This window comes from Dermochelys coriacea, chromosome 1 (genome assembly GCF_009764565.3).
Source record: "Dermochelys coriacea isolate rDerCor1 chromosome 1, rDerCor1.pri.v4, whole genome shotgun sequence".
NCBI lineage: Eukaryota > Metazoa > Chordata > Testudines > Dermochelyidae > Dermochelys > Dermochelys coriacea.
The window spans coordinates 139,026,464-139,170,642 of record NC_050068.2 but is presented as its reverse complement, the minus strand read 5'-3'; the positions used below and the strand labels follow the sequence as shown (position 1 = coordinate 139,170,642).

The 144,179-nt window shown below is 41.7% G+C and overlaps 2 protein-coding genes and 1 non-coding gene across 21 annotated transcripts in view; 2 read left to right on the top strand and 1 right to left on the bottom strand.

The window, feature by feature from the left end:
• The window catches only part of PHKA2 (phosphorylase kinase regulatory subunit alpha 2), a 69,860-nt gene extending 18,632 nt beyond the window's left edge, over positions 1-51,228 (top strand). For 3 of the 13 annotated variants that reach the window (XM_043504535.1, XM_043504527.1, XM_043504537.1), the window contains exons 8-35: positions 818-916; positions 1,233-1,379; positions 1,613-1,666; positions 2,272-2,394; positions 4,840-4,935; positions 6,505-6,612; positions 7,767-7,845; positions 9,524-9,658; positions 13,995-14,104; positions 15,174-15,318; positions 15,971-16,049; positions 18,666-18,835; positions 19,497-19,670; positions 22,450-22,538; positions 23,770-23,903; positions 25,803-25,959; positions 28,005-28,084; positions 28,342-28,420; positions 28,552-28,681; positions 31,861-31,962; positions 33,720-33,838; positions 35,055-35,084; positions 36,687-36,732; positions 41,882-41,888; positions 42,096-42,270; positions 44,618-44,671; positions 50,214-50,414; positions 51,008-51,228. In XM_043504535.1, coding sequence (XP_043360470.1) covers positions 818-916; positions 1,233-1,379; positions 1,613-1,666; positions 2,272-2,394; positions 4,840-4,935; positions 6,505-6,612; positions 7,767-7,845; positions 9,524-9,658; positions 13,995-14,104; positions 15,174-15,318; positions 15,971-16,049; positions 18,666-18,835; positions 19,497-19,670; positions 22,450-22,538; positions 23,770-23,903; positions 25,803-25,959; positions 28,005-28,084; positions 28,342-28,420; positions 28,552-28,681; positions 31,861-31,962; positions 33,720-33,838; positions 35,055-35,084; positions 36,687-36,732; positions 41,882-41,888; positions 42,096-42,270; positions 44,618-44,671; positions 50,214-50,414; positions 51,008-51,181 — 3,096 coding nt within the window. In that variant the 3' untranslated portion in view covers positions 51,182-51,228. Of the gene's footprint in view, positions 1-817; positions 917-1,232; positions 1,380-1,612; positions 1,667-2,271; positions 2,395-4,839; positions 4,936-6,504; positions 6,613-7,766; positions 7,846-9,523; positions 9,659-13,994; positions 14,105-15,173; positions 15,319-15,970; positions 16,050-18,665; positions 18,836-19,496; positions 19,671-22,449; positions 22,539-23,769; positions 23,904-25,802; positions 25,960-28,004; positions 28,085-28,341; positions 28,421-28,551; positions 28,682-31,860; positions 31,963-33,719; positions 33,839-35,054; positions 35,085-36,686; positions 36,735-41,881; positions 41,889-42,095; positions 42,271-44,617; positions 44,672-47,055; positions 48,128-50,213; positions 50,415-51,007 lie in introns of those variants that run through there. The other 10 variants (XM_043504560.1, XM_038418153.2, XM_043504543.1 and 7 more) reach the window with 10 other exon arrangements.
• Positions 51,229-69,759: 18,531 nt separating this feature from the next.
• PPEF1 (protein phosphatase with EF-hand domain 1) lies at positions 69,760-143,067 on the bottom strand. 7 transcript variants are annotated; one of them, XR_006277729.1, is made up of 20 exons: positions 129,922-130,284; positions 121,899-122,094; positions 119,489-119,616; positions 115,495-115,555; positions 106,687-106,817; positions 103,448-103,562; positions 94,524-94,570; positions 90,019-90,185; positions 88,246-88,282; positions 87,604-87,753; positions 86,633-86,953; positions 85,218-85,403; positions 83,251-83,393; positions 82,140-82,246; positions 79,317-79,480; positions 76,872-76,956; positions 76,229-76,675; positions 73,254-73,360; positions 72,283-72,460; positions 69,760-70,171 (listed from the first exon to the last, which is right to left on the bottom strand). XR_006277729.1 is itself a non-coding variant. In XM_038385418.2 (17 exons), exons 2-17 carry the CDS (start codon positions 121,948-121,950, stop codon positions 76,491-76,493), a joined length of 2,079 nt encoding a protein of 692 aa, XP_038241346.1. In that variant the 5' UTR covers positions 121,951-122,094; positions 142,650-143,067; the 3' UTR covers positions 73,380-76,490. The 7 variants fall into 7 exon arrangements, 6 of the variants coding, with proteins under 6 accessions (XP_043360446.1, XP_043360448.1, XP_043360454.1 ...); XM_038385418.2 differs by lacking the exons at positions 69,760-70,171; positions 72,283-72,460; positions 73,254-73,360; positions 129,922-130,284 and adding an exon at positions 142,650-143,067 and having other exon boundaries at positions 73,380-76,675; XM_043504500.1 differs by lacking the exons at positions 69,760-70,171; positions 72,283-72,460; positions 73,254-73,360; positions 129,922-130,284 and adding an exon at positions 135,174-135,905 and having other exon boundaries at positions 73,380-76,675.
• A 121-nt stretch (positions 143,068-143,188) lies between these two features.
• On the top strand, positions 143,189-143,261 carry TRNAV-UAC. The gene has a single exon. It is a non-coding gene; the product is annotated as a tRNA-Val (tRNA).
• The last annotated feature ends 918 nt before the right edge of the window (positions 143,262-144,179 follow it).

Sequence of the window (144,179 nt, the reverse complement as noted above, 5' to 3'; positions counted from 1 at the left end):
TTTATGTATCCGTGTCTCCAAAAAGAACAAGTCAGAAAGGGTTGTGTTCTCTACTTGTGTGCTGCTTGTGTCTGAAATCAATTTGCACTGCAGTGAATACCTAGGGTGAAAACAGACAAGGAGACATATTCACCTCTGGTGTAACTCCATTGACACCAACTCCAGGAGAGAGCTCTGTGAGAAGTACAGCTTTGCTGGCCTAACTCCTGAGCTCCAGGCATCAGCTGTTTCTTTGTCCCATCCCCGTTACAGATCCAAGATCCCCACCCCAACAGAGTTACAGATTTCACAGCCCCCTTGGTATAGATTCCTCTGTCCCCCGTCATCAATTTTGGAGATGCTTCTGCAGCTCCCTCAGAGGATCCCACCTCATTGGAAATATTCCTGCTCTCCCCTGTTCCTTCTTAAGACTGTAACAGCTGAACTAGAAGGATATGATAATCCTCCTTTGGACTGAAATAGCCTCAGTCGGTTGACCTTGAGGCATGCTGTAAAGCCCATATTTTTGAATGGGCACTTCAGGAGTGTTGGGGCATGGGATTCTTTGGCAATATTTTCTTGATTCAGTAGAGATGGATTGATTGTTATGCATTGCATTTTTAATTGATGGAAAGTGCAGGGAGTCATCTTACGTTTGCTTAAATCTAAATACGACTCTCTTTTCTAAAAGAGTGAGGTCAGAAGTTCCCATGCTTTCTTATCAAGTGTGTAAGAGTCCTCAAGTCACTGAAGTCCATTGGCATTTTTCTGTTCAATGGGCATTGGATCAGTTGGGAAGTGCACAAATCTGGATTGATATGTGTCTGTGTTTCTGAAGGCTGCTTTGGAAGCAATTGATGAACTAGACCTTTTTGGAGCCCATGGGGGGAGCAAGTCAGTGATTCACGTCCTTCCTGATGAAGTTGAACATTGCCAGGTAAAGAGCAGCCTTCAAGGTTCCTTTGCTATAAGGGAGCACAAATGAGCCAGTGACAAGCACCCTGCTTGTAGAAAATGTTGACTAAGCAAAACCAGAACTTCAGCATACAGTTTCACACAATACACTGTGTATCCTATGTAGAGTAGGTTACCTGTCACCAATGAGTAACTTTGACCATTCCCATTTAAATAGTTCTCATTCAATAAATTCCTAGCTGGTTTGAACACTGATTATGTGCTCTTTTTGCATCTGACATAATCCCTGGAATGAGGCTGATTATTTTACATATTTTGTTCTGTGTTTCTGTGCTCAGTCTATTCTATACTCCATGTTGCCAAGGGCATCCACGTCAAAGGAGATTGATGCTGGACTCTTGTCCATTATTTCTTACCCAGCTTTTGCAGTGGAGGATGTGAACATTGTTAATGCAACCAAAAGTGAAATCCTCACCAAATTGCAAGTAAGAGTTCTCTCTTTTTCTCTTGGTCTGTTTGCTTGCGGGGAGAGGAGGTAATACATTGCGTTGTCTTCTCCTGCCAGTTAGCTGAAAGATTTCAGGGCACAGTGGGTGTGAGTAAGTAAGAGTGAGGAAGAGGTAGCTCTCCCCTCTCTGAAGTAATGTAAAATGAAAAATAATTTCTATTGTGCAATGTCAACTTTTTCAGGAATGTTGTTGGTATTTTTTTTCCTCAGGGGCGTTATGGCTGCTCTCGCTTCCTTCGAGATGGATACAAAACACCAAGAGAGGTCCTACTTCTGCAGATTTTCAGTAGACATTTTGAAGATTTTTTTTTAACCCAAATTTGTCAAAATTTCATGCCTGTTTTGTTTGTTTTGTGCTACATAAAGCGATAGCCTGTATCATAACTAAGATTCTGCCTCATCAGGAAGAGTACGCAGTGTTGTACAATCCAAATTGCAACATATCCACACTGATAATGAACCCTGGCCAAAGGAGATTAGATAATGGAAAAACAATTATTAACAACAGGAAAACATAATTTGCCATTCTAATATCAAAATCAAATACATGTTTTATAACTGGTTATGGTTCCTAAGGGGAGATAATAGTACACTCAAAATCACAACCAACAGGGAATAAAGATAATTCCACATGCACACAGTCATCAAACAGTGGGCAGAGCAAAGGTGATCTTGATAAGATCTAGGTTTCTGGGATTGCATAGGGATTTGGTTGAGTACGTGTGGGTACATATATGTGAGAAGAAAAGGTGATAAATGTAGGCATGTGGCTTTAGCCTGTATTTCCTTTGGCTTTAGAGGGTTTATGTGTGACACACATCTATTCATATCTTGTATAGAATATTAAATGAATATGATTTGATTTTTAGGATCCAAACAGGTTACACTATGATCCTGCTGAGCTCAAACTGTTTGAGAATATAGAGTGTGAGTGGCCAGTATTCTGGACTTACTTCCTAATTGATGGAGTGTTCAATGGGGACAAAATTCAGGTAAGGAAGGAGAAAACTGCTTGAGTTAGGCTGGAATGGAAAAGCAGTCAGCAGTATGGCTGTTACTCTGCTTGTTTGCACTGTCCGTTATTTTCCCTCGTTGATGAGTAAATCCTCCTGGACTACTTTCCCAACTAGATCCCAGTGTTGGCTGTTTTAGGGAAATTCCTTCCACAGTGCCTGACGAGATGGACTGGGAGGCACTGCGGGAGGCCAGAGGAAGGAATCTTCTCCCCCCCGCCATGGGCAGTGAGGCGGCAATGGAGCCATTCTGTGGCTTTCTTACCCTGAGAAAGCCGCAGAATGGCTCCATTGCCGCCTCACTGCCCATGTCGGGGGGAGAAGATTCCTTCCTCTGGCCTCCCGCAGTGCCTCCCAGTCCATCTCGTGAACCCGTGAAGCTGGTTTCCAGGGGCAATGTCAAGTGGATCTGCATAGCGTGGATTCACCATCCACACCTGATACCCCCCCTTCCCTGTCAGAGTGAGCTCCCAGCAGCCTGACCTTTTTCCCCCAGTGCTGTGCGTGGCATCTGCAAACCCAGTCTATTGTGCCTTAGGACTGGCCCCCTTGAAGAGCTTCTCTTCTGCTGATGGAATGAGTAGGTTAATTATCTTTCATTGTTGATTCAAGAACTCCCCTCTCCAGGAGTGCAAAGTTGCCAGCTTTTTAATGATCATCATTTCAAGGAGGTGCTGCAGGAAACTGTTAAACTATATAGCAACAAGTCACCCAGACCAAATGGTACCAATGCAAGAGTTTTGAAGAAACTCAAGAATTAAGAGGCTGAGGAACTAACACAAGTATGATTAAAATCACATAGTGTATAGGCGTCTAAAAGGGGGCCAAATGTTGTACACTCATAAAAAAGGGCACTAGGGGTGATGCCGGGAATCACCGACCAGCAAACCTCATTTCAGTACCTTGTACATAAATGGAATGAAAGAATAGCTAGAGAGAGAATTATGAAACACCTAGATGGCCATAGTACAATAGAAAAACACCATCACAGTTTCTTAAGAGGAAATGCAAAATTAACCTGTGGAATTTATTGCTGCAAGATATCAGTGAGGCTAAAAACTTAATAGGGTTCAAAGTAGGACAAGACACATTTGAATACCAAGAGAATAGCAATTTATAAGGGTTATAAACCCTTATGCTTCAGGACGTAAGCCAACCACTAACTTCTTGTGGTCAAGGAGCAACCGGCAGGCAGATTATTGTGTAATTATCCGTTGCGGGGTTTCTTGTGGTGTCTTCTATGTTGGCCGATCTTGGCAGGAAGACACTAGAGTAATGGATCACTGGCCTTATCCAGTAGGGCAATACCTGTATTACCAGAGCCCTATTCATTTGAATATCTTTAAAGAAAGCTTTCCCCTACTTTCAAAGCTATTTTTTACTTGTGTTTTTACTTAATTTTTATAGTCTTTTTATCCCCCAGAAATTGTAGAATTTTAGGGATTCAGATTCTGATTCAGATTCCAGTTATGAATCTCGCCAGAGGATTTTGAGAAAGTCAAAAGCTGTACAATGTAAACTTCCTTTGTTGTACTTATTTTTGAAAGAAAAAGCCAGTCAATAAACCAATGAAAAAGCTCCTTTTGTTCTCTCTTCCCCACAACCTAATGGGGACACATAATTAATTTAAAATGGGAAATTCACCAAAACTAGTGAATAAAATTTCAGATCAAATGCATTTTGGATCATAAAATCTTGCAAAATCTGATACAACTGAGATTGGAAGATGTCTGAAAGGCAAAATAGATTCCCTGAATCTGAATGAAGAACGGAGGAGAACGAATCAAATGAATGCTTTGGGCACACAGGAGAGAGATGGTCAAAATTAGAAACAAGTGTCTAACCATTTTGTCTTTTCCAGCTGCATATTTAAAACAAATAACAATGGTTATTCTTTGTACATAAGAGGTCACGGCATGCTTTTTAGAATGACAATTTGTATTGGCCTATTGAAAGGGAATCTAAAAATACAATTTCTTCCTTAGTGGTCCAAAAAATTTTCCATATTGTGAAACGTTACAATGGAGAAAAGTTTTGAGGACCCCTGTTCCCATATAAGCTGTTAAGAAAGGGAGCAAAGTTTTGACTTTCTTGGAGGTTATTCTCCCCCCCCACCCCAATTGAGAATTTATGCTAATGCTGAACTATCCTTATTTTTAAAATAAGGATTTTTTGCTCACCGATGTAGAATCTGCATCTACAATTTGAATCCAGGTCTTGCATTTGGCAGCACATTATGCTCTCTTCACTGCTGCACTGTCTTGAGTCAGCCTAGAATTTATTATAGCAGATTTATTAGCTAGTTCTAAGGTTTCAGCCTTGTTTAATATTCTTTTCATGCTGCATAACATTAGTTTCTCTCTCTTTTTAAGGCAATATGAGCTTTCCATACTTTTTTGTTTGTTTGTTTGTTTTTGTTTCCAGGTTCAAGAGTATAGAGAGGCCCTGGAGGGAATAATTATTAGAGAAAAGAATGGAATTCTTCTGATGCCAGAGTTGTATGCTGTCCCTCCAGACAAGGTATTGTGGCAAAGCAGTAGCTCTTGTAGCTTTCAAAGTGCAGATATCAAAATAAGTATCAGCATGATCATTTCCTGTAGTTAAGTATAGGTTTGTAGTATGAGAAATGCCTTTGTCACTTCCTGTACTTAACTAAAATGATAGTGCAGTAGCTTTGACTTTTTCAATTAAAAAAGATCTCTCAGCTCCCATTGATAAGACTCTCTGGTAAATTTTCATGTTTCCAAATGACTAGGTGTCTGATATGATGGTTATGAAAGAGGCACAAAAATATGATGGAGTCCGTTTTCATCTGAGTGCATGTGGACGTATTAGAGCTAGTCAAAAAAATTCCAGATTAGAAATTTGTCTACAGAAAAAAACAAGGACAATTGTTTTGCGATGTTGTTTATTTTTAGTTTAGTTTTGGTTTTTTTGCAAGGGGATAAATGTGAGAAATGTGTCTACGTTGCAATGAGAACAGATCCCTGAGAAGATGTAAAGTAATTCTGCCCTGCCTCTTATATTGTGTTTATCATCAGTGTGTTTTTTCAAAACCTAAATGTCCGAGATAAATTCCAGATAAATCAGATTTTGTTATCTTTGAAGTTAGGGATCCACCTGATCCACTTCTTGATCAACAAAGCCAGCCAGCCAGAGCCGTTTGCCAGTTTGAGCTACTAACCTCTCAAATACCTTCCTGCTAGGCCAGCCTCTCCCTCCCATTCCAAAATTTACCAGTCCTCACTGACTAAGGATATTAAATCCAGTGTAAACCAGAATATTTAAAGATGGAGTGTTGACATCTCCAGTCTTCTTTACAAATCTGATGCTAAATAAGAGTGTAGATGTACCTCCCTGCCTGCTATGTGCAAGCACAGCACCGAACCTCTCTTGTGGCCTTCAGTTGGAAACAGTGTAAATCTGGTAGGGATTTCAAAAAGTAAGTAGGGTGGGCTTTTCCTAACCTCTTTTGTGTCAGATCACATTTTACAAAGCCTCTTGTATAATAAAATTCTCTAGTATTTCCCCTTTCCGTCTCTTTCATCAGGTCATCATTATATTACTGTGCAAATAAATTAATGGCCTTTTTTTATTAACAGAATTCCCCATTTCTTTCCTTGTGAACCATCGTTACAAACACAGTAATGGTAGGATAGTGTGTACTTTGAGGGTGCATGTGCAGCTTTCATTCCAGGAAGATAAGGTGGGCCTGCATCAATAGTATACGAGGGTTCCCTGGCAGGGGATCAGAAAGGAGACGCAAAATTGATTCACAGCCTTCAGGGGGGAAGGAAACAATAGGAGTGAGAATAATATAATATAATCATTTACACTTCCATGTTTTATTCATGTCAGAAAGTCCTGGTCAGCCTGGGGGCTCTGCTGGCTTAGGCACTTTACAAAGGTCGGTGTGCAATCTAAGAGATGGAAGCAGGGTGGGAGGGACCAATACATCATCAATAATGATGGCAAGTTAAAAATCTGAAAGATGCAGATCCTTAACAGCACAAAGTATTTTGAAACATATGATTTGTGATATCTCTTATAACCAGGTAGGGCTCATCTCTTGCTTATGTTTGTTGGCAGGTGGATGAGGAGTATGAAAATCCTCACTCAGTGGATCGTGTCCCAGGTGGAAAGTTGCCTCATCTGTGGGGCCAGTCTTTATATATCCTCAGTTCCCTATTAGCAGAGGTAATTTATCTGTAAAACCAGCGAGTTAATGTTTCGGTTCATCTTGAGATGCACTGAATTCTGAGTACTGCCCAGTCCAGCCTGCTCTCATTCAGTGTCAACTGGATGCAGTGTATTTTGTGGCAGAATCATATCTATGAGTCGGTAGAAGTGGTGTTTGTCAGTTTCTCTATCCAACTTAAATTAGTTTCAAAGTGTTTGTTCTCTTTGACTTACAGCTAACTTCATTTCAGTCCATATCTTACCTTACATTTTCTTAGAGTGAAGCAAAAGGTATCTTTGCAAACCCAAGCATATCTTGTTTTTATATGCTACATGAAATTTCATCATTGAAAGGAAATTTTCAACTTGTGGAGCAAGAGATTTGTTATCTGGGTTTCTTCAGTGGATACAAAGAGTGTGTCGGTTAAACCATTGTGTAGTCTCCATGTATGCATGCCTCTTGTGAACTACCCACATTGTACACTCTTGGTTTTCCTTTGCAGAGAACATTGCAAGGCATTCTGGGCTCAGACTAATGGGCAGGCTCCCAGACTGCTGTGAAAGTGGAAAGGGCCAGGCAGCAGGACCAAACAGTGCACTGGCCTCAACTGTTGCTGGGCTCTGCCACCAGTCTTAGAGATATGAGGAAAGTCAAGAGCTTGAGAGGGATCATAGGAAAGGGGTTGGTCACAAGGAAGGAGCTAGACACTACTCTGGTGTGCGTGAGGCAGGATAGATCCTTCCATAAGTTTAGATAGGCATTTCAAGTGCTTATCCAAACAGTACTGAACCTCCAGTCTTCCGAGATTCACCGTGTATTAGTCCTTGACTGAGCCCAATAATGACTGATTCAGTAAAGAGTTAACTTTCTGGTGTCAAAAAACGACGGAAGCAACCAAATAATGTGCAGGTGCTCCCACTCTATCATGTGAAAGATGGGCACACGGGTTGACTTCAGTCCTGACAATAAACACCTTTCCTGCAGTATTTTTTTAAAATTAGAACTAAAGTTTTTACTGAAAATACTGCAGAGTAAAATAGGGGACAGCGATGTTTTATGTTACATTTGTGGAAGTTTGATGATTAGCATGAGGATCCCCTATAACTGGACTGGATGTTAAAGGCACCTTACTTGGGTTCTTTTTTTTTTTTTTTTTTCTGTTTTATCACAGGGGTTTCTAGCTCCTGGAGAAATTGATCCCTTAAATAGGAGATTTTCAACTGCTTTTAAACCTGATGTGGTGGTGCAAGGCGAGTGATTTCATTTTTGATACATTGTGGCAAAAAATGGGCTAAAGGGTGGTTATACCCCCTCAAGAAAGAACGGCAGAATTAAAAATAAATAAATAAAAAAGCTCCGACTAGTGAAGTGAAGGAGGAGGGGCAGGTCACTATGCAGTGCTACACTGCTGGGCATACTCAATGTTTCTTACTTGGTGCATGGCATGTGGATACCCTGGTGAATGATATCTGAGACAGAGAAACTGAGAGAGTGGGTTTTTTTTATCATGCTTGCTTTTTTCATGAGGAGGCACTTACTGCAATTTATTACTGTTTTTAAAGCTCTTTCGTTAGCAGTTTAAGATTGAATTTGCCAGATTCCCAGCCCCTGCATCCACTTCCTGGGGAAAAGACAGGTCTGGGCATGCTCTGGGATGATGACGAGGGCAGATCTGACAGGAAGCTGAGAAGACAGCGTGCCAGTCACTGTGACATATGTGAAGCTCTGTGCGTTTCCCCTAAGGAACCAAGTGTGGTGGGGGCAGGAGAGCTTAGGACCATCCTAATGACTTCCTAATGGGGGAATCCCCAAACCCAGTCACTTATTGGATGTTGTGGATGAACTAGCTAGTAGAAGGCAGGCAGGCTGCTGCTGCTGACAGGCCAGGCTTACAGCCACTACTTAAGTATGTCCAGGAGAGGCAGGGACAGAGACTTTATCCCCTGAGCATCCCCAGTACCACTGCCAGGAACCTGCTCCTTTCCTCAGTGGGAGTAGCAGCCAGAAAGGTGAGATTAGGAGAATGTAGCAGATACCTGGCAGCAGTGTGACAATGATCAAGGGATAAAAGCTCTTCCACGGCCCATCTGTGCAGCCTTGAGAAGCAGTCAGGAGCCTGGATTGTTAGGAGCAGCCTTCATCCCTCCTTCCTCCCAGCCATTTGTGACCCTAGCTGCCATCTGTCCAGTTTATCTCGGCAAATACCACAGAGCCTGTGGTTTACAGCTCTAGCTCTCCCCCAGAACTATCTATGGGATTGTTGCACAGATCCTGCATGCACATCCAAACTGGCACCTTAGGGGAGGAGTGTTCTCTTATTGGTGATGGTATCTCTTTCTGGGACTGTTTCTGTTCCTTTAGAGGAAACTTTATAGTGTTCACTTTCAGTACAGATATTCATGGTTGCAAATTTAAAATTAACTTTTTGTCAATATTCATGAATGCAATAGTATTAACTAGCAAGTCTGTACTAGATTGTTAGATCCCGACTCAGCAAACTGACCCATATTGGCAAAACCCCACGCAGAGCATTTTGTAAGATCAGGGCCTTAGATTGTAAATTCCTTGGGGTAGGGTCTTCCTCTGTAATTGTACAGCACCTATCACAACAGGGCTCTGATCTATAGATATAATAAATAGCATTCATAGCCTCTGTATCTCACTGACACAGATAAATTGGCTTACTACAGTGTCTTACAGTGACATCTTATGGGGAGGAGGGAAGCTGAGAAAATCTGGGAAAATGAAATGCCAAATGCTGTTCTGCACATTCTTGCACCCCTAGTGGTATAACTGGGGTTGTCAAATCAAGAAAGACTACGGCCTTTAGCATTTTTAGACACCCACATTGTGGGTAAATAGTTATGATGGGTGATGTCAAGAATGATTCTGGTTAAAATAATTCAGCTATTCTTTTCTGTTCTACAGTAACTGTCTTGGCAGAATCAAATGAAATTAAGGAACTCTTGAGACACCATGGAATCAGTGTTCAGAGCATTGCAGACATCTATCCAATCCGAGTGCAGCCGGCACGTATCCTGAGTCACCTTTATGCCAAACTTGGTAGGTGCTGGAATTTAGACTCATATGGCAGTGGTTGTGAAACCTAATTTCTTTTTCTTTTCCACTTTCCCTGCCCCCATTTCTCTCTCTTTATTTATCAGGGGGTAGCTGCGTTAGTCTGTATCCACAAAAACAACAGAGTCCGTTGGCACCTTAAAGACTAACAGATTTATTTGGGCATAAAGCTTTTGTGGGTAAAAAAATCCCACTTTTTCAGGCACTGGACTCCTTGTTTCTTTTTATTTGTTTGCTTCCAGAATCATTTTAACTTTTTATTTGTTGCGTGCATGTGGTGGTGAAATATACACCACATGCATGCAACAAGTAAAGTAAAGTAAAAACTAGTAATGAATATACTAATATGAATTGATGCCTCAGGTAAGGGATCTATTAGAAGAATATGTTCGCTTTGTGAGCTGGTGGCCAACGTAGTAGTTTCTGTATGCTCTGTTCCAGTGGAGTTTCACAGACTGTCAGAAGGTGGCTCTCTGCAGAGGCTAATTCTAGACACAGCCTGGGTTTTTGGAAAGAGCCTGAAATTATGCATCTAAGTCTCCTTGAACTTCAACCTTGGGCTCCTTTGACACTCCCTTCCAGAGGAGACTGGGGGCTTTGTAAAGCATAATACATATACACAAACACATATTTCACCTGATTCAAACCGCTCACAGATTTGCTTGGTATCGTCATGGACATTATTTTTCAATGTTAAATCCAGTATGAGAGTGGATCATGAATGGCAAATCCTCTCCATCACAGGCAGGGAAATTCACAGTAGGCAGTATTCAGTTCCACCCTTTCGGTATTCCCATTGGGAATCTGGCTTATAGGTAGTTTGTGAGGAAACCTCAGGTGCTGTTAAGTGGCCCAGATAAACAACCCAAAATTCAGATGCTCGTCTCAAGATGTTGGGCCTTGAGCAGAGATTTAAATAAATCTTGTAAAGTATATATTTTACATGAAGAAATCACCCACACTGCTTAGGAGGAAAAAAAAAAAGGCAGGGAGGGATAAAATTAATTCTCATCTCTATCTGCAGGCAGTTGAGTAGGCTAAATTGAAGCAATGTTGTTGTTGTTAAAACAAAACAACAACAACAACGACTGCTTTGTCAGCAATTGTAGATTATTTTCCCTCTGTGATGTGATCTACCTCCCGCTCAGCAGAAGGGGAATCGCGTACTATTTTGGCACCATCGACTCCTTCCTGACTTGTAGAGAGCTCACTCTGGGTATGGGGTCTGCAGGGAAAGGAAGGTCAAGTCTGTAATGGGTTTAATGAGACATGCATCATTCCAACCCCATGATCTTTGGGAAAGCCAAAATGAAAAATGTAATTCAGCTGAATTTGCTCTCCAGAATCCCCTTTCATGGGAGCCCTTAGACCAGGGGGACATGACAGTTGAGGATCCCCTCTAGCGGAGCCAGGTTATCTGAGAGCTGCATGTTGAGAGCTCTGTGAAGATGGTTCTGGCCTCCTGGTGATCCCTCCTTCCAGCTCCCTTCCCTCCCGAGGATTTGAAGATCTGAGTTCAGAACTAGCTGGTTCATTCTGCAGTGGCGATCCCTCCCATCATGGGCGCAGTTTGGGAAACGCGTGAGGGTTATGTTTGCCTGCTGCAGAGTTCAAAGAGTTTAAAGATACAAAAGGGACTTCAGCTTAGTCCCTTGGCTAGAATGAAGAATAATACCCTCCCTGATGTCACTGCACATGGTGGGCCAGATGAAGGGAAGAGTGGCTATATGTATCCCTCTGCACTCATGGGACCACTGTGCCAGAATAGGGATTCATTCCAGCTGGAGGGTGGGGTGGGTCTATTGGGCTGAGCTGGGGCTCGAATGCTAGGTAGCGGTTGTGGGTGGCTTGTGTCACTGCTCCCCCTGGTGGTCTTTCTGCTGCTAGGGGCCTCACACCCAGATGCTTGCATGAGTTGGACTCCTGAAGTGAATCTGGCCCAGTGGATTTAATAATTTTTATTTCTTTCTCAAGAATGTATTTAATTGTCTAGCAGGTAGATCAGTTGAAACTGGAAAACTTTTTAGGTGACATAAGGCTTCTGTAGAATGATTGAAGTGGGTGGAGTCCTCCTCAGTGTAATCTAGAGGACAGTACAAACAGTATTTTTTCCCAAGGCAGAATTTAAGGGCTTAATCCTGCACTTGCAACTCTCTGAGCACTTGCAACTCTCTGAGCACTTGCAACTCTCATGGCTTCAGAGAGAACCTTGCAGGGTCAAGCTCAGAGTAGCTGGGATTTGCTTTTTTCTAAAGATGACAGATGTGCTTTGGTTGTATTTGTCTGACCCAGCCCAAGAAAAATGTGCTATGTGCGGTACTGGAAGGGCAGAGGGCACAGCTGTGAGGGGGAGGGGTCTCTTCAGTTCAGTGGTTGAATTCAGAGGAGAAGAATTAAAATTGTTATAATAAAGACAGGGATTGCCAGCTACCTGTGATGTTTGATACGGCATGAGGTTTTCTCCATTTTTTGTGAACATACCTCATTTCGTTTGGAGTGCTGCCTGTCATTCACTGTAGATGGATTTATTTGACTTGCTGACAAATCAGTTTTTGTTCATGTATATCTTTTGTTTTTTTCCTGTAGAAATCTGTGGCATTTTATCCCTGTGAACATTTGGCTAACCAGCATCAGCTTGGAATGCAGCTAGAGCTTCATAGCTTTACTGGATCAGCTGAATTCTTGTTTGATCTGTCTTTCTTGTACTCTTTTTAGGGCTTGTATTCCTTTTTGCTCAGATTTTAAAAGAAATTGAGGCATCTTCTCCTCCATGTGTACATCTGTATAACTTCCTCAGTGGAATGTGACTGATTTCTTTGTTTTTTGTAAATACAGAATTTTTAGTGCAAAGAATTGTTACGCAGAAATAATTTGAAAAAGGAAAACATAGTTGACACCAAGAACATCAGTGTCACATTTGCATGTGCTATAACATTCTTATCTTCTCATGGATCCATCACCTTTTTTTTTAAATTCTAGAGCTTCAAATGCTTTACAGTGAAATACTGCAAGTGCAGTAATCTATTGAGAGCCAAATTTCAGAGCTCAGTTCATGTATTTAGTGGGAGCTGTTGGATGCTGAGTACTTTTGAAAATTTAGCCCTGAGGTCTTATAGGGGCTGATCCAAAGCCCACTGAAGTCCATGGAAGACTTTCCACTGATTTTAGACGGTCTTTGAATCAGGCTCCTAAAAAATCAGAATTGTGGTGTTATAGGATCAGATCCTATGATAGTGGGTGCATAGAAAACTTTTAAGATTGGTGCTAACACCACAGCAGGTGGAGATATTCTCTAATTCTGTTTATTGTACATAACAGGTGTCCCTAAGATTTGATGTTCACATTTAACAGAAAATTATGTACAGTAACTCCTCACTTAAAGTCGTCCTGGTTAACGTTGTTTTGTTGCTGATCAATTAGGGAACATGCTCGTTTAAAGTTGTGCAATGCTCTCTTATAATGTTGTTTGGCAGCCGCCTGCTTTGTCCACTGCTTGCAAGAAGAGCAGCCTGTTGAAGCTAGGTGGTGGTGGGGGCTTGGAACCAGGGTGGACCGGCAGCCCCCCCCCATCAGCTCCCCGCTCCCCTCAGTTCCCTGTGCAGCAGCCACCCAGCAGGCTATCAATTGCAAGCAGTTCAGCTGTCCCTCCCCTCACTGCCATGTGCTGCTCCTGCCCTCTGCCTTGGAGCTGCTCTCCAGAACCTCCTGCTTGCTGTGTGGGTGGGGGAAGAGGGCTAATGTCAGGGTGTCCCCCTCCCTCTTGCTCCTGCACCCCACTTACCCCATTTCCATAGAGCAGGGGTACACACGACAGGGCTCAGGACGGAGGGAGCTTCCTGGCAGCAGCTGTGGTCTCAGCTTGCTGATTAACTTAACAAGGCAGTGTACTTAAGAGTGGGTCAGCGTACTTAAAGGGGAAATGTGAAACACACACACTATGTCTCTCTGTCTGCCATGCTGTCTCCCCTCCCTCCATTCCTGCTGCCTTGTAGATTGTGAGGCTACATTTAACGATGAGTTAACCCTTGAGGGCTCAGCCAATTGCTAGTTCATCATTTAGCTGTAAGGCATTCCCTGGGAAATATATATATATAGTCTTTTGTCTGGCAAAAAAAAAAAAATTCCCTGGAACCTAACCCCTCTATTTACATTAATTCTTATGGGGAAATTGGATTCACTTAACATTGTTTCACTTAAAGTCGCATTTTTCAGGAATATAACTACAACATTAAGTGAGAAGTTACTGTAATAGGATTTAAATACGTGTAGATACTTGGAGAATAAAAGGAAATATTAAATTAGATCTTTTTTATTTTTACAGGCCGAAACAAGAACATGAACCTGAGTGGCCGGCCTTACCGACATATTGGTGTGCTTGGAACATCCAAACTGTACATGATACGAAATCAAATATTTACTTTTACCCCGCAGGTGAGCATGTTAAACCAATAGGAAAACTTCCTTGGACCTAATGTCTAGTGATTCTCTTTGTGACTCCACTCTAGGTCCAGCAGGACTGATAAAGCAGCTGTACTTTGCTCTTTTATAGAAGTTGGATGGCAGCCAAATAGTAATGCTGATACAGCCCTTTCTGTGTCCGAGAGCCCAGCTCCTACAGGCTTATGATCCAGTGAAGAGCACACAAGATTAATAGTACAAAATCACTGCCCTCACCACAATTCTGGCTGCTTAAAAAAAAAAAAAGAGAGAGAGAGAAATAGTTTATCTGAAGAGCTGATCACTTAATAAATCTTTCTACTAATTACTTCAGTTGAAAGTGTAGTTCCAGTTTATCATGTCAAAAATTATAAACCTCCAGGAGCATGGAATCTGATCTGTGCATTATATCCTCACCATGGCCAGCTACAGTGCTACAGAAAGGAAATCTATTCTCTCTGTTTTCTCTTAAAAGTCCTTTTGAATATATGTTTGCAAGAAAAATCTTGTATTTTAGAATAAATGGTCCTTTTTGTCCATGTAATAAAATATTCCACACTTCTAAGTACAGCCTTATTATAGATTTGCTGTAATTCAATCTTCTAAGTACAGCCTTATTATAGATTGCTGTAATTCATCCCTGGAAAATTGTACTTGCCCCAGAGCTCATAATGAGAGTCCTGAGAGGATATAAAATTTGGATCTGCATCCATCTGCGATTTGCAGAAATGGTCTGTGGATAATCGCATCCGCAGATATAAAGGGATAACCGCGGATTTGCAGGGCTCTACTTATAATTTCTTTTTCGTGGACAAATGAAATATCATTTCTTTCATTATCACCAGTCTGTATGGTAAAGGATAGGATAATAGATTTTATACTTGGGCTAGTAAATTTTCATTATAGTATCATGCAAGGCCAGGTTAATTAGAGCTGTTTCCTTTTCAACCTAGCAATGTCTGTAGGGCTTTTATAAATGACTTAAGGAATGAAAATGAAAAAAGAAAACTGAAAGAATACAAGCACTGGTAAAGACTTAACGTATATGTTTTCTGCTCTCCAGTTTACTGATCAGCACCACTTCTACCTGGCTCTAGACAATCGGATGATTGTGGAGATGCTCAAAACAGAGCTGGCTTACCTCACCTCTTGCTGGAGGATGACTGGAAGACCAACCCTCGCTTTTCCCATCACCCACACCATGCTCAGTAAATTTGATTGTGTCTCTGAGACTATCCCAGGCATAGATGATTATTGTGGAGGAGTAGGAGGGTGAATTTGAGAACAGGAAGATTGCATGTCTATCATAATTTTCTCTGAATTTTAAATGTTAGGAACACATGTTTTGACTTCTTCAGGCTTGTGCCATATTTGAATGGTGACATGATGATTTATAAGGAATTATAAGGGTTTTTTACCCCTCCTCTCTATCCTTGCATCTCCACACTGTACCTGTCCTGTTTCTGTCTAAGGAACTTAATAGAAATTCTATTTGAAACTTGTTATCAATGCTTTTGAATAAGTTAGAGTGGTGTACTGTCTTTATGTGGCCTCTGTCTTGAACCTATGCCTAGTTTTCATCGAAGAGGATAGCTAGTCAGTCTACTTGCTGGCCGTATTTATCCTTTAATAAAATGTTCCTAAATACTAAAACTAGTCCCCAGGTCAGCTAAGGACTCAGTCGCACACAGCTGCATAAACACAATTGGAATCCTAATCAGTGACTCAATATCCATCTTAAAATCAAAACTGTTTTGGTTACTTACAAGAAAACTGATCATGTTAAAGTGGTCAAGTGATTTAAAATATTAAATAGGCATTTGTTCCCAAACTAAATAAAACTTTCATGTTTCTTTGTAGTTGATGATGGCTCTGACATTGATCCAGCAGTGCTTGCAACCATAAGAAAATTAGAGGATGGGTATTTTGGAGGGGCAAGGTAATGTCACTGTCCAAAAGCAATTATTCTACTGTTTCTTTGAATTAAGTCCCATTTAACCCCCCCCGCCCCCATTTGAAGATCTGAGTGGTTGATAGGCCTTGTGCTAGCCCTTTCCATAGGGGTGAATTTCAATCTGAATTGTTACATTGGAATTAGTTTCAGAGTAGCAGCCGTGTTAGTCTGTATTCGCAAAAAGAAAAGGAGTACTTGTGGCACCTTAGAGATTAACAAATTTATTAGAGCATAAGCTTTCGTGAGCTACAGCTCACTTCATCGGATGCATTTGGTGGAAAAAAAAAATTGCATCCGATGAAGTGAGCTGCAGCCCACGAAAGCCCATGCTCCAATAAACCTGCTAGTCTCTAAGGTGCCACAAGTACTCCTCCTCTCTTTGCGAATACAGACTAACACGGCTGCTACTCTGAAACCTAGCATATTCCCAGGGTGTCATGATTAAGGCTAAAAGAAAAGGAGTACTTGCGGCACCCCAGAGACCAACAAACCCATTAGAGCATAAGCTTCCGTGAGCCACAGCTCACCTCATCGGATGCATTTGGTGGAAAAAACAGAGGAGAGATTTATATATACACACACACACAGAGAACATGAAACAATGGGTTTATTATACACACTGTAAGGAGAGTGATCACTTAAGATAAGCCATCACCAGCAGCAGGGGGGGGAAAGGAGGAAAACCTTTCATGGTGACAAGCAAGGTAGGAGTACTTGTGGCACCTTAGAGACTAGCAGGTTTATTGGAGCATGGGCTTTCGTGGGCTGCAGCTCACTTCATCGGATGCAATTTTTTTTTCCACCAAATGCATCCGATGAAGTGAGCTGTAGCTCACGAAAGCTTATGCTCTAATAAATTTGTTAGTCTCTAAGGTGCCACAAGTACTCCTACCTTGCTTGTCACCATGAAAGGTTTTCCTCCTTTCCCCCCCCTGCTGCTGGTGATGGCTTATCTTAAGTGATCACTCTCCTTACAGTTTTCAGAGTAGCAGCCGTGTTAGTCTGTATTCGCAAAAAGAAAAGGAGTACTTGTGGCACCTTAGAGACTAACAAATTTATTAGAGCATAAGCTTTCGTGAGCTACAGCTCACTTCATCGGATGCATTTGGTGGAAAAAAAAATTGCATCCGATGAAGTGAGCTGCAGCCCACGAAAGCCCATGCTCCAATAAACCTGCTAGTCTCTAAGGTGCCACAAGTACTCCTACCTTGCTTGAGCTGTAGCTCACGAAAGCTTATGCTCTAATAAATTTGTTAGTCTCTAAGGTGCCACAAGTACTCCTTTTCTTTCTCCTTACAGTGTGTATGATAAACCCATTGTTTCATGTTCTCTGTGTGTGTGTGTGTGTGTGTGTATATATAAATCTCTCCTCTGTTTTTTCCACCAAATGCATCCGATGAGGTGAGCTGTGGCTCACGGAAGCTTATGCTCTAATGAGCTTGTTGGTCTCTGGGGTGCCGCAAGTACTCCTTTTCTTTTAGCCTTAATCATGACACCCTGGGAATATGCTAGGTTTCAGAGTAGCAGCCGTGTTAGTCTGTATTCGCAAAGAGAGGAGGAGTACTTGTGGCACCTTAGAGACTAGCAGGTTTATTGGAGCATGGGCTTTCGTGGGCTGCAGCTCACTTCATCGGATGCAATTTTTTTTTTTTTTCCACCAAATGCATCCGATGAAGTGAGCTGTAGCTCACGAAAGCTTATGCTCTAATAAATTTGTTAGTCTCTAAGGTGCCACAAGTACTCCTTTTCTTATTGGAATTAGTCACTATTTGGATCTACAAATAACAGCAATGTAAAGTTCTTAGCAAAACTCAGGCCTACAGATCTAACATCCATCATTTTTATTAACAGATTATTCTTTTGAGAAGGCTTGAAATTAAATCTTAATTAAGCATCAATATTGGATGTTGGGGATTTGTGGGTTTTCAGAAACATGGTATAAAAACCAATGATCTTCATTAAAATCTTCATTATCGCATTTTTGAAATTAAAGGTGCATTATATAGGTGTATGTATGAATATGTGTGTACACTCCCCCCCTTCCCATTAGGTTGTAAATAAAAATAATGTTATATGATGCTTATTTGTTTACTATTTCCACACTAGTTTTCTACTAAACTTCCAACTATTGGCATCTCTTTGAGCCTTAAATCAGCTTTACATCCTACCTGCAGCTTTTAATTTTTGTCAGAGGAGACTGTACCCATGGTCTCAGTGGTGCTGAATCCTTTTCCATTAAACAAGTGGCATTCTGTGGGAATTAGTTCCTGCTTCATAAAGATAAAATTCTCTCTCTTACTATATGTAGGTACAGCTCCTTGCACAATGGGGCTGTGACCTTGATTTGGGCCTCTAGGAACTAGTATATTACAAATAAATAATAATAGCTACAACAGCATCCACCAGATCTGTGATTATTTACTGGGCACATTTATTGTTTTCTTTCTTTCCTGGTACCAGTTATTGCCTAATTACCAAATGTGGATGCGACAGTGGACCTGGGTGGATTTTGAAGGGGTTTCCAGGGTTGTCCAACGAAACAAAATCCAGTATGAAAATGGAAAGATGTTAATTCTTTCTTGCATGCTTTCCTGTTTGCAGGGTAAAGCTAGGCAAACTGTCAGATTTTCTTACCACCTCCTTCTATACGCATCTGAGCTTCCTAGATCCAGACTGTGACGGAAAGCTATTCGATGATTCTAATGATGGCTGTGATAGTCCTGAAAGTGGATATGAATTAAAAGGCTATCCAGATGATTTCTGTGACAAAGGTAACAATCTTTAACTTGGAAGTATTGTGTGTCCTGTTATAATTAACTCCTAAGTTTACTATAATACCTAATTTAGAGGAGAGAAAAAAGATCTTTATTTTCACTGTTGACTTTATGTGCATTTGACAGTTGATGGTCAGTTGCTGTGTGTCTCTGGCACTAGTATGGTGACAATACTCGTGTATTTCTTTGGGAGGGGAGCTCATGTGCAAGTTCTTCCCCAGCCCTCTTAAGAGGGTGTTTACCAGTAATAGCAGCAGCAAAACTGACAGCGAAGTTAGGTGCATGGATGAACATGTGTGGTAGTGTTGCTCTGTGGCCCAGCCAAAAGACCCTTCTAAACATCAGCTGGAGAACTACCTCCCCTGCTTTTTTTTTTTTATTTTGTGTTTTGTTTTGTTTTTGTTTTTAAGGAAAAAATCCAGGAAATACTACTTAAAAGGAGAAACCTATTAGAAACACAGGATTTTTTTTTTTTTCAAGTTTGTTCAATTAAAAAAAAATCAAGTTGAAAGTGTCCCTTCACTATGTAGTCTCTGGTCTTTTTTGCCTTTGTTATTTTTCAGTGGAAAAAAGATAATTGTGCCTCTAAAAGGAAGCACATGTAAATATTTGCAATCACTTGTTTTAATAAGCCTTTTCTATCTGTCTCTCTCTCCAGATAGTCCAGATGAGCTGGACCAGTATATAAACGATATGCTGCAAAGCACAGCGCTTAAGTGCTACCTGCCTCCAACTTCAAAGAATGCTAATCAACCTCATGTGTTCAGTGCTGTTCACTCCATGCGAGAGATACTGTTAATAATGGCCAAGGCAAAGGGTTTGGATGTTCCATGTATGTTTTCTCTGATTTTTAATTCTTACTGGAAGATAAATATGATAATTGTAAATAACAGAATTTGACTATTGGTGACACAAGTAAACTGCAGTTGCTAAAAAGTAACAAAGTAGTGCGTTACTCAGTTTTCAGTATGATTGCTTCATTATTCCCACAAGTATCAGGGGGTAGCTGTGTTAGTCTGTATCCACAAAAACAACAAGGAGTCCGATGGTACCTTAAAGACTAACATGTATTTGGACATAAGCTTTCGTGAGTAAAAACCCCACTTCTTCAGATGCATGGAGTAAAAATTACAGATGCAGGTATAAATATACTGACACATGAAGAAAAGGGAGTTACCTCACAAGTGGAGAACCAGTGTTGACAGGGCCAATTCGATCAGGGTGGATGTAGTCCACTCCCAATAAGAGATGAGGAGGTGTCAATTCCAGGAGAGGCAAAGCTGCTTTTGTAATGAACCAGCCACTCCCAGTCCCTGTTCAAGCCCAAATTAATGGTGTTAAATTTGCAAATGAATTTTAGTTCTGCTGTTTCTCTTTGAAGTCTGTTTCTGAAGTTTTTTTGTTCAAGTATAGCTACTTTTAAATCTGTTATAGATTTTATATAGATGTCCAGGAAGATTGAAGTGTTCTCCTACTGGCTTTTGTATGTTACCATTCTTGATATCCGATTTGTGTCTATTTATTCTTTTACGTAGGGACTATCTGGTTTGGCCAATGTACATGGCAGAGGGGCTTTGCTGGCACATAATGGCGCATATATATATAATATAACATTAGTAGACGTGCAGGTGAATGAGCCTCTCATGGTGTCGCTAGAGTAGATATGAGGACAGAGTAGGCAACAAAGTTTGCTACAGGGATTGGTTCCTGGGTTAGTGGTGTGGTGTGCTGTGTAGTTCCTGGTGAGTATTTGCTTCAGGTTGGGGGGCTGTCTGTAAGCGAGGACTGGCCTGCCTCCCAAGGTCTGGGAGAGTGAGGGATCGTTTTCCAGGATAGGTTGTAGATCGTTGATGATATGCTGGAGAGGTTTTAGCTGGGGGCTGTATGTGATGGCCAGTGGTGTTCTGTTATTTTCCTTGTTGGGCCTATACCGTAGTAGGTGATTTCTGGGTACCCATCTCGCTCTGTCAATCTGTTTCCTCGCTTCCCCAGGTGGATATTGTAGTTCTAAGAATGCTTGATAAAGATCGTATTGGTGTTTGTCTCTGTCTGAGGGATTGGAGCAAATGCGGTTGTATCTTAGGGCTTGGCTGTAGACAATGGATTGTGTGATGTATCCTGGATGGAAGCTGGAGGCATGTAGGTCAATAGGTTTCCGGTATAGGGTGGTGTTTATGTGACCATCACTTATTTGCACTGTAGTGTCCAGGAAGTGGATCTCCTGTGTGGACTGGTCCAGGCTGAGGTTGATGGTGGGATGGAAATTGTTGAAATCATGGTGGAATTCCTCAAGGGCTTCTTTTCCATGGGTCCAGATGATGAAGATGTCATCAATGTAGTGCAAATAGAGTAGGGGCATTAGGGGACGAGAGCTGAGGAGGCGTTGTTCTAAGTCAGCCATAAAAATGTTGGCATGCTGTGGGGCCATACGGGTACCCATAGCAGTGCCACTGACTTACTCCCACAGTCCTATGTAATTTCATGGTAACTGCTGTTAACATGCCACAGAACTTAAATATTTAATCCAAATGACAATATGAAATCTGTTGCAACTAGACCAATTTATTTTGTACTCATATTTGCAGGTGCTGTTTTTGAGTGGAACCTCCAATTACAAAAGACAGATAAAGACATGGGAAGTGGGATACCACAATGTAATTGGTTGTATTGGGGTTACTTACATTTGTGATATTTTAAAATGGACTGAATGCTTTTGTTTTTAGTAAGGACATTGGGAAATGAAACATCTTTAACACTAGAAATTGCCAGTTGATGTACATAAATTCCAGAATTACAAGAATAAATAGAAAAAAGGACTGGATTATAAACAATAATGGATAGATTGAAGGGCTATTAGATAATTTACCAGCTAAACCCATCTGTAAATAGACGTATAATGTATATGGAAATCCAGTGTCCGTTGAAGTTAATGGAAAGACTCCACTGGGCCTTGGATCAGGCCCTATATAAATAATATATATTAGTATTGTACAAACCTGTTATCCTTATCCCCCATCCTTCACAAATAGCCTGTCCTGGGGCTATAATAAAAACAATGTGAAATTAACCCTGTGTTTGCCTGATCACTTTGCTTCTATTATCCCACTCTCTTTGTTTTCACTTGTCTTTTGTCATTTTAGATCCCAATCAAGGAAAGCACATCCTTAATTTTAAGCACCTGAGTTGTGCTACTTGCTTTAGTTGGACTATTCTTGTGCTTAAGGTTTATCAGACACTTAAGCATTGTGCTAAATTTCATCATTAGACTGTAAGATCTTTGGCACATAGACTGTCTTTTACTTGGTGTTAGTAAAGAATCTAGCACAATGGGGCACTGACTTTGCTTGAGCCTTTGGGCTCTACCATATCATAAATATGATAATACCATATGATAAATCACATTGGATCAGTCTCTAATTAAGAAAATAAGATAAAAACCTGAGAGTGAAACTTGGTGTATAAGTCACGTGTACCATGTCCCAGGCAGCATGGCTCTTGCATTCTGATTGCTAGAGATGTTTCTAACATTTTCACTCAGTATTATTCTTTTACATTGCATTTCCGATGTTGCATTTCCTTTGCACATTACTTTAGATTGTTTTACTTTTCAGGCGTTTCTATGTCTCTGCCAACTAAAGTTTTGAACACTCACCGGAAATCTCTGAATCTCGTTGATTCTCCACATCCTCTTGAAGTGAAGGTGAGCTAGTGGAATGGTTATACAGCAAGTTCTGGAAGATTGTATTTGGAGTGAATTTTTGGCCGTTAAAAGGGTTTTTGTTTGGAAATTATAGTTAACTGTATGTTATGGAATGAAATGCTTCCTTTAACATTAGCAAAACGCAGTAAAATAACTTGTACTTATCTTTTAGAGGCAAATCCTGCCCCCCCCCCCCCCCCATAGCCATATAGGTATGATAGGCCGCGAGACAAGAGCAATGGAGGGACAGCATATTGGGAACTTAGTGTGGTCTGCACTCCCCATCCACCATTGAGCTGTTCTCCAAGGAGTTCAATTCACAGCAGTGTGTGAGGAGGGGGATTTGTGAAAGGACAGTGCATGGCTGGTGGCTATGTAGTTTTACCAGCCAAACCCCACCAGGATGGAGATATAGCTCCAACAGAGGCTACTGCAGTCATAAGAGTGCATTGTCAGCTGCAAAATGTTTCATAACCCAAAAGGATGGGATTCCACCACTGGCAGGATTTCTCTATTCAAAGGCCACTATTAGCTTATGCACATGAAAAAAGGATATGGTCCCAAGTGCATTAGTCATGCAACGCCCAACAGTTTATTAAAAGAATCACTTTCATCTAACCATAATTTTCCCTCAACTAATTTGCTGCCAATTCGTTGTATACATTGTTTAGAAAATTTCTAATGGCAATATCTTCACTTGCAAAGCACCATTTAGAAGTACAGCTGAAGAAACCAGCAGAACTTGTTGGGAAATCTGCTTTTACTTGATTTCAACTAAATTCGTTAGTTTAAAAAATTATTAAATCTGTGCCCATGCACATATGATTTATAACAAATGACAGGAGAGAGATGAGAATAGTTTGTTTCCTGCTGTTACAAAATGTCTAGTTTCTTTGGCCAAAAATCTTTCTCGCATTATAATATCTCTGCTGACTCAGTGGACCAAAAGTATTTGTGACCATAGAGGGAATGTTCCATACTAGCTGCTATATTTTCTGGGATTAATCACCATCTCCACTGTAGCTTGATGCAAACTGCATCGTGTATCTAAATTTCAATTAAGGAATTGCATTACTTTGCATTATGTCTTCCCCAGTGAGTAGTCAGAGCTAATGAGTTAGTGATCCATCTACTTATTCTTTCATGCTTTTGGTGGTGATTTGTGGGTTTGTTTGTTTTTTGTTTGTTTGGTTGGTTTTTTTTTAACGTCTCTTCTGTCTTTGATGATCAGGATCCTGAAGCTGTTTTGCACTTGCCCAAAGATGATCATGGTGAATTGGATTGTGAGAAGTTAGTTGAACAGCTGAAGGAGTGCCCAACTCTACATGATCAAGCAGATATATTATATGTCTTGTATATAATAAAGTAAGTTATCAAGGGTTTTCTGAATTGTCTCTTCAGCTTGTCTGGAAGTTCCATCACAGGTTCCCCAAATAAAAGCGTAGATACTGTAAACATTTCAGTCTACTTTAATAATTTTATTTTTATAGGGATATTTACAAGTACCTTAAGTACACCTAATGCATATAGGTATAGATTTTAGGTGAGACAGGTAAGAACACAAGGACTTTGAGGAATTGTTTAGCATAAAATTATGTACTGGCACTTGAGGCCTGGAACAAAGCTCACTGGAATCAAATATGTAAGTCTTCTATATTTGCAAAGTACAGTACATGATACAATATTATTGTGCACCAATAAGTTCACAAGAAGTTGGGGTAGAATTTTTATACACAGGTAGGTAGGCATGTGGACATTTGGTGCAGAATTGTTTTGCTGTGTTATTTTTCAGTGTATATGTAAGAGTATTGCTTGTCTGGATAGAGTACAAATGTAGTTTTTAATGAATTTTTCTTTGTTTCTTGCATGTTAAAGTGACCCATGGCTAAAATCCAACAATCCTCAAAATGCTCGTGGGAATATCTAATTGGAGCTGCTAAACATAGTAAAATAGTCCAGTGAATAAACAGGGTTGATGAGAACAGAACACAAATTTAACCCAACAGCAGTCTTGTAAGAGTGTATTTGCTAATACATACTAATTCTTTTTTTTCTTTTATTTTTTTTTTTAAATGTTGAAGAAACACTACAGGATATTGGCAGAGAGTTAGCTTAAGGGTGCAGGACACTCACCCACTGCTGGGTTTTCTTAATAGCACACATGGTCTTTCGTTTGCTTCTGTGTTTAGCTTTTCACAGCAGGGCCTGTATAGGCTCTGGGATCTTTCTGAGCATATGTGTAGAAGCCTCATTTTTCTCCCTTGCCCTTTATATCAACCCACCACATTTCCACTGTGTTGGGCCAATGTCACAGCAACATCATCTTTCCAAAGGCAAGCCCCCTTTGATGCACTGCTTCCCACCAAAATTAGGTGGGGTGGCACTGTGATAATATTATGAAGCATAGTCAACAGGGAGCCAAGTTCTTCACCCTCATGACACCCTTGGAAGGAGTTAAGAACTCAGGAGATGAACAAACAGTTTATTCATGCCCCTTCCAGAAGTTTTTAGAAATATGAAAGATGTAGTTTCCCGAGAATAATGTCACTATCATTTCATTTGTACAATCTCCAGGAGTTTTCTCCAGAGTGTTTGGATTTCTATGACCTATTGCTAGAGTGCAGAATTCTCAAACCCCAAACATAATTGTAAAAATACTCACTGCCTCTTTCAATACCTTTACCATGATGACAGCATCAGTATTACCATCTTCCATTGATGCCCAGAAGATGTCAAATCTAATAGGGTATAGTGTGGAAGTTTGATTAACAACTTGAGAAAAGGCAACATGAAAAAAATCTTTGAGAAACCCTGGACACACTGAAGAAACTAATGAAATCTTCAGCACTGTTGGTGAAGGCTGCTGTTATATGGCTTTGTCCTGCAAGATGCTGAGCACTTTGGTCCTGATCCAACAGAGTGTCTAAACATATCCTTAACTTAAAGCATGAGAGCAGTTCTGTTGACTTCAGCGAGACTACTCACATGCTTAACTTTAAGCAAGAATGTAAGTGTGGCAAAGAGATTTATGTGCCCAAATCCTATTAACTTCTAATAGATGCCTAATTGCCCTCTATGCTTGTAAATTCTTTCCCAAGTGATCTGTTGGATTAGGACCAGACTGCTTGGCACCTTGCAGGATCATAGGGGAGTTCAGTATCCTGGTTTCACCATCAGTCATATCTCTGCATGGATGGTCTTTAGAAATCTGCATTCTTTGCTTCTGGGCACTAAAGTTGTCATTTCTGCTTTTTCTTCCGGCAGAGGCCCAGACTGGGATACAGAGCTGAATGGACAGTATGGAGTCACCGTTCATTGTCTGCTCAATGAACTCTACAGCAAGGCAGGCCTGAACCAAGAGTGGGGGTTAATTCGGTACATCTCTGGCATACTCAAGAAGAGAGTGGAAGTTCTGGCTGAGGTATAACAAACACAGATGTTGCCAATTTCTTCAGTTTCCTTCCTGGATGCCCCAGAAACAGATATTCTCAAATAGTTTTGTCTATTAACACTCAAAACACAAATTCCAATGTGGCCTATGTTTACCCCATTCTGGTTTTACCTTCCATCAACTGTGTTAAAGCAAACAGAATGCTGTAGTATATTTTAGTGCAACAATGAAGGCTTAGTAACATAAAACCTTATGATAAAACTCTGCCTTTGAACTTCTCTGAGAAAGGTAAAATCTAAGTGAGGTTGCCTGGTTATTTGGAGAATTGAGGGTTGTAGATTAGTGAAGTGAGACTAGAAAGGTTCTGCAGTACTGGAGAAGGTTAGATGAAGGGTTTTTTTGTTTGGTTTTTTTTTTAAAGATGTCTTGATTATAATAATTATTTATTTGTGTTACCGTAGCGCCTTGGAACCCCAATCATAGAGTTTTAGGTGAGAAGGGACCACCAGATCAACTAGTCTGACCTCCTGTACATCACAAGCCATCAGTACCCATGCACTAAACCCAACAGTCAAAATTAGGCCTAAGTATTACAGCCCACAGGAGATTAGACTGTTATTTGTCAAAGGCAGAGAATAGGAGGGAGGTGCACCAGTGCCCAAGACCCCTGTAATGGCAGGGAAATCATAGGCCAGTACAAAAAGATGGTCCCTTTCCCAAAGAACTTACAGTCTAAAGTCAAAGTATATTGAAATATACAGGAATGACAAAACATCTGGAACTATTTAAGGAAAATAGCAGAAGTCTGTTGCCTACACATTGGGCTTCTCTACATGTACAGCCTGCTGTCGCGCTTTAGTGAAGAAGCTACTACGCTGATGGGAGAGCATCTTCCAGCTGGCATGGTTAATTCACCTCCATGAGAGACGGTAGCTATGTCTACATTGGGGGATAGGTCAGTATAACTACGTCGCCCAGGATGTAGATTTTTCACTCCACTGAGCGACATAGTTATACTGCTGTAAGTTTGTAATGTAAACCTGGCCATTGATTTCATCCTGATCATTAAAAATTATTTCCTTTTGGCTGTCATAAATAAGTCTCCAATTGCCTTGCTTATACTTAGTTACAGTAAGTGCCTGAGATTTGCATATTGCTATCATTGTGAGCACTTTTCTGCTTGCTTTTTATCCTGTGCAATGGTATTGCAGCACTTTGACCATCACACACACACACAGGCTACAGTGAGCAATTTGTTGTAGCTGCACTGCACCATTCCCCTAAATGTGAAGCATGTTCTTTTCCTGTCTTCCCAGAGGGGCAGTGAAGGGCTAGCTGGGCATGGCGTCATTGAAAAATTTATAAATTAGGATGTTAGGACTCTGACAATGGGGTGCAGGGGAGGATGACAGTGGATGTGATTAGTTCTCAGGGGGGTTGGGAAACACTGATCTGCTCTCAGTGGGCTTTGATTCAGGGCCTTGTATCTGTTAAACTAAACACCAGTCTTACCTTTGCACTAAGACCAACATAAAGAAGGTAACGTACTGCAGGACTGTGGGGCAGTACCTATTTGGAAATAAATTGAAGTGTGTAAAGTGACTATAGGACAGTATATTCCATACTGAGAACCCTTTTTTTGAAGGGATTCAATTGTTCAGAGGCTGTCTAGCTATAATACACACATTCTGCCTCCTACATATAGACATCACTGAAGTTTTCTTGTAATTTTATCTATTTTATCTTGTAAATAACAAAGTAATAATAATATAGGAAGTATTAGAATACTCGATAGGCCAGAGCTAGCACCACTGAAGGTGAAATTGTCATATCTCTATTGGCTTCAGTGGACCTATGACAAATTACTTTAATCTACTTTTAATGTACATTTAATGTACATTTAATCTACAATAGCTGAACTGTACTGAACTCTGAACTGTACATTTAGTAGCAGATGCAAATACACTGAGGAATTACCGAAGAAATGCTTTTATTCTTAAATTAAAAAAAAAATCATTGTTGCCATATAACTTAACGGAGTGGGCTCTCTTGCTTTCTGTATTGTACTGTAATAGGCATGCACAGACCTTCTGTCACACCACAAGCAGCTTACAGTGGGCCTGCCACCTGAGCCACGTGAAAAAACTATTACCGCGTAAGTGTTAGCTCTGTCTTAGTCTGGATGTCTTGTGTTTCAGAGTTCCTACTGCTGATACAGTGTTTCCAAATTATTAACTATTATTTTCAGAAGGAATCACGGGTCCATAAGCTGGAAGGTCTATAAAGCAAAGTTGTTTTGGTGCATTTTAAGTTAGACACTTCAAATTAAAACCTCTAAATCCAAACAGTTGACACATGTAGAAACTAACAAGTATCATAGGTACTCCTAACTGTCTGGTTCACTTTCCTTAGCCCTCTGCCACCTGAAGAGTTGTCAGCACTTATTTATGAAGCCAGTGGACAAGACATCAGTATTGCAGTCCTTACCCAGGTATACAACACATGGAAGGAGTGGGGGTTTTTACATGCTGTACCTTCTGTTTCTTGTGTTGTCTGGTACTGGCAAGAGTTATGATGAATGCTCCTGAATAGATATATCCTTTGTTCATTTGCTCATGCCAGGAGATTGTGGTGTATTTGGCTATGTATGTCAGGTCACAGCCCAGCCTTTTTGCAGAGATGCTCAGACTCCGCATTGGACTAATAATTCAGGTGATGGCTACTGAGCTGGTTCGCAGTTTGAACTGTTCAGGTAAGACTAATTGTACTATAATTTGCTTATTTTTAACATAGCCCTATTCTTAAAATATCTGTATCAAAATTCTCCCTTCAATAAACACTGTAAAGAAACATTTTGGGGGGGGGGGGCTTTAAAAATCCTAATACAATCATTCTTTTTTAAAGCAGACTCCCGATTTTGTGTGTGTGTAGTTTTAGCTTTTATTTCCCCCAGGAAAGCTCAGCTTAAATACAGTCTGTTTTAAATTAAATCCTTTATCCAGCACACACAGTTAGTTACAAACTTGGAAAATAATCTACATTCCTAGCATCCTTTTAACATAAAGAAATACCCACAGTCCTTTTAAAAAGTGTCCTAGCCATTTAGACTATGTGTCCATCGTCCCGCAGTACGGACTGTGGGGGGTGTGAATTGCAGCACACACTAGTGTGCTATGCAGTAACTCCTCAATGTGGATGGTGCGGGCATGAACTAAAAGGTCCCTAGTGTGTGTTAGCTTAGTCCTGTTTAATGAGGGCTATGTTAACATGAACTAGATATCTTTTAGTTCATGCCTACAGTGTCCCCATGGGGGGTAGGGGAGTTACAGTGCAGTGCACTAGTGTGTGCTGCAGTTCATGCACCCCGAAGTCCAAACTGCAGGACTGTGTCGTCAAGCCCTTAGGCTGCCCTGACTAACTCACACTGAGGCCTGGTTTACAAATAAAACTCAGGTTGACCAATCTAAATTGCTCAGGGCTGTAAAAAAATATAATGCCCTGTGCTAATTAGTTAGGCCAATCTAACCCCACAGTAGACACCATAGTGTCACCACAGAAGAATTCTTCCATTGACCTGGCTACCACATCTGAAGGGGGTAGATTTATTACTTTCTGTAGCTGTAATAAGTGTCTACCCTACAGTACTACAGTGATGTAGCTGGAGCACTTGTAATGTAAACACACCCTGACTTTCAAGGAGATTTAGGCTGTAGTTTAGACACAGGCAATGTCAGCAAAATTTGTGTCATGGAGGGCTGTGAATATTCCACTCCTCTGAGCGACATAAGTTACACCAACATAAGCTCCTGTGTGGACAGTGCTATGTCGTCACTCACAGAGGTGGGTTTTTAATGGCGACGGGAAAACTCTCTCCCATTGGCATAGAGCATCTTCACCACACAGGCTGCAGTGGTGCAGCTCTGCTGGTACAGCTGTGCCATTGCAGCGCTGTATGTATAGACCAGGGGTCGGCAACCTGCAGCACATGTGCCAAAAGTGGCATGCGAGCTGATTTTTACTGGCACGCTGCTGCCATCCGGGGTCCTGGCCGCCGGCCCCACTTAGCCCGCTGCCGGCCTGGGTGAATGGAACTCCCGGCCAGCAACGGGCTGAGGAGGGCCGGTGGCCAGGACCCCAGCTGGCAGGAGCCAGCGGACGGAACCCCAGACCAGTGGTGGGCTGAGCCACTCAGTTCACTGCTGGTCTGGGGTTCCAGCTGCCAGCCCCTTGCTAGCCGGGGTCCCAGCCATCGGCACCGCTCAGCTTGCTGCCGGCCTGGCATACCAGCCGCCGACCCCGCTCACCTCACTGCAGGTCTGGGGTTCCAGCCGCCCGGCCCCCTGCCAGCCAGGGTCCTGGCCGCCGGCCCTGCTCAGCCTGCTGCCAGTTTGGGGCCCCTGTAAATGTAAAATTTATTACTGGCATGCGAAACCTTAAAGTAATGAAGACTTGGCACACACGTCTCAAAGGTTGCGGACCCCTGGTATAGACATAGCTTTAGATGCTTTTGGAATTTCTACTTGAAGTGACTTTATATCAATTACAAACTTTGAGGCATTCAGCCTTCCCCTAGCTCCCCCTTCTCCCCGCCCCTCCGCAGTCCTAAATATGCTTGGCTGTTGTACAGTTAGTTTCTAAATTTCTGAATATTGACATATTTTCTCTTTAATTTTATTTCCCTGACCTCCCAAAGGGGATGTATAAGACCTGTTCTGTGATGTTACTCATATCCTACTGCAAATGGGAATTAAATAAATGAGCTGCAGACTGCATAGCTAATACAGCCTTGAAGTTCATCATAGTAGGAGACAGTGAAGCTGAAGGGAAATCCATGAACAATTGAAGGACTCGCCCAACAGTAAAATCTAAAGTTGTTATAGTCCTGTGTAGCAATAGCAGCAATATCAGAAGTAATGAGAGTTAATTGGTACCAAATCATAGTCAAATCTTGATGCTGATATTGAGTGGACATGGTGTCCACCCAGATTTCTGTGTCCTAGATGGTCTCAGTGTCTGTGGCACACTAAGTGAATCCTGTGTGGGAAGCTTCCAGTCAGCAGCAGCTGGTAGACTTCCCAGTTTTTCCATCTCCTGGGCATGAAGTCAGAGACTTTGCCACCCTCCCTGGCAAACTGGAGCACACTGATTTAAAAGAAAATATTACCGCTTGTGACCCAGTATTATTCTTAGCCAGTATTCGGGAACTTGTGGGTTATTTCCATTAGGAGGAGAAACTGATGATGGAGTTAGGAATTTTTTTTTATGTAATCCTGTTTGTTTACAAAAAAAAAACAAACAAAGTCCTGTTTCCCAGAACACAGTACGAATGGAAAAGCAGGGGATAGTTTCTTTGCTCAAGGTTCCAACCAGCCAGCACTCTGCCCAACAGCTTTCTCTCACTTAACTTTTTCTTGGGGTCATGTTACGAATGCTTCTCTGGCCATCTCTGGGGCTTCCTTGCAGCCTTCTCTGACTGCTTCCATGGTGTTTCTCCTGCTTCTGTCTCTTATACAGACAGCTCCATCAATAATAAAAATATCCAGCTCTCTGCATTTGCAATCATTCCTCAGGAAAATTCCTCTGTCCACATAGTTCAGATTCCTGACCAGCAGCCTTGCATGTGGCCTGTGTTTGGAGTGGTGGCTCCTATTGTTTCAGCTATTTTCTTTCATAAAGGCGCTTTAACTGTTTCTTACATCTATCCTGATGAAGGGTAGCTATTATACCCACTAGCTTCTCTGAGGTTTCGCACAAACCTTAGTACAAATAATAATTAGGATTCCTTTTATGAAGATTACCTCTTCAGGGTTTGTCAACTATTTTTTGCTTTAAAAAAAAAAAAGCATTAATAACAGACTATAACTAGGAATTAACCCTGTTTTCCTAGAAAAACTATAGTATGAATGACCTAGTATAGTATTTGTTCACTAGGTGAAGAAGCCTCAGAAAGTTTAATGAATCTAAGCCCCTTTGATATGAAAAATCTCCTGCACCATATTTTGAGTGGGAAAGAGTTTGGCGTTGAAAGAAGCAGTAAGTTGTCTGTTTGAATGTATTATAACTTGTGCATGTATATATTAAGCAAGAGCTATTTAGATGCAGAGTTTATATTAAGTTTTATAAGCAGCAGTCTCCTCTTTAGAAATGTTTGCTGCAGAGATTCTGATTATCTATGGAACACAAGGGTTTAATATCCAAAAACAAACATACCTGTTGTTTTCAGTACCCCCAAGTATTATTTTGAACTATAGAATTTTTAATTCAGCAATATTGTAAGACCACGTAATCATTTTTGGACACATTTTTGGAAATATGTGATCTTTCCAGACAGGAGGAATAGGATAAGAATTGTAGTGAGATTGCATCCAGCATTTTTATATGTACAAAGAGTGGTCTGTTTATAACCTATCTTGCCCCTCAACATGTGCCCCAGCCAGGTGACATACCTTATCATGGCAGAGATAGTTTCATTGTTATATCATCTCTTCACTTTTGAATGCAGAGTAATCCTTAAAACGTAAACTGTTCTAGGATTGGGCTTTGGTGTGGTCATAGAGTCCTGCCATGTTGTTGTGCGGGAGATAGATTCATGGTGTCTCAGTGGGAGCTTTGGGAGACCTTTGATTAGATTTAGGCATGGAATGCCAGATTCCCAGCTGGTGTAAATGAATGAACATCTGGAAGTGTGAGCCAGAGCAACCCCTGCCTTACACCCTTTTACAGCGCACAATATGTGCTCCCCACTCAGTATAGGCCCAGCTGTGCAGGATGTTACAGATGAGGAGGGGAATGGCCCTCTCCCCTCCACATTTTTAGGGTAGGCTAGGGTTGCTGTCAGGACTAGCCAGGATCACTCTGAGCACTAGGACTAGGGTTGTGTCTGGTCTCTGTGTAGGGGCACAAAAGTGAGAAGCTCCTTGTACCGTGTACCGACATAAGGCCAGATAGGAAGTTTAGTTTTGGTTGATTTCACTTATGTGCACACAGTTAGATGATGAATAAGGTTCATTATTAAACTTAAAACATAGATGTGGGTCTGAAACTGGGAGCTGGTGAAAATGCTTGTGAATGGCAAATATTTATAGATGCCAGATGCTATAGTGTTTCCATCATTTGTTCTAGGCATGTAATGGACATTGACAGAGCAGAGCTCTGTCTCCTTCCTACCTAACGACCATTTTTGAAGGCTCATCATTTCACAGGTCTGCAAATCATGTTAAGTAACTGCGCATCAAATTGTTTTAAAATATACATGAATACAGAAAACATTGTGCACTAAAATTAAGCTATGTCAAGCTCTCAGTGATATGCAGACAGACTTTTAAAATGAGAATGTCTAATGTGACCAGGGTTGAAGGATATTGAGAACAAAAACATCTGGCCTGTCTGAACTTCAAAGGGCATATCAATAGTTCCCAGGAATTCCTGAGTGGCGTTAGAACTGCCTCCTAAATCCATATTTAGGCCAAAATATTTGGAAGGGTTGAGCGCTCAGAAAACCCCACTGAAGTCATCAGGAGCTGCAGATTTCCACTAGCTTTGAAAATTGAGCCAAAAACATTTGTGTCTAAATATGGATTTAGAAGTCTAATTTTAGGCCATTCTGATCTGAAAGTTTGACTTGCGCTTTTAATCTTATTGGAAGTAAAGAGGTACCATGGAAAGTGCATAGTCCTAAAATACAAGGTGTTTTTCCTTTAATTTCTACATACAGTTTTAAGTTGTATTCTTATTACTACTTAAACATAGCTTACCTTTAATCTAGAAAACTGCCTCGTTTCTTTCTTTAGTGCGGCCTCTAGATTCCTCTGCCTCCAGCCCAGCAATTTCTATTCATGAAGTGGGGCACACTGGAGCAACTAAAACAGAAAGAAGTGGCATTACTAGACTGAAGAGTGAAATGAAACAGGTGGGAGGATCTCCTTTTCTGTGTGTTCTTTAAGCAGCACTGGATCTATGAAAGTCATTTTTTAAACCCAGGAGACACAACTGATTGTTTTTTTGTTATATCTGCCCCTTATTACATTCATAGGAGAAGTCTGGAATTTACCATCTGTTTTATTATTTGAAGTAGTAGTGGCTGTTTAATAAATAATAAATAATAATAATAATAATAATTAATAATAAAAAGCGTGCGAGGGAGAAGGTAAGGAAATCAATTTTTTTCCAAAACATTTTCCTTTTTGGTTTTAATTTAAAATTCTGAAATTAGCACATTTCAACCAGATCCTGGCTTGAAGATTAAGGGCACCTGACTTAGACCAAGTTCCCGTCATTCTTTCTTAGGTAAAGATTCCATTTGCATCAAAATCAAGATTTGGCTCAAACAAGATTCATTCTTGTGTTTTACACCTCTGCTTTTTCTGGCATACAAACCTTTATTGTGACCCATATGTCTGAGGTAAAGAACTCTGTTTACTGTAGCAAATGGTAGGTTGGAAGGCAAATAAAGAGGCATTTTCTTATCTCAGTAGGCAGAGGGATTTGTGAGCTATCTCCCCATTAATGCAGTAACATATGTACAGTATAAATAAGATACCAAGGAAGCTGGAGGAGTTTTCCTATGCTGATTACTAGATGCAAACATCTTTTCTGGGAACAGCACATTCAATTCTTATTTACTTTGGCATGCACATGTAATTCTTAAATCAAAACAAGTTTGTCTAATGATTTGGCCTAAATAAATAAGTCCTGATTTAATTTCTCCTGGTGAAAGCTTTTTTTTTTTTTTTGGTGTGGGGCTGAATTAATACTGAAGAGAGAGCCAACTCAGGTACTGAGTATAGCCTCATCCTGCACTGGGATCTGCAAGCAGGGATCTTTACTCTTCCCTCCCCTCCACCTTATCCCCCCTCCCTCCTGAGTGTCTCCATGCAGATGTAAAGATTCACTCAGAAAAGAAATCTTAGATCCATTTTTCATGTGTTTCTGTGTAGGAGGGACAAGAGTCATTATCCAGTGAGACCACTAGGACTCTCTTTTTGCTAATACATTTTCTCATGCAGCAAGTGAGCATTTGGAAAGATAAAACAGTTTAAAAACAAATCTGATTTGTGTTCTCTATTGTGGGTTGTTTTTTTTTTACATTTGTTTAAAATAATTGCATAACTAATTTTTGATTCCAGATGAATAGGAGATCATCTGCTGATGAAAAGGTGAAATAAATCTATATGTTCATAAGAATGCATGTTTTCCTCCCTCGCTACTGAATTATGTACACTTGTCCTAGAACTAAGGGAACTAAAAGCCTTTTTGTATGCTCTGAATACAGAACACTTTAACATTCAAATAGTAAATGATTTAATTAATATGGTGCAGTTTTATCTGTGCTACTGGTGCTAGTTTGTTGTTGTGAGCAGAATGGCCTGTGTTCTGGTCTCTCCAGAGATCTAGCAATTTATATCATTATACAAATTTATAGTGTGGATATCCATCACATGGCAAGTTGTGAATATCTGAGTTAATTTCCTTTCAAATAGAGAACACATTATAATGTCCTTCCTTTTGGAATACCTGACTGGACACTTGATGGCAGCATTATATCGCTCTGCATTGAGATGTAGCACAATTGCAACTTTCTGTAGACATTTAAAGGTGGGAAAATGTTTCCTGAGATTAGTCACTTTAGAAGGAGAGGTGCCATTTCTGCACAGAAAAGGAGTTGAGTGGCTTCTTTCCCGCTGAGAAAGTTGAATTTTTTCCATTCATGCTGATTCCCAGTAGGTTTCATTGAGCCATCAGGAATATTCAGCCTTTAGTATCAGGGAGAAAAACCTGACTCTTAAAGACATCAATCTGAAGGTGAACATTTTGATTGTTTTGACCTTAGACTGTTTCTATATTGGAGCTGATTTTCAAATGTGCTTAGCACCTCCAGCTCCAATTATTGTTTCGTTGGGTGCTCCATACTTCTGAAAATAGTCCCATCACTTTTACAGCTTATCTGAATCATTGTTTAATCAAAAAGAAAACTACTAAGAATACCCTTAGGTGCTAATCAGCATCTAATCATTTCTCATGGAAAACTGCCTCACTAGTTTTGCTAAGCATTACTGGCCTGGCTGGCAACTTGCATGATTTGATAGCATGGGATAACTTTCTTTCTAGCACTAATATAAGGTAAAGGATGCTGAAGAGAAAATGTAAGCTTGCAATATCAACGCTGCATCGTGTGGAGGCAGCTGCATTTTTTTTTATCTCATTTGGGTTTTTATGTCCTTGTGCTGTCTGAGGTAGATTCTGTGGAAAGCTTGTGATAGTATAGTCAGAGATGTTTCAGAGTAGCAGCTGTGTTAGTCTGCATTTGCAAAAAGAAAAGGAGTACTTGTGGCACCTTAGAGACTAACAAATTTATTTGAGCGTAAGCTTTCGTGAGCTACAGCTCACTTCATCGGATGCATCCGATGAAGTGAGCTGTAGCTCACGAAAGCTTATGCTCAAATAAATTTTAGTCTCTAAGGTGCCACAAGTACTCCTTTTCTTTTATAGTAAGAGATGAATGTAAAACTCTGAAGATCCTTAAACATAAAGGTGTAATTGTGATTTCACTTGCACTAATGTAAATCAGGAGTAACTTCCTTGATGTCAATGAAATTGTACCAGTATGAGAGCCCATTCTGACCCAAAGAATGGTTCTCTTAAATTAATAAGTGAGTTTTTAATTTTTATTACACATTTGTTCCTTTTCATGCATGTGTCACTTCATCTTATTTGTCTTGTCATGATTGACTGACTTTTTTTTAATTTCTGTTTTGTAGTTCTTTTATGGGGGCCAATCCATGTCCAGCAGCATGCACGGTTCCACGGTAAAATGCCATTCAGAAATTTGCAGTCTTTTTCTTTTCTCCCTCTGCAGGGACTCTAAACATAACTTGCGGCTTTTCTTATGTGACATTTATGTATTTTTTTTTAAACCTTAGCTTTTTGTTTCATTCACCTTCATGGAGAGACAGTTCTTATTTCTGGTCTTTTATAACAGAAATCTTATTTTTCACATTCTTCTAAATTTTCAGAGTTAAGATGGATTTAGCTACTTGACTAGGAGCTGCATGGGTAAATCCTGTGCAGCCCTGAACATTTAATGGTAATGTGGAAATATAAGTTTAACCCAATTTATTCTTAGAGGGGTTTTTAGTTATATAAATTTTGAATTTATAAGAGGAAAGAGATAATAGTACTGGTTAGAGCAAAGTGTGGGCCAACTTCCACGTATTGTAATATCTTGCCCTTCTATTCCACCCCTGTTGGGATAAAACTGAGGAGTAATTTTGTCTACTAGGGACTTGGATGAGATTCTCTTCAAATTCACTTTTTTACTTTTCAATCTAAATAAGAGTTTGAAATTAGGTCTGCCTTTTCATATGAAGGATAAAGCATATTAATTCATTGTGTCAGCTGCTCCGTAACTGCCAAACTCTCCCAATCTGCATGAACAAATAGCCATACAAGTAAAATGACAAATGTCCAGCGTTAGCTATCATAAGTGGTAGGATAACAATTAGCACAGGGCCTACCTGTACTGTACCCAAAGACCAATCTGCTTCATTGTGAAGGCGAGTACATAGGTGCGGGAACTAGGAGTGCTGGGGGTGCTGCCACACCTCCTGGCTTGAAGTGGTTTCCATCATGTTGTACAGGGTTTACAGTTTGGTTCAACATCTCTTAGCAATCCCACTACACGAATTGTTCCAGCTTTCCTAGTTGAGAATAGTTAAAATCTTCAATATTAGTAGCTGAAGGGTTTCACTTTTATGGGCTCCTAATTCATATCCTCAACGATAACTTTGCAAGATCTTTAATTAGTTTTAATACTTAAAAAACAGAATGTTTCTTCATTGCCACATAACTCTCAAAAGTGGCCAACTAGCCTTAATAACTCACTGCACTTTGATCCAAATGCTGTACACGCTGGGTGCAATACATCCCTTTTCAGCGGATTTGCGCTGGTACATAGGATTTGCGCTGTGGACAGGGATAAATATCATCCACTCTGAATATTAAATTACTGGTCCAAATTCTGGTCCAGTACACGAAGATGAATTTAAACCCCTGGCTTATGCTAGTGTGAATTTCTTCTCCAGCCAGCCATCTCCCTCCAAGGCCTTTAGTGGCGAGATCTTCAGCAACTTCGGCTCTTTCCTAGGCTCTCACTCTTGAGAGAAGGGAGCTCTTGTCCCCTTCCCAGCATGCCTTGCTCTAGTAACCTGCAGTTCCCAGATGCCCTTTCTGCTTCGGTCCCTCAAATTCCCACCATGCTGCAGTGGACAGCAGAAACCTGAAACTGGGCAATGCTAGGCCTGCAAGCGTCCCTTCCCTGTCTTAAAGGGACAGTAAACTCCATTACTGTCACAGTCACCCACTCCTTTTGTTTTTTGGCCAGTGGATCCACGTGTACACAGACCCACAGTACATGTTACACCTCCCAAACCCCATGGATATTGTACAATGTACCATCTCAAAACACTTTTCTGACACAGGCCATGTACCTCTTTGTGGTTTCTCCATGGCCTGCCTGACTCCTGTACAGTAGGTATATGGCTTTTCAGTCCTTCTGAACCAATGCAAAGATGTAAATATGCACATAGTAATTACTTCAGCACTGGCACTCCTGCTGAACTCCTTCATTACTTAAATGTCATCTTTGCTGAATTAGAGAAAGAAAGCTTGACTGTGTGCATTAGTCAGGATGCTGTACAATGAAAATTAACATATTGCATCAAACCAGCAAAGGTAAGCTGGGGGGTTTTGCATTAGAAGGAAAAGTAGTTATCACATTTTAGATTTCAAGTCTGTAGTTTTCTAGCATTCTGATCCTGCAGACTTTACTCTGGCAAACTTCCACAAACTTCAGTAGCAGTTTCTTTTGAGAAAGGACTAGTGGGATCAGGCTGTCAGTGAGCCTCTCTTTAGGCAGGCGCAGTTATGCCTGGCCCTGCATGGATGCGCAAGAGTGGGCAAAGAGCCTTTCCTACCTTAATGCAGAACTGGACACAATCCAGTTGACTGGAAGGTTTATGCAAGTCTAGAACCACAGCTAGTGCAAGACTCTTCTCTCTTTGCACAGAACAACAAAGCTGGTTATATGCATGTGCATCACCTTGTCATAGCATAGTCTCTCTGCGCTCTTTTTTGGGCACAGTACATTCAGAAACTCTTGCAATAGTCTCTGCACCACTCCCAATCACTGCTGCTCCCTAGAAGGCACCGATTTAGCCATGAGAATGTTTAAACACTGATGTTTTGCAGATGAACTGTGAAAGTTTTCCACAATAGGCAAGAAATCCCATTTTAATCAGTGCATGCTGTTCTGTTCATGGAACAGCCTGCCTCTTCAGTATTTCCAAGTTAGATTCAAAAGGAAATTCCTCTGAAGTATGAAGATGTTTTTAAAGTCATTAAACTTAGATTTTACATAATTGTCTTTTGCTCTAACAGGCTCATTTGTCCAGCTGGCTGTCTTGAAAATGTTTGTGTAAGCACCAACAGATACAGTATAAATCAGCTCACTTGGTCTAGCAGCAGGAGTTCAGCTATGAAAAGTTGCTTCTTCCTTCCCAAAAAATGGGAGGGGCTGCTATTTTTACTTTGTTTCCCTCTTTAAGACAAGGGGATACCCTCTGGGGCCCCAATCCCCATGAAGGGTATTTGTAAGTAAGGAGAGAGACGCTTGCTTGCTTCTCTGTGAAAACCCGAGGAAGATGGGAACATTTGCCCAGGAGTCGCATAGTTCAGGAGGATTGAATGATTCATGTATTATAAGAAGATTCCAGGGTTGCCAGGCTGAGTCAGCGTGAAGCGATGGAAGAAACTACAAGCAGGGTTGAGAGCTGTTGCTTAGAACGTCACTAGGTTCCATCCCCACTGGGCCCCGTGAGAACAAGATGGAATGTTGGCGCCCAGAGGTTCTGTGGCAGTTAGAATGTGACAGTTGAGCAGAGGAGGTGGGAGTAGCAGCTACATGGACTAACAAAAAGGGGGTGGTGCCTCCAGCCAGGGGGCAGCTCTGTGCACGGACTTCGGGCGACAAGTTCAAACAGCAGCATGGCTCGTTACAACACGCAGTGCATGGAAACAATAGCCCCTCAATATTACCTACCTACGTGGCTTCACTATCTGATTTCCCGTTCGCTAATACACACTGCTTTGTGGTGTTAGCATGTTTACTGCTGTGGTGTTTTGTGTGCGTTTCCCAATGCGGTGTTTGGCGGAATAGTACACAAGTGTACTGCTGTGGAGGGCTGCCACAAGTACTAAAATAATCTGATTCCAAGCTGTACAGAATTGGGCACAAGTGTAAAGAGTTCCCATGCGTACCACAATACGATGGCACTGTTACCAGGACCACTCTGAGCTTTGACCACACAATGCCAGGAAAGCAAGCTACCCGCGCTGGCCATAGAGAGGTTAAAAGAAGGAAAACGCTATGGGAAAATAATCGGATACAGAGCAAAGATGGTGGTTTATTTGGCCTAAATGCCATACCCATATGACAGCACTGGCTTTCATCTACTGATAGTGTATGTGTGATTTATTGAGTAGGCCAATGTATCAAAATATGGGCCCTGGTCTCTCTCTCTTTTTCTCTCTCAACCTATGGTACCCTTTGCAGTGCATTGCGTTAAATGGGTGGCTTTTGCCTCCCCGGGCTGTGGACTGGCTGCTGAAGAATGCCAGAGCCATTCTTATGCAAGAAGGAACGAGGGCTTCTAATGCAGAACGCATGTGATTTCCACGGGCCCTGGAAATAAGAATTTCATGATGGTGCCCCAACTTTACAGATGACAAAGAGCAGCGTTTTCCCAATTTGCTCATGATCAAGCCTGAAAGAGTAAATAACAGTGAAATCAAGAGCAACAATGATAACATTCAGGATGTAAGACTGATGTGGAGAGATGTAGAAATGATCATTGAAGATGTAAGACATTACAAGATGGATTCTGACCTCTAGCTTCTTGCAAAAGTGCCTTCCTGAAATTATAGACCCATCATTTCTCTTAAAACACAACTACAGATCCTGTAATCTCTTTCACACCAAAGGCTGTGGTGCAAAGAATTTATTAGGTCTGCAGACATGCTTGGCAGAGCTGGTAAGTCCCACAAACCAAATAAACTCCTGTTCAAGGAAGTTATAGACTCAGCTGGCAAGACCAGTAGAATTTTTTAAATTCCAGGAAAGGTCTGATGGGGGAAATGCAATTCCTGCTCCTTGTGTCTCCCAGGGATTACTGAGATGGTCCAATGGAAGGTCTCCTCAATGGGGCATGAGGGCATTCCTTTGCCTAGCTCTAGCAGATATCCAGATACGGATAGCTCTAGCAGATATCCAGATTTCTTTTGCAGCTATCATGAGACTGGAAAAAGCCCTAGTTGGGATAGTTGTCCCTTATACTGCACTAGAGGGAGCAGAGAAGCAATCAAGATATTTGTCAAATGGGCAGATAACAACCATCCCTTGACCATGGATGTCTGGATCCCTCTCCATACACACATTATGCAGTGTGTGCAAACAAATCTACTAATCTGTTCTGTTTAGTTTAACCATTTTTGCATGCCCGTCCCCTTTTCACAGTGCACCTTAAAACCACCATTGAGCTTAAACATATTTACAAAAAAAGTTACAGTTCCTTCCTACTACTTTTAATATTAAAGTTTACCTCTAGCCAAATCCCCAATATATATTTTGATCTCAAGATAAGGAGAGTCCAGCCTGTTTGTTATTTGAATGGGAGAGCAAGGGGAAAATAGCAGGTGTTGCCAAGTCAGAAGTGATGCATTTGTTCCCGAGTTTTAATACTTTAATGGCAGTGCCACTTAGAATTAGGATTCAGTCTGTGTAAAGTAAAGGTATCCCCTCCACCCCCAACCATAATAGAACACTTTTCTAAACTCACTTTATTAATTGGGTCAGATGAAGCTGCAAAGTCAAGCTGGTTTGTTTTGCTGACTGCTCATTGGTTCATTTTGAAATTGAGTCAAATAAGTAAAATGTGGGGAGATTTGTTGTGAAAGAAATACATTGACCGTATCCTGTCAACATCTTCAAAAGAAATCAGTCAATATTCACTAGAAACTGCACTGAATTGAAACTGTAGCAGAATGGTGTAACATGCAAGGGTGGGTGCGCTCATGTTAACATGTTGTAGTTACTAAATGGTCTGTCTCTTGCAGAGGGGCAGTACTCCATCATCTCCCACTAGGACTTCATCCCCTACAGGGTCTACTGGAAACGACATCAGCTGGGGTGACCGCCAAGGGCAATGGCTCCGCAGAAGAAGGCTTGATGGTGCCATTAACAGAGTTCCTGTAGGGTTCTATCAAAAAGTATGGAAAATCCTTCAGAAGGTAAGTTAATAGCAGTAGAGGGTGTACGGTATCTTGAGAGGCTAGTATTTCAGATACAATATTACTGTGGTCAGGAAAAACTCTGAATATGTCTGACTAATACACAAGAGTTCCATTAACATATGCTCATGAATCAGTTTGCCAATGTATTTCCTCTGAAAACCAGCACTAAACTGCAGCCAAATGATTAAATTCTACTGTTTCTCATTGTTCCCCATCTTAAACAGGTCATGGTCATTGCCAATGAAAGGCTCACAATCCACCCACACCCAGTTCAAGAAGATAAATTGGTAGAATAGGAAGGGTTAAATAAGAAGCTATGTTTCTTAAAAATATCTGAGTTCTACTGGTGGATTTCATAAGGGCTATACTAATTTTAAAACCAATTTTTAGTTTGTTCCACATTCATTGAAAATAATCTCTGCAGTTGCTCCTGAGTTTAGTAGTATGGTGCAGTCATTGAACTAGAGCCGGGGTGGCCAACCTGAGCCTGAAAAGGAGCCAGAATTTACCAATGTACATTGCCAAAGACCCACAGTAATACGTCAGCAGCCCCCCATCTGCTCCCCAGACCTCAGTGCCTCTTGCTTGCTGGCAGCCCCCCACCAATCAGCGCCTACTCCCCCATCCTCCTGCCCTCTGCAATAAGCTGTTTCACGTGTGCAGGAAGCTATGGCGGGGAGGGAGGAGGAGCAACGAGGGCATGGCAGGCTCAGGGGCCTTGGGAGAAGAAGTGGAATGGGGGCAGGGCTTACGGAAGACGGGGTTGAGCAGTGAGCACCCCCCAGCACATTGGAAAGTTGGCATTTATAGCTCCAGCCCCAGAATCAGTGCCTAGGTAAGGAGCAGCATATTAACCTCTGAAGAGCCACATGCAGCTCAGGAGCCAAAGGTTGGCCACCCCTGAACTAGAGAATGATTTAAGAAACAGGGGAACATGAATTCCCATTGACTTCAATGAGACTATTCACCTGCTTTTGTGTATTGCTGGATTAGGCCAAAGGGTTCAGCACCTGGCTGCATTGAGCCGTATTGAGTACTAAAGTGGAGGTAGGAATATATGCCATGTGTCTAGATAGCTCACACTTGTGCAATTCAAATCAGCACTCTAAAATGCAGGATTAACTGATGCCAGCAAAGACAAGTCTTTTGTGAATTCATCCACTAGGTTTATTTAAAGGGACACTGCCAACCTAAATTGCCTTTGTCTGAAATGTACCATTTTTACAAATAATACCTAAAATAACTAAAACTGACAGATCAAAGGAAAAACTGTTCTTTTTTTTATGCATGATAGCACTTTGTATAGTCAGTGTCACAGTTTCCCATCAACAGTTTGTCAGTTTCCCTTGTTGTTTGAATGACTTCTACACAGCAACAATGGAAAGGAAAAACATTTAAGAGTGCAAGCTACAGTTGTAAAATGACTGAGGTCATACTTAATTTGCAAAATGGTGGAAATTGCAGATTCAACAATATTAGGCCTCCATTGCCATTTTGATTTTAATTAGCTCACTTTCCTGAACTACTGTACATGTCAGGTTCTTTTTGGGTTTTTTGGAGAATCAAATAGAATTTTATTTAGTCAAGCTCAGCCTATATTTTCCTTTGCTCATTGTCATCCATTTATTCTTAAAATTCCTTTGGACAATTCTTAATACCTCTCCCTCCTTGGTGTTTTCAGACTTCAGATGCCTAGATGACCATCATACCCTGGTCATGCCTTATCCAAGCTACATGTATTTAGGTTTTTTTTAAACTCTTTCCTCGTATGTCAATTTATCTAGCTCCTCCGTAATTTTTGTTGCCTATTTTGGAGGGCATTTTTCATTTACTGATGATATTATATTGTGGTGCCCCAAGTCATATATCCTAAACTAAGTGGTGTTTGACCCTAGGGCAAGAGAGAGGGATCTTCACTTTCCTGGTCCATAATAAAGATGCTCCATTGATGGGCTGATTTATTTATTTACCCCTCCTCTAATTGTCCTTTCGTATTGCAAACTCATATCTAATTTGCTGTACTTTCACCTCTAGATGTCTCCTGCTGTTACTGCTTTCCAAGTACCTCCCTCCCACTGAACAGTTGTGTTTCAGCTTAAGTGTGGCATAAAGTTATTTTATAGCATCCAGACCTTCTCTCCAATAGTTTTCTTGTCATATGACCTTTTTGGAAGAAATGAAATAACATTTTTATATGCGTTCACTGTTTTTAAAACTTGTCATATTTGTCATCAGAACATCTTTTCCAGGAAGAATTTAAAACTCAAAAGGAATATAAGTTTCCAGATATACTTTTAAGGATTGTGTTTTAATCAATATTGATTTTTTTTATTATATTGTTTAGTGCCATGGCCTGTCCATTGATGGCTACGTCCTTCCTTCTTCAACTACAAGAGAGGTATAGTAAATAATAATATTAATGAGGTCTTTCCATGATTTTATTTCAAGTTGTATGACTCTCGAGCACACGATGTAACAGGATCATTGGAGAAAACGCTTTGTTTTAAAATATAAACTCACAATGGAAGTTTTACAGTTTGAATCTTAACTAATAGTTCTGTTGAATGCCTTAGTGACAGGGATGGTGTAGGGCCAGATTTTAATCTGAGATCCATGATGTTCACAGATGCAAGTCTTGCAAATACTAGGCTTTCCCACGACAACATAAGATTATACTTAGAACATCTGAGGTTTGCATGTGTTAGTATAATTTCTATGATGTACCATAATCTGAGCCTCATTCACTTATTCAACATCACTTGTAATTTATATCCTTTTCCCCCTGTACATTTAAGAAAATGAAGTTATTTTTAACCACAGTCAATGAAGTATCAGAGCTCTGCACCTGCAGTGAGTTGATAATTAATCTTGATAGCACATTCAGAATTTAGAAGCAAGATTTCCTTCTTGAAAAAAGTTACACAGTCCTTGACCTCTGGATGCTATTTTCTAGGAAAGTTTGCAATAATGTAACATCATTTGTGTTGGCTAATGTGCATTCAGTCTTTTTCTCTTAATTTTCCCTGTTCAATTATTAATTTTTTAGTAAAGAGAGGTTAAAGTTTACTCAGCTCTGTTTAAAACAGAGGGTGGCAAATACAAAAGGGAATAGAAGCCGAATTAGGAAAATGTCCTGATTTGCTGAAATTAAACAAAGACAAATACCTGTTTAGAATTCTGTGACTGCAAACAATATTTCAGCACTGTGGTTACAAAAACAAATATGAATCACAGAAATGTGGCTGACCCAAATTTTGCCTTTTTTTTTAAACCTTCGTTCTTTTTTCATATAATTTTTTTTGGTTGGTTGGTTTTTATACAAACAAGTTGGATCTATGCTGGTAGGTGCTATTTTGCTTATCAAAGAGACGGTTATGGGTGACTTAATCCGTCTACAAGTACCTACATCAGGAACAGCAATTTGATAATAGAGGGCTCTTCAGTCTTGCAAAGAAAGGTACAATAAGGATCAAGGGTTGGAAGTTGATGCTAGACAAATTCAGACTAGAACTAAGGTGCAACATTTTTAACAATGAGGTTAATTAATCATTGGAACAACTTACCAAGAGTTGTAGTGGATTCTCCGTCACTGGAAATTTTAAAGTCAAGATTGGTGGCTTTTCGGAAAGACATCCTCTAGTTCAAACACAACTATTGGACTTGAAACAGAAATTAATACCTGGAAATCCTATGGCCTCTATTGTGGAGGCAGTCAGACTGAAGGTCACAATAGTGCCTTCTGCCTTAAAATCTATGAATCACTTCTGACAACTTTTAAATCTACAATTAACAATAATCCAGCAACAAAGTAAAAAAACCTAGACATTTGAATCCCACCCACAAGATTTCTGTCACTATTCCTATCTCTGTGGCCCCGGCAATTCTTACGCCACCTCAGAAGCCATTGAGAAGAGGCAGACTTTGCAGCATCCCCTAAAGGTCAACATATTTGAGCCGTTTCAATCCAAGGAGAGAGCAAGTGCTAGAGTCTGTCTTTCTTTGTGTGTTGTGACTATCCGTCAATAGGACTCAGTGATTCCAAATGATTCCTTTGTCAGCGTAGATCATTTATGCTACTCCTAGATGTTTTATTTTAGTTTTCCCTTTCATTCACCATCCTAGACTTTGAAGAGACCCATCTACCACCTCTGCCACCACCTGAACCACAAACAATCTTGTATGTTAGGATCTTGACGCAGTATGACGTAGTGTAATGATACTCTGAGCCAATAAAACAGGGAACCAAGCCATAAGGCTAATGAGCTGTAGAGTGAGTAGCTGTAGCTCACGAAAGCTTATGCTCAAATAAATTTGTTAGTCTCTAAGGTGCCACAAATACTCCTTTTCTTTTTAGGTTAAATTATTGTCTCTAACCCCTTCCACTTGTCTGTTTCTCAGCATTTGGAGAGTAACTGTTTCACAGAATGCAAACTAATCATTCTTGTCACTTGAAGATATTTGAGTCTGTTCCCACCAGGAAAAGAGAAGCGCATGAATTTCACCCCACCCCCAACCGAATCCCTACAATGCTCCATTCCTGTTTCCACTCTCAGGGATCTTTAGGTTTCAGAGTAGCAGCCGTGTTAGTCTGTATTCGCAAAAAAGAAAAGGAGTACTTGTGGCACCTTAAACTAACAAATTTATTTGCGCATAAGCTTTCGTGAGCTACAGCTCACTTCATCGGATACATCCGGTGAAGTGAGCTGTAGCTCACGAAAGCTTATGCGCAAATAAATTTGTTAGTCTCTAAGGTGCCACAAGTACTCCTTTCCTTTTTTTCAGGGATCTTTGACTCCCAACATTGCCGGTCTTTGGATAGCTGCTTACCGCCAGGGCTGCCTTGTCTCCAGAGCTGATGGTCTTTCTTCACCGCAGGAGCAGCTCTTACCTGCTCCTCCAGCATCAGTTTCCAGGCAGCTCTTTGTTCACCATGATAAAAAACCTTCTTTTCTTGCTTTTAAATGCCATGGTTGATTCAATTGTGCAATTTGCACAGGTGGCATTACACTTGTGAAGTGCAAAATCTTTTTGCAGTGCACTTAGTGCAGCAAGCCATGTGTTTTAACAATTTCATGTATGCTGATGACAATACCTCCTATGGTGTGACTATCACCCATACCACTTACAAGGTGGCACCTCACCCATGGGTATATATGCGAATATCAGTGTAATATTGCTGTTTGATTAAAATGAATACCATCCCCTGTAAAAGTGTCATGTCTGCCTTGTGTAGTGTAATACTGTATGTTTCTCATATTCTGACTTGTAAGCTTTATTGTCATTTAATTGGTTAAAACAGTAGGACAGTATTCACTCTCCTTCAAATCTATTTTCAGAATTAACAGGATACAGTTAGGATTGGTAGGCCTAAAATTAGACTGTCTGGCTTTCAGTTTGCTGATGTATTATACATGCAAATGATGCCATCCTGCCTGTCTGCCTCACTGTTGTAAGCATGTAGAGTATTGAAATTGACAAAAAATCTATATAATGCAGTCTCCTGTCTGCTCATACAAATAGAGCAGACAAGCACAATGGAGGCATAGCTCAGTGTGCATATCCCTGTTTAAAACATGCACATCACTCTATGTTATGGTGCTGGTAACAGCTGCAAAAGAAGATGAAATTTTTTGTGATATTGCAGTCCTTATTTTGTGGAAGTGAAAAGTTTTCCCCTCCCCAGCCCCCCATCTCCCTCCACCATCAGGCTATTTACAAAAAATAGGATTCGTTTCTAGGCCTGTCTGACCTTGACAGTATCTAATTTCACTGTTAATAGGAATCAAACTCAATAAGCATAACCTCTTGAGGCTATCATTTAATGTGACATCTCCACAGTTCTGCCAATGCAAAGTAGGTTGTTCTACCAGCAATGTAGATATCAGTCTGTGGGATAACATTCATTCTTAGCAAGTGATGTGGGCTTTTTTTTTAATCTCTACAATATCTTTGGCTTCATAAACAAAACCTGTGATCCTAAAATATGCCTACACAAAATAATGTGTGAGGTTAATGTCATGATCAAAGAATTAATTTGCAAGATAATAAGCATCAATATTCCCGTATGTAAGCAATGTGTGTTGACAGACTTTTCTGGAAGTTACAAAATTTTTTTTGGATTGCTAAACCTTGAGTCTGCAAATAGTTTGCAAGTACTTAGTTTTCCATATGCAAATAATCCCATTCATTTCCATGGGACTCTTTACATGTGCAAAGTTAAGCACATGTTTAAGTGTCTGGAGGATCTGGGGCCTTATCGTCTTGCATTTTATCTGTTTATCTTTCCACTAGGGCTGTCAAGCGATTAAAAAAATTAATTGCAATTAATCAACACTGTTAATAATAGAATACCATTAATTTAAATATTTTAGATGTTTTCTACATTTTCAAATATCTTGATTTCAGTTATAACAGAATACAAAATGTACAGTGCTCACTTTATATTATTTTTGATTACAGGTATTTGCACTATAAAAAACCAAAAGAAATACTATTTTTCAGTTCACCTAATACAAGTACTGTAGTGCAATCTCTTTATTGTGAAAGTTGAATTTACAAATGTAGAATTATATACAAAAAAAACCACTCTAAAATAAAACAATGTAAAATTTTAGAGCCTGCAAATCCACTCAGTCCTACTTCTTGTTCAGCTAATTGCTCATACAGACAAGTTTGTTTACTTTTGCAGGAGATAACGCTGCCTGTTTCTTGTTTACAATGTCACTGGAAAGTGAGAACAGATGTTCTCATAGCACTGTTGTAGCCAGCATCGCAAGATATTTACGTGCCAGATGCGCTAAAGAATCATGTGTCCCTTCATGCTTTAACCACAATGCATCCATGCTGATGACGGGTTCTGATTGATAACAGTCCAAAGCAGTGCGGAGCGACGCATGTTCATTTTTATATCTGAGTCAGATGTCACCAGCAGAAGGTTGATTTTCTTTTTTGGTGGTTCAGGTTCTGTAGTTTCTGCATCGGAGTGGTGCTCTTTTAAGACTTCTGAAAGCATGCTTCACACCTCGTCCCTCTCAGATTTTTAAAAGGCACTTCAAATTTTTAAACCTTGGGTCGAGTGCTGTAGCTATCTTTAGAAATCTCACATTGGTACTTTCTTTGCACTTTGTAAAATCTGCAGTGAAAGTGTTCTTAAAATGAACAACATGTGCAGGGTCATCATCCAAGACTGCTATAACATGAAATATATGGCAGAATGCAGGCAAAACAGAGTAGGGGACATACAATTCTCCCCCAAGAAGTTCAGTCACAAATTTAATTAACGCATTTTTTTTTAACGAGCGTCATCAGCATGGAAGCATGTTCTCTGGAATGGTGGCCAAAGCATGAAGGGCCATATGAATGTTTAGCATATCTGGCATGTAAATACCTTGCAATGCTGGCTAGAAAAGTGCCATGCAAATGCCTGTACTCGCTTTCTGGTGACATTGTAAATAAGAAGAGAGCAGTATTATCTCCTGTAAATGTAAACAAACTTGTTTGTCTTAGCGATTGGCTGAACAAGAAGTAGGACTGAGTGGACTTGTAAGCTTTGAAGTTTTACATTGTTTTGTTCTTGAGCACAGTCATGTAACAAAAAAAAATCTACATTCTTAAGTTGCATTTTCATGATAAAGAGATTGCACCACAGTACTTGTATGAGATGAATTGAAAAATACTATTTCTTTTGCTTATCATTTTTACAGTGCAAATATTTATAATCAAAATAATATACACTGATTTCAATTACAACACAGAATACAATATATATATGAATATGTAGAAAAACATCCAAAATATTTAATAAATTTAAATTGGTGTTCTATTGTTTAACAGTGCGATTAAAACTGCAATTAATTGTGATTGATTTTTTTGAGTTAATTGCGTGAGTTAACTGCGATTGACAGTCCTACTTTCCACTAACCTACCACCTAACTTTCCAGATGACCCCTTGTGAAATCAAGTTTGCTGTGCATGTGGAGTCAGTGCTGAACCATGTACCTCAACCTGAATACAGACAGCTGCTGGTGGAAGCTATTCTTGTTCTCACACTGCTGTCGGACATAGAGGTGACCAGCATCGGGGGCATAATCCATGTGGATAGAATAGTGCATGTGGCTAACGATCTGTTTTTTCAGGAACAGGTGGGTACAGCAGATTTCCAGTAATATCTGAGGGTGGAGTTGGGAAGGTATTGTGTTTGAAACGAACTTCATTTTTGGTATTTGTGGAAAAATTATTTTTCCCTCCACAAAAAGCAAGTCATGTAAGCATCTTTTGAAAATGTATTCAGAAGATTAAAACTTCCTGTAATTAATGAAATAGTCTCTTTTGCTGCAGTTTTACAGTTATAGCGGGGTAATGCTCTCTCAAGCCTAAACATCTGTTTAAAATCACCTTTTACTTCACCAGAATACTGAGAACCAAAGGGCCACTGTTTAAGTAGAGATGGGGAAAACAAGCTAGTCGTGTGTTACCAGAGATATGCAAAAAATAAGGTCCATAAAGGGGAAGTTAAGAGAAGTGAACTAGCATGGGTAGAGAAAAAGGTTCTAAATAACCTATGTTGTCCTACAGTCTTTGGAAAGGAATTAGTGAAGGGAGAACTGTTTTCCTTATTCAGTGCAGATACAATTGTAGTCCTGGTCTAGTATTTGTTTTTAAGTTTAGTAATTCTGATCTGAACACGGATATCTGATTTTTCTCCTCCCCTCCTTTTTATTTTCCCCCCTCTCAGAAATCACTTGGAGCAAATGATGACTTCTTGGAGCGAGACTTCGCCACAGGAATTTGCCACTTTTTCTATGACAGTGCTCCAAGTGGGGCATATGGAACTATGACATACTTAACAAAAGCTGTAGCCACCTATTTACAGGATTTCCTGCCTAGCACAGGCTGCCTGATGCAATAGACTATGCCTCTTGATGAAAAACGAAAGTAAAGATACAGAAGCTCTTTTTCCCCCTCTCCTCTCTCTTCCCTCTTCACTTACTGAACATGTGTCTTTCACTGCACAGGATTTAAACGCCACTCATCATGTGTGAGCACCAATCTGTAGGGGACAGCTGAACAATGAAGATGAAATTTGGCCTAATTCCAGAACCATGAGAAACATGTACAATGAGTGGTTTCCGAATAGCAGCCGTGTTAGTCTGTATTCGCAAAAAGAAAAGGAGTACTTGTGGCACCTTAGAGACTAACAAATGTATTTGAGCATAAGCTTTCGTGAGCTACAGCTCACTTCATAGCTCACGAAAGTTTATGCTCAAATAAACTTGTTAGTCTCTAAGGTGCCACAAGTACTCCGTTTCTTTTTATGTACAATGAGTGGTGCCTATTCTACCCTAAATGCAATGTGCAATTTAAAGTAAATTAAGTAAGAATTATGCACTTATGCCAAGAGGAAAATAATGATTGTAGAGATCAAAAAATATAAATAGGGAGATGCTCCTCTGGCATAAAATTCCCAACTAAGGAGAGTGTATTTTTTCTGTATATTTGAATTAATTAACTCTCTCTTAAGCATGGCTTCTGTATGTTGATGTTGTGAATAGTTAAAAGCACAGTTTAGTGTTATCTTTCTCCGATTTATTCAGTTTCCATGTGATACCCAGGCACTATTTTTAATACACATTGAGCCGGATTCTGATCTCAATTACACCAGAGTGGTGCAGGAGTAACTCCAATGAAGTCAAGCATGAGATCAGAATTATGGCTGTCATAAATCGGTAGCCTCTCTCTGATGACATAGCATCTGCCTTGGAGAAAGCTACATCGTTCTGGACCATTGCAGCATTGGAGAAGCTGATCTCTGACTTCCTCTTTTAAAAACAGTTTTATGCTTATAATTGTTTTGGGTAGATGAATAAACAGCTGCCTGTAGATCCAAAAGATATGTTTCCTTCACTCAAGCACACTTTCTAAATCTTAATATCTTGTCCACTGTAGATGACCTAGAAGATGAGATACATAAGCATCGCTCTTCCAGAATATCATCTGTACTTACTAGAGGAAGAGTTGATGTTTGTTTCGTGTCCTTTGATTAGACAGATGGTTCTTCATCAGATGTAACTAGAACCATTAGAGGTGGTCTCCCTAATAGAAAAATCTCTCTTTAAACAGCACCGGATAATACTTAGTACTCTTTATAATGTAGGCTGTTGTATTTGTTTATATTAAATATAATATAAATATATATACAGAGCCACAGTGCTCACTCCTCTGGCTTAACCCAGGTGAGCTCAAGGTGGAGGAAGACAATGATTTCCCCTTGTTGACTTCCACTGAGGGGTGAGGCTTGCTCCTATGGAATGGGCTGAATGAGTACCACTGGTTCTTAGATTCATTGATACTAAGGTCAGAAGGGACCATTCTGATCATCTAGTCTGACCTCCTGCACAATGCAGGCCACAAAATCTCACTCACCCAGTCCTACAAAAAACCTCACCTATGTCAGAGCTATTGAAGTCCTAAAATTGTGGTTTAAAGACTTCAAGGAGCAGAGAATCCTCCCTCAAGTGACCCGTGCCCCATGCTACAGAGGAAGGCAAAAAACCTTCAGGGCCTCTCCAATCTGCCCTGGAGGAAAATTCCTTCCCGACCCCAAATATGGCAATCAGCTAAACCCTGAGCATATGGGCAAGATTCACCAGCCAGATACTACAGAAAATTCTTTCCTCGGTAACTCAGATCCCACCCATATAATATCCCATCTCAGGGGATTAGGCCTATTTACCCTGAATATTTAAAGATCAATTAATTGCCAAAATCATATTATCCCATCATATCATCTCCTCCATAAACTTATTGAGTTTAATCTTAAAGCCAGATAGATCTTTTGGCCCCACTGCTTCCCTTGGAAGGCTATTCCAAAACTTCACTCCTCTGATGGTTAGAAACCTTCATCTAATTTCAAGTCTAAATTTCTTGGTGGCCATTATAGATCCATTTGTTCTTGTGTCCACATTAGTACTGAGCTTAAATAATTCCTCTCAGTCTCCGTTATTTATCCCTCTGATATATTTATAGAGAGCAATCACATCTCCCCTCAACCTTCTTTTAGTTAGGCTAAACAAGCCAAGCTCCTTAAGTCTCCTTTCATAAGACAAGCTTTCCATTCCTCGCATCATCCTAATAGCCCTTCTCTATACCTGCTCCAGTTTGAATTCATCCTTTTTAAACATGGGAGACCAGAACTGCACACAGTATTCCAGGTGAGGTCTCACTAGCGCCTTGTATAACGGTACTAAAACCTCCTTATCCCTACTGGAAATACTCTCCTGATGCATCCCAAAACCGCATTAGCTTTTTTCACAGCCATATCACATTGGCAGCTCATAGTCATCCTATGATCAACCAATACTCCAAGGTCCTTCTCCTCCTCCTCCGTTACTTCTAATTGATGCGTCCCTAGCTTATAACTAAAATTCTTGTTGTTAATCCCTAAATGCATAACCTTACACTTCCCACTATTAAATTTCATCCTATTACTATTACTCCAGCTTACAAGGTCATCCAGATCCTCCTGTATGATATCCCAATCCTTCCCTGAATTGGCAATACCTCCCAGCTTTGTATCATCTGCAAACTCCCACTTTTATGGCCGAGGTCAGTAATAAAAAGATTAAATAAGATTGGTCCCAAAACTGATCCCTGAGGAACTCCACTAGTAACCTCTCTCCAGCCTGACAGTTCACCTTTCAGTAGGACTCGTTGTAGTCTCCCCTTTAGCTAATTCCTTAACCACCTTTCGATGTTCATATTGATCCCCATCTTTTCCAATTTAACTAATCATTCCCCATGTGGCACAGTATCAAACGCCTTACTGAAATCGAGGTAAATTAGATCCACTGCGTTTCCTTTGTCTAAAAAATCTGTTACTTTCTCAAAAAAGGAGATCAGGTTGGTTTGTCACGATCTACCTTTTGTAAAACCATGTTGTATTTTGTCCCATTTACTATTGACTTCAGTGTCCTTAACTATATTCTCCTTCAAAATTTTTTCCGGGACCTTGCATACTACAGATGTCAAACTAAGGCCTGTAGTTACCCAGATCACTTTTTTTTTCTTTTTTTAAAAATAGGAACTATAATAGCAATTCTCCAATCATTCGGTACAACTCCTGAGTTTACAGATTCATTAAAAATTCTTGCTAATGGGCTTGCAATTTCAGGTGCCAATTCCTTTAATATTCTTGGATGAAGATTATCTGGGTCCCTCCGATTTAGTCCCATTAAGCTGTTTGAGTTTCACTTCTACCTCAGATATGATATCTACCTCCATATCCTCATTCCCAATTGTCATGCTACCATTATTCCTAAGATCTTCTTTAGCCTTATTAAAGACTGAGGCAAAGTATTTGTTTAGATATTGGGCCATGCCTAGATTATCCTTAATCTCCATTCCATCCTCAGATTTTAATGGCCCCACTTCTTCCTTCTTAGTTTTCTTCTTATTTATATGGCTATAGAACCTTTTACTATTGGTTTTAATTCCCTTTGCAAGGTCCAACTCTACTCGACTTTTAGCCTGTCTCACTTTATCCCTAAGTGTTCTGACCTCAATAAGGTAGTTTTCCTTGCTGATCCCTCCCATCTTCCACTCCCTGTATGCTTTCTGCTTCTTCTTAATCATCTCTCTAAGATGCTTGCTCATCCAGCTTGGTCTACAACTCCTGCCTATGAATTTTTTCCCCTTTCTTGGGATACAGGCTTCCGATAGCTTCTGCAGCTTTGATTTAAAGTAATCCCAGGCCTCCTCTACCTTTAGATCCATAAGTTCTTCAGTCCAATCCACTTCCCTAACTAATTTCCTTTAATTTTTGAAAGTCAGCCCTTTTGAAATCAAAAACCCTAGTTGCAGATTTATTTTTGTTAATCCTTCTGTTCAGTTTGAACTGAATTAGCTCATGATCACGTGAACCAAGATTATCCCCTACAACCATTTCTTCTATGAGGTCCTCACTACTCACCAAAACCAAATCTAAAATGGCATCCCCTCTAGTCGGTTCAGCAACTACTTGATGAAGGAAACCATCAGCTATCGCATCTAGGAAAATCTGAGCCCTATTATTATTACTAGCACTGGTCCTTCAGTCTATATCTGGGACGTTAGTATCCCATGATCACTCATTTTCTATTAGTATTTACTTTATTAAAAAAATTAAGAAGGGCTCTATCCATATCCAAGTTAGATCCCAGTGGTCTATAGCCAAGCACTATCATAGGAGAGGCTCTACTAGTTTTCTTCCCCAATGTAATTTTTGCCCAGACGGACTCTGTCTTATCCATTGCATCGCTTCTTATTTCTTTACATTTTACCTCATCACTGATACACAATGCTACTCCACCTTTACCTTTATTTCTGTCTTTCCTAAACAGCACATACCTTTCAATACCTGTAGTCCAGTCATGACTACTGTTCCACCATGTTTCTGTTATCCCTATAATACCTGGTTTCAATTCCTGCACCAGTAGCTCTAGTTCCTCCATTTTGTTCCTCCATGCGAGGAGCCTTGGTGTACAAACATCTTAATTTTTGCTGTTTGGCCTCGCTCACATTTTGTACCCTATTAGGCACAGTCATTCTATAGCCAGTATAACCTATTAGACTGGTATCCTCACTGCCCTTGCTCCTTATATACAGTCTCCTACCCACGGCTGTATCCTTTCTTACTTTGTCGTCTTCCCTCTGAATGCTAAAATGTTGCGTGGAGATTACCTGGACATCTCCCAACCATCTCCCCCAAATTCCTAGTTTAAAGCTCTCAATCAGTTGTGCCAGCCTCCATCCTAGAAGTCTATTTCCTTCCCTACTCAGATGAAGTCCATCCCGAGAGAACTGTCCTCTGTCCATGAATGCCTCCCAGTGGCCATACATCCCAAAGTCCTCCTTATAGCACCACTGCCTAAGCCATCCGTTGATAGTCATAATCTTGTCACACCTTTGTTGCCCTTCTCTAGGAACAGACAGAATCCCACTAAAGATCACCTGAGCCTCGATTTCCTTAAGCATCTTCCCCAGCCTAGCATAGTCTCCCTTAATACTTTTCAGCAAGAATCTAGCCGTATCATTTGTTCCCACATGAAGAATAATTAGGGGATTCTTTCCTGCTCCCTGTAGGATCCTTTTCAACCTCAGGTCTACATCCCGTATCTTAGCACCTGGAAGACAGCACACCCTTCTATTCTCTGGATCAGCTCTGGTTACAGCCTGTCTATTCTTCTCAATAAAGAGTCCCCGATCACATAGTCCTGCCTTTTCTTAGCTAGAGCCCTGTAAAAGAGAGGTACAATAGCACAGTCATTTGTTGGTGTAATTACTGGCCAGTGCACAAGAAAGGGTTGGAGTAGATTCCAAGTGGCAGATTAGTAAAAGGGTAAGTAGAAAAGGAACTATCCAGTCTCTCATTTTTACTTCTTATAACTGACCTTGAGTGGGATCTTTCCTTAAGCACCAACACCCCGATAAAGAAAAATTGCCCTAGTGCTGTTAGAACTTTTGAACAGCACTTATTGGAGTCTTTCTATAGGGAAATAGTTTTTCCATCTCATACATTTTTAAATGTTTTCCTAATTCCAAAATGTGTTGACAGAGGAAAAATAATATCATCTGCCCAACCCACATGATCTCAACTAAGCCAGGTGGCAGGAGTCAAATTCACCCCCCAAACCTGGGTATCTTGTAAGATACTACAGTGCACTGCTCCCACAGCAATGCACATCCAGACAGTATTTGGTGCAGGCTGGAGAGACGAGTGCCATAGAGTTGTCCCTTACAATGTCTTAGGCTTAGGAATTTCCCAAAGAGCAAGAAGATGCACAGCTTTCTGGATAGACTGTACCTGGGGGGAGGAGGCTGTTGCACGTGTGCATATTACCCAGGCAGAGAGTTGTTAATGGTGTAAGAAGCAGGGATGAGTAGCTCGAACGCAGTTGGAAGTCAGTATCTTAGAGATGCCTCTTTGTACTTTTGTTTAATCATAGCTCAGTTTTTATATGTGTGCTGAGAGATGGATTTAGCTCATTTTCTAAGTAAATGAAAATAAAATTTTCTCCAGTTTAAACAGGGCAAGCCTTACATTGAAAAGTAATTTATGCTGTGTATGCATGTTCATATGTGAGGGACTTATATAAACTCTTATTTTATTAGGTTCCTTATAAAAGCTTCAGTAACGTCAACCATGCAGAACATGCTTTTCACGCAGAGCCCTTTGATTGATTGAGATGAAAGAAGGTTCTCTCTCAAATCTGTCTTAATGTGCTTTCTTAATTCAGTCTGAGACATTAACTGTTTAAAATTTGTAGAACAAGAGAAGACTGCTGAAATCTGACATTTGTATGCTGCTAAATAGAGGTTTAAAATAGATTAGGGCCCATAGCAAAATTCCACCATTTACAAATTTAAATTCGTGTGTGCATGTAACTCTCTTTGTTTTTTTTTTAAAGTTACCATTCATCATGTGAACTAGCTTGGTATACATGGTTTAGAAATACTGGGTTTTATTTAGTCTGTCTAAAAGTGATACTAACACAATCAGTGAAGTGAAGTCATAGGAAAAATACTTTTATGTAATTTAGAAGTCGTCTGGGACAGTTCAGTACAAGAGGATGAGAAACAGTATCGCAAACTTTGAATTGCAGTGTGAACGGACAAATCACCCATTTATACTTCTAGATTGACTCACTCATCTCGTGCCTTGTCCCCTGAACTTCTGTTTTTAAAGGAATATATTAAAATCTGTACCATTCATTGGTGGAATCATTGTTTCTGAAACAGGGAAAACTTAACTGGGTCATGAAGTATCTTGTAGCAACCTCTCTGGAGAGGATTCAGCTGTGTTAGGGAATTTATGAATCGACCATTATTGATTCCAGTGTGTGTTTCCAGCTAGACAAATCTTTTTCAGTTTATTTAGGGTAAGCTCATTACCAAAGACTTGATTGGGTTGTCAGGCATCCCAGAGGAGTGAAAAATGAATGACATGTCCAACTTCCAACTCTGGGAACTAATTTATGGAAAATAAATAAGACAAGGGTAAACAGACACCTTATGTGTCTTGGAAATGGGGGCATTAATGGAATGGAAATAGAACCAACTGAGACTCCCTGTTTTAGTTTGACAGGCAGTGCTGTTGCAACAGCTGTCACAAAGGAAACACCTACACTACTTCCTTGAATTATCAGACATGTCTGAAAACAGAAAATTGGTCTGAGATGGTGCAGGGACCAGAATAATAAAATGGTACTAGTATACAGTGGATACTGTATAGTGGTACTGCATCCAACTTTTGCATGAAGTAGCATTAGGGTTGTCGCCATTCATTGAATCAATGCTCTTTTCTCCCCTCTCCCAATTATATCAAATACATAACTGTTTAATGTTGTTAGAATTTTAAGCTTTTACAGTTTAATCATTGGTTCTGACATGTTGCCTATACGTAGCACTCTTCACTTTCACTGTGTGTAATCAGTCCTCAGACAGCCTTACAAAACAGTGAGGAAAACTTACTAGGCCAGGCACAAAAATCTGTTCATATTAGTTATGGGTTACTTGATCATCAAATTTTTAAAAAAAGCTTGTTCCAGGGAAGTAAAATTTGGCAAAGTTGTTCACAACAGCCTTGATGGTAACTATTATTCATACTTTAAAGATGGGGAAACTGAAATAGAGCAATTAAAAGTGACTTGTCTAAAGCAACCACATACGCTATCTTGGCATTGACATAGCTTTTCCTAAGGATAAGTGGATGTGTATCATCATAAAGGTTACCTTGGCTATTAGTTACAAAGGAATCCATGACAGAAGGCATCTTTGCATCTTACAGCGTAAATGGAGAAACAAATCAAGAACTGAATATAAACTCTCATTTAGTTAATGCCCCATTTCTCCCAGCAGGGCCAAGCCTAATTTGGGGCCTCATCCACTGCCCATTGAAGTCAGTGGAAAGACTTCCATTGACTTCACTAGGCTGCTAGTTGAGCACTCTTGAAAAATCTGGCTATTAGTGTACATAGAGCGCTCAATAGCCTATTCCAAAGAGGCAGTATGTACCCCTGTTATGGAAACATTGGTGCAGGTTAAATACAGCAGAAATCTCCACTGGATATGCCCAGCCACATATCTATGGATCACTGAGTGTTAAGCCAACGGTGCTGGGTTTACCACCAGTCTCATACAAAATATGGCTAGAGGTAGTGTATACATCTGTCACTAACAACTTCTTTTACATACATCTAGTACTTTTAACAAGTGCTTTGAGAGGTTACAGTAACGGATCTCTTAATATGTGGATACTAAGAACAGCCATGCTGGATCAGACCAAAGGTCCATCTAGCCCAGTATCCTGTCTTCCGACAGTGGCCAATACCAGGTGCCCCCCGGGAATGAACACAATAGGTAATCATCAAGTGATCCATTCCCTGTCGCTCATAATGCACAATATAGATGGGATATGTGTTTTCTGATGATGTTATTCAGAATGCCCCAGCAGGTCCTCCCCGCAACACCCGCTCAGAGTTGTGTCATAGGCTTACTTTTAAAAAGTGTCTTTTCTTAAGACAGGACTCCTCCAAAAGAGATTTTAATTATGTCTTTCCTACAGGTGCAGCTTTCTCTCCCAACACTGGAGGAAGATGTGGACAGCATTGACCAATATCATTAATACAGCATATACTGCAGGAGTGTAGGTCAATAGTGAGAGCAAAAGAATGTGTATGTATGTTCACGCTATGATCATCTACTTTTTTTAAAATGAGAATGCAGTGCTTCTCTTTGCACCAGCTGTATTCATATGAACTATTTTAAGTGTAAAGCTGGATGGTAATGCACCATGATTTTCCAGATGTAAACAGACTTTAGAAATGGTGGCTCAGCAGAGGATGTTACTACATTTGGGGATTAATTTACAAAGCTTTAAAGGTGGTTATCTTCTTCTGTCACCAATAAACTCTGCTTTGAGTGAGTTATTCTTCAGTAAAATTAACTGTAGCTAAATGTATCTTTCAAATTTTTCTATTTTTTACCCTACATGGTATTATTTACAAATTAGTTTTTGGTAGGGTTTCCTTTTCTTTCTTTTCTTGTTATAAAGGACCCTAAAATGCTTTTAAAATTTCACTCAGAACATCACCATCCATGCACAGCACAAAAAAGTGTGTGTCCAGCCCTTCCCGCTATCAGCTGTAGATTGGGCAGGGGACCCTGGGGCTCCCCTTCCTCTAAACAGCAGGAAGGGTTGAAGGAGAGCCCAGAGCTCACAAGTGCTAGAACTAGGGTTGATGTGATTTTCATTATATACATGGATTACAGTTTGGTTCAGTCACTCGCAGCATCCCCGCTATCCAAATTGTTCCAGCGCTCCTCTCCACTGGAAACTGGCAGCATAAAGGGAAGGCACTTGAGCATCTTTTCCCTCTCAGCAGCAGCACCTTTGTCCAGGGAAGGGGCTCAGGACACTATTGCACATCACTGAGCTCAAGATGATGAGCTCTTCATTATCCTCCTGCTGAGTGGCAGGAAGCTCCCTTGCATAGCAAGCTCTCTGGGAAACTGCTAGGAACCCTAAAGGGGGTGAGAGGTAGCATGTACCACCTCCAGCTAGCTGACTAAGGACACTTTTCTGGAGTGTGCATCCCTAGTACCATTGTATCAGCTTGTTTTCTCCTCAGGCCAACTACCTCCCACAATGGGCTTTGCCTCCACCCCCTAGCCCTGGCCCTTATCACTGCATGTGAAGATACTCCTCTGTCTTTTAACCACAAGCCATTTTTAAGCCAAGCCAAACCTAACCTCCATGGGCAAAGTTTTCAGGCACCCTAGTCGCAATATTTAGGGTTAGCGCTGATCAGGAAAACCTTGATCCCCCTCAGAAAACGCAGTTCTTTTGAAAAAGCTTTGTGAAATTGTGGCAATTCCACCAACATGGCATTTAGGAGAACATTCAAAAAAGCTCCAACAATGATAAAACGTTTTGGAAATGAAAAAGTAATTTCAAAACAAAAAAAATCATATAATACAAATTGTCCAAAGTCAGCATTGAAATAAAAAAGCAATTTTCAGAAGTTCGCCTAAGGACAATTTCTGAAGTTTTCAGATTTTGTTCCAAGGTGAAATTAAGACAAATTTCAAAATTCTTCAGGAAATGGCATTGCCTTTTCCTAACTGTCTCTAGGGGGATGGGCATGTGTAAGAACTTCCCTTGCCCCCAACTTGACACTTTTATCCATATTTGGCATCTAACTAACCCAGTTTGAGAGTCTGAAATATACAGAACATTTAGCTGCCTTTGAACCCTCATATTCCAGTGAGAGGTGCAGCATAACAACAGACTGAAGGTGGAAGGGCAAGGAAGAATAGAAGAGAGTCTAGTCCTATAGGAAAAGGGGAAGAGTCAAGGGAGACTACACCAAGTATGAGCTCCAGGAGGATACAGGATGGGTTGAAGAGGATTATAAGGGAAAATAGGAATGGAAAGAACTTGCAGCCAGAGGGAACAGGGGAGAGACTGGAGAATAGCACTGTCACCAGGAAAAGGCAGGTCTATGTGATCGGGGACTCTTTATTGAGAAGAATAGACTGGCCTGTAACTAGAGCTGATCCAGACAATAGAAGGGTGTGCTGTCTTCCGGGTGCTAAGATATGGGATATAGACCTGAGGTTGAAAAGGATCCTAAAGAGAGTGGGAAAGAATCCCCTAATTATCCTTATTGTGGGAACAAATGATACGGCTAGATTCTCGCTGGAAAGTATTAAGGGAGACTATGCTAGGCTGGGGAAGATGCTTAAGGAAATCGAGGCTCAGGTGATCTTTAGTGGGATGCTGCCTGTTTCTAGAGAAGGGCAACAAAGGTGTGACAAGATTATGACTATCGACGGATGGCTTAGGCAGTGGTGCTATAAGGAGGACTTTGGGATGTATGGCCACTGGGAGGCATTCATGGACAGTTCTCTCGGGATGGACTTCATCTGAGTAGGGAAGGAAATAGACTTCTAGGATGGAGGCTGGCACAACTGATTGAGAGCTTTAAACTAGGAATGTGGTGGAGATGTCCAGGTAATCTCCATGCCAGATTTTAGCATTGAGAGGGAAGATGATGAAGTAAGAAAGGATACAGCCATGGGTAGGAGAATGTATATAAGGAGGAAGGGCAGTGTGGATACCAGTCTAATAGGTTATACTGGCTGTAGAATGACTGTGCCTAATAGGGTACAAAATGTGAGCGAGGCCAAACAGCAAAAATTAAGATGTTTGTACACCAATGCGAGGAGTCTAGGTAACAAAATGGAGGAACTAGAGCTATTGGTGCAGAAAGTGAAACCAGATATTATAGGGATAACAGAAACATGGTGGAACAGTAGTCATGACTGGACTACAGGTATTGACGGGTATGTGCTGTTTAGGAAAGACAGAAATAAAGGTAAAGGTGGTGGAGTAGCATTGTGTATCAATGATGAGGTAGAATGTAAAGAAATAAGAAGTGATGCAATGGATAAGACAGAGTCCGTTTGGGCAAAAATTACATTGGGGAAGAAAACTAGTAGAGCCTCTCCTATGATAGTGCTTGGCTATAGACCACTGGGATCTAACTTGGATATGGATAGAGCCCTTTTTAAATTTTTTAATAAAGTAAATACTAATGGAAACTGAGTGATCATGGGAGACTAACGTCCCAGATATAGACTGGAGGACCAGTGCTAGTAATAATAATAGGGCTCAGATTTTCCTAGATGCGATAGCTGATGGATTCCTTCATCAAGTAGTTGCTGAACCGACTAGAGGGGATGCCATTTTAGATTTGGTTTTTGGTGAGTAGTGAGGACCTCATAGAAGAAATGGTTGTAGGGGACAATCTTGGCTCAAGTGATCATGAGCTAATTCAGTTCAAACTGAACAGAAGGATTAACAAAAATAAGTCTGCAACTAGGGTTTTTGATTTCAAAAGGGCTGACTTTCAAAAATTAAAGGAAATTAGTTAGGGAAGTGGATTGGACTGAAGAACTTATGGATCTAAAGGTAAAGGAGGCCTGGGATTACTTTAAATCAAAGCTGCAGAAGCTATCAGAAGCGTGTATCCCAAAAAGGGGAAAAAATTCATAGGCAGGAGTTGTAGACCAAGCTGGATAAGCAAGCATCTTAGGGAGGTGATTAAAAGGAAGCAGAAAGCATACAGGGAGTGGAAGATGGGAGGGATCAGCAAGGAAAGCTACCTTAGTGAGGTCAGAACAAGTAGGGATAAAGTGAGACAGGCTAAAAGTCAAGTAGAGTTGGACCTTGCAAAGGGAATTAAAGCCAATAGTAAAAGGTTCTATAGCCATATAAATAAGAAGAAAACTAAGAAAGAAGAAGTGGGGCCGCTAAACACTGAGGATGGAGTGGAGGTTAAAGATAATCTAGGCAGGCCCAATATCTAAACAAATACTTTGCCTCAGTCTTTAATAAGGCTAAAGAGGATCTTGGGGATAATGGTAGCATGACAAATGGGAATGAGGAAATGGAGGTAGATATTACCATATCTGAGGTAGAAGTGAAACTCAAACAGCTTAATGGGACTAAATTGGGGGGCCCAGATAATCTCCATCCAAGAATATGAAAGGAATTGGCACCTGAAATTGCAAGCCCATTAGCAAGAATTTTTAATGAATCTGTAAACTCAGGAGTTGTACCGAATGATTGGAGAATTGCTAATATAGTTCCTATTTTTAAGAAAGGAAAAAAAAAAAGTGATCCGGGTAACTACAGGCCTTAGTTTGACATCTGTAGTATGCAAGGTCCTGGAAAAAATTTTGAAGGAGAAATTAGTTAAGGACATTGAAGTCAATGCTAAATGGGACAAAATACAACATGGTTTTACAAAAGGTAGATCGTGACAAACCAACCTGATCTCCTTTTTTGAGAAAGTAACAGATTTTTTAGACAAAGGAAACGCAGTGGATCTACAAAAAGAAAAGGAGTACTTGTGGCACCTTAGAGACTAACAAATTTATTAGAGCTCACTTCAGTGGATCCAATTTACCTCGATTTCAGTAAGGCGTATGATACCGTGCCACATGGGGAATTATTAGTTAAATTGGAAAAGATGGGGATCAATATGAACATCAAAAGGTGGATAAGGAATTGGTTAAAAGGGGAGACTACAACGGGTCCTACTGAAAGACAAACTGTCAGGCTGGAGGGAGGTTACCAATGGAGTTCCTCAGGGATCATTTTTGGGTACAATCTTATTTAATCTTTTTATTACTGACCTCGGCACAAAAAGTGAGAGTGCGCTAATAAAGTTTGCGGATGATACAAAACTTGGAGGTTTCAGAGTAGCAGCTGTGTTAGTCTGTATTCGCAAAAAGAAAAGGAGTACTTGTGGCATCTTAGAGACTAACAAATTTATTTGAGCATAAGCTTTCGTGAGCTACAGCTCACTTCATCGGATGCATTTGGTGGGAGGTATTGCCAATTCAGAGAAGGATCGGGATATTATACAGGAGGATCTGGATGACCTTGTAAACTGGAGTAATAGGATGAAATTTAATAGTGAGAAGTGTAAGGTTATGCATTTAGGGATTAATAACAAGAATTTTAGTTATATATTGGGGACGCATCAATTAGAAGTAACGGAAGAGAAGGACCTTGGAGTATTGGTTGATCATAGGATGACTATGAGCTGCCAATGTGATATGGCTGTGAAAAAAGCTAATGCGGTTTTGGGATGCATCAGGAGAAGTATTTCCAGTAGGGATAAGAGGTTTTAGTACCGTTATACAAGGCACTAGTGAGACCTCACCTGGAATACTGTGTGCAGTTCTGGTCTCCCATGTTTAAAAAGGATGAATTCAAACTGGAACAGGTACAGAGAAGGGCTACTAGGATGATCCGAGGAATGGAAAGCTTGTCTTATGAAAGGAGACTTAAGGAGCTTGCCTTGTTTAGCCTAACTAAAAGAAGGTTGAGGGGAGATAGGATTGCTCTCTATAAATATATCAGAGGGATATATACCAGAGAGGGAGAGGAATTATTTAAACTCAGCACCAATGTGGACACAAGAACAAATGGGTATAAACTGGCCACCAGGAAGTTTAGACTTGAAATTAGACGAAGGTTTCTAACCATCAGAGGAGTGAAGTTTTGGAATAGCCTTCCAAGGAAAGCAGTGGGGGCAAAAGACCTATCTGGCTTTAAGATTAAACTCAATAAGTTTATGGAGGAGATGGTATGATGGGATAATGTGATTTTGGTAATTAATTGATCTTTAAATATTCATGGTAAATAGGCCTAATCCCCTGAGATGGGATGTTAGATGGGTGGGATCTGAGTTACCCAGGAAAGAATTTTCTGTAGTAGCTGGCTGGTGAATCTTGCCCATATGCTCAGGGTTTAGCTGATTGCCATATTTGGGGTCGGGAAGGAATTTTCCTCCAGGGCAGATTGGAAGAGGCCCTGGAGGTTTTTTGCCTTCCTCTGTAGTATGGGGCACGGGTCACTTGAGGGAGGATTCTCTGCTCCTTGAAGTGTTTAACCACGATTTTAGGACTTCAACAGCTCAGACATAGGTGAGGTTTTTCGTAGTAGTGGGTGGGTGAGATTCTGTGGCCTGCATTGTGCAGGAGGTGGGACTAGATGATCAGAGTGGTCCCTTCTGACCTTCGTATCTATGAATCTATGACTGACATCCCAAATGCTATGAGTGAAGTGGGAATTCTGATCCCTTTAATGCAAAGCATCCAATCACTTCAGGGAACCTATTGTCAAGCATGAAAAGCCTGTTGTGATTCCTGACAGCCCATTTTTTTCCATAGGCAGGGTCATTTATGAGTGGACTGCAACCTTTTGGACAAACTCCTATTAATTACAGTGTTACAATTAGATACCACAGAGCTGGGATTCTAGATCTATATCCACATATACAGAAGAGGCATGTACAGCTTCATAGACATATTCCACAGTCTTAAAAACCTTTTGCATGCAATATAGAACCCAAGGAACATAGAATTCTGACTTTGGAAAGCAAAGTCATTGACAGCTGCACATAATGCAGCACCCTACACAGTTGGGATTATTTAGAAATCTGACTGAATTTCATAAATTGTCATATAACAAAGCTTTCCTTGTAGTTAGGTACTGCATTTCTGCACCCAAAGGAGATGATCGATCATATGGAACAGAAAACTCAGCTCCCAAGATTGACATTCACGATATTTGCTCTTAAAAACAATGCAGCTGAAAGGGCCAAGGAACACACTGTCACCAGAGCATACTAGGTGCTTTGAGTTTATTTCCAAATTCTTGTCAAGCTTGGACGAGAAATTTATTTTCAAATTCTTGGAGGCTTGGTCCTAATGAGGAGGTATGCACGTTTCTAGAAGTGTGAGTATTCTTTTAGTTATTACAAAGGTAAATATGCATAGAACTTTTAATAAATGCAATGTAAATGAACATTTTCTAAATAAGCTTCCCTAAATCCTGAAGAGCCATGAGGCACAACAGTATCCTAAGAAAATAATGGTAACATCAATTGGAGGTATGCAGTATGTTACGAGAGCTCATGGGTGTAGTTCTCCTCCCTTATCTGCTCACGTAGGGCTTGAGCCAAAGCCCATGGAAGTCAAGCAGGCCCATACACTGTACTATTTCACATACATTATACCTACTGCATTCCCTTCAGCCACTAATTTTAATTCCTCTATCCTTTCCCCCACCCCCCAATTTAAGCTGCTAGCATTTGTTCTTTATCTACCTCTTGCTCATGGTCACTATATAGACCAGAGGTGGGCAAACTACAGCCCGCAGGACCCTCCTACCCGGCCCGAGCTCCTGCCCTGGGAGGCTAGCCCCCGGCCCTTCCCCTGCTGTTCCCCGTCCCCCTCAGTATGCTGCGCCACGCTCTGGGCAGCCGGGCAGCGCAGTTGCAGAGCCGCGGCCTGACCCAGTGCTCTGGGCAGCGTGGCTGTAGCACCGCCAGCCACCGGTGCTCCAGGCAGCACGGTAAGGGGGCAGCGGGGGTTGGATAGAGGACAGGAGAGTTTGGGGGGGGGGTGTGAATAGGGCTTGGGGGGTCAGAGGGTGGGGAACAGGGGGTTGGATGGGGCAGGGGTCCTGGAGGGGCAGTCAGGGTTGGGGGCGGGTCTGAGGGCCATCAGGGGACAGGGAGCAGTGGATGGGGAAGGAGTCCCGGGGGGGCCATCAGGGAACAGAACGGGGGGGGGGTTGGATGGGGCAGGAGTCCCAGGGGAGCTGTCGGGGCAAGAAGTGTGTGGGGGGGTCAAATAGGAGGCGGGGGCTGGGCCACACCTGGCTGTTTGGGGAGACATAGCCTCCCCTAACCGGCCCTCCATACAATTTTGGAAACCTGATGTGGCCCTCAGGCCAAAAAGTTTGCCCGCCCTGATGTAGACTCATGCAGTGCTTAATTTTTGTCAGGGCTGAGCCCTAGCACCTCTAGGCTTGGCAGTTCATAGCCCTGGCACCACAGGGCTTGCCACGTCAGTTATGAATGTAAAAAAATTTCCTGAGCCCCGGCACCTAATTGCTTGAACCTCAGCACTGCTTTCATTACAAAATAAGCAGTGAACTCATAGAACAGGTTCCCTTACCTCTCTGATGTCAGGTCACATCAGTTACCCCATCTTTGGCTGGAGGACTGCAGGATTGCCTGGTAAATTGTTGCCTTGGTGTGTGCGTGTCTTCTCCCTGGAGTCCTTTCACATCTAGCTGCTTCAGGTGGTGAACAGATTACTTCACTTTGGGGTTTCTGCCCCATCACAGGCTCTCACTACAGCGACTTTCTGGGCTGCTTCCCCAGCTTTATTCACAGGTCTGAACGCCAGGTCTACTTTTTCCCCCATGCCTTACAAAGCAACCCATGCCATATATGTATAGTCCTGCAGTCATCTTAGCTTGGTCACATGTTCCTTCAGTTACATGATCCTGCAACCCCCTCAGTCCATTTTAGGGCCAGATCTCCCAGAATGCCATTGTTGGGGCTGAACCAGAACTGGCACATGCTTGCTTACAATTTCCCTTAAAAGGCCAGTGTGCATCCCATTATGGCCCTATTCCTGCAACTGAGCTCCATGGTTGGATGTTGGATCCACGAAGGGCCCCAATTGGTATTCTGTACAGACAGCGCCAGAGCCACAGATGCTTAGGGACGCTTTTCTCTTAAAAAATTCTATTATTTTTAGCAGGGCCTGAAGAGTAATTCACGTGTCAGTGAGTACCAAGCTCAAGGCTTGCAGGAAATCAACCAACAAGGAGTGCCAGCCTCTCAAATCTCAGGGGTTAAAACATGACAAATTGTCAGTAACTAAAGCTGCAGAGCACAAAACAGATGCCCTTTCTTCTATTTAGCATCTTTTGTGTGCATGCTTTCAGTAGAAAACACCTAACAGCAAGGATAGTATGAATGTGGGTAGTATTTTTCAGCAATTTCTAGTGCTACTAACTATATGCCCCCATGCTCTGGGAGCGTCCCAAACAATAGGATGTATATAATCCCAGGCCAGGTCCACACTACCAAGTTAAGTCAGCATCGAGCCTCCGATTTAAGCAAGTCAATCCTGCGTGTCCACACTACGCTCATTGTGTCGGCCGTGTGCATTCTCACTAGCAGGGCTTGCATCGACAATAGCTAGCTCACGGTGCACATAGCTGAGTAGAATGTTGGGTTAGGCTTGCAATGCCTTATGGGACAAAACATTGGGAACATGGCATTAGCCTCCCATGATGCTCTTTCCACCCTCCCTCCCTGAAATCAACAGCTAACAAACCAAGCCTTTGCACGCCTTTTTTCATAAACCTGGGTTACCCATGCAGACACCATAGCATGATAAGCATGGCCCCCACTCAGCTGTACGCTGTTGTTGTGAGCATTACCAACACCTCGCACCTTATCATGCAGTATTTACATCACTGATACAGGAGCCGCAGCACAGAACAATGTGATAGCATGCAAGCAGCCCTGCTCACAGCCATAAAATGGAGCAATTTCCAGTTGCTGTCGACAGTCACACATTACCTTGACACACCTGAGTGCCGTTTCTTGGCCCGGTAAACAAGCACTGACTGGGGGGACTGCATCGTTATCCAGCTATGGGATGATGGGCAGTGGCTGCAGAACTTTTGAATGGCACTTTCCAGGAACTATGTGAAGCGCTTTCCTCAGCTTTGACGTGCAGCAATACTAAAATGAGAGTTTCTCTGACAGTGGAGAAGCGAGTGGCAATAGCTCTATGGAAGCTTACAATGCCAGACTGCTACCGGTCAGTAGGGCATCAATTTGGAGTGGGTAAATCTATTGTGGGATCTGTTGTGATCCAGGTGTGCAGGGCCATCAATAGACTTCTAAGAAGGGTCGTGACTCTGGGCAAAGTGCAGGACCTAGGAGATGGTTTTGCTGCAATGGAGTTCCCTAACTGTGGTGGGGTGATAGATGGAACACACATTCCTATCTTGGCACCACGCCACCTTGCCAAAGAGTACATAAACCACAAGGGGTACTTCTCAATGGTGTGGCAAGTGCTGGTGGATCACAGGGGCCATTTCATTGACATCAACATGGGATGGTCGGGAAAGGTGCATGACACACGCACTTTTAGGAACACAGGTCTGTTCAGAAAGCTGCACAGAGGGACTTTCTTTTCAGACTGCAAAATAACCATTGGTGATGTTGAAATGCCAATTCTGATTCTGGGAGACCCAGCCTACTCCTTGCTCCTATGGCTCATGAAGCTGAACACAGGCAGGCTAGACAGCAGTAAGGAGCGGTTCGACCATAGGCTGAGCCAGTGTAGGATGGTGGTGGAATGTGCCTTTGGATGTTTAAAAGGTCACTGGTTTGTTTGCTTACTGGGTTAGACCTCGGTGAAAGCAATACCACATTGTTATTGCTGCCTGCTGTGTGCTCCATAATGTCTGCAAAACAAAAGGGAGAAAAGTTTCTGATGGGGTGGGAGGTTGACGCAGATCGTCTGGCAGCCAATTTTGAGCAGCCAGGCACCAGGGCAATAAGAAGAGCACAATGAGGGTCTGCATCTGTGTCTTCATGAGGCTTTGAAAACCAGTTTCAGCAATGAGCCACAGTAACATGACACTTATCTGTTTTGTTCCTTACCAAACTGTCCCCTCCATTGCACTTTCCCCCTGTAAAGTCCACCCCCACCAACCACTGTGTATTGAATGAATAAGGAGCCTTTTCTCCTCAATCTGTTAAGTTTTATTATGCACACAAAGACACAGAGACAGCAAAGAAAAGTAAGAACCTGGGGCAAAAGGTTATCTGTTATACTGTGAGGGGAGAAAGAAGGACAGCTGGTGATGGCTTATCTTAAGTGATCACTCTCCTTACAGTGTGTATGATAAACCCATTGTTTCATGTTCTCTGTGTGTGTGTGTATATAAATCTCTCCTCTATTTTTTCCACCAAATGCATCCGATGAAGTGAGCTGTAGCTCACGAAAGCTTATGCTCTAATAAATTTGTTAGTCTCTAAGGTGCCACAAGTACTCCTTTTCTTTCAGCTTGCTTACAGATGCACTGCAAGAACAATCAAAGGTCTGAGAATGGGTGCCTTCTGGTCCTTGTACCCTTCCTTGGTGTTGAGTGCAAGGGATGCCGGACTTTCCCGCCTCACCTCATAGGACGTTTGGGGGAGGAGGATGTAGAACTGGGCGATGATGGCAGCAGGTTCAGTGTAGGCTGTAGCAGGACTAACATGCCTTTCTTGAACCTCAGCCAGATGCCTCAACAATGTCCGTTTGCTCCCTCATAATCTGCAGCATCTCTTCCTGTGTGGCATGCTATTATTCCCTGCATGCTCTCCTGTCCATGACCTGGTTCTTGGACAGGGTAATCCTCCATGATCTGAGCTCTGTCTTGTCACTCTCAGAGGCATGCATTAACTCATTGAACATGTCCTCCCGAGTCTTCTTTTTCCGCTTTCTAATCTGGGAAATTCTCTGTCTCAGTGTGGAGGATGTGCCGACGGACAAGGTCTCAGCTCCAAGGAACTCAGAGCACAAGGATAGCATTGACAGTGTATTGGATGAAGTGAGCTGTAGCTCACGAAAGCTTATGCTCAAATAAATTTGTGAGTCTCTAAGGTGCCACAAGACCTCCTTTTCTTTTTGCGGATACAGACTAACACGGCTGCTACTCTGAAACCAGTATATACATTGTTTCTGGTGTAAGCATGAATTTTTGATTAAAAATACAGCCCTCAATACACTTCACTGCAAGCCACAATGTAATCACAACCACTGGCTATTGCAAGAATGGGTTTGCTGCTCCAGCCATGGTGAGTAAGGCTACGAGGCATCCGTGAGAGGTCTTGTGCTTGGGATCACAGGTTGGAACTTGAGAAAAGCAGCAACCTGGATGGTGCTTGTGGGCAGGCACCAGTGTAAAGCCCCCAAATAGCTTGTTTTTTTTACAAAAGCAGCACTAGATTGGGGGGGACGGAGACAAACAGGAAGCAGCCACTCCTCCCCTCCCCCCCCCAATACTGCTTGCAATACACAGTGATGCCTTCCAACCACAACCATGGCATGCTCAGGAAAGCGTGGTTGCGTAACCCAGATTTCACCAAACAGGACGGATTACTTGTTTGCAGTTTAAGGGCTAGTATTCAAAAACTTCCCATTTTCCCTAGGTGACCCTATGTGATATCACTCTCCTGAGGGTAACAGAGGTGGAAAGGGAGCAGATGCTGTAAGTGTCAGGGTACTTTGCAATGCTGTGTGCTGAAATGATGCCAGCAGGGTTAATACTGGAGTGGTGCGGGAAAGTGTCTTACCATGGTGGACGAAATAAGGCAGCCATTCCCAGAAACCTTCATGAAAGCTTCCTAGAAATCTCCATGGAGGATTCCTGGGCTATCCCAGGCACATAAACAGTCTTTTTCAGAGAGCACCCTCTGCATAGCTGGAGTACCTATCAATACCCACTACACCTATTTTTTTGTTCAGATTAAACATAAAAAATCATAGCATGTAACCCCTACAGTTTGATTGGAAATAAGTACTCACCAAAGGTGCCTTTCCTGACATCATGCTCTGCTGCCAACTGGTCCTGTGAAGGGATGGGCTCCACGGTTAAAGACAATTCTTGGCTGTCAGGGAGAATGGATCCTCTGCTTGCCTGCCTCACAGTCTCCTTCTCCTCCTCAACGTCCTCCTCGGTGCTGCTTGAGTTAATCTGGGGCTCCTGAAAGGTATCCAGAGAATGTTTTGGGATAGTGGTGGGGTCACCGCCGAGAATCGCATGCAGCTCCTCATAAAAGCAGCATGTCTGTGGGACAGAACCAGAACGACTGTTTGCCTCCCTTGTCTTCCGGTATGCTTGCCAAAACGCCTTTATTTTCACATGGCACTGCTGTGTGTCCCCATGACCTGCATAATCTTGGCATAGATGTTAGCGTTTCGTCTCCTGGATCGGAGCACTGCTTGCGCAGACTCCTCCCCACACAGCAGTAAGATCCAGAACCTCCTGTGGATCTTATTGCTGGAGCACATTTGTGGCCTTGAGTCTCCATGATCAGCTGTGCTGGTAAGCTCTCCATGCTGATCAAACAGGAAATGAAAATTCAAAAGTTCCTAGGGCTTTAACAGGGGAGAGTGTTTCCTGTGTACCTGCCTGATGTGTAGTCGAATTGAAAGTATTCTCCAGAGCGGAACACTGTGAGACACCTTCTGAGGCCAATTCATTCGAATTACACAATGTAGTGTCTACAGAATCTCCATGTCAACCCATGGATGTCGAATCAAGCACTATGCCTCTCGTGGAGGCGAAGTACAGAAGTTGACTTTACAGGCCATTTAGGTCGGCAGAAGGGACTCGGTACTGTAGATACTTACATTATTAGATTGATTTAATGTGGTTTATGTTGTCCTAAGTTTGTAACATAGACCAGGCCCCAGTTTAAAAGCAACTGATGCCAAATTCCAGATTTTGCTTTCTTCTGGAAGGAGTCTGCAGAGCATTATTTCCTTTACCGTACCTGTAAGTCACCTGCAGTACACACACACGGGCTTCCCAACTTGGAGATCATGTTAACGTTATGTTGGCCTGTTGTATATTTCCCTCACTTTCCAAGTTTGGTATATACTGAAGAAAAGAAAAATAATGCATTATCAAAAACATCTTCATTCTCTATAAAGCAGAATCTTCTAAAGACACACAATAGTCAAAGTAATTCTGCTGTTCTTGGTCACCCCTTGAATAAGAAAATGAGGGAAAAATAAAAGCCACACATTTCTATTTGGGATTGTCACTTTTTTTAATTTTAAAGGCTTTTTTTCCATAAAATGCGCCTTCCTATATTTCTTACAAGTGAGTTTGCATTTTTGAGACAGGAGGTAGTCAATTTTAACAGTTTCAAAAAAGAAAAGAGCTCAATGTATCTACTATAGTTAGATCAGCACTGTAGCAAAGTGCCGACTCACTGGCACAGCGCCTCCTGCTGGTCGTCCAGGAATTAGCTCAATTCCAGCTTCGGAGCACCTCCTGCTGGCTGGCGTCTTCCTACCAGTACCTGCTTTCTGTAAATCTCGACCACTTGTAGCACTTCAGGTCCTGCATCCCTCCTGGACCCTGGTACCCCTTATCTTGGAGTACTGCCCCACAGCAGTGCCCCCACACTCTGGGTCTCCCCTCCCAGGGGAACCCCAACCCCCTTTACCCATCTTGCCTCAGTGGCTACTGCCATTCATCCTCTAGCCCCTTCACTCAGGGGCAAACTGCAGTCCATAATGGCCACTCATCACTGGCAAGGGAGTTGGACCTGCTGCCTTTCTAACCGCAGCTGCCTCCTTGCAGCCCTAATACCTCCCCTGGCCTTTAGCAAAGCCTCAACCTGGGGACTCACCGGGCCAGAGCTCCTCAGCTCTGCCTGCTCTTCCCCAGCCCTGCTCTGCCTCAGGTATCCTGCTTGCTTTCCCAGGCAGCCTGGTCCTCTCTACTCCTCAGCTGGAGCAAGAGTCTCTCCCACTCTCTCAGCCTGCCCTTTTATCAGGGCCAGCTGTTCCATAATTGGGTGCAACCACACTTGTGGCTGACTACCCAAGCAACCTCCCTGGGCTGCTTTTAACCCCTTTCTGACCCCCGCCAGAAGCACCAAAGTATCTAAACACTATGGGCATGATACGAAGTTTGTTGAAGTCAATGAAAAAGAAGACACCTAGATCCTGTACTTCTGTCTCAAGCAAAATTCCCATTACAAATAATGGGAGTTTTGCTTGGATAACAAGTACTGTTTTAGGCCTAGTATAGTACTAGCTTATTAATGTGAGTAGACAATTCAAAGTCTGAATTGTCAAATCACCTAAAACAGTCAAAATATATAAATGCAAATCTACAGTACAAGCATATTTTACCTCAATTACAACTGAAAAGTAAGGAAGATATCTGGAAGATCATTTCCCTCCCGTTCTGTTTTTGAGTGTTATTTAAATAACCACAGTTATTTTTTCCAGTCCTGGGGTACCTTCCTTGTTCTCCATGCTTGAAAAATAATTGAGTTCACTGCCTTCAAACCTGAGATGAGTGTCATCCACACATGCTTCTTACTGATACCTTTGCATGCAGTACTTACACAAAGTCTTCAGTGCTTCTAACTGGGACTGATCCTTCCAATGGAAAAATATTCTTAGACTTCAGTGAGAGTGGGATTAGGCCCCAATGGCCAGAACATTTTGTTGTTAAAGTAATACTTCACAAGCTCACCTATAGGCCTTTATTACTCTACTTATCCCCTTTATATCAGACTAGTTGATTCTGCTTTTTTGCAAGCTAATTCTCTGTACACACAAATACTGCTTCTTCTGTTAACCCTAATATCACTAAGCAGTCCCTTCTAGAGTGACACTGGCCACCTATTATTCTTTCTTTCTTTCATTCTCTTTCAGAGGAAGTGTCATTTGTTGCAATTTATGATGGCACACAATGTTCCAGTATTGCTCCACACATAAATTTAGATACTTCCTCCCACTGCATCAAGCTCAGCAATTTTCTTAATATCTCACACATTGCTTTCTTGGAATCTAAACCCCTTGTACGGCCGAGTTCCATGTAGCCATTCCATATGATGTTCAAGTCCAAGAACTTTTTCTTTGCTATGTTGAAGCTTCTCATGCACAGTGGCACCAAGCTTCCTTATTACCATCATTTTCTTAGTCAATTCCTCTTTAATAAAATGCCCAAGTTATTTATGGAGGAAATCAACGTTCTATTATGATCCATATAAGACCAAGACCAGTGAGGCAGGATAATATACCACCACCTTTTTAATTGCTTTGAAAGCTAATATTTTTATTCTGTTATTGATCACATATTTATGCCCATTCAAGACAGTAACATGTATTTTGAGTTTAAACTTAACAGATCTCCATTCTTATCATAATGAGACCTATTCAGAAAAAAAAACCATAAGGGCAGGCTTTTCAAAAGAATGTTCATTAACTATCCTAGCACAGGGGGGGAATCAGTAACTAGCAAACACTTTGTCTTTAAATAATAGGCTATGTATGTAAACAATAGTAAAAGAGGTAGTAGTCCGCTGAAATTATTAATTTATTAGCATCATGCAAAATACTAGTTTAAATGTAGAATAATTTCTGTAGATGAGTGTTTCTCCTCTCAGTTTTCAACCTTAGGAATAGCTGGTCCAAAGGATCTCTCTACTTTTCCCTATCAGATCCCTCATTGGAAGCACCATCTGATCAATCAAGGAGGACCAGAAAGGACTTCCTTCAGAGTACATCAATTCTTCTCATCTGTGAGGACTGTTGTTGAGCCACACAAAGAAGTTCACCTTAACTTCCCACAAGGTTAAAGGAGCTACACGGGCAGTGATCAAATTCCCAATGGTCAGGTGATAAAGAAACAAGGACTGGAATCAAACAAGTTGCTAATATGGCCTTGTCCTGCTCTATCATCAGGCAACCACCCCATAAGAAGACAGTTGAAGTTTTTCACCTCTTCTCTCTCTCTCTCTCATCATTAATATCCTCCAGTGTAGCAACTGTCCACAGTTTACAAGTGGCTGAGCAATGACTTCCCCAAACAGCACAATGCTTCTGGTTCTCCACCTCATATGTTTACCATGCTGCCTTATCAGAACAAGCAGTTCCTTCTTTCTCAGACAGGCATTATGTTTCTCAGTGCAGCATAATATCACCAGCAAACATGCAAGCTCCTGACAAGAACTTCTGAAATGAATTCTGCTTCTTCACTGGTTCTACTTGTTTTCAAATTTATTAACCACATGAAAGGCCTCTAAAAATTCATTGAAGTCAATGCTGCCATCTTTGTTGAAGTCAATGCTGCGGGCTAGGTTGTTAATGGATTCATCATCTATGTCGATTTTGAGATGAGAATTGAAGAGCTTCCATGTCTGGCGAAATTCGTCAATGGAGATCAGACCTAAAGGAGACAGAAGGGGGAAGCAGTGCACTATTCAATTCACCTGTCTCCCCTCAAAAGGGCCATATGCCACCTACCACTGTTGGAATTTATTTGCTATATAATGACCGCCAGAGACACACATCACTTACCCACAACAACAACAAATAGATGCTTCATAGACCTGTAGTAATAAGCAGAAATTACCCTAATGTACCTGAATGATCTTTGTCAATGATGTTAAAGATTATCTCCAAATCAGTTCTGTATCTGTACAGGGTTTCCACCAAACCTGGTTGAACCTAAAAAGATTTTGAAATTACATACCATGGGCAGATCATACCTCAATCTGATTTAGACTAAAACAGGACAGACGTACCAATCTAAAAAACAAAACTAATACACAAAGCATACATTTTCAAACATTAAAAAGACTCCTTTAGCACAGCTTCCAAGCGGGGGTTTCTCCACAGCCCTGAACAAACCGCAGTAGACAGTACTTGTCTATCTTTCAGTTGCCAGATACGTTGCCACTAGGTGGCAACAAGCATTGTCACTGGGATAAGGAGCCTTTCACATCTATGATAAGTGATTATTAATGAAAGCATAGATAACTTGTCGGGGTGCTGCATATTATGCACTCGAAGACACACAACTTAAAGGTGCATATGGAAAGTGCCCCGGCTGTTCTTACTTTGAAAAGAAACGGAAACTTCAGCTACAGGCCATGTAGTAAGAGGAGGCCCTGAAACATAAATTCTTGTATCAGAGGCCCAGTCTGAGGCCTGAAGCCTGAACCAAAGTAAAGCCTGAACCAAAGTACTTCCAGGCAGTGAGAAGCAAAGCTGGGCTGCGAGCCAGAGGCAGGTTTCACTCTCAGAAGTTGGCAAGAAAAAGTTGTTAGAGGCACATGCACACACACACAAGTGCTAATGAGAAGAACTTGAGCCAAGACAGCAGCAAGACACTCCATAGACATAACAAGGAACAGGCAGGTGCATCTTAAAGACAGGGTCAAAAGGACAACATGATGGATAGATTTGTTTGAATTATGATGAGTAATCTGTTCTGCAACAGTATAGAAGTAGGTCCTGGAGCACACATCTTTGTCCAGCCTAGGGGCAGTGGAGTGTCCTGCCACTGACTGAGCTGTGTCCATTGCCAGGGAGCACAAATTCGTAGTATTCTCTGTAGAGTCTATAGGGAACTATTACTGTGCTTCGTTTGACAATAAACCTCGCTCAGGTTCCTTCGTACCTTACTAGAGTCTGTGGTTTTTGAGGGTTCTCTTGGGATCTGCTGTGTTAGCTCTCTGCACAGAGCTGGGGCAGCACACAGAGGGAACACACATGCAGCCGATTGTTGTCATCAAACAAGAGCGGAGCACCACACCGGTAGCTACTGACAACAGGCCAGACTTCCAAAAGGGCTCAGCACCCAAGTGCTCCTATTTAGGTAAGTTCCCACTGCAAATGAAAGTGTGATTGAAGCACAGGTAGGCATGCCCATGGCAGCTTTAATCTAGCTAGCACAGCTAACAATAGAAATGGAAGCACGGGCTTCAGCTCAGCCTAGCAACCTGAGTACGTACCCAGGATCCCCAGCGGACTTGTGCTCAGGTGACTAGCCCAAGTACAAGCGCATGCCACCATGTGTTCGCTGCTATTGTTACTCATGCTAGCTAGATTTAAGGTATGCCTACCTGGAACCGGGCGCAGACTCACCAGCAGTGGCCTCTGCTAGTCATCTCAGGGAATTAGCTCACCAGCTTCTGGAGCGCCCTCTTCAGGCCGGTATCTTGCCTTGCTGCTGGCTCCCATGTCCCTCCCACAACCTCGGTGCCCCTTTCACTGGGTGCTGCCCCCTGGCAGTACCCCAGAGTTCTGGGTCTCCCACTCCCAGGGGAACCCCCCACCCACCATCCCTACCTCACCTCAGTCGTAGGCTCTTGCTAGTCACCAGCTAGCCCCCGCGCCCTGGGGCAGACTGCAGTATGAGCCACTCATCACCAGCAAGGCTGGGTTTGGACCTGCTGCCTCTGCCTATCCATGGCTGCCCCTGCAACCTCCGTACCTAATAGACCTTACCAGGCTCGCAGCCTGGGGCTTTCCTAGGCCAGAGCTCCCCAGCTCCCTTGGCCTTTCCCCAGCCCTGCCCCAAACTAGGTCCTCTATTCCGGTCTCTGCAGCCAGGTCCCTCCCTCTCAGAGCTAGAGAGAGGATATCTCTTCTGCTCCTGGCTTCCCTGGCTTTTATAAGGCCCTCTGGGTCTGTTTGGGCGTAGCCCCCAGCTGCAGCTGCTCTGCCAATCAGCCCAGCTCTTCCCCGCCCCAGCTCTCTCCCAGGGCTATCTTAAACCTCTCTGGGCCCGAGCGGCTGTCCACCCCGCTACACTACCCATACTACAATCAGACCTTCATTTAACAGTGTAGATAAATCCTTAAGTCACTTTAATAAATGGAGAGATGATAGAAGAGCTCACTTCCTATTTAGCACTTTTTGAAAATATGACCATTTTATTTAGCTTCCTACGTGGAAATTGAGCGTTTTGAAAATCTGGTCTCAATTGTGAGTGCTGAACATTTTTGAAAATCTAGCCCTAAGCATCCAGCCTCCAAGAAAATGTTCCTCTAAGATTTGGATATGACTCTTTTTCCTCTTACCTCTTTTATAGCTGGCTCTATTTCTAAATTATTAAAACATGAAAGATACTCGACACTTCCATCTGGAGCAAGCTGCACCAACCGAGAACGCAGAGTCCTCCACGGGAGATCCAGATGTAAAACAGATTCCACTGCTGAGGCCCATTCAGTGGCAGAAATTCTTCCTGTCAAAATGGATATTTCATGGTTATAAATGCATGCCAAACAACACACTCCTACCAACTGCTAGCAATTTTTGTTGCTGTTTTTTTTAAAAGAGCTGCAGAATAGTCTAATACAAATATTCTTTGACACAAAAACTAGACAATATTGAAGTGTTTTAGTACATTTGAAATAACTCTATACTGAGCAATTACTTTATTCAAAAGGAATGTTACAGATTTGAGGTCCTGCAAACATATACTGTAGCTATATATTACCATGCGCAGCTGACAGGGCAACATAAGACCTAGAAAATGGGACTTGACTGTTTAGCTCTGAAATGGTGTTTACGACTTTAACATTTGGGTTATCACCTTTAAAGGACATGGAGTGAGGTAGTGTCATGAGGAAAAGATTTTCGGTGCCCAAAGATTTCAATTCTTATTCCTATGCAAATAGTCCATCCAATGTCAACCAACCACAGATTTACCTTCACTTGATGCCTCAGTGTTTGTGTTCTCTAGTGGTATTGTCCGACAGCTTCGCCCATTCTAGGGACTTGTCAGAGTATAAGGAGGAGGTGCCCAGTCTCTGGCTTTTTACCCTTGATCTCAGTTCCACACCAACATAGCTTTCTGAAGATGTCTAGCAATGGAGGAGTTTAGAAATGCTCTCGAGGCAGATACTGCCTTAGCACTGCAGGACTTGTGCCTGCCCAAACCCTTACTCTCGTAGTTGGGACACTTTCTATCTGTGAGTTTCTTCAGCTGTCCACTTCTTTCTTAGTTGGATTTCCTCTCCTAGTATGATGCTTAAGGCCCTAAGGCCTGGACTTCAGTACCAACCTCTCCACTCATTTTAACTGGAAAGAAGCATGCACCATTGACTCACTGTCATACCTAAACCACACCTCCCAGGAAACATGAGATGGTTTCCCACACAAATACTAATTGGAGACTCCCCGGATACTGAGGCAGCAAATCAGGCTGGATAATCAAAAAATTCCATACTTCAAAGCTCTCCTATAACAAAGCTACACAGGGTCCACCACAATCCATCAGGCTCCTATATGAATAAGTGAACTGGTCAGGTTTCCTTCCCCCATTTTCAGAAACCTTGTGCTGAAATACAGTGAGAGGCAGCTCTGGACACTCCTGATTTGGAAGCTTTTGTGCAGTTCCTAATTCCCAGGAACAAGAAACCCACTGGGCCTAAGTGGGGTAGTACAAAGTGCTATATGTTATTCAGTGGAGGATGGCAGATTGACACTTGTCCCAAGTGCACTCAAAGGTATGGAATCTAACTGGAACAGCCTTCCAAGGGAAGCAGTGGGGGCAAAAGACATATCTGGCTTCCAGACTAAGCTTGATAAGTTTATAGAAGGGATGATATGATGGGATAGCCTAATTTTGGCAACTAATTGATCTTCAACTATTAGCGGTAAATATGTCCAATGGCTTGTGATGGGATGTTAGATGGGGTGGGATCTGAGTTACTACTGAGTATTCTTTCCTGGGTGTCTGGCTGGTGAGTCTTGCTCACATGCTCAGCGTTTAGCTGATTGCCATTTTTGGGGTCGAGAAGGAATTTTTCCTCCAGGGCAGATTGGCAGAGGCCCTGGGGGTTTTTCGCCCTCGTCCGCAGCATGGGGCACGGGTCACCTGCTGGAGGATTCTCTGAACCTTGAAGTCTTTAAACCACGATTTGAGAACTTCAATAGCTCAGACATAGGTTAGGGGTTTGTTACAGGAGTGGGTGGGTGAGATTCTGTGGCCTGCGTTGTGCAGGAGGTCAGACTAGACGATCATAATGGTCCCTTCTGACCTTAAAGTCTATGATTCTATGATTCTTTGGACAGAAAATGGAGTGGCTGATGCCTTATCCAGGATGAAAGGCCTCCCTGAGCCAGGGACATTCTTCAGACTGTCACCTCACTTATGGAGAATTCTGGGAGCTCATGAAACCCACACCGACCTAGCATGGCTTGGGTCCGTTCGCCAGGCCTCACAAATGCAAAACCCTGAAATTCTTCACAAGACTTCCATCCAGCAGTGCACTGTAATGCATCCTTGATTCCCTGGCATATTCTTCTACTCTCCCTTGAACTTATATAAGCATTGGCAAAGATCCAGTAATGAAGGACAAAGCAGAAGACCATTTTCTGGACCTACTTCAATGGCATCCAACAGCAGCCTTTTGACAGGCATATTTAGGGCCTGGCCCCTTTGAAGTGTTGAGCACCTCCTGTAAGGTGCTGAGGGCCCTTAGCTCCTATTGACTTCACTGGGAATTGGGGGGTACTCAGTCTCTCACAGAATTAGGCTCTTCCTTTGTTCATGTATTTTACAGATTACAGTCTCCTCAGTGGATGCCATTCATGTGAAAAATAAGTTGTGCTCCTGATATGTACCAAGTATTCAGACAAACCGTACTCTTGATGCACTCCAGTTTGTGGGATGTTTGTTCTATGCAGTGTTTGTATGTCTTTACACAGGAAACTATCCTACTACACAGAAGAAATAATGTTCTATTAATAATATAATAAAATAATAATACAAATCCAGATAGATAATAGCTGTTAATTACATTTTAGAAAGAGTGCATTTTTGGTCCTATTTGATGACAATGCTGGCAACTTAATTTTAAGAGCTAATTACTTTCATCTGTGGTTGGTTTCATTACCTGTGTCATTTGGGTCGTACTGTCTGAAAGCTGCAATGAGTTCTGATCTCCGGGAGTAAAGTTTCTCTCGTAATGACTTTAATGCAGACCATTCAACTACATTCACCCTATGAAGAAAATAATCAGAGTGGACAATTCAAGGATTGAAATTCTCTAGCTCTTCAGATTTTTCCATATGCAGTATTTATCGTGTACCAATCCCCTGTAATAAACAATCTCAGTTTAGGAGCCCTGCAATGAGCGGGGCCCCCTAAAACAGTGACATTAAAAAACCCAAAAGAGTGGTCTGAGCTTATCTAGTGGCTGAGTTATTCATGACAGACATTACACAGTCAAGTTATAAGTCCTACATTAGCAAAGCTGACTCTAGTGTCATGAATGGCAGAATTGTTCTGACAAAATTTTTGAGCCTGATTCACAGCAGTATTACTCCAGTTTTACGCCATGGCATTACACCGGTGTGAAAATGGTGTCATACAATGGCGAATCAGGCTCGACATATATCCTGTACATTTGCTGTCTTATACAATTCAAATCCTTGATTCTTTTTATAGCACTGCAAATAACTCAGAACAATCAAATTAGAGCTGTTGGAACCCCTTTTATCTGTTATCACATTTTTTTTAAAATCCATTTAAAAAAAGAAACCCAAGTAACGTAAAGGGCTGTGCAAATACAATTAAACCTCTCATGTAACTTCTGCAGTGAGCAATTCACACATTCTGGGTTCATATTGATACAGTGTACATGTATCCACAGGCGCCGGCTTCTAATTTTCCCCAGGGGTGCTCAACCCCCACTTAGCCCCAGGCCCCACTCCCACTCCACCCCTTCCCCCAAGGCCCTATCACCAACCCATCTCTTCCCATCCCTGCTCCACCCCCGCCCCGCCTCTTTCCGTCCCTTCCTCCGAGCACCCCTCGTTTCCACTCCTCCCCCCTCCATCTTAGTGCTTCCCACATGCTGCAGAACAGCTGTTCAGGAGGCGCTGGGAGTTGATTGGCAGGGGCCACTGGCGGGCGGAAGTGGGGAGGAGGGGTGAGCTTGGGTGGAGCACCCATGGAATCGGCGCCTATCCATGTATCCATTAGATGTGTTGTCCTTATTGTACCTCTGGTGTAGAGTCTGTTTGCGTGTGCATTTACTGACTTGATACTGCACAAAGCGAGGTATCAAATCAGGATTCAGTTTGAGATAAGCACCACGGTTGCTGCCATCTTCATAGTAGTTAGAGGCAGAAAAAATAGTGATAACCTGATAATAAAAGAAAAAAAAGAAATCAGTGGGATTGATTAAAGCTGCCCCCTTTTTGGACTGAAGTTTAAAACTGGCTTTAGAAAATTGAGACAGGTTACAAAATGAATTAAAACAAGTGTAAAACCCTAATAAATCTATAAGCCTGCCAATGGCTGCTCAGCTAAACAAAATGTCAACTCTAGTCCTCCTTCAGCACTTCTTTTTTTACTTTTTCCATGAGGACTTCACATTATAAGACAAACAACATATAAATTACACTTGCCACAAAAGCAACATTTCCCCGGGTCTAAATGGTTTTGAATCTCCTTCCCTTCCTTCTAGCCATTTGTGTCAGAGAGAGAGAGAGGCCAAGAAGATGAAGGAAATTACTCAGAAGAATTAAAGTAACATGTATGTTGATATATTTACAATACAGTGGGTCTTGACCTTTCCCACACTGGAACTCATCTCCCATGTAGGAACATGAGAAGGACAGGGTGGTCATGACCCAAGTTCCCTCTAAGCTGTATGGCTGTGCACCATGCTATCAAAGGCCACGCAGCTGGGGAGAGGCACCCCTCCCCTGGCCCAGCCTTAGAACTTCTGTGGCCAGGAAAAGGTGACCCTGCCCCACTTCCAGCCTCAGCACTGCCGCTGCTGGGAAGAGGTGCCCCGACCCCGGCCCCAGCCTTGGAGCTGCCGCAGCTGGGAAGAGGCGCCCTGGCCCTGGCCCTGGGCTCGGAGCTGCAGAAGCCAGGGAGAGGTGCCTCTCCCCTGGCCCAGAGCTGCTGCGGCAAGAGAGGCCTGGGGGAGTCCTCTCTCCCTGCCGCAGCCCCAAAGTACCCTAACCCCTCATCCCTGGCCCCACCCCAGAGTCTGCACCTCCAGCCAAAGCCCTCACCCCCCCCTGCACCCGAACCCTCTGCCCCATCCCTGAGCCCCCTTCGGCACCCTGAACCCTTCATCCCTGGCCTCAACTCAAGGCCCACACCCCCAGCCCCAGCCAGAGCCCTCACCCCCCTGCACTCCAACCCTGTGCCACAGCTCTGAGCCCCCTTCCGCATTCCGAACTTCTTGGCTCCACCCCCACCACACATCACCTCCATATTGGTGCAGATAACAAAATTCATTCCGCACATGGCTGTAAAAAATTAGAGGGAACACTGGTCATGATCTTCAGGTTGCAAACCCATGCAATAATGAATGCAATTCATAATAATGGACTATAGCATAGCTACAAAAAGATTATTGGAATTTTAGGCTTGAGCAACAGGAAATGACCCAGGAACATCTTCCCTATCAATTTCCCAGTACTAGAATTTACCCAGGGTAAGATTTCAGGCACAAAAACGTAGCTCAGATTCTTTCCCTCCCTCAGTGATGCAGCTCTAACTAGCATTTGTCCTGACATTTCCAGTGTGCAAAAAATGAGTCGCAGAAGCACGTGCAGTACGCTCTATAATGTTTCTGTTACAAAGTGCCGGTCCGCACATTCAGTGGGCCTTTAAGTGAGCTGCTTTTTTCAGAGACATAAAGACACGCTTTTTTAAAAAAATGCACTTTCCTAAGGCAGAGACGGTGCGACTTGAGTGGAGGTTTTCAGCGACTTCAAAGCATGGATGGCTATGGTGCCATTCTTGTAGTCATTAACAAACCTCCCCTTCAAGGTAAGAGGAGTTTTGCCTAAGAAAACCTCACATGAATACTGTGAATATTCCCAATACCTGTTTTATAGAACTCACTCTTTTTCACCAATTGACTTAGCTGATAAATTTGAGGTTACTCCATGGGGTTTTCTGTGAAGTTCACAGCAGCATTTTATTTGATAAGTGACGATCTTACCTGCCCATCATGACTGATCTCATAACCTTCTTGTTTACATTCATGAGACCTGATCAGCATCTTCAGGTTATACCGTTTAAGCAGCCTGGCAGTAACATCGGGCCCAAAGTAGCAACCACCTCCTCGAAATTTGTTTGGTGTGCAGCCATTTTGGTTTTTTGGATCACTCCAAAGAATATCAGCCACCTTTGAATAGCAAACCAACGCACATGATTACTGACAATTAGTACAACATAGGCTACAACCTGGGACATTATTTAGAAATGCTGGCTATCACAGGGGCCCCAAGCACAATAAGATACAGCTAGATGCCAATATAGTTTTCACAGGTTTTCTTTATTTCCTTAAACTAATGTATTCCTTTTGCTTGGAAAACATTTCTTTTTATTTGCCTTTATTAAACAAAAGCCATCTGAGTTGAGTTTTTAAATGTAAATCACTAGGTAGATTTTATACTGTATTTCCAATCAATTTCAGAAACTAATACTCTCCAGAGAGAACAAAACATTTGCTTTTTGTTTTCTGTTGTCTTTGGAAGATTCACATTTCAAAAGAATAGTCTCATTTCTACACTAGAGTTTTATCAATCTCCATTGTATTAGTTTAAGGACTTGCTTTCCTAAGTCACATGGGTCAGTGGCAGGAGGCAGGTTTCCTATGTTAGAAGAGAGTTGCCCACAGAGAAGCCAATATAACCATTCACTTCTGCTTAAAGGAGCTGACCAAAGAGAAACTTAGAAAAAATACACTACCTTACAATTATTTTTTCAGATTACAAACAGCTCTGTGAATTAAAATCACAGAGTTGTCAGAATTCATTAAATTACTATACACTGAGGGCTTAATCTTGTTCTTTGGTAAACAAAGCAAAAGTGGATGGAAAATGACAAAGATAAATCCCTTCTCCCTGAACAAACAGCAGGCCCTGCATACCACAAACCCGAAGAGTTGGGATTTGTTGGGTAGGTCAGCGTCCAGCTCCCCAAGCCTGCTTGTGTGTGCATTGCTACCACAAAATAGGTGCAGTTTTTGACTGACAACTGTGAAATTATAGTCCATTGAAACTAAATGTACCTTTTGTACTATCAGATCCTACCACACAAGGACACTCAACTGCATCAGATACTATTGAAATGAATTGAAATGTTTGCTATTGAGACATTTTGAACACTGAGGAAATATAGTACATAAAACATATTTATTTGTAGAATAAAGTGATGTGTCTTGAAATGCATTTGAATGACCAGAGGCAGAAGGTAGATGAAAATCGCCTTCACTGCCAAAAATGATGTCTGAAAGAAAAAAAGTTTTCTCTATTCATCTCAGAATCAAAACATCTTGTTTACACAAAATAAATTCCATTTGTCTATACAGATAGTTTGTTTTTTAAGAAGTCTGTATTTGGTTTCACATACTTGTTTCCATTCCTTTGCTGTTAATTCTGAAGGCACGCTCGGCATGTGAACACCGGACTCTAGATACTGTGCCTCTAGGAGCGGGCCAGAGTTAGCACCATCATGAAGCAGCCACCTGTGCTCCCCAACATCCAATAGATCACCGGTGTATCGTCTTCTATGGCTAGATGATGAAGGCCTGGTCATTCCTTTGACATCAATATCCTGTCCAGGAAGGCATCTCTTGACTCTTATTATAGGAGAGTACTCTACGAAGTCAGTTCTTTCCGGGTCATGGTTTCTCTCTGTGCTTGATTTCGGTGGTCTTAGCACAGACTTCATCTAAAAGACAGACTCATCAGTGCATATTTACTGATGTTTATATAAATACAAAAAAAAAATCAAAGATGCACTATATTTCATCATATGCTCTATATCTCAGCAACAACTGCTTGAAGGAAATATTAACTCAATCACTACTCTGGATTTAAACTCTGAGTTTTAACTTTTCACCAGACACAGTTCTTGAACTCCCGGTAGAAACTTCAGTACCTAATTCCATTGGAAGTTAGATACCTATGTTGAAAATCTGCCCCTTTATCAATAACACTGGGGATGAAATAGTATTCACTGAGAAACACGGACCTGATTCTCCACTCTTTACTCTAGCATTACTCTGGTTTAACTCATTTGAAATCAATGGAATAACACCAGGATAAAACTGGAGTAACCCAGTAGTGAATCGGACAATATATCCTCATTTACACCAGCTGAAGATTTGGCTCAAAATGTCCATTGGCACCATTCACCACAAATGTTTCCTTCTGAAGAAGTCATTGTCTCTATTTGCTGTATTTTCTTTAGGTAATATCTACTGTTTTCTCTAAATCTAGAAAATGCTTAGATAACTTTACCTTAATATTTTTACTAGTAAACACTTTCAGAAATCATAAACAGAATAAAGGTAACACTACAGAAGTACGGTCTCTTACCTTATTTCTCCTAAATAAATTCAGGAAATCCAAATCAGTGGTGTCTGATATTCCTCCATGTACAATTAGTACTTTGCTGTCAATTACAGTGGCAAGGGGAAGCCAGCTATAAACATCTTGCAGAAGATTTAAAATTTGTTTGCCATGGGACTGTAAAATATATTATTTTATTAGATATCATTCTTGAAAGACATTGGTGCTTATCACAACAAGTAAATAATGTGGAAGTTTCTTTTGACCTCATTGTTTTGCTCGAACTTCAATAATCTGTATGAACAATTATGCCCATTGGTTTAACCTAGATATATAATATGAATATATACACTCCAAAATTTGCCTTCAGGACTACTTGATTCTGCCTTGATCATTTTGTTACTCTTTTAGCATCTTTTTTTTCTGATGTTTATTGTTTGGCTTCATAAACTTTTCCTATTTTACCTCATACATCTCTGGACATAAGTAAAACTAATCATTCAAATTCTAATCTCACGGTTACACTTGTATAAATGCAAAATAATTCCACTGATCTTGATGGAATTACTCTGTATTTATACTACATTCCTGAGAACAAATCTTCTTGTTGACACACACTTCAGTTTGCACATGTTGGAAGCAAATAAGTGGGGAGAGAAGATATATTACCCGGTACTTCTTCATAACTTCTTTTGTGAAGCCATATCTGAAAAAACAGAGACAGCATCACAAACTGGCTTTCTGCATGATCACTTTTCACTATAACCTGGCAATAGTTTCTATGATTCATGTGAAACATTACATCTGCCATTATAGCTAGTGTATACACTGTAAATCTTTAACAATAATTACAAAAAATGAAAACTACAGTAACTTCTAGGAATTCTCCATTCCCTCTTTCCTCTTCCATCCCCCATAACTTTTCCAGACATTTTCCTGATTTAACAGTATACACAAATGGCTTTCCTCTACCTTGATTCATTTGGTTGAGAATGAGTTTTGACCATTATACAATGTTAATGGAGCCAGAACTTTCTGGGCAGAAACAGAACCCAGAGCAAAAGGAATTGGTGAGCTTTTGCCCATTAGCAGAAGAGAAATTTCATGCAATTCTTTTGCCTTACGGATTTTCAAAAGCACCTAAGTGACTTCAGAGCACAAGTCCCAGTGAAAGTCAATGGGAACTGTCCTCTTAAATCATTTACGTTCTTTCCAAAAGCTCGCCCACCATGTCAGTTCTTCAAAGGACAGTATTCTGATCTTCTGTTGGTTTTATATATTGTAACTTCACTGATTTCAGTGGAATGAAGTCCTGGTGTCCAATGCCCCACATCTCTCAGCCTTCAAATTAGCCAATGTGTGATACAACCACTCAAAATATGTGACAAATGACCATAATTGGAACACCATAGCTTTCTTGCACATCACACCATAATTGATGGATGTTTTTTCACTACAAACTCCATTTTTAAGGATATTGTCTCACGGTGTGAATTAAACAAAGCAGTTTTGTAAAAAACAACCCTGGAAAAATAAATGTCATTATTTGCAGCCACAAGGATCCTCTCCCATGGAACATCAACAAGGTTTGAATTCTGAACCTGAGCTCCCCTGCATAGTTCTCTACCACTTGAGCTAATAGGGTAATTTCCCCTCCGTGTAATGATCACAAGAGAGGGACACAACTCAGCTCTTACTATTTGGTCAGGCAACTATTTGCTAGACAGCAGTAGAATGTTGGGGATCAGGATTGCTGGATTCTCTTCCTATGACTGGGAGAAGCGTTGTCCAGCGGTGAGACCTGTGGGTACAATCAGGATAGCTTCTAACGTTGCTTTGGCACATTTTTTTTCTGAGATGCAGTGTGGCTGAATGGATGAGACTTGGGTCTGCCCACATCCTTAGCTTTTCCCGAGATCACTTTGTGCAGCCTTTCAATTAACTTATTTGTACAATGAAGGAAGTCTCTGATGCTGAGAAACAGCAGTCAGTAGAGGTAGGATTTTAGCTCATGTTCTCCTGGCTCCTATCTTAGTGCATTTCTCCTGGTGTTACAACGTATTTGGACAGAGAGCATCACTTGTTTGGTGATGGAACACCACCTGCCCTATTGGTGCTGTGGAACAGGCAACCCGATTCAAACAAAATATGGATTGTGCCTCAAAATCTCATATACTTGAAAGCTCTGCAAAGTTGATTGACTTCAGTGGGCTGTGAATTGGTCCCTGAGAGAGAAATGAATCAGATCCATGTTTAAGGTGGTTAGTAGAAATATCCCTTCCCCCTGCTAGATTAAGATGAAGAATTAACATCTAATAAAACATTTGTTTCTGTATGAGACAAACCTGTGGCAACTACATTCATCATAACCATAGCAAAAGGATCAAAAAGGCATTCAACTCTGTGACATTTGCATGGAAAAAGAACAGAAGAAAATGTTACCTCAGATTCATGATATGGTCTTCATGGTTCCCTCTGTTCAAGTGTAAATGGTTGGGGTAGACAAGAAGAAAGGCAAACAGGATAATAAGTATTTCAATGGAATTTTTCCCCCGATCCACAAAATCTCCATTAAAAAGGTAAGGTTTTTCTTCTGAAGGCAGGCCGTTCTGCAGGAGGAAACAAAACCAGCAAAGTTGGTGAGACAATGTACTTAACAGGCATAGATTGAAATGAATTTCCAAAAACAAAGGCTAGAGGTTTTCAGATTGTATTTCATGTTATGGTTGTTTTTATAATATGAAGAAGTGGAGCTGCAAGCAACACAGGTTATATTGCTAGGTCATCTACATAACACATGGATTTAGAGAGACAGTGCTGTCACATTGTTCTCTCCTCTTTAGGACAGAGGTTCCCACACTGTGATCTCTGGACTACTGGAGGTTTGCAAAGCACTTTCTGATGACTCATGGAAATCTGATGCCTCACATGGTACTAACGCTAAGCCTTGCTTCCACTTGCTAAATTATATTAAAAAGGAGAAATCAAATCATTACTCTCCTAATGTAATATTATTTTCCCATAAATGCCATTGCTGGGGGGGAAGTGATACAATTGCAAATGGTGAGGAGGAAGTCTGTTCGTTGTGAATGGGAGGCGAGGTGCCCATGAGACACTCTACTGTTAAGAGTGAAAAAGTCTGAGAAGCCTGGAGTTAGCATACTCAGGAAGAAAGCTATGATCTGAAAAGTTCTCAGATTCAGGGGACCAGGGATCTGGGATTTGTAGGTATCGTAATAATCCACACTTCATAGTTCAGAAGATATAAGGCAATTCATTTTTATGAATGACAATTTAGAGATATACCTGAGTGAATCTATTCTACTATGTTTTACCCGCATTGGTTGTCAACATACCAGTGGCTACTGTCAGCTTACAAAAAGAAAAGGAGTACTTGTGGCACCTTAGAGACTAACAAATTTATTAGAGCATAAGCTTTCGTGAGCTACAGCTCACTTCATCTGCTACTCTGAAACCTGTCAGCTTACAGGAAGCATGACGTCAATGTTTGTACCTCCATCATTTCTAAGGGGTATGAATGTTAGAACTGTTTATTTCACTTCTGACTTACTATAGAGATCACCCTGCCAGAAAGAAACCTGCTAGACATTGGCATACAGACTCATTACTGACACATCATCACCATACACATTAACACAGTCCAACTCCAATACTGTGAAGTCACCCAAAGCATTACATCCCCGGGGCACAGCACAAGTTACTCAGCATTTCTTGGGCAGCTATGAGATTCCTTGACAAAGTGCCTCCCAATTGACTTCATTCTGGGGGAGTGAAATGGGACACTGATGGGGCCCACTATTGTATGCAAATTGGTGGCCTAAGGCATGATCCAAAGCCTAATGAAGTAACAGGACATCTTTCCATTGATTTCAGTGGGTTTGGATCAGGCGTCTGATGATTGCTGTTCGCCCTGCTATTCAAAGACAGCAGTATTTGATTTCTCATTCTGGTCTCTCAATTCTCTGGAGATCACAGGCTGGGAATGTTGCAAAAGCAGTAACATCCCCTGCAGCAACTTCCCTCCAATTCTGAATTAAAGGTCACAAAAAGGACTGGTTTCAGAGTAGCAGCCGTGTTAGTCTGTATTCACAAAAAGAAAATGAGTACTTGTGGCACCTTAGAGACTAACAAATTTATTTGAGCATAAGCTTTTGTGAGCTACAGCTCACTTCATCGGATGCAGTGAGCTGTAGCTCACAAAAGCTTATGCTCAAATACATTTGTTAGTCTCTAAGGTGCCACAAGTACTCCTTTTCTTTTTTCCCTCTGATGGGGAGCTAACAGTACTTGTTATCTCAAAGGAAGAAATTCCTTTTAAGTTTAAGAACGTGGTGCTGATAGAGTTGCAAATGGATCCCAGATGTAGTGCTGGCCGGATCCCCAGCTGATGTAAACTGCAGCTCCATTTCCTTCAACTGAACTATGCTTTACACAAGTTGAGGATCTGGAGCTTGTAGGATTAGGCAGCAGGAGGAAGGAAAATTCATTCATGACCCTTTTGTGCTGACTATGCCCATGAAAAGTGGCCATGCAACAGCCATGGCCTATACGCCACCTCCCCTACCCAAGAACACGCCTGACATATGGTGCATCCCTGGGATGTGCAGAGCCAGCATAGTCAGTTGCACATACATAGGGCCCTACCAAATTTATAGCCATGAAAAACGCATCATGGACCATGAAATCTGGTCTCTCCCTGTGAAATCTGGTCTTTTGTGTGTTTTATCCTATATTATACAGATTTCACGGGGGAGACCAGTGTTTCTCAAATTGGGGGTCCCGACCCAAAAGGGAATTGCAGGGGGGTCTCAAGGTTATTTTAGGGGGGTTGCAGTATTGTCACCCTTACTTCTGTGCTGCTTCAGAGCTGGGCAGCCAGAGAGCAGCTGCTGTTGGCCGGGTGCCCAGCTCTGCAGGCAATACCGTACCATGCCACCCTTACTTCTGTGCTGGTGCTAGCAATAGCTCTGCTTTCAGAGCCGGGCTTCTGGCCAGCAGCTGCTGCTCTCCAGCTGCCCAGCTCTGAAGGAAGCACCACTGCTAGCAGGAACACAGAAGTAAGGGTAGCAGTACTGCAATCTTCTCTACAATAACCTTGTGACCTTCCCCTCCTCCCACAACTGTTTTTTGGGTCAGGATCCCTATAATTACAACATTGTGAAATTTCAGTTTTAAATAGCTGAAATCATGACATTTATTATTTTAAAAATCCTATGACCATGAAATTGACCAAAATGGATCGTGAATTTGGTAGGCCCCTATACATACACCTCCCCATGCAGGAGCCCCTGGGACTTGGTGACACATCAAGGACTTGTCAGGACAGTGTCACTGGGGAATTCCTAAACCTAAGGGCTATGTAAATCTATGTTGAAGACTGAGCTATACCTATCTGCAACAATTAATTACTCTCCACATAAGTAAGATCCTCAATCCTGAATTCCCTGACCACTCAGAAGTCATGACAAAATGTTTGCTTTTTTATGTAGTTTGATGAAAGGATCCTGTCAATAACCTCCTAACTATGGAAGGCTTTGGGTAAAGTCCTGGCCCCACTGATGTCAAAGGCAGTTTGGCCATTGATTCCAGCAGAGTCATGATTTCATCCCTCATGCCGAGAGCTGTTTTCATTATTTCATCCTGATTAAGAGACAAACCTTGTTCTCCAATGCCATATTTTAAAATGGTACGTCATATCCAGGGCTGTTTGCAGCTATAAACATTCAAGTATTCACTCCCAAAATAGAGTGTTTTACCATGCCATGTGTTTTGAGTATTGGAAGTAGGCTGAATCCAACTGTTCTATCATGCTGTTCTAATATGCAATTTGGAAATGGAAAAGTTGTCTCATTGAACTATCAGCTAAAAGGCAAGAAAGCAAAGAAGTAGCTAAAATTGGTAACTTAATAATATGGGAAGTTGACCCCTGCTTAGATCAGTATTGTACTAATATTTTTTAAATTAGGTTTCTGCTTGGACAAAATATTCAAGTTTGCAGCTGACGGATGAGTGGAAAGTGTAACTGAGCCAATTAAACAAAGAGGTATAACATCATTCAAGCACCTGGATTAACTCATGCCAGCCATTGCAGATGAATACAGAATAATCAGTCACAAAAAGAAATCAGAGGGAGTATCTGTTAAACTGTAAGGTGGTGAATCATACTAAAAAGAAAATAAATTTGGAACGTATTGTAGAAAAATTCTTATGCCTTCAGCTAAATATACAACTGCAGAGAAGACAGCCTGGAGTTTCATTTTTTCCACATTAGCAAAGCATAATTATGTTTTATTTCACATGAAACACATGAACAGCCGTTGAAGGCTAAATGGAGGATGCCTAAGATATTTTCATTTTGTGCAAACTTGCATGACTGCTTTCAAAAAAGGGGAAGCTTTTAAGCAGATAGAAGTGCTCTGCACTTCATTTCCTGTAAATAGTAAAAAAAAAAAAAAAAGCACTTTTGTAGATATTGATTGGAAGCGTAAATGGGTTTGGAGAGGTTTGAGAAAACTGCTGCATTCTTCATGACGGCTAAATCAGCCATGATGTAGGGTTTCACCAGGGATGAATTTGGCTCTCTCTTTTTGAAGAGCTGAGCCTTTATAAAATATTACAGTAGCACCAGGATTTTGTAGAAGGTTCAAGAAGCCATCTCTCATTTTGATTTATCACACTAGTCTATGCCCTCTGCTTGGCATTCAGTAAAATTGTCAGAGAGCCAAAGACACCCAGATTTCTCTCTTCAAAATGGCCATTTGGTTGCTGAGGTGGAAAGATAGCAGTAGCCAAAGAACTAGCACAACCTACTGTTCTGTGAATATATATCACATACACAGTACCTAACAATACCTGTGTGGTATGCAGTTGCTATCCTAGCGCCAACCTAAAGAGTGAAAATGCTCAGGAATAAAGCATCTAATTACCTTGTAGAATATCAGCAAAAGATCATCCAGTTTTCCATGCAAATCACCTAGAGGGAACAGGATATTCAAAGTTTTGTGACAAAGTCTGTTATACCACTCTGATTAAATGAAAAAACTGGAATTAAAAACTACAGTAGGTGTCAATATGATTTTATCACATTTTCTCTTGTAGAACTGCCCTTGCAATTTGGATTATACAGACTGCATTTTCAAAGAGGCATGCCTGAGCTGCACACCTAAATCTGGCAATTACATACTGAAGTGCACCTACAATAGCCTTGCATGAAGCTTTAATCTTTTTATGTGGGTGTGTTGGAGGGTAGAAGATCACTTGCAACCTTGAAAAGAGTTAGGTACTTGAGGAGATGGGTACATTATGAACAAACATATTATGAATCTTAGTTCTTATATCTGTGCTTTGTTACCAGTGAGGGGTGTCCTACAAATACCTATGAGAAAAAGATAGGAACCTAGAAATAAGTGTTCAGCATACCTATGAGCATAGCTAATATGCACACTGGTACTTAAGCAGACGACCATGCTTAATAGGGCAACTAAATTAATCGTATGTTCACATGTAAATTAATGGGATTTTAAAATACTATTTATTTTTTAAAAAACATCACCTTGTTATCTGACATATATTATATAGCATCTGTTCTATTTGTCTAATTCAGGACCAGAGTTTGGCTGTTATGGGTGGGGATGGGCAGAGAAAGTATAAATAATCTTTCCAAGAACAAGATGCACCAATAATGCCAGTTTTAGCTCTGTCAGGGGGGTTTCTTGTGGAATAGTACAAAGTACTATTCAAAAGGAGGAATTCACCCCTATGTAAGGGATCCTGCACTACTTTAAGTCTTCAAAGTGGACTAAGTGGGATTTAACTGGTGCATAGGCCCCCTCTGCATAGGAGTGAATTTCACCTGGATGAGAAGGGGAGTCAGAATCGGGCTCTTAACTTAATCGGGCTCTTAACTCATCATCCAAATAAACATTTAAAAGTTTCCAAATTGACATAAATATACTCAAAGATTTCATGCTTTCACCATCAGTATTAAAAATGGGGTGGGCAGAGGCATTTTACTGTTAAGAGGAAAAAGAAAAGGAGTACTTGTGGCACCTTAGAGACTAACAAATTTATTAGAGCATAAGCTTTCGTGAGCTACAGCTCACTTCATCGGATGCATATGCATATGCATCCGATGAAGTGAGCTGTAGCTCACGAAAGCTTATGCTCTAATAAATTTGTTAGTCTCTAAGGTGCCACAAGTACTCCTTTTCTTTTTGCGAATACAGACTAACACGGCTGCTACTCTGAAACATACTGTTAATAGGGTAATTCTGTTAGCGCTTGAATCAAGGCCAATTTTAGTCAATTTAAACACTCCTGAAGACTTCAATGGGCTATGGGGGTTCAGATAGGAAAATATTTCAGAATAATATTTAATCCTCAGTTTCTGAATGGAGTTCAAAGGGGATCTGGAGTGGGGGAAATCTTATTTTAAGTTATTATTTTGGTCTCAACATCAGTAAAAATTAGGCTTTCATCTGCTACAAAACATCTTTTTGGTTTCAAAGGCCATTATTTATTTGAATGGCAGGAAGGGACATCTTTTATGCTGCTTAAATAGTGCAAATGAGGCTACAAATAGGAGGATACATGTATATTGATTAGCAAGAGAGCACTGATCAGTCAGCAAACATGAACACATGTTTATTTGGTTCAGATTTTTGTGTTTTGTTTTTTTTTAAGTCTGGTGAACAATAGTTTACCTAAAAGACCTCATTTAGGTGCACAGCTGTACATGTAAAATCCCTTGTTTGCAATTGCATTACGTGCTCAACCAACTCTTATAAAAATGTTGGTATTTATCTGCACCTGCAATTGTACACTTAATAGTGACTTATTATTGTAAGTAACTTTGGACAAGCTATAGTTGTCAGTTACTATAGCCATTACTATTCTGTTTTGCAGCTAAAACTCCCTACCCATGCTCTGTTATCCTTTTATCTATAATCTATGATGGCATAATCAAAACACATGGACGGTAGGCACTTTTCATTCTGAAACTTCTCCCCTGTGTCACACTACATCACTGTGTGAAGATTAATTAACTTCTTGCATAAAGAAAGATTAAGCCCTATAATGACATTAATCCTTTTAGGAGGCAGAAGGTTTAAAAGGCTATTACACATGTTGTTACCTACAATGTTGCTACCCACAGACAGCTGCAGTGGCACAGGAGCTAGCAAACAGAGCTCTAAACAGGGGAGTTTGAGTGGGAGTTTGCAAGGGGAGTTTGGATTGTGGTGCTTGTTTGGGGTTTGCTTTTGCTGGGGGGGTGTGGTCTTTTTGGTGTGGTTTGTGTTTCCCAGATTAACAGGATTTAGGTGGGAAGGAGATGACAGATACAGAGGCAGCTGTGGGAGTGACTCCTGTAGTGGAAGACACATTGAGGATGACTGGATGTGGAAGCTGTGGTATGTACATGATCCTGGAGGGGGGAACCGGTAAGAGTTTTTTCTGCATGAAATGTCGTCTGATAGAGCTGATGGAGGAAAAGATCCGAGGTTTGGAGATGCAGGTGGAAAGTCTGGTTGAGTTTAGGAAGGGGTTTGAGCAGATGATGGAGCAAAGATATGAGGTATCTGAAGGGAAAAGCTCAGACTCACAGATGGAAGCAGGGCTGGGGAATTCTGAGGAGAGACTGGATGAGGAAAGTGGTCAGTGGAAACATGTGACTCAAAGAACCAGGCAGAGAAAAAGACGGGCTAGTGAAGGAGAAATATAGCTTAGGAACAGGTTTGCAGAGTTGGAAAATGAAGAAGGGGCTCAGCAGGTACTTGTTGAAGGTGGAAGGGTAAGGAAGAAGAGAAGAGAGGCTAGTCCTATAGAAAAAGGGGAAGAGTCAAGGGAGACTACACCAAATATGAGCCCCAGGAGGATACAGGATGGGTTGAAGAAGATTGTAAGGGAAAATAGGAATGGAAAGAACTTGCAGCCAGAGGGAACAGGGGAGAGACTGGAGAATAGCACTGTCACCAGGAAAAGGCAGGTCTATGTGATCGGGGACTCTTTATCGAGAAGAATAGACAGGCCTGTAACTAGAGCTGATCCTGAGAATAGAAGGGTGTGCTGTCTTCCGGGTGCTAAGATACGGGATGTAGACATGAGGTTGAAAAGGATCCTAAAGGGAGCGGGAAAGAATCCCCTAATTATCCTTCATGTGGGAACAAATGATACGGCTAGATTCTCGCTGGAAAGTATTAAGGGAGACTATGCTAGGCTGGGGAAGACGCTTAAGGAAATTGAGGCTCAGGTGATCTTTAGCGGGATCCTTCCTGTTCCTAGAGAAGGGCAACAAAGGTCTGACAAGATTATGACTGTCAACAGATGGCTTAGGCAGTGGTGCTATAAGGAGGGCTTTGGGATGTATGGCCAAATGAATGGGAGGCATTCACGGACAGAGGTCAGTTCTCTCGGGATGGACTTCATCTGAGTAGGGAAGGAAATAGACTTCTAGGATCGAGGCTGGCACAACTGATAAAGAGAGCTTTAAACTAGGAATTGGGGGGAGATGGATGGGAGATGTCCAGAAAATCTCCACGCCAGATTTTAGCATTGAGAGGGAAGAAGATGAAGTAAGAAAGGATACAGGCATGGGTAGGAGAATGTATATAAGGAGCGAGGGCGGTGTGGATACTAGTCTAATAGGTTATACTGGCTGTAGAATGAGTGTGCCTAATAGGGTACAAAATGTGAGCGAGTCCAAACAGCAAAAATTAAGATGTTTGTACACCAATGCGAGGAGTGTAGGTAACAAAATGGATGAACTAGAGCTACTGGTGCAGGAAGTGAAACCAGATATTATAGGGATAACAGAAACATGGTGGAATAGTAGTCATGACTGGACTACAGGTATTGAAGGGTATGTGCTCTTTAGGAAAGACAAACAAAGGTAAAGGGGGTGGAGTAGCATTGTATATCAATGATGAGGTAGAATGTAAAGAAATAAGAAGCGATGCAATAGATAAGACAGAGTCCGTCTGGGCAAAAATTACACTGGGGAAGAAAACTAGTAAAGCCTCTCCTATGATAGTGCTTGGGGTCTGCTATAGACCACCGGGATCTAATTTGGATATGGATAGAGCCCTTTTTAATGTCTTTAATAAAGTAAATACTAATGGAAACTGCATGATCATGGGAGACTTTAACTTCCCAGATATAGACTGGAGGACCAGTGCTAGTAATAATAATAGGGCTCAGATTTTCCTAGATGCGATAGCTGATGGATTCCTTCATCAAGTAGTTGCTGAACCGACTAGAGGGGATGCCATTTTAGATTTAATTTTGGTGAGTAGCGAGGACCTCATAGAAGAAATGGTTGTAGGGGACAATCTTGGCTCAAGTGATCATGAGCTAATTCAGTTCAAACTAAATGGAAGGATTAACAAAAATAAATCTGCAACTAGGGTTTTTGATTACAAAAGGGCTGACTTTCAAAAATTAAGGAAATTAGTTAGGGAAGTGGATTGGACTGAAGAACTTATGGATCTAAAGGTAGAGGAGGCCTGGGATTACTTTAAATCAAAGCTGCAGAAGCTATTGGAAGCCTGTATCCCAAGAAAGGGGAAAAAATTCATAGGAAGGAGTTGTAGACCAAGGTGGATGAGCAAGCATCTTAGAGAGGTGATTAAGAAGAAGCAGAAAGCATACAGGGAGTGGAAGATGGGAGGGATCAGCAAGGAAAGCTACCTAATTGAGGTCAGAACACGTAGGGATCAAGTGAGACAGGCTAAAAGTCGAGTAGAGTTGGACCTTGCAAAGGGAATTAAAACCAATAGTAAAAGGTTCTATAGCCATATAAATAAGAAGAAAACTAAGAAGGAAGAAGTGGGGCCGCTTAACACTGAGGATGGAGTGGAGGTTAAAGATAATCTAGGCATGGCCCAATATCTAAACAAATACTTTGCCTCAGTCTTTAATAAGGCTAAAGAGGATCTTAGGGATAATGGTAGCCTGACAAATGGGAAAGAGGATATAGAGGTAGATATTACCATATCAGAGGTAGAAGCGAAACTGAAACAGCTTAATGGGACTAAATCGGGGGGCCCAGATAATCTTCATCCAAGAATATTAAAGGAATTGGCACCTGAAATTGCAAGCCCATTAGCAAGAATTTTTAATGAATCTGTAAACTCAGGAATAGTACCGAATGATTGGAGAATTGCTAATATAGTTCCTATATTTAAGAAAGGAAAAAAAAGTGATCCGGGTAACTACAGGCCAGGTAGTTTGACATCTGTAGTATGCAAGGTCCTGGAAAAAATTTTGAAGGAGAAATTAGTTAAGGACATTGAAGTCAATGGTAAATGGGACAAAATACAACATGGTTTTACAAAAGGTAGATCGTGCCAAACCAACCTAATCTCCTTTTTTGAAAAAGTAACAGACTTTTTAGATAAAGGAAATGCAGTGGATCTAATTGACCTAGATTTCAGTAAGGCATCTGATACCGTGCCACATGGGGAATTATTAGTTAAACTGGAGAAGATGGGGATCAATATGAACATCAAAAGGTGGATAAGGAATTGGTTAAAGGGGAGACTGCAACGGGTCCTACTGAAAGGCGAACTGTCAGGTTTGAGGGAGGTTACCAGTGGAGTTCCTCAGGGATTGGTTTTGGGATCAATCTTATTTAATCTTTTTATTACTGACCTTGGCACAAAAAGTGGGAGTGTGCTAATAAAGTTTGCAGATGATACAAAGCTGGGAGGTATTGCCAATTCGGAGAAGGATCGGGATATTATACAGGAGGATCTGGATTACCTTGTAAACTGGAGTAATAGTAATAGGATGAAATTTAATAGTGAGAAGTGTAAGGTTATGCATTTAGGGATTAATAACAAGAATTTTAGCTATAAGTTGGGGACACATCAATTAGAAGTAACGGAAGAGGAGAAGGACCTTGGAGTATTGGTTGATCATAGGATGACTATGAGCTGCCAATGTGATATGGCTGTGAAAAAAGCTAATGCGGTTTTGGGATGCATCAGGAGAGGCATTTCCAGTAGGGATAAGGAGGTTTTAGTACCATTATACAAGGCACTGATGAGACCTCACCTAGAATACTGTGTGCAGTTCTGGTCTCCCATGTTTAAAAAGGATGAATTCAAACTGGAGCAGGTACAGAGAAGGGCTACTAGGATGATCCGAGGAATGGAAAACTTGTCTTATGAAAGGAGACTTAAGGAGCTTGGCTTGTTTAGCCTAACTAAAAGAAGGTTGAGGGGAGATATGATTGCTCTCTATAAATATATCAGAGGGATAAATATAGGAGAGGGAGAGGAATTATTTAAGCTCAGCACCAATGTGGACACAAGAACAAATGGGTATAAACTGGCCACCAGGAAGTTTAGACTTGAAATCAGACGAAGGTTTTTAACCATCAGAGGAGTGAAGTTTTGGAATAGCCTTCCAAGGGAAGCAGTGGGGGCAAGAGATCTATCTGGTTTTAAGATTCTACTCGATAAGTTTATGGAGGAGATGGTATGATGGGATAATGGGATTTTGGTAAGTAATTGATCTTTAAATATTCAGGGTAAATAGGCCAAATCCCCTGAGATGGGATATTAGATGGATGGGATCTGAGTTACTATAGAAAATTCTTTCCTGGGTATCTGGCTGGTGAATCTTGCCCATATGCTCAGGGTTTAGCTGATTGCCATATTTGGGGTCGGGAAGGAATTTTCCTCCAGGGCAGATTGGAGAGGCCCTGGAGGTTTTTCGCCTTCCTCTGTAGCATGGGGCATGGTTGACTTGAGGGAGGCTTCTCTGCTCCTTGAAGTCTTTGAACCATGATTTAAGGACTTCAATAGCTCAGACATGGGTGAGGTTTTTCATAGGAGTGGGTGGGTGAGATTCTGTGGCCTGCATTGTGCAGGAGGTCGGACTGGATGATCAGAACGGTCCCTTCTGACCTTAGTATCTATGAATCTATGAATATAATCTATTCCAGAGGCAGGCATGTTGTCAATCAAGGGCCTCATTCTGCCATCCCCATCAATGGCAGCAGTCACAGAGTAAGGTACGACTAAACGTAAAGATGGCTGAACTTGGCCTGAAACATGGTGAATTTCAGTGTACTGACTACACCTGTGGCAGGATGTTTCTATCATATACTCCATAACTCTAATCTTATTAACTGGGAAATATAGGGGCATCATGCGCTACCTCAAAGTAGCACCCTGGAATCTCCATATTCACCATTGTGATATAATTATGATATATTTTGTACAAAGTGTGCTTTGTGAGGTTTCATTTTAAAAGTCTTGATCTGTTGAATATTAATATCCTGTTGGATTGTATGTGCCGTCATTGTATGTGGAGTTATGAAGTATTGCTATGCGTGTATTACTGAAATATGTTGTGAGGTTGGGAACACCCATAACCAGCCTTTCAGTTACAACAAAAGAGTAGCCATCAATAGCCAGACAGCATTAATGGTTCATCAACACCCAACAAGAAAGAATCCACTATCCCAGAGACTCCTTACAGAAGGCACATATATAATGGAAACTGCTTGATCAATGGGGACTGACTGGTCCCCACATCACAGCAAAGATCTTTCCAGCAAGCTGGAAGAAAGTAGAGAGACAGTTACATCATCACTTGGCCTCTCTCTTTTCTCCCCCAAAATCTCAGCACCTGGAAGCATGTCTGGGAGACAAAGTTTTTGAACGGGGGAAATTTGGTTTCAGACTGGAAAAGGAGTCCAGTCTGTGTATTGGGGAACTGTAACCTGCTTGTACCATCTGTCAGGGGGAGAAAAGGTGTTCATCTACTCTTGCTTAGAGTAAAAGTTTAGGATTTAAAATGTGTTTCTATTTTTATTTTCTTAAGGTAACTATCTCTGACCTTTATGCCTACCATGTATAATCACTTAAATTCTAGTTTCTGTAGTTAATAAACTTATTTTAATGTTTTATCCTTACCAGTGAGTTTGTCTAAAGCGCTTGGGAAATCTGCTCAGATTTCAAAGGCTGGTGCATGTCCACTTTCTGCTTCTGGCCAGTGTAAGATGGTACAGTTCTGGGGTGCAAGCCTGGGAAGCTGTGGGAATTGGCTGGAGCCTCTCTATTATAGTTGGTTCATGAGTAGCTGGGAGATCATTCATATAACTCATTTGGGTGTGCCCCTGCCTTTGTAAGTGCAGTGCCTATCAGAGTTTGGTACCTTCACATCAACATCACAGTATGTGAGACATCCCAGGCTGGTGGATTTTGGAGGGCTCAGCAGTCCCACAGTCCAGGTTGCACCCTGGGGACCCCGTCACAAAGAGTTTCATAACATGTCTACCCTTCAGCCCTATTAGGAAATTTTATATCAACTAGGAAATTCTAGAAGGTTCCTCGTGATTTACTGAACATAGAGTTTTTAGTCTCTTCATCTATTTGATACAAAGCATAGACCAAGAAGGAGCACAACCTAAGCATCACCCCTTAACTCAGGAAAACTCTTACTGAAATTATTGTTGAGCCAGATGTGATGGAAAGTTCCCTTTCTCAAGGACATGAAAGTCAAGCGGTGATGCAGAAAGTAAATGTTTACAACACTAGGTGGCATTTTATATATGGTTGTGCAACTTTCCAAAAAAAAAAAAAAACCAAAACACCCTACTCTAGTGCAGGATCTGTGTTTTAACACTGACTCACCAAACAACATCTGACAGAATGAAAAAAGAGAGGAGATTTTTGGCTTTCTTAAAATATACTAGTGGTAACTCAGCAGCATGAGTTGTTGTAGTTTGGGAGAGATTTGCGCTTTTCTAAAACCATCTTCAAAATTACAGATATGGCTGCAGTCAGGAATATCCATATCACCCTGTGGCCAAAACCAGCTATATGCCCTGTCATCATACCACAGATCGTTATCTCCTTGGAGTAGGAGGTCGACAGATGAATGATGTTGGGCATCTGTTTAAGGACTTTCTTGGTTTCATGTAGCAGCTGTAGGACGTAGCGGGCATGAAGGTGCTGTGAAAGGAATGCAGTGAGACAAAGGAGGCATATTAGAAATATACACAGGACATGCTATTTCATAAAAGTTCTGCCAACCCAGAGACCCATCCACTACCAACAATTTTGCTACAGATACTTGCCATTTAAAGATTGTTTACTGTACACACATACTTTCTAAATACAATTACAGGCAGCATGGTCTAGGATGAAGAATCAGGAACTCATAAGAACATAATAATGGGTCAGACCAATGGTTCATCTAGCCCAGTATCCCGTCTTTCAACAGTGGCTGGTGCCAGATGCTTCAGAGGGAATGAACAGTACAGGGCAATTTTTTGAGTGCTCCATTCCCTGCTGTCCAGTCTCAGCTTCTGGCAGCCAAAGATTTAAGGATACCAGAGCATGGGGTCTTAGAACTCCCAAATTCTAATCCTAGCTTTCCCAGTAAATTGATTTGGGGTTTTAGGGAAGTCACTTCACCTGTGTGCCTCATTTTCCCCACTTGTACAATGGGGTTAATAGGTACTTAATGTAGCTCTTTGAATAGATAAAGGCTATAAAAATGCTAGGTATTGTTAAATAACAAAAAACTTTCTTTTAGCTGTGAAAGTTTAATAATGAGTAGTAAAGTACAAAAGAAGGGGAAAAAATCAAGAGAGAGAGAACTAAAGTCAGGGCTGTAAAGTTAATAGTTAATCTGCCTTCTTCTATATAAACTACTCCAGATGGAATTTTGAGCAACTGCATGGGTGCAGAATTCTTATGGTCCACAAATTTCTGTGACCCTGTGCAGAAAAATACAGAAGAAATCTGCGGGGGACACATGCCTCTTCCCCAACAGCCCAGGCAGGGTGTCTGTTCCAGCACCTGGAGAAGCCCTCAGAGACACAAATCGCTGCCCCGGGGGGGGGGGGGGCGGTGAGGGAGGGGATGGGCATACATGTCTGCATGGAAGACATTAATCACCATTAGGGGCTGGGGCTGGGCATGCCTGCCTGCGAACAAGCAAGAGAGACTCTGTCCCTCACCCTTGCTACTATGGAGCACCTGGTGTAGAGGGGTAGGGCTTCAGCTTGTTAGGCATGAGGGCAGGCTCTGTCCCCCGAGGCAGAAATATAGCAGCATGCCTGCCTATGTTCCTTCATTGCAACAAAGCAAGCAGCTGTTTTGCCAGGGTTGGAAATGCAATCAGACAGTGCTTTCCATTAAATTGCCTCGAGGCTCATTTTATAGCAGATAAGCACTGGATTGATAGAAGAATAAGAGTCTGCTCTGTGCATTCCTACAAAACTGTTTTAATGTTTGAAATGAAACACAGTTCTTGATGTGAAAAAAACAAAACCATTGTTAATGTTGCTATTGATAGTTAATTGAGCTCATTCTCTGAGGCAGAAATGTAGCAACCTGCCTGCTAGTGACATTGTTAATGTTCCTATTGTTAGTTAACAGTTCCCATTCTCAGTAAATTCCCTCAGGAGCATAAAACCTGTAAAAGTTTTAAAGTTTCAGAGTAGCAGCCCTGTTAGTTTGTATTCGCAAAAAGAAAAGGAGTACTTGTGGCACCCTAGAGACTAACAAATTTATTTGAGCATAAGTTTTCGTGAGCTACAGCATCACATCCGATGAAGTGAGCTGTAGCTCACGAAAGCTTATGCTCAAATAAATTTGTTAGTCTCTAAGGTGCCACAAGTACTTTTTAAAAAGCTTTAAGGCTCCTTTACATTGCCAGGATAAGATAAAGGAGTCTTATTAAAAAAGACAGTAAGGGAATCCTCAGCTAGGAAGATCTATGTGCTTTCTCACTTTTTTCCTGTGCCAAAGTGGCACAAAGGGGTTAGATTACAGTTTAGGATTTATTTTATTTACACATTTTTAAAAAAAAAAAAAAAAAGACTTTGAGGGCAAATAAAACATTTATCAAGCAGTCAATAAAACATCAGGACAATCAGAATCAAGCACTTCCCAAAGTACCCAGCCAGGTCCAGATGAAGTTACCAAAGGGATATTCGTTCTTTTGCATGACGTGAACAGCCTTCACATCATGCATCAAAAATGGCTCCACCAGCTTCTCATGCTCGAGAATTCCCTACAAAGCTGCATGCAGATGGGGACAAATTATTTTGCACATCCTGCAATGATGTTCTCAAATCATGACTGACGGTCTGTAATTGTGGATCATTTTGCATAAAAAACCCACATTATTTCAACAAAATATGCAGAATTTTAAAATATTGTGTGCAGAATTTTTAATTTTTTGGCACAGAATTCCCCCAGGAGTAACTAAGTGTCAGAATGAAACTCTCAATCTTTAAAACTCATCCATTCAATCTCTTTGTTCCTCTCAGCTGCAAAAATACTTTCCCACTGAGATTCCTTCTTTCTTGTACTTCCAGCTCTGTTAATAATGTCTAGGATGATCCCACCATCCAATGATTGCAGGCCTTTTAATTTAAAAATAGCCATCTCAGTGCACCATCCAGCTGAAATTCTACTCTGACTTTCAACCACTTCCGCTCTGGAAAGTGGTGTGGGGAGAGGCAAAGTCACAGAGGCTAATTACCCCATCTCCAAAAGACTTTTGATCAAAGAATGAGCCTTAACTCCCACTTGGGATCAAGAAAGCCAGTGCTCAAGGATGAAGCCTGTGTTTGCTCATTTACTCTTCTATTTACCACAGCTCCTCTTTCTAGATCCATCACTCGAGATAAATATTGGAAGCCCCATTTACTCAATAAATTTAAAACTTGGCTGGACTATTAATAGTTAGCATTGAAACTGCAGTTTAAAGTTTCAAATTAATCACTCCCCATAACACCCAACAGTGTAAATATTAGCACCATTTTACAGATGGGGACACAGAGGCAAGCAGGCAAGGGAGTCAGTAGCAGAGCCAACTTCAGCTTTCCTAGCTCCTTGACTCATGCTCAGTCCTTTAGACCATAACAAATAATCAGTAAACGAACAGCAGAGAATAATCCTGCATTGGCAGAAAGAGTAGAAAGACATATTAGGTGACCTAGTTCACTTAGTTTCTATGACCCTATAATTTAGTCTCCATAACAACTTCTGACATTACTTAAGTTTAGTCAGTCATGATAGTCATAGTCTAAAACCAATACAGTCCCAACTCCTAACTTGCCTGTTGATCCTTGAAAGCATGAAGAAGTGAATTAGTGTCTGCAACAGTCAGGGGAAATGACAGCCGAGGTCCATGGTAGGAGTCTGGGACCTCTATCGTCCGCTCATATTCTAGTAACTGTACATCCGAACCTGCGGAAATTAAAATCACTGGGTCTATTGAAAAAATCAGAAATCAAATCTAGAAAGGGAGGGAGGAAGACGATGTAGAAAGTCTCATCTTGGAAGGCAACACAAGTTCTGAACACACAGTAATCATTGGTATTTACACTGCTATTATAATAAAATGGTTAATTAGTTCCTGCCATTAGTTTGTGGATCAACTACAACTTTCCAACAATAATCTCTGATTTATAAAATAAAAAAAATACAGTGTCTAAAGTCAGATGGAACATTGCTGCAAAATATTTTTCAACCACAGCCTGTAATTCTAGATTAGGAGAAATTTTGCTATCCAATCCGCCCTCCCTTCCCACAACATAGATCTGAAATTTATTGTTGATGATCGATAGCTCCTTCTTTATTGATGATCATCAATAACTGCTTCACCTGTTTACAACAATGTAATATTGAACTTTTACTGGGTTTAAAGCCAATTAGTTTTGTTGTAGTTACTTTTCTATATATGAGAAATGCCAAAAGCTCACTGAAGATTTAGGGCTTGTCTGCACTCAAAACACTACAGCAGCACAATTTGCATCACTGCAGAGCTTCAGCACAGATGCAACTTACACCGATGTGAGGGGTTCACCCACCAACGAAGGTAATTCACCTCCCTGAAAGGCAGTAGTTAAGTCAACGGACAAATTCTTACATCGACCTAGTGCTGTCTATATGGGGATTTAGGCTGGCTTAACTACCCAGCTCAGGGGTGTGGATTTTTCCAGACCGATGTAGTTAAACTGACCTAATTTTCTAGTGTAGCTCAGGCCTCCATACAAACCGTACAAACCATACAAACCGTATTCTCTCACAGCTGTGTGCCAACAGTGGTGTTTCAATATCACCATTTCCCCTAGAGCTGAGACACAATGTCCCTATGTGGCCAGCTGTCATAAAACTATTGTCTGTACTGCAGCAAGTATAAGTATGTCAGGAGAAAGAAACAGTTTGTTCTCCTATTCTTCGTGGAGTGTGAAGAAGGTGTAAATATTTCTAATTGCTTCAATTCAGGGTTCTTTTTATATACACTTGTCTATACATGAGTATGTAGGGCACTGAAGTGTTTGCTTTTGCACATCATTGGTCTGTCTCATTCCTTGAACAGAGAACCAGCTAGCAGCAGTATCCTTATTAAAAACATTCTAGTGGTCGCTCAGATCGAGCTATGGTGTTGCTCTTGTGAGGTTCCAGATTTTAAACAGCTTTTGTTTTGTCGTAGTTGAGCTTAATTTTTTTCATAACCCTGATTAGACTTGATCTGACATTCATAAAAAAGGGTTTATTTATTATTTATCATCATAGCCAAAGAACTGGATGCAAAATAAAACTCACAGCAGCAGAATCCTTCTTGCATTCACGTACATATTTTATGATTCATAATTGTTACCAAGCTTTTGAAGTATCATACAATGTCATCATACAGGCAAAGTTCAACTAGGCCAGCAACTGAAGAAAGTTCAAAATAAGACGTGTTATCTGAATGAACAGAAAGGAACAGTTTCCTTCTTAAATGCTTACCCCATTCAAACCCTGGGTCTATGTGAATCCAACTGGAGCAAAGCATCAAGCAGCACCGCTTAGGGCTTGAGCCTACAAGGTGCTGAGCACTCCCAATTTCCACTCACTGCAATGGGAGCTGAGTGCGCATCACCATCTTGCAGAATGATCCATAACTGGCTGACTAGTCAATAGCTTACGAATGCCTTCCTCTTTACAGGGTAATAACCAAATCTAGATTAAACAGACTCCAAGGGCCTACATGGAATCAATTTTGCCATGAAAAGCACAGTGATCTGATTTCAGAGTAGCAGCCGTGTTAGTCTGTATCCGCAAAAAGAAAAGGAGTACTTGTGGCACCTTAGAGACTAACAAATTTATTTGAGCATAAGCTTTCGTGAGCTACAGCTCACTTCATCGGATGCATTCAGTGGAAAATACAGTGGGGAGATTTATATACACAGAGAACATGAAACAATGGGTGTTACCTGATTATCCCAACCAGTGTGCCCACCAGGTCTCACTGACAAGCCTGAGGAGAATAGCTCAGGCTATAGTTACTACTATCAAGTTAGCAGAGAGTATCTTGAAGATATAACACTGAAATGGGTTCTCCATTCTCTCGCTTCTATGCTCTGATTGACTCCTGTCCTCACAGCGCCCTATCCAGGGCTCTGACAAAGCTAGCTATTCCATCTTTTTACCACTATGCCTCTCTGTCTCTATGCCTAATCTCAGGCTTTGCAATGTCTCCTTCTGCTCCTTCTAAAGGGCTGGCTTCCCCCAACCCCTACCCCCACTTCAGCAATTCCATTTTAAAATTAAATTTTATTAATTCACTGGGGATTGTATGGGGTGACAGGCAGGGAATTGGGTCAGAAATAGAGGTATACATGTTTGCTGTGGGCATATGGATGAGGAATTCTAAGAATAGTAACCAATCAGAGCAGGGACTTATAGTGGCTAGAGTCGGGAGATTTACATAATTACTGAGCTGATACTGAGAAATAAGCATAGAATAATTATGTAAATCAGAGCCTCACCCCAAGCCAGCATGCAGGGATTTGCATCACTGAAAAATAAACATATAGCCATGAATTAATAACTGTATAGTATCCTGTGTTCTCAACTAATGGGGAGGACCTTCTTTCACGGTGGCATGCAGTAAAGAATAGCTCTTCATATACCAAATAAACCAGTTCCTCACGGCATGTGACCAAAAGATTAAGACAAAAAACAAAGGCTATCTATGTTTTTTTAAAATGTGTTCCCATACAGTACAGTCTGTTACTTTTTTATTTAAATGATGGAAATTACCAAGAATATGTGCTATGCCAATTGTTTAAAATTAATTTTCTTTTCTCCTGGTAGAGACCCTGGGGGTGTATTGAAAGGCTGGGCAGGTACATTCACAAAGTCCCCCCATACCATTTTTTTTAAAATACTGCTGAAAGGGCTTTTACAGCTCCCTCCCACAGACCTCTTTGAAAATCACCTCCAAACACCACCAGAATAACAAGACTACTAAGTGAACAATTTACACAGTTATGAAGTATCTCGCTCGTGATGCTGAAACTACACTGACATCAGGAAGAGGAGGAGGAGATGAGAAATAGTTGATTTACAAATAGCTGGATTTGTAAAACAAATCAAAAGGACAATTGCATTAAGAGGAAAATAATCGCCATTTTTTAAAAACATTAAAAAAAACCCAGAAAAGTAAATGGACACTGTGATGAACCAGGAAGATTTCTTAAGGGGTTAATTATAGTATAAGAAAAACCAGGGTCTATAAGACCTTCAACAATCCCCACCCCTCTCTTTTTTCCTGCATATAGAACTATTGAACCCTACAGGCAATCTCTGTTTTTACTGAGAATACAGAAATTCTTGGGGAGGAGCTTAATTAGAGTGGAGCAAATAAGCCATTTTTCAGTTCAAGGTTTGAACAGAAAAATCCAGAAAAAACATTTGTTAGATTCGAATAAAAATATTTTAAACAAAAATTGTCAAATTGAAAAACTTGACAAAACTGTTCGAATTGACAGAAATGTTTTGGATTGGCCCCAAACTATTTTTTTTTCTTCTTCCAGTTTTTCATTTCAATCAAAGTAGTTTGGTCAACTTAAATAGATTTTTTTTTATTATTATTTTTTCATTTTGATTCAGTCTTTTTCAGGTGTTTTTCATTCTGGTTTTTTTCCTGGTCAAATTTCAGAACAGAGCGCTCTTTTGACATAAAAAGTTGAAACAAAAAGTGTTTCAACGTGGCAGAAACAAAAAAATTTTACATTAAAAAAATTTTTTTTTAATGGAAATAATATGTCAAATTGACTCAAACGGCAAATAGTTTTGGAGCCCCCAAAAATGCAAAGTTAACCGAAAATATTTTGCCTACCTCTACTCAGGACTTTTTAGCCCTGTTTCTATTACCCTAAGTTAAAGGAACATGTTGAGGAAAGCAGCAGGAGAATTCTTTTTACCAGATCCTGGGCTTCCTGGAATATTTGGACAATTGTCCAGGCTGATTTGCAGCTTCTTTGTTCACTATGCTCACATTCGCAGTAGGTCAGTACCGTAAGGCCTTGAGTCAGCAAGAACTTAAGCACTTGCTTAAGAATAGCCCTCTTCAGAAAAGCATTTTAAATACCTGCTTAAGTCCCAGTAAAGTCAGGTTCTTAAATGCTTTGCTAAATAGGGATGGATTTAGGTATGTGCTTTAAGTTAAACACTAAAGCAGCACTTCAGTGTAGACACCACCTACACTGATTGGAGAATCATAGAATTGGAAGGGACCTCAGGAAGTCATCTAGTCCAACCCCCTGCTCAAAGCAGGACCAATCCCCAATTTCTGGCCCAGATTCCTAAATGGCCCTTAAGGATTGAACTCACAACCCTGGCTTTAGCAGGCCAATGCTCAAACCACTGAGCTATCCCTCCCATCCACCTAGTTAATCCACCTTCCGGAGAGGTGATAGCTAGGTCCATGGAAGAATTCTTCTGTCAACCTAGCACTGTCTACACTGGAGCCTAGGTTGTCTTAACTACACTGCTCAGTGTATGGATTTTTCACACCCATGAGCAATGTAGCTGGGTCGACCTAACTTTTTAGTACAGCCCAAGCCTAGATGTTGATTTGACAAGCTTAGTATTTAAAAAAACCAAAAAAAACAAAAACAAAACAAAACAAAAACCTCTACTGCACATTTACAGGTTTCAGAGTAGCAGCCGTGTTAGTCTGTATTCACAAAAAGAAAAGGAGTACTTGTGGCACCTTAGAGACTAACAAATTTATTAGAGCATAAGCTTTCGTGAGCTCACTTCATCGGATGCATTATGCTCTAATAAATTTGTTAGTCTCTAAGGTGCCACAAGTACTCCTTTTCTTTTTGCACATTTACAGTATGCAAGCACTTATAACATGCATATAGTTAAACTAATTCCCTTTGGTCCAAGGCCTTGTATTGTCTCTCAATGAGAACTATTTTCATGCCAATCTTGAAACTTTCAATCCTCATTTTTTTCAGCTGTAGGCCTGATAAGATTTTTTTTTTAAATGGGAAGCTTGTATTTTTTAGCCTCTCCTATTATCAGAGAAGTAGGCCTCTTTACACTCAAAAAACAACAAGAAAAAGAAAGAGTTAGCTTTGGGCAGACACCAAGTCTCAAACATTTAACCCCAAAGATACAACTTTCTCAAAACTATATGACAGTGAAAATTGAGCTTTATCATGAAAGCTTTTTTTTTTTTTGGACCAAGAATCTTAGAAACAGAGGGTTAGAAGGGACTGTAAGGATCATCTAGTCTAACCCGCTGCCAAGATGCAGGATTTGTTATGTCTAAACCATCCAAAAGAGATGGCTATCCAGCCTCCTTTTGAAAAGCTCCAGTGAAGGAGCTTCCATAACTTCCTTAGGCAGTCCTTAAGTATAACTAATATTTGCTCTTAATGCAGGTAGACCACACAGGGAAAATAAGGGGCAATTTATACCCCTTACTCCTCTGTGTGGGCACAAGAAGTGAGCCATGACACCCTATGTAGTTAAAGTGTTTATCAAACCTTTATCTAAGAAAGGTTTTCTCAATATACATAGATTTATTTAGGCTGGTTAGGGGAGACATCTCAGACATGGTTCAATCTAATTTACAAGCGACTGACTAGCCAAGCTAACCCATCATCCTAAAAACTTTGGATTCAGTTGGGTTCAGAAAGGGAAGCGAAATATATACACCATTAGCGCAGATAACTAGTAGATGATATGTTTCAGAGTAGCAGCCGTGTTAGTCTGTATTCGCAAAAAGAAAAGGAGTACCTGCGGCACCTTAGAGACTAACAAATTTATTTGAGCATAAGCTTTCGTGAGCTACAGCTCACTTCATCAGATGCATTCCAATGATAGGAACATCATTAGATTTGCTTCAAGTTAGCCATTTTACTCCTATAAAACCCCACAAGAAAAGCAGATCATTTGCAGACTGCACTTATCTATCATAGTGCACTGTGTAGAAAAATAGTATATAAATCTCTCCACTGTATTTTCCACTGAATGCATCCGATGAAGTGAGCTGTAGCTCATAAAAGCTTATGCGCAAATAAATTTATTAGTCTCTAAGGTGCCACAAGTCCTCCTTTTCTTTTTGCGAATACAGACTAACATGGCTGCTACTCTGAAACCAGGACTAACTTATTCTCTGTCTTGGCCCTGGAGCATAGCTTAGATGTCCTTTCTCCTTCAAGAAGAGTGCACTGTACATTAGGCACTCTAGGCAGTTTAAGAGAGAAGAACTGTCGTTTCTAATTGTTGCCATTAGAACACTGAACCACTTATGGTTTTTGATGGTTTTATTCGCTATCAAAGTGCCTTGTATGCATTTTAAATGAAGTAATCAATGTCTGGCTCAGATTAAAGAGAAGCGACCTTTCATATTCTTTTATGACTCAGTAAGGTGAGGACTGCCTCCTTCTTAACACAGCTAGGTTCCGATTTGCTTATGTCTCTTCAGACCTTCTAAACAAATTGATGTTGGTTTTACAGAAGTCAGTTTCAAGCTGTAGTTCCATGTGGAACTTGAACTTCAAAGGCTACTTTTATCCAAGGATCTCAAAACACTTTAAAGATCAAAGGCTAGTCTTTCATTGCCTTATTAGAGCTGGTTGCAAAATGTTTGTAACATAGCCTAATACAAATTTTAATTTGATCATTTTAATTGTTCACATTCTGAATGGTTTTGGTATTCCTTGAATCCTGTGCACTATTCACTTCAGTCATATAGGATGAAATTCAATAAGGACAAATGCAAAGTACTCCACTTAGGAAGGAACAATCAGTTGTACACATACAAAATGGGAAATGACTGCCTAAGAAGGAGTTCTTCAGAAAGGCCCCAGCAGGAGTATTGTGTTCAGTTCCGGGTGCCACATTTCAGGAAAGATGTGGATAAATTGGAGAAAGTCCAGAGAAGAGCAATAAAAACCATTAAAGGTCTAGAAAACATGACCTATGAGGGAAGATGGAAAGAAAAACGGGTTTGTTTAGTCTGAAGAAGAGAAGACTGAGAGGGGGCATAATAGTTTTCAAGTACATAAAAGGTTGTTACAAAGAGGAGGGTGAACAATTGTTTTTCTTAATCTCTGAGGATAGGATCAGAAGTAATAGGCTTAAATTGCAGAAAGGACAATTTAGGTTGGGCATTAGGAAAAAATTCTTGCAGGGTGGTTAAGAACTGGAATAAATTGCCCAGGGAGGTTGTGGGATCTCCATCACTGGAGATTTTTAAGAGCAGGTTAACCAAACACCTGTCAAGGATGGTCTAGATCAGGGATTGGCAACCTTTGGCACGCAGCCCACCAGGGTAAGCCCCCTGGCCAGTTTGTTTACCTGCTGCGTCCACAGGTTCAGCCGATAGCAGCTCCCACTGGCCACAGATCGCTGCTCCAGGCCAATGAGGGCAGCGGGAAGCAGCGGCCAGCACATCCCTTGGCCTGCGCCGCTTCCCACAGCCCCCATTGGCCCGGAGCAGCAAACCACGGCCAGTGGGAGCTGCGATCAGCAGAACCTGTGGACGCGGCAGGTAAACAAACCGGCCCAGCCCACCAGGGGGCTTACCCTGGCAGGCCGCGTGCCAAAGGTTGCCAATCCCTGATCTAGATAATACTTAGTCCTGCCATGATTGCAGGGGACTGGACTAGATGACCTCTTGAGGTCCCTTCCAATTCTATGACTCTACTGAAGTGAAATTACAGTATGTTCCCGTTGTGGTCTTTCCTCCTGAATCTTCTCTGGCTTCCAACCCTCTGCTTCTACAGCTTTTTCCTTGATTGGCTGCTCTCCTTATTTTTCAGAATATCTCATTCCTACAGGGATCAGAGAAGTAGGATGGCAAAGGGATCCAAGGTACCCCTGGCAAGTCTGTTCCAGCTGAGTTCAGTGATTACAACTATTTTTAAGAAGATAAAATTATCTATAAATATCTGTCCCAAATTTTTAAAATGTCTGACTAAACATAATCCAGTCATTGTTTTATTAAACCAAAGTATTCCCACTGGAGTGTCAAAAATCCATGTCATATCCACAAGGGCATCTGCAACTCTGGTTAGCTAAAAAAAGTGGAAAAACTCATGTAGCCAGACAGCTTCCTACTGGCCCCACATAAAACGCTCTGCAGTAAAAGTCCAGAAGAAATTACACTAAAAAATGCTCCATATTTGCCTATTTCAGATGATGCCATAGAGAACACCTCTGTGCTGTGTTACATTTGCTCAATATTGGTCAATGCATTCTCCTTTTTGAGAATTTTCCATTACAAATTAAAAAAATACATAGTTCTAGAGATTGGAGGTGAGGGGAGGTTGTAAGCAGGAAGAACACAAGAACAATTTACTAGCTCTTCAAGGAGAAAATGTATAATAGAACACTCTCTACATTTTGGGGGTTACTTGTATGTTTGACTGGAATCTCACACAGTTCAATCTACTGTATATATATTTAACAGAATCAGCATTTATAGGATCAAGCTTTCACTACAGTGTATGGGAAGTTCCAAGCTAAGCTTCAGTCATGTGCAATAGCTAGACATCACATAGACAACTTACCTTCTAATGTTTGTTAATAAACTGGAATTTTCATATTAAACTTTTTTTATCCTTACCTGTATCAGTCCCGTTGAGATGAGTAAAGTGATCCAGCATGAATGTAAAAAAACTGGACAGCTGTATAAGAAAAAAAAAATACACTGATCAATTCAGGAGATCACACATACATTAATGGTCTCTCATTTTTCTTTACTCTTTTCCCACTAATTAGGACATTTAGATAGAAAGATACAGAGGCACCTTGGATCTGTATCACTAGTTTATGATAACAATGCAACCTTGTCCTCCGGTAAGAGTTGCAACTTTCTCCGTCCTCCTTACTGCAGGCTAGTGGGCTAACGCTGATTCATAAACATACACTAATTGAATTCAACAAATTCCTTTAAAGCTAGTTGATACTGTTCGTCTTCAGAATAGAATGAACTTTAACTGAGCTTCATTAAACCATGTAAAACATGAACAAAAAGTAGCAGTGCAAGTAGGGGGGTACAGTACCAGCAAGATATTTATAGCTGGTACAGTGAACTGGAAAGAGGATCAGCAGAACATGGGGATGCTGGGCAGCCCCACACCGGCAGTTCCTCCATCGCAGCTGTACCACCCCCAGCCCTTCCACGCAGGGTCTCCTCCATCTGTCCAGGAGCCCTGCCAGAGGACAGGTCTGGAGGCAGTACAGCTATGCTGGAGGAACTGCGGGTGTGGGGCCGCCTGGTGGCCCCACGTTCTGCTCCTTTCACCACTGCCGTTCCGAAGGCGCAGCGGGAGGAGGACAGAACCCCCACCTCTCCAGGTAAGGGGGGTGGAGTCACATGGAGGGTCACGTGAGGAGGTCACCTGCCCCCCATGTCCAGCCCCCCCCATACTGGTAAGAAATGGATTCCACTTGCACCACTGACAAAAAGGGACCACATTTTGAAATCCAGCACTGCCTGTTGAAATATAGTATTGACTATAGTCATTTTTAATGTTTTGTAAGAATTCATTTAAAAACACACATGATTAAAAAATGTTAAATGCTTACCAAAAAATTAAACTGTATTTTTAAAGAAAAGTGTGAGAAATGTAGAAAAATATGGGGCAAGAATTGTCCACCTCATTCTTGCGGTTACGTCAGTGAACAGCCCAGAGGCAGATTAAGAGGTCTCCCTGTGGCCCTGGCCCAGAGCAAGTGGGGAGGCCCCAGAGATGGAAGGGTGGTCCCACCCCACCTTTCTGCCTACGGCCCCACCCCATTCCACCCTTCTGTGGCCCCTCCTCCCGTTCGCTCCTTTCTGCTACCCCCCCCCCCAAACACACACACACTGTGGCCCCAAGATTGGAGAAGCTCCATCCCCCCAGCCTCAGCCCTGGGTCCACAGTGGGGAATGAGAGCTACTCAAGCCCTGAGGCCATGGCAGGGAAAGAGAGCTACTCCAGTCCCAGGGCTGCAGCTGGGGTCAGGGCGCTGGGACTTCCCCTGCCCACCCCACGGTTTCTACTAGGGCTCTGGCCTTTGCTGCCCCACAGTGGGTTTCTGCTAGGGCACCCATTTTTCCGGGGCCCCCAGTTGGCTGGGGCCCCCAGGTACAGGCCCCATGGGTCCATTGGATAACCCTCCACTGCCACCACTCTCTTTAAAATGTTGATGAGGATGATTATTTGTTTGTATTACAGTAGCCCTATTGGGCTGTACAAATAGTGAGAGATAATATCTGCCCTGAAGCACTGACAAACTAGAGTGTGAGAAAGGAAATATTTTACATTATTTTACTGCACTGAGGCACAGAGAGGTTAATTGACTTGCCCAAGATCACACAGGAAGTCTGTGGCAGAGCCAGGAATTAAATCCAGATCTCCTTAGTCCCAGTCCAGAGCCTTAATTACAAAACCGTCCTCCTTCCTCAGTTAACAAACAAATGGATTACAGGCAAAAAGCTATATAAACTTAACTTTTTGGTAAGCATCCAAAACATCGACAGGATTTTTTGTAAACATACAAGTAATATAATCTCTCCTGCTTCAGGGATAGAATAACCACTAACTGGTGGAGGGTTAGGAAGAAACTTCCCTTATAAGCATGTTATTCCATAATTTTAACTACAGGGTTCATGCACCTTCTTTTGAAGCTTCTGATACTGGCCACTGTCAGAGACAGGTTACTGCACTGGATGGAACAGTGATCCAGTCTGGTATGGCAATTTCCACATTCCCATTTTTAAACAAATCAGGAAATTGGATAGACAAAAAATTCAGTTGGGATACAACTGGGAATTTGCAACCCACACATGCAGTTATCTGTTTTGTTTGTGCATCTTAGAGATACATTTTTGGAAATACATTCTTGTCCCCTAATGCCCCTACTCTACTTGAGCTACATTGATGACATCTTCATCATCTGGACCCATGGAAAAGAAGCCCTTGAGGAATTCCACCAGGATTTCAACAATTTCCATCCCACCATCAACCTCAGCCTGGACCAATCCACAAAAGAGATCCATTTCCTGGACACTACGGTGCTAATAAGCGATGGTCACATAAACGCCACCCTATACCGGAAACCTACTGACCGCTGTTCCTACCTACATGTCTCCAGCTTTCACCCAGATTACACCAACGATCCATTGTCTACAGCCAAGCTCTACGATACAACCGCATTTGCTCCAACCCCTCAGACAGAGACAAACGTCTACAAGATCTCTATCAAGCATTCTTACAACTACAATAGCCACCTGCTGAAGTGAAGAAACAGACTGATAGAGCCAGAAGAGTACCCAGAAGTCACCTATTACAGGACAGGCTCAACAAAGAAAATAACAGAATGCCACTAGCCATCACCTTCGGCCCCCAACTAAAACCTCTCCAACGCATCATCAAGGATCTACAACCTATGCTGAAGGACGACCCATCACTCTCACAGATCTTGGGAGACAGGCCAGTCCTTGCTTACAGACAGTCCCCCAATCTGAAGCAAATACTCACCAGCAACCACACACCACACAACAGATCCACTAACCCAGAAACCTGTCCTTGCAACAAAGCCCGTTGACAACGCTGTCCACATATCTATTCAGGGGACACCATCATAGGGCCTAATCACATCAGCCACACTATCAGAGGCTCGTTCACCTGCGCATCTACCAATGTGATATATGCCATCATGTGCCAGCAATGCCCCTCTGCCATGTACATTGGTCAAACTGGACAGTCTCTACGTAAAAGAATAAATGGACACAAATCAGACGTCAAGACTGATAACATTCAAAAACCAGTTGGAGAACACTTCAATCTCTCGGGTCACTCGATTACAGACCTAAGAGTAAAAAGAAAAGGAGTACTTGTGGCACCTTAGAGACTAACAAATTTATTAGAGCATAAGCTTTCATGAGCTACAGCTCACTTCATCGGATGCATTTGGACCAAATGCATCCGATGAAGTGAGCTGTAGCTCACGAAAGCTTATGCTCTAATAAATTTGTTAGTCTCTAAGGTGCCACAAGTACTCCTTTTCTTTTTGCGAATACAGACTAACACGGCTGCTACTCTGAGACCTAAGAGTGGCTATCCTTCAACAAAAAAACTTCAAAAACAGACTCCAACGAGAGACTGCTGAATTGGAATTAATTTGCAAACTGGATACAATTAACTTAGGCTTGAATAGAGACTGGGAGTGGATGGGTCATTACACAAAGTAAAACTATTTCCCCATGTTTATTTCCCCCCCGCCCCCCACTGTTCCTCAGATGTTCTTGTCAACTGCTGGAAATGGCCCACCTTGATTATCACTACAAAAGGTTTTCTTCCCGCCCCCCTCTTCCCTGCTGGTAATAGCTCATTTTAAGTGATCACTCTCCTTACAGTGTGTATGATAAAACCCATTGTTTCATGTTCTCTGTGTGTGTATATAAATTTCCCCACTGTATTTTCCACTGAATGCATCCGATGAAGTGAGCTGTAGCTCACGAAAGCTTATGCTCAAATAAATTTGTTAGTCTCTAAGGTGCCACAAGTCCTCCTTTTCTTTTTGGAAAGTGCGGCCTTCATGTTTCACCATAAGAACCCAGGAGTACAGACCTGTAGCTGAGCTTGTTCTTCAGCATATTCAATTGACTGAAAGATGCTAAGAGCATATTGTCGTCTCATCTCCAACCGGGCCATGTAACACCGATACCAACTCTGAATGAGGATAGCTGCTTTAATTGCTGCCAAAACATAAAGCAACAAAAATACAATGAAACACCGTTACCGTGCAGCTACTGTGAAAACAGAAAGAGGCCAAGTTTCCACACATCCTCCTCCCCAGAGCTCAGCCCAGACACCTACCCCTTCCCCTCCCAGAGCCAAGCTGTGGGGTCCCCCGGAGCCTAGATACCCGTACCCCCCTCTCCCAGAGCCCAGTCATGCCCCCAACACCAGTCCAGACACCTGACCCCCTCTCCCACAGAGCCCAGTGATCCAGAGGGAGAACAGCCTGATGCTCACTCCCAGGCTTGCACGATGGAGTGTCCTGCGCACTGCACAGTTGTCAACTTTCACACAGTAAATAAGCACCCCCACTTTCACAATAAGCCAAAAATCAAGCTAATCCCATTTCAAAACAAGCCAATCCCCAAGAACCCCAACACTCTATGTGACTAGATCCCCCGGCATGCAGTCTGGGACTGTGTGGGGCCTATTGTGCTCCCCGACTCTCTCATCTTCTTGCCCCCCTTGCTCCCCCTTTCTGGGAGCCAATCTAAAAAAAGAAGCAACAAGCCAAACAAGCTACAAGCCAGAAACTAACCAACAAGCAACTCACAAGCCAATTAAGCCAAAAACAATCCCAATTTCTGCGATTTCTCCACGGGTTGGCATGTCTGGCGCACCGCCCTCCTCCTTCCCTCAGGGCGTGCGAAGAACTGCAGCTGCTGGAAACCCTCCAGCTGCTGGAAACCCTCCAGATCCTCCTCCCCCTTCCCCTCCTCCCGGGCAGTGGCTTCTATGCGTGAGTTGGGCTCAGCAAGGTCCAGCGGCCCCTAGTGGCAGCCACCAGCCCATTTTAGTGGGAGAAAGGAAATTCTGCGCAAAAAACCATTAATTTCTGAAAAAATCTGCATTGCGCAATAGTACAGAATTCCCCCAGGAGTACTAATGGAGACACATAAGAGTCCTTTTACCAGTATAGTTTATACCAGTTCCCTGAACAGAATAAGATATACCAGCAAAATGACATTTTTGCTGGAATAACTGCATCTATACTAGGACTATGTATACACTGCAGCTTAGGTTGATATAAATTGTGTCGCTCAGGGATGTGAATAAGCTACCACCCCGAGCGACGTAAGTTACACCAACCTAAGCATCGATGTGGACAGCACTCTGTCGGCAAGAGAGCTTCTCATGCTGACACAGCTACTGCCACTTGTGGGCTGAAGTCATGAAGTCGAAGGGAGAGCTGTCTCCCATCAGCTTAGAGTGTCAGCACTAGCAGCGCTACATCAGTGCAGCTGCCCTGATGTCGCTGCGCTGATGTAAACTCTGTAGTGTAGCCATAGCCTGGGACTTTTGCCAGCATAGCTATATTGGTTGTGCAGAGACTTTTTCCACATACCTAACTGAGGCATGTCTACACAATCAATAGCTTTCCCCATTCTTCTCTCCCCACCCCCTGATCATTAAAGGGACTTCATCAAGTAATTATTATTATTTATATTGCCATAACATCTAGAAGCCCCAGTCATGGACCGTGATCCCATTTAGGCACTGTATAAATACAAAACAAAAGACAGCCCTGTCCCAAAGAGCTTATAGCCTAGGTAATGTAATGGTTAAAGTTAATGTTACTTTAAATTCTGGTTAAAATGTAACCCTCTTACTAATGGGCTAATCCCATACAGCACCAGACACTGAGTATTACAAGTATTAAGTGCAGGGTGTTAAACTGGCGAGCAGAAGGAGAGCATTCATTTAAAATATCTGTGCCACTGTGTCACTGTTCCTCATCTATAAAATGAGCAGAAAAATTCCAGGAGCACTGTGCAAAGGCTAGGCACATTCTAGCTCTATGCCAAGCACCACTGGCATATACTACTGTGTGACATATTTTTTGAACAAGGAAAATGCCGGCCTTAACTTTTAACTGAATTTTTACCCAGGTACCAAAGAGATTTGTCAACCAAACAGACTAACTGACATTAAGCAAGAAATTAAACAAAACACTGTTTTGCAGACTAATCATTCTGTAGTGTAATTATTGAATCTGACCATCATTGAGGTAGCTCTGTTTTATCTCAGTTTCTTTTTAACTACTAGAGTCGTTCTGCCTTAACCAATATTTAAAAGCCAGGAATCCTTTAAAAAAAAAAAAAAGAGCATTTAAAACAAAATTTAATCTAAGCTACTACTTAACTACAGGATTGGGGGGAAAAAAGTGCAACCCTTTAATTCTCTTTCATTGTTAACAGAGGATAACAAGGCAAACAAATGACACAGACACAGCACCTACCTCTCTCTGACTTTTTTGCCCGATTCCCAGTCACAGAAGTGCCACATCCCATGGCTCTAGTACAGACTGTCCATCAATTTAATTTCTCTTCATAGGCAATGGGTTTTTCTCATCCAACCATGTTACAGACATTTCCTTTATGTTCCACTTATGATGCAATGAACCACCCCAAGCTGATTCACTCCTGTTATTAGCTCTAATGAGGAAGAAGAGCAGGGGAGGTAATAAAAAAGAAAGTGGTTAATAGCATACTATCTACCATGTAACTAAGCAGAGATCATTAAAGCTTGTTATGAAATATTGTATGTCATGTGATGTGGAAACTGAACCAAACAAACAGTATAGGGTTATTTTCCAGAACTCAGCAGCAGTAGCCTCCTATTGCTGCCGCCTGCATTTGGGTCAGATGAACATCTATGAATAAAGTTTCCTCTTCTGAACAAAATGCTACATACTGGCTGAAAAGCAATATCTACCAGTGAGCTATTGAAAGCTTTCCTACCAGTGACAGGAAACTACAGAGAAATTACTTTTGTTATTGTGAGTTGAAAAGTAGTGCATCAGAACTTAAAGCATTTAAAATTAAATGGAAATGATACTACAACTATTAAACCAAGAAAATAAATTTTAAGATGACTCACCTTACCATTTACCAGTACACTACACTTAATCCCTCATTGCACCATAATGCTGTTTACCAGTTCTTCTGAGTACAGAAGAAGCTCTTTAATATACACTTAGTTAAAATCATATCTTAAATTCACTTGAACACAATATAAGGTGACCCCTTGAAAAGTTTCAGTAGCAGATACAATGCTGTATCAAGGTGTCTCATAATAAGAATTCACCTATTTTTACTAAATGTACTACAGCACATTTACTATGAGTCATGATAAACAAAAGCAAAGTAATTTTGTCAAATAAATGAACAAAGTACATTTTATAATGCAGTCTTCTTGGTTTTTCTTTGTGTTTGTTCACCGACTCACATCATTCACAAATTTGCAACGTGTCTCCTAGTCAATGAGTTCAAATTAGTGAATTTCACTGTAAAATAAATGTGGTGACATTTTTTGAGCACTACACAATTCTATAGAGCTTTACAATTGTTGGGGTTTATTTTAGCCTGAACACCTTATCTGATCATACTTTTACTTCTCTTTCCTTTGGTTGTGTATGAGTCTGTAGCACAGACTGCATGGCTAATTATTGTGCCCATTATATTGAATATCCTTTCAAAAAGTTTCAAAACAAAAAGCAAAACACTCTCTCCAGCCAACCTAAATGTGACTACATAAATAATAGAATGAATGCTTGACCAGTGTTCTTTTGCTTCTATTTTACTGTTATGATAAACGAGATAAAAGGCATGAAGAGGCAAATAAAGGCAAAAATGTTATACCAACTAGTGCAGTCTATAAAGTTACTGTATTTGCAAGACCATAAAGTAGGACACTGCTGTTGCAACATTTTTATAGTCCCAAAATACTCCTACAAAAGACAAAAAGTATGCTTTAAAAATCTATGCCGGTGTTGCGACTGCCGAGCTTCTGAAGGCTGTGTCATGGAACATACTTCACAGAGCAGAGGGTTTTTTCTCGTAACTCCAGTGTTCTGAATGAGTTTAACGTGAAACACTGAACAAGTAATATTAACATTCACTTTGAGGAAAACAACAGCTTTAATGCCTGCACTCATGCAGCTTCTCTCTTTGCTCCACTCAGTGTTCACAGCCCTGGACACCATCTCCTAACCTGCCTTTCTAGGATTTTCACACATCATTATGGGTCCAACTGACACAGCCAATCACATCTAAGTCCTGTTTTTCGAATTAGATGTCAATATCAAGGATATCACAACCCAGCCTCCATCTTGGACAGACCACAATCTCACTAAGGCGGTAATCAGAGCACTCCCAGCTCCCAGGTATCAAGAAAGACCCATACAACCCTGAAGGCTCTTCAACTCCATCAAACTGCTAAAGGAGTGCAGCATTCCACCCACAGGACAAGTTGTTAAGGATGCTGTGAATCATCATAATTGTATACTAGTCTCAAACATTGACATATTCTCCCCCAAATGGCCCATTCCTTCCCATTGCCTCCTTGGTTTTCAGACACCTCTGAACCAGATGAAAGAGAGTGAGGCAGAAACCTGAGCACCAATGACGGAAAATGAAGGCTGAAACATATAGGTTGAAACACAAAATTTTTCCAAACCTACACTGATCCTGGACTTGGTCTTCCTACCAGCCTCCACTGAAGCCGCCAAATCCAACCTGAAGGAGCTGCTTCATCCATTCTGAATGCCTACTCCCTGCATCCGAGCTGAGCAGCAAGCACTGCAAAGGACCATCATTCTATTTTGATTAAAAGTTCACGCACAAGCACTTTCAGGAAGTTTCTTAAGCAGTATGGATCCGCTTGGCCAATTAACAGCCCACCTGCATTCCAAGAGTTCAGTACATTCACTCACTGAGAAGTACTGGACACCCTAAAGAGTCTTGACCCAAGACCTGTGAATCCAACTTATGCCCTTTCTGACTGGTGTAAGACAGGCATGAGCAACTGGTGCCATTCCTGACTGAAATAGCCATGCATCTTCAGGAAAGGAACTGTCTCTTCCTCCTTCAAACACGCAAAAATCTGAATGATCCTGAACTAACCCACTCTGGATACTCCAGTTCTTGCTAATTATCACCAGTGTCAAACCTTCTGTTCCTGAGCAAGCTCAGAGAAACTAATCAAAGGCCAACTGCAAGCTTATCTAATTGAATCTAACATTCTAGACCCAGCAGAATCTGGACTCAGGCCAGGGCATGGAAGGGAAAACCTTTTAGATGATCATCTGCTGCCAGTGGGTGGTGACATCCATTTTCATCCTCCTGGATGTCTCTGCAACATCCAAATCTTTCAACCATTAGATATTCCTGCCTCAGATGAAAGGGAAATACTGGTTTGAGTATACGAAAATGGTTTGAGTTCTCTTTGTAGGGATGCACCCAAAGAATAGCAATGGAAAACTGCACCTGAATCCGTAGGCTCCTCATCTGTGGACTTCCACAAGGATCAATTCTGTCTCTCTAGTCCTACTCAATGTTTACATGAAGCTGCTAAGTGAACTAGAAAGACCACTTGGACTCAAATGCCACCAATATGCAGATCAGCACAGCTCTACTTATTTTTCACCACATACGATTGTACCACTACCACCAAGCTGGCTTAGTGCTTTGATATCAGCTCATGGAAGAAGAACAGCTGATGGAAGCTGAACCCAAGCAAGACATGGGTGGGCAGAGGAAAGCATTTTGAAGAGTTTCTCACTAGACTATATTGCAGTCTCCATTGTTTGAAGGTACACATCCACAATCAGTGAATTCAGTCTGTAGTTTAGGAGTGGTTCTGGATTCCTTGCTGATGCTAAGCTCTCACATAGCAACATCCCCGAATAATGCTTCTCATCATCTCTAGTTGGTTAGGAGACTCCATCCCATCTTAGTGAAGGATGATCTGGCCTAGGGTTATTCACATCTTTGTCTCCTCTTGACTGGACTACAACAGTGCAATATTCCAGGTAATGAATCTTTCATCACTTACAAAACCCCAGCTAATACAGAACACTGCAGCACTTCTCAGCAACAAAGGCTACTGTGAGCACATCTAATCTGTGTTCCACTCTCTAATGTGGATTCCCATAGAATATCAAGTCAAGTTCAAGGTTTCGATCCTTATTTTTAGGGTGCTCAATGGCCTGGGCCCAGGGTATCTAAAAGATTGCCTAATGTTCCAAAATGAAGACTGGTCAACAACTCCACTCCTCTGGCACAATAGAACACTCTACAATAAGGGTAAAGTTTGTTTGTGCAGGAGACAGCTTTCTCTGAGACCGGTCTGAAACTCCCCTGGGAGCGAGCTCCCCTAGGAACTAAGGATTATCACAAACCTCACCATCTTCCACTCCGAAGAAGTGCACTTGGCACTTGATCTGCCTTCAAAGCAGTGAGTTCATTAAAAAAAAATCCCCACAACACAAAATCTTACCAACTCTGTACATATAGTTATTCCACCGGGGGGGAAAAAATGAGAGAGAACAAGCCACATATGACACGTTAGTCACAACACTTAACAGGCCGCTGGAAGGTGCTCAGATACCATGGTGATGAAGTATCAACCTATTTAGAACAGAAAAGGAGTTTCACTGGACTATTTACTCCTGATAAATACTGAGCAAATATTACCCAGCAATGTGTAGCAATGTGTCTTAAACAAACAAACAAAAACAAAATAATAAAACCCTAACAATTTGACTGATGAAATGAAAAACTAGGACTTTCCTGGTGTTTCAAAAGAAGTTTCTAGGATACCAGTAAATCATATGAAAAAGCAGGACATAGGGTAGTTAGCATTCTAGCTGCTGTTTTAAAGAAAACACGCTTCCATAAGGCAGACGATAGAACAACTTTTGGGACAATAAGGGTAAGCAGGTTTCCTGGGGAATCTCTGGGGAGCGGTTAATGCAAAGTGCACAACCCCAGTTATGCAAAACCCCAGAATTTTGAAGCTACGTCCTGAGGAAAGGGCCACTGACTAAGTGATTATCTGTTCCCAGAGGCTGGAGAACTCTAGGCCTGAGCTCTATAAAGAAACAGATGAACTGTCCAATCAGGATGTGGAAAGTCTCACACCTACCAAAGTCCTGTGCTGGAGTTGGTGTGGCCTCTGGTAAGCATCTAACATGCAAGTAGGTTCTTTTATTGATTTTTTATGTTGTCTCTGTAATGGTTTTACCCTAAGAATAAATGCAGTTTTCTTTGTGAAGGCTGGCAGGTAACTGGTATACTCTGTTGTAGTGTATACACCAAAACTGAAGCACCCAAACTAGTGGGCACATTTGAAAACTCATGTTTGATTTTTAATGAAATTAGATAGCAAGGCTTTTAGGGCAGGGAGTGCACCTGTTTTATAAAAAACAGCATATATTCGCAGCACTATATTAGTTATGATATAAGCTGATGAGCCCATGGGCTGCCAGATATAAGACAGAGCAGGCCTGAGGATCCAAAAGCCATACAAATGAAAGCCACTAGCCTCTTACCTCTCACTCTTCCCCTATCACCAGGGCTTAATTTTTGCCAGGGCTTGGCAGGTCATAGCCCAGGCACCTCTGGGCTTTGCAGTTCATAGCCCTGGCACCTAATTGCTTGAGCCCAGGCACCTCTTTCATTACAAATTAAGCACTGCCTATCACTGTTGCCCTGCATGTTCCTTCTGTTTCTTCCTCACTTTCATAAATGAAGATTGAAGAGTTGTATTGGTTTTTATCACGACAGGATCCCTGCTGGGATGCAGCTTAATTTATGCTACATTGTACTTCCCCTGCAGGTTATTTCAGTGGGCATTCCCATTGTGCAAGTCCTCTCCTTTCTCTCTCCCATTCCTATCTGTATTTCTATTACCGGGTATTTATGACGTCCTTCAATAACATTTGTTAGAAAAATATTTGTGGTTTGATGAATTATGAGAGGGAGTCTGATTTTCTAGGAGCATCTGAGGGTGTACATTTCTCCTTAGAGGTCTGGCTTTGGCACTGCTTATATTTTGATTTATTAAACATTCCACCAGTGCTTGTGGAAGACTACTTCAGTTAGAGTTTTTTCCATGGAATTGAGGACTAGTGTACACATAAATGATAGCCTTGATCTTGATAGGATAAAATTTATAACATCTGGAAACCTTTCCTGAAATGTGTTCGAAGAGAGGCTAAAGACGACACTGGAGATTCAGGATAATATCTGTCTAGGTACTTACAGTATATGGCCCTCATCACTGTTGTACCTTAACCCCTGAAAAATACCTGCTTATCAAGGAAATTATACCACGTCCAACACTGTGATATTTGAGCACTTCTGTGTAGTATAGCACCTCTTGTTGAGACCCTTGTAGATGATATTGTTTATTGATATATTATTATCAAACCATACTACTAAGTGATATTTCCTGGAGCCTAGTGGGATAGACATGGTGAAATTAGGAGTAATTTCATTTTATTTTTCTTAGGGGTTGGAATAAAATGAAATCCTAGTGGTTCACTGAAAGAAAATCATCACTATAATCCTTTGCGTTGCACAGTGTTAATTTACTCAAATTTTTCTATGTAACTATGATTAAGTCTTCTGGTTCTGTAACATTACCTCTTTTTATTGTTTTGTATAGTATTTGCATCCCCAATGCTAGTCAGTGGCTATTTCATCTAGTGGATGCGGTGCCAAAACCTGGGATTAGACCAACTATGAACTTCAGGAGGCTCTGGATCCAAACTTCAGGCTCCAGGACCCATCTCTTGCACATTTTATGCATGTAACCCACTTGTTATGAATAAGTAATTTTAAAACGTATTTAACATTTTTTAAACGGGACTTTTAAAAATAGTTAAGAAAATGCATTGGGTGATGGGATATATATAAGTGAAACATCTCATGTGTCCACTATAGATGCTATTGCCCTTGGAGAAACCTACATATATTGCCATAGTGTAAGAGAAAAAAATATTATAATCACCTGATTCATGGTCCATTTTGATCAATTTCACAGTCATGGAATTTTAAAAATTGTAAATTTCATGATTTCAGATATTTAAATCTGAAATTTCATGGTGTTGTAACTGTAGGGGTCCTGACCCAAAAAGGATGGGGGTGGGGGAGTCACAAGGTTATTGTAGGGTGGTTTGCACTACTGCTACTCTTACTTCTGTGTTGCTGCTGGAGACGGCACTGCCTGCAGAGCTGGGCCCTCAGTCAGCCACCGCCACTCTTTTGATGCCCAGCTCTGAAGGCAGCAGCACAGAGGTAAGGATGACAGGGTATGGTATGGTATGGTATGGTATTGCCACCCTTACTTGTGCGCTGCTGCTGGCGGAGTGCTGCCTTCAGAGCTGGGTGCCTAGCCAACAGCTGCTGCTCTCTGACTGCCCAGCTCTGAAGGCAGCACAGAAGTAAGGGTGACAATACCGTGACCCCACTAAAATAACCTTGCAACCCTCCTGAAACTCCCTTTTTGGGTAAGAGCACACAATTTGAGAAATACTGCTTTCCCACTAGACCAGATTTCACAGGGGGAGACCACATTTCCTGGTCCATGACACTTTTTCATGGTCTTGAATTTGTTAGAGCCCTATCTATAATCAAGATTGAAGAAAACCTGCAGTAAGTCATTTATGGCTTGATTCTGCATATTGTTAAACACACTCAAATTCCCTTTAGTTTAATGGAAGTTGAAGGTGCTCAGAACTTCAGAAGATTACATCATTAAAATCAACAGTGATGTACCTGAGAACGATAACTTTTAAGTTAAGAAGAAGAGGAGGTAAATAATAACTTATGAAGAGCAATAAGTATTTATCTACTGAATCTTTATCTGATAAGGTCTACCATACAAGACATGATTAGCATCTCTATTTAAGTGATTTGCAGTGATTATATATGTGAATGGAAGAAATCAAATACCGGTACTTTCTGTTCAATATATTGTAAATAAAAATAAATATTTCATATAACAGCCAGTTAATTTCTTGAGCCTGTTTAGGGATAGAAAGCTAGGGTCAATATTGAATTGACTGAATTATTTCTGTGCATTCCTATGGGTGATGCATCTCAAAGACCAGGCCAGGAACCAATAGGGAACAAACGTAGTAAGCTATCTGAAAGCCAATAAAATCAACTCCAAAATCCTATGGATGGTGGAAAGTTTAGTATTTTTGCTAACAAAAAATTAAGTGTTACATGTTCCAAAAATTCAGATCACAAAGCACTCTGTTCTCATCTACTCAGAACTTTTGGATGGCTGGTCCAATCAATTTTAAACTTTTTAAAATGAACCATTCTGATTTTTATCACAGCAGTAAGCAAAATAATCTATATTACCATACACATCCTGTCATTCACTGCACAAAGCTGTGATGCAGCTAATTTGCTTTTTTTAAAAATGAATTAAAAGTGATCTTAACCCCTTCCCCTCAAAGAAATTACCTGTTTTCTTCTGCTGCAGCAATGCAGAGGGCTTCCCAAAAGTGTCTTCAGGAGAATAAAAAAGCAGTCTTTTTGGAACCAGACGAGATGACAAGGGTGCAGATCTGAAGGAGAATAGGTACTCTGGTTCCCTTTAGGGTTCTGAGGCTCACAGACTGCAATACTGGTGCCCTCCTTGCACTTACACAGCTTCCGGTGAGGAAATCTTTTAAGCCCCGCTTAAAAATGAATACAATAACACAAAGAGCTGCTTTCCATCTTCCAGCTTATTATGGGATCACAGGGCTGCAGACATAGAGCTAAACTGTATGGATGCTGTTGTTGGAGCTGTATTGTCACTATGCTCCCTGAATCTCAAACGGAGAAAGGATGTGTCGAAGTTATCTGCTTCAAATCTGAAGTCACATGATCACTTTCAAGAACAGCCATTGCACAGTGACTATGAAATAACCATTTGCATCTGAGCAGCACTAGTACACAAAATATAACAAGGCGCTTAGGTCCTCCTGTGCTGTGAGCACCAGTGTAAGGTCCCAGCCAGAGACACAGACTGCTAACTACATTTAGCAGTATAGCATTGTGTCTATCAGTTAGTGCTGGAATATTTTAGAAAACAATTATACTTTGTTATTGTGAGGCACTCAGCAACTATGTTGAGGAACTTCATAGAAATGCCTATAAACTAAATACCTTCAGTAAGCTAAATACATGCACTGTTTAGAGTTGACCAGTGCATGGTTTCCCCAACCCAGGCAGAGAGTGGGGAATCAGATAGGGTCACAAATACAAATGTGGGGCAAGCGGGGGCATGGTAGGACACATCATCCCCGATTCTACATGAACTTGCTACAAGCTGAGGCTTTATTAACAGCCTCAGGTTTATTAACTCCTGAGCTGAGCAAATCTCAGCTGCAAAATCCACCTTTAAAGAGTGTGGGAAGGTGTGCTGGGGGGCATTCCAGAAGCAGCTGTACCAAAAAAAGCCCTTTCAGCCTGGAGAATTGTAGGAGGCTAGGAGGGAGCACACTGCATTTGGTAAATCCTCAAGGTCTGCTAGGATCTCAGGAGGCCAAATCCCCTGCTGCTTCCAGAGAAGGGTGTCAAACCCTCCTCCTTGCTCTGAATAAGGAATTCAGAGGAAACTCTGCAGGTTTCTTGGCCCCTACATAGGTTTTCCTGTTTCAGAGTAGCAGCCATGTTAGTCTGTATTCACAAAAAGAAAAGGAGGACGTGTGGCACCTTAGAGACTAACGAATTTGAGCATAAGCTTTCGTGAGCTACAGCTCACTTCATCGGATGCATTCCTGTGTAAGCCATGATCTGATTTACATGTACACTGGTGTAAATCCACACCGACTTCAGTGAAGTTACACTGGTATAAATTTGGAGTAACTGAAGACTGAATTAGGCTCAATGATCTATATTCTGCTCTCCCGTGTGGTTACACACGATTTGCAACATGCTCTAGAAATGCTTCTTCTGTGGGGGCTAATTCAGATCCTAAGCACAATGTAATGTGCATGCCATGATTCTTTATGAATTAAAAATTATTCTGCTTTTGTTTAACCATAGCATGGTGTCACGGCTTGAGGACATCAGAGCTTTACATGCCGCTAAAAGCAGGGAGTGACTATTACTCAGCAACCTGGTTCTAGTATATCACATCTCTGATACTGGAGTGTCCTAGTGCAATTTAATACAGGCTTTGGGCTAATGAGTCTAATCCACACATGCCCAGACCTATTAACAAATTTCACACATCTAGGGCAGGGGTGGGCAAACAACGGCCTGGCGGCCACATCCGGCCCTCCACATATTTTAATCTGGCTCTCGAGCTCCCGCCAGGAAGCGGGGTCTGGGGCTTGCCCCACTCCGCGCAGCTCCCAGAGGCAGCAGCATGCTGCCCCCCTCCTCAAGCACTACCCCCACAGCCCCAATTGGCTGGGAACCATGGCCAATGGGAGCTGCAGGGGTGGCGCCTGCAGACGGGGCAGCGTGCTGAGCCGCCTGGCTGTGCCTCCACATAGGAGGTGGAGGGGGAACATGCCGCTGCTTCGGGGAGCTGCTTGAGGTAAGAACCCCCCCAAAGCCTTCACCCTGACCCCCTCCTGTTCCCCAACCCCCTGCACCACCCCTAATCCCCCTCACATACCCCAAACTCCTCGGTCCCATCCCAGAGCAACCTCCTGCACCCCAATCCCTCATCCTCAGCCCCACCCCAGAGCCCACACCCCCAGCCAGAGCCCTCACACCCACCCTGCACCGCAACTCCCAATTTTGTGAGCATTCATGGCCCACCATACAATTTCCATACCCAAAGTGGCCCTTGGACCAAAAAGTTTGCCCACCATGATGCAGGGCCTCTCAAAGCTCTCAGCTAGTCCCACAGGGTAAAGCAAGATATGTATAGTACTTCCTCACTCTCCTGGGTAAGAAAAGTGATCATCAACAGCACCTTTCCCAATACCTAAAATTTGGTCATGCCACTGCTCAGGAATCTAAATTCTTTATTTATTTATTTTAAAAGGGAACCAAATGGTAGTAAGAACTTTTAAAAATTTTACACAAAACAGTATTAAAATCTTTTCAGATGAGATGTGAAACTAAGGTCCTGGCCATTTGTGGTTATTAAAAACCTATATGACACTTTTTCTAAGAGCAGCAGTGTTCAAACACAAGGTCCTAAACAAATTCCAATTTGGATAGCAATATTCTGCCTCCTTAAAATTTCCCTCAGAGCTGTTTTCACCCCAAGTCTAAAAAAAAATAAAATAAAATCTGTCTGTCTTTCTTAAAGCCATGGCTTTACTGAGCTCAATCTTTATCTCCTTCCTGTCTCTCAAAACTCCCTTTGATTTCAGTAAGAATTTTGTCTGAAAAAGGAATTCACAATCAGGCCCCAAAAACTCTAAATTAAACTAGGTTTATAAATCAAAATGTGCCTATGGTTTCATCAGTTGATTTTGTTTTGTTGTCAATCTGTAGATTACAGAGTTTAAGGCCAGAAGGGACCATTAGATCATCTAGTCTGACCTCCTGTATGACATAGGTCATAGTATTTCATCCAGTTAGCCCTGTATTGAGCCCAATAATTTGTGTTTGGCTAAAGCATATCTTCCAGAAAGGCAACCAGTTTTGATCTGAGAATGGAGATTCCACCACTTCCCTTGGTATTTTCTCCCCAGGAAGTTTCTTGTACACTGTAACAAGTCACCTCTTGAGACCTATGTACAAGACCCGACAACGTAAAGTGAAATCCTAGTGGTAGAATGGATATATTTTTAAAGTATTTTACGTAAAATTATTTTACATTTTCTGTCCATTGTCTGTCCGCTTTCTATTCTAGTCCTGAGGGAATTCTGTGCCAAAAAATTAAAATTTCTGTGCCAAAACATTAAAAATTATGCACATATCTTAAAATTCTGAAAAATTTATTTGTCATTAAGTAAAATTTATTTATTTTGTCAATAAGTAAAATGTATTTGGCTCCAGCATGGCGGTGGAGCCTCCACCTCCGCAGATACAGGGACATGGCAGTGAGGCTGCATCTGACCCTGACATAGTGCAAGGACTGGACCTGCCCCTCTGCAGGTGTGGGGAGGCAGGCTCAGCCCAGCAGGATCCAAGTGTGGAAGAGTTTAGTGTGGGGGGATCCAGGTGTGGGGTGAGAGGTTTCTGTGTGGGGCAATCTGGATGTGGGCAGCTCAGTGGGAGATCTGGATGCACAAGGGCTCATTGTGGGGTTCTGGTGCAGGGGCAATGGGACCTGCAGGGGATCCAGGTGAAGGTGGTCGAAGCTCAGCGGGGGGGGTATGGGAATCCCCCCAGAAGTACTATTCATAAAAGTCCCTTGTTCTCTGTCTTAGTGGTCTGGTGTGACTAGCCTTCGTGGGAACTTGATAAAGGGACTGGTCTGCGCCACCTCTCCAATTACCAAACGGGATCATGATACCACGCAACTTGAGGAAACAGAAGTGAATGCAGTTTCCAAGTTAACCCCCTCTATGTTCCAGCCCCCAGACATAGGTTCTAACCTAACAAAGTGGCTCCCCCTTTTTAAGCATGGCAGGCAGAACATACAACTTCCATGAGCAGGGCGAGGCATATGTCCTTTTGCTGAACATAAGGTATACCATGCACCTTTCAGTGCCTTAATGGACTTATACAGAGAGCTGATTCTTGAAACAGCTAGTAGGCAACAACCTATATCTGAAATGAGAGAGTCAGTGTAACACGAACAACTATCAATAAATGCTGCTTGTGCAAAGGTAAGGTTATCTCTTACAATTGCATCCACCTGAAATATGACATACATGTTGTCATCATGAACGTACATTTTTTGTTCCACACAGTGTTTCGAAACGAAGTTCTTAAACAGATCATCATGCAGGCAGGTCACCAACATAAGTGAAATTTAGTTACAGGCTTATTTCTGAAAGGCTCCAGTGACAAAGTGATTTAACTGATATTTTTCAGGGATGGACTATGACCACAAGTCAGAGAGAGTGCGCTCCTTCAGAGCTCTGACCAAGTTCTTCCTCTTCTTATCCCATTTTGCCACAAAACTCAGAAAATAATTATTTTTAACAGCATCCCAAAGCACATGAGGTGCTTTCCAGTACATGCTTGGAGGCCTTACCATCCAATCACACAATAAAAGGGAAAAAAACAAGGGAAGAGTGGACTAGCATGTTGTTTGACTGTTTGTGAGGGGCCCAGGTTGGGAGCTACAGCAGCAAAGTATTGTGAGGCACCCCAACTTGCAGGGCAGGTGGTGACAACCCCTCACTGGTCCTGATTACACCCCAGAATGTCATAACCACTGACTGTCTGTGTATAGCTGCAGCCTGCCAGCACACCCCAGCCACACTCCAGCTTCCACCCGCCTTGGTTACCACTTGCAGGGTAACTCCAACGCCCAGTCCCAGATTTTCCCTCAAAATATGTGTTCTGCACTGTCCAGCCCTTTCCTGGACAGTTCAAATATTTTAGGTCCGTTGCCCCTGTAAGGGGTCAATGTCCAACAGTTTGCTACTTTAAATGGAGTTACCACACAGACAAGTTTAACCACAACACCAGATTCGTTTTGATTAAAGAATAAAACAAGTTTATTTAACTACAGAGAGAGATTTTATAAGTAACTAGAAGTACAAGGCATTAAAGTCAGAAATGGTTACAAGAGAAATAAAGATAAAATGATTTCTAGTGCTAAAGCTTAACTAACTAGACTTGGTTCAAGATAAAATTCTTACCTCATGCCCCCAGCAACAGGGCTGACCAAATTTCAGGTCAGGATCTCTCCCAGAGTCAAATGGCTGTTTCCTTTGTTGTCTTAGGTGAAAAAGAAAAGAGAGATACATAGGAAGTGATACCTAGGGTTATTTTTTGCTTCTGCCTTTATAGTCCAGTCCTCCCTTGAAATGCATTTTCCTGAGGATTATCCCTAGACAAAGTTAATTTCTGCTGTGAGGATGTAGACTAGGAGGCTGGAGGTGAAAGAAGTTCCATGCTGTTGTTTGCTAAAATGCAGATCAGTTTGTCCCTGCCCCTCTTACTTCCCAAAGAATGGTCATTTGACAGGTGATTGTCATCAGCTTTGATGACACCTGGCTAGAGACATCAGCTTGTCTCCGAAAAACTGGTTTACTCAGACATGACTGGTAAAACACATTTCAGACCTAATTTCAGCTTCTGTTTATAACTTTACCTATAATGGTGCTACACATATTTCATCACAATGTTATTGACCAGTGAGTTGTTAGTTTTCTGATGATACCTCAAAAGGCATATTTTGTACAAAGATTATTACAATAGTATGCAGGGTGTAGCGGTTAGCCTATCTGCTTTACATGTAGAAAACCCTGGGTTCAAGCCCCAGTGAAACCAAAACCTCTGACTTTATTTTTAATAGGCAACAGGTTTAAAACAAAGAAATGGAAGTATTTCTTCACACAGTCAACTTGGGAAACTCTTTGCCAGATGACATTTTGAAGGTCAAAACTATAACAGGGTTTTGAAAAAAACAAACCCCTAGATAATTTCATGGAACAGAGGTCCATCAATAGCTATTAGCCAGGCTGGGCAGAGATGGTGTCCCTAGCCTCCGTTTGCCAGAAGCTGGGAATGGGTGATAGGGGATGGATCACTTGATAATTACCTGTTCTGTTCATTCCCTTTGAAGCACCTGGCATTGGCCACTGTTGGAAGACAGGATACTGGGTTAGATGGACCTTTGATCTGACCCAGTATGGCTATTCTTAAGTTCTTATGGATGTGAATACAGGGATGCATTCAGTCACAAAGGTGTGGGGCTTTGAAATTGAAAAGAAGAAACTGGGCCAAAACATTTAAGCCATCAGAATGCCAAAAAGCAAAATATTATCTCCAAACTACAGACAGAGACCCAAAGGTACAATTTTGTACCCCCGAAACCCCCAATTTACTTATAATCTCCCATAACAGGTTTCTTAGGTACTTGGTGCTTTTTATATCTTGAAAAGATGTAGCTTTTATATAGATTAAGAGATCTAACAATGATTTTACACATTCACTTTCAAATTCACTTTCAAAAACAGCTACTGAGGGAGAGCGTAGACATGCATTCATATCTCTAATGCAAACTCCCTCTTCACTTGAAAGGTACATACTATTGTCACAATAATCTAAAGAAAAATTCAAAGCATTCCTCTGACTTTTCAGTGGGAAACTACACTAGAAAGATGAAATCCATCAAAGTCTGAAGATCACATGACATTGCCAAGATAATACCAAACATCTGCATTCAAGTTTTTAAAAATGGAAACTAAAACAGACAAATTAAACTAATGTTGAGGTTCAGACACCCACACACAGACATTTTGAGTACATGCCTCTCTGAGTACATTAAACTCAGATTTCCTTTGCCTTAAATCACACCACATACGGTACAAAAAAAAAGGTGAGGGGATATTTTCAAATGGTACCATGTTAAAAGACTCTGGGAAAATATTTATTCCAGTACTTTGACGTTTCCCCTCATAAAATACCATTGAATCTAACTAAGTCTAATCCTATTTTAGTACCCTTTTCTTGACTGTAGGACAAGGTAGTGTGGTGCATTAGATAGTACACTGGACTGGGAATCAGAGATGTGGATTCTGGTCCCACCTCACCCATTCATCTCCCCTGTGATCACAGGCAAGTCACTTCAACTGTCTTTGTGCCTCAGTCTCCCCTTCCAACTTTTGTCTGTCTTGTCTATTTAGATTGTAAACTGTTCAGGGCAGGGCCTCGGTGTGTGTGTGTGTGTAGTGTGCCTGGCAAACAATCCTTCATCTCTACTGGGGCCTGCAGGAACAACTGAAATTAAAAAAAAAAAAAGTGTTTTTAAGGTACTGAAGGTACTTATCATGAGAGTTAATCACTAAAGCAGCAGTTCTCAAACTGTGGGTTGGGACCCCAAAGTGGGTCACAACCCTGTTTTAATGGGGTTGCCAGGGCTGGCTTAGACTTGCTGGGGTTTGGGGCCAAGGCCTGAGCCTCACTACATGGGGCCGAAGCCCAAGCTCGAGGGCTTCAGCCTGGGTGGTGGGGCTCACGTTACAGGCCCCCTGCCTCAGGCTGACACCCTTGGGCTTCAGCTTTGAGCCCCCCACCCAGGATGCTGGGGTCAGGCTTTGGCCCCCCACCCAGGGCGGCGGGACTTGGGTGGGCTCAGGCTTCAGTCCCCCGTCCCGGGGTCGTGTAGTAAGTTTTGTTGTCAGAAGGGGTTGCAGCGCAATGAAGTTTGAGAACCCCTGCGCTAAAGGATAGCTTGTAGTCAACACATTTTAGAGAGAGATGAAGACGGAATCAGTGGCACAGGAACTGACACTACCAGAGAAGGACAGCCTAGTAGAGAGGACACTGGACTGGGATGCCTGAAACCTGGGTTTTAATTCACAGACTCAAGTCACAGCCTTCCTGCATGACCAAGCCACTACAGCCCAGACCCACAAAGATGTTGCAGGAGGAGGGATTTGAACCAGGGCTTTCCCCTCTCAGATGACTGCAGTGGGCTGTGGCACATTCTGACGCAGTTCCCTATACATCTCTCCCTCTGAAGCTATTCTGCTTTCTATTAAATAATTAAATATGTAGCGAGCCAGAAAGAGCATGAGAAGGACTCCATGCTTCAGGCACTCACCTGGGAGGTGGGGAACTCCTGTTCAAATCCTCATTCCTCATCAGGAAAAGGGGGAATTTGAACCAGGCTCTCCCCCATCTTGGGTGACATTTTTTAACCACTGGACTAAAGATTATAAGGGAGGCAGCTGCTGCCTCCTCCTGCCCATTTTGTGTGGAGTTATGTATGCTCTGAGCACATCTATCGCATCAGGCACTGCAGGTGATACAGGCACTCCTCTGCTCATCTTCCCCTGTTTTGAGGATCCCTCTAGGGCTTAGGTGTGAGATATGTGTTTGGATGCAGAAACTTAGGTGCCTCGGTGAACTTTGCAGCAAAAATTTAGGCACTGAGTGAGTTTAGGTGCCTCCAGAGTTAGAGTTTGTGGCTCACAGTGGCATATAAATCTGACATTTAGGCATCAAAGACTCTTTGTATAGCTGGGCCTTCCCACCCTGTGCCTCAGTTTCCACATGTGTAAAATGGGGCTAATGATACTGACCTCCTGTACGAGCTAAAGTATAATTATTAATAGGCTCTTCAAACTATTAATACTAAAAGTAACTGATTAGCCAGTCCCCGAAAGTGTGTTTTTGGTTTGTTTTCTAAAACTGGATCTGCCAGCTAGTACTTGCAGCCATTGGACATGTGGCAAGAGAAGCAGGAAGTTGTTTTCTCCCCATCCCTTCCCCTTATTATTGTGAAATTACATCTAATGAAAAATGAACTTTTAACACTTTGCTTCCTAGTCACACTCAATTATAGTACATCGTAAGTTACTTAAAGAAAACTTTAGTAACAAAAAAATGAAGATATTCATGATTAACTAAAAATGTAAACAAACTTAAATTTTAGAGGTTTTCTGCCCCTTATGTTAAAGAATAACATGTTCCTTCTTAATCCTGAATCATGGTATTTCTAATTACTTTTTTAGGTGCCAGTCCTGTAAATACATCCTGAACTTTACTACTGTGATATTGACTTTGATTGGACTACTCATGGTAGAAAAGCAAAGCACAAATACAGGTGTTTACAGGATCATGTTTTTACTGAGGTGGGTTAGCTAGCACTAAAAAAATGTTGCAAAGGTGCAGTATTGCAAAGGGGTATTTCAGAATACCTACAGACTGTGTTTCACTGTACCTACACAAACTTGTGTTATACCATAAAGATTAGGAACAGTTAGTTGGGTAAGGAAAGCATCAGGAACTACAGGGAATGACAGGTTTCAGAGTAGCAGCCGTGTTAGTCTGTATTCGCAAAAAGAAAAGGAGTACTTGTGGCACCTTAGAAACTAACAAATTGATTTGAGCATAAGCTTTTGTGAGCTACAGCTCACTTCATCGGATGCATTCGGTGGAAAATACAGAGGGGAGATTTATATACACACACAGAACATGAAACAATGGGTTTTATCATACACTCTGTAAGGAGAGTGATAACTTAAGATGAGCCAACACCAGCAGCAGGGGAGGAGGGAGGAAAACCTTTCATGGTGACAAGCAAGGTAGGCTAATTCCAGCAGTTAACAAGAACATCTGAGGAACAGTGGGGGTGAGGTGCGGGTGGGGAGAAATAACCATGGGGAAATAGTTTTACTTTGTGTAATGACTCATCCATTCCCAGTCTCTATTCAAGCCTAAGTTAATTGTATCCAGTTTGCAAATTAATTCCAATTCAGCAGGCTCTCGTTGGAGTCTGTTTTTGAAGCTTTTTTGTTGAAGGATAGCCACCCTCAGGTCTGTAATTGAGTGACCGGAGACACTGAAGTGTTCTCCGACTGGTTTTTGAATGTTATAATTCTTGACGTCTGATTTGTGTCCATTTATTCTTTTACGTAGAGAGCAACTCATCAAAGTGAGCACTGAGAGCCCTCTACTGACAGAAGACATATCCTCCAAGCTACATTGTAAGAAAATGGCACCTCCAAAGCTCTTGTCTGTCCTTCAACTTATTGTTTGCATTCACTGAAAACACAACCATATTAAAGTAAAAGTCACGATCTAGTTAAAAAACAGATGCCTCACAGTTAAGGTGATAATTTATCCTTTAGTTACCCTAGCACGCAGTGTCCTGGGTACGGCAGATCTTATGTATTAGAACAAGAGGCATAATGGGATGGGTTAAAGAACACAGTTTTAGGCTTCTCTTTTACATTTTTTGACTTCTGTCATTTAAAGGGAAATGCTTAATATTTTTATGCAGATTTTAGAAAGCAAATATATCTGGTTTGTTTTCTTAATGATCGCAAACAAATTCAATCATTAATATGTACTACATAATAATTGTTAGGATAAATCACCACCACCACTACTTTGGATCCATTCTGGACTATCCCACAACTTCTTAAAGGGGCACTATACAAGACTGACAAATACTACCCATTTCCTTATTACCCTTTTTAAAAAAAACCTATCCTCTACGCCAAAGAAAATATATCACCGCTGTTTTCCTCCCAATGAAAAAGTGATTTTAAAAAGCCGCAATATATCTGTGGTTCCCAAAACTGTTCCGCCACTTGTGCAGGGAAAGCCCCTGGCGGGCCGGGCTGGTTTGTTTATCTGCCGCGTCCACAAGTTTGGCCGATCACGGCTTCCACTAGCCGCGGTTTGCTGCTCCAGGCCAATGGGGGCTGCAGGAAGCAGTGGCCAGTACGTCCCTCGGCCCGCACCGCTTCCAGCAGCTCACTACACTCATCCTGCCCCTTAACCATTCTGTCAGCATGCTAGGTATTGAAATGAAATGTATCAATTTAAGAATCTGTTCTCTTCTTGTTCTCAAGAATAGAGCAAATAAGCAAAGCAGGGGACTGGCAGGGTGTATACAACTACGGTTACAAATAAAAACAAAGTTGTCAGTCCTGACAGTGTCATTTTTAAAAAGACAATTAAACAAAGTTTGATTCCCTCCACCCTTCTATTTACTGTTACTGCCCATTCAAAGCCTTTATAGTCCAAGGCTGAAAAATTTATTAAAACATTAAAATGTGTTAATTAAAAATGTTAAATACTTCTTAACTGCTCCTTCAGACATGTCATGAAAATCTGCATTGAGGCACAGACAACATAGGCCCTCAATGCTACAAATAGTCATACACATGCTGAACTGCTATGCAGGTGAGTAATCTTGTTGACTTCAATTACAATTAATGTCACATATAACTCCTTGCAAGGCCCTCAGCACTCATGCACAATACTGTGGCTTTGTTCACGCTAGAGAACTGAGCAAAATTATTAGTGTGTTTAAACACAATAGTGCTACAACCCAAGTCAACAACCATCTCCTTGGTTAGCGTGGATAGGGAAGTTTCACCCTCCTACTCATGCTGTCCAAGTAGTGTAGGTAATTATATTATAGTTTTATAAAATGAGTGTAGGATCAAGTATTCCCCACATCCCCCAGAAGTGTGTTCAAAAAAAGTATTTCATTGCCTCTGAAAAAATATGGCTCAAAGGGTTCTACTGCTTTCCCTGATCAGCATGGATAAAAGGGATTTTGGTCTTTGAACCACATTACAAAACAGCGCTAAATTTATTAAGTGCTTTGAGGACTGACTACAGCATGATTCTCAGAAAATTACACCTGTCCTGTTGTGCAGATTCCTGACCAGAACCATGCTGAAAAATGGCTATAGTTAGAACAGCCAGCACAGTACCCAGTGTGGACATGACCCCTTTGGTTGCTAGAAATGCCATTTGAATTGCAAACGTTCTGAAGACAAAGTAGAAATTTATTTTTGTTCAACCACTGGCTTGAGGCAGCCATTAAACCTCTGTGGGCCTCAGTTTCCTCATCTATAAACCCAACGATAGCAACATCCATCATTCTAAATGCATTTACAGAGATCCTTGGATTATTGGCATTACAGACTGTATGCTCCTTGGGGCAGGAAGAGTGGGACTCTGCACCTGGAGCACGCTGTGTGTACTAAATGATTACTACGAAATAGCTTGCCTGATATTTTCTTTTTTCTCTGAACCTTCTAATATGCCAGGAGCGATCGGTTCACATTCCTGGGCAAATCACCTAAGAAACTCCAATCTCACACAAAGAAAAGGAATACTTGTGGCACCTTAGAGACTAACCAATTTATTTGAGCATAAGCTTTTGTGGGCTACAGCTCACTTCATCGGATGCATTTGGTGGAAAATACAGTGGGGAGATTGATATACACACACAGAGGACATGAAACAATGGGTTTTATCATACACACTGTAAGGAGAGTGATCACTTAAGATGAGCTATTACCATCAAGGGTGGGGGAGAGGAGGAAAACCTTTTATGGTGATAATCAAGGTGGGCCATTTCCAGCAGTTCCCCCCCTCCTGCTGGTAATAGCTCATCTTAAGTGATCACTCTCCTTACAGTGTGCATGATAAAACCCATCATTTCATGTTCTCTGTGTGTGTATATCAATCTCCGCCCTGTATTTTCCACCGAATGCATCCGATGAAGTGAGCTGTAGCTCTCGAAAGCTTATGCTCAAATAAATTGGTTGGTCTCTAAGGTGCCACAAGCCCTCCTTTTCTTTTTGCAGATACAGACGAACACGGCTGCTACTCTGAAACCAATCTCACACACTCACCTTTTAGATGCTGCAGGGGCGAAGACAGTAAAAATCTGCGTCTATTTCTATTGTGCGCTACCCAGGCCAAAGGTAAGTTCCAGGCCTGGCATGGACTGGGGGGTTTCTGTTACACTCACAAACTCAGCCACATCCTTCTGCACATGCTCTGTGCTGGCCTCCAGAGCGGGGGGCCGCTCACCGCCGGCCCCTGTGGCATTAGGGGCAGGAGAGGGGATGTTTAGGGCAGGTGGCTCCTTCCCAACAACCTACCCGGGGCCACTAGAGTCACGCCTGGCCGCGTCCTTCTCCGCGGCGCGGCCCGGCCCGGCGCAAGCCGCGCGCGCTCCCAGGGCTGCGGGCAGCCGCCGCCGGGGGAAGGGGGGGGGGGCCACACACTCTGCCCAGGGGCTGCCTTGAGGCGCGCGACGGCTCCTGCTTCGGCTCCCGGGAGGCGCCGCGCGCCGGGGCCTGCAGCAGCCGCTCGTTCTTGCGGCGAGCCGGAAGCTTGCGGTAGCTTCCTGCACAAAAGCGGCGGTGGGAGAGCACGGCCGTGCGGCGGTTCCATAGTGTAGTGGTTATCACGTCTGCTTTACACGCAGAAGGTCCTGGGTTCGAGCCCCAGTGGAACCAAAGCCCCTGGCTTTATTTTGGGTTAGGTTTCTTTCTGGGGAAGGCGGCAGTTAGACTTTTCCAGGCTGGGGATTTAATTAATCAGAGCATTTACAGTGACGTTTCTAAATAAATAAACCAGATCGAGGTCTGTGACGCCGCAGCAAGCCTGCACTCAAAGGGGGCAGCGTCTGCGGCTTGCATCCAGCGCCGTGCAAGCCAAGCTGCTGTTCCTGCCTTGGAAAGGTAACGACGGTGTCTCGCAGACTTCCCCATAGTGCAGCGGGTCTCTGGCTTTGCTGCCCCACCAGAGACAGTGCGCCGTGCAGAGAGGGCTTGCCAAAAACTGAACATGAGTGCAGGGGACTGGGCTGGATGGCCTCTCCAGCTCCCGTCCAGTTGCATGATTCTATGAAGACACTTTGTATTCGGGTCTTGTTCCAAAGGGTTTGAAATTGACTCATTTTTCCTTTAGAACAATGTTTGCAAAACATTTGTCATAAAAATTTGAAACCGAATTGTTTAAAGAAAAGGAGGACTTGTGGCACCTTAGAGACTAACACATTTATTAGAGCATAAGCTTTCGTGAGCTACAGCTCACTTCATCGGATGCATCCGATGAAGTGAGCTGTAGCTCACGAAAGCTTATGCTCTAATAATGTGTTAGTCTCTAAGGTGCCACAAGTCCTCCTTTTCCTTTTGCGAATACAGACTAACACGGCTGCTACTCTGAAACCTGTCATTATGCAAGGCACCGAATTGTTTAGTTGATCAAACATGGGGTTTCTGGGAAAGGAAATAGTTTGACAACATTTTCAAGATTGTTTTAGATAAAAAGAAAAATGATTAAAAAGCCTCTTTTTCAAAAGGCAAATGTCTAATAATGAAAAAAGGAATTACTACAATGTCTGTTATTTTTCAGAAAAAAATGGGTTTTTA

What these genes read in the sequence shown, in the direction of transcription:
- PPEF1 (XM_038385418.2), bottom strand. Translation starts at nt 121,950, where the DNA reads ATGGGATGTGGCACTTCTGTGACTGGGAATCGGGCAAAAAAGTCAGAG. An exon ending in CAAGGAGATAACGATCTGTG is followed by an intron (nt 94,571 to 103,447) that starts GTATGATGACAG and finishes TGTTCCCTCTAG; the next exon opens with GTGATTTGCATGGAAAACTG. An exon ending in CAGCAAAGGAATGGAAACAA is followed by an intron (nt 85,404 to 86,632) that starts GTATGTGAAACC and finishes TGCTATTCAAAG; the next exon opens with GTGGCTGATATTCTTTGGAG.